Source organism: Callorhinus ursinus, unplaced genomic scaffold (genome assembly GCF_003265705.2).
Source record: "Callorhinus ursinus isolate GAN/ISIS: 27379988/994484 unplaced genomic scaffold, GSC_fseal_2.0 scaffold80, whole genome shotgun sequence".
Lineage (NCBI taxonomy): Eukaryota > Metazoa > Chordata > Mammalia > Carnivora > Otariidae > Callorhinus > Callorhinus ursinus.
The window spans coordinates 385,953-522,134 of NW_027397142.1; the positions used below are offsets into that span (position 1 = coordinate 385,953).

The 136,182-nt window shown below is 54.1% G+C and overlaps 8 protein-coding genes and 2 long non-coding RNA genes across 20 annotated transcripts in view; 3 read left to right on the plus strand and 7 right to left on the minus strand.

Moving 5' to 3' along the window:
• Positions 1–3,426, plus strand: part of AGAP3 (ArfGAP with GTPase domain, ankyrin repeat and PH domain 3) — a 55,285-nt gene extending 51,859 nt beyond the window's left edge. The window contains exons 8-12 of the mRNA XM_073887507.1: positions 818–972; positions 1,055–1,145; positions 1,308–1,530; positions 2,264–2,519; positions 2,691–3,426. Of these exons, the coding sequence (XP_073743608.1) occupies positions 818–972; positions 1,055–1,145; positions 1,308–1,530; positions 2,264–2,519; positions 2,691–2,897 (932 nt within the window). The 3' untranslated portion in view covers positions 2,898–3,426. The remainder of the gene's footprint in view (positions 1–817; positions 973–1,054; positions 1,146–1,307; positions 1,531–2,263; positions 2,520–2,690) is intronic.
• Positions 3,427–6,249: 2,823 nt separating this feature from the next.
• Positions 6,250–23,287, minus strand: GBX1 (gastrulation brain homeobox 1). The gene is made up of 3 exons (XM_025862187.2): positions 22,759–23,287; positions 21,694–21,696; positions 6,250–7,169 (listed from the first exon to the last, which is right to left on the minus strand). The coding sequence occupies exons 1-3, from the start codon at positions 23,285–23,287 to the stop codon at positions 6,619–6,621; spliced, it is 1,083 nt and encodes a 360-aa protein (XP_025717972.1). The 3' UTR covers positions 6,250–6,618.
• A 6,684-nt stretch (positions 23,288–29,971) lies between these two features.
• ASB10 (ankyrin repeat and SOCS box containing 10) lies at positions 29,972–41,089 on the minus strand. Of its 2 annotated transcripts, none has more exons than XM_025862230.2 (6): positions 39,438–41,089; positions 38,368–38,635; positions 34,222–34,741; positions 30,958–31,071; positions 30,477–30,662; positions 29,972–30,343 (listed from the first exon to the last, which is right to left on the minus strand). In XM_025862230.2, the coding sequence occupies exons 1-5, from the start codon at positions 39,706–39,708 to the stop codon at positions 30,477–30,479; spliced, it is 1,359 nt and encodes a 452-aa protein (XP_025718015.1). In that variant the 5' UTR covers positions 39,709–41,089; the 3' UTR covers positions 29,972–30,343. The 2 variants fall into 2 exon arrangements, with proteins under 2 accessions (XP_025718015.1, XP_073743595.1); XM_073887494.1 differs by lacking the exon at positions 39,438–41,089 and adding an exon at positions 38,803–39,225.
• Positions 41,090–41,424: 335 nt separating this feature from the next.
• On the minus strand, positions 41,425–55,451 carry DRC11L (dynein regulatory complex subunit 11 like). The gene is made up of 19 exons (XM_025862210.2): positions 55,352–55,451; positions 54,393–54,720; positions 53,335–53,454; positions 52,835–53,020; positions 50,564–50,635; positions 48,843–49,051; positions 48,060–48,144; positions 47,484–47,612; positions 47,272–47,347; positions 46,691–46,797; positions 45,851–45,934; positions 45,709–45,767; positions 45,006–45,088; positions 44,741–44,848; positions 43,910–44,109; positions 43,401–43,487; positions 42,954–43,131; positions 42,351–42,589; positions 41,425–41,811 (listed from the first exon to the last, which is right to left on the minus strand). Exons 1-19 carry the CDS (start codon positions 55,360–55,362, stop codon positions 41,707–41,709), a joined length of 2,466 nt encoding a protein of 821 aa, XP_025717995.1. The 5' UTR covers positions 55,363–55,451; the 3' UTR covers positions 41,425–41,706.
• A 2,022-nt stretch (positions 55,452–57,473) lies between these two features.
• Positions 57,474–62,422, minus strand: H2BK1 (H2B.K variant histone 1). The gene is made up of 2 exons (XM_025862164.2): positions 59,579–62,422; positions 57,474–57,734 (listed from the first exon to the last, which is right to left on the minus strand). The coding sequence occupies exons 1-2, from the start codon at positions 59,708–59,710 to the stop codon at positions 57,498–57,500; spliced, it is 369 nt and encodes a 122-aa protein (XP_025717949.1). The 5' UTR covers positions 59,711–62,422; the 3' UTR covers positions 57,474–57,497.
• Positions 62,423–62,559: 137 nt separating this feature from the next.
• Positions 62,560–74,767, minus strand: ABCF2 (ATP binding cassette subfamily F member 2). Of its 3 annotated transcripts, none has more exons than XM_025862162.2 (15): positions 74,619–74,767; positions 73,771–73,969; positions 71,572–71,784; positions 70,916–71,098; positions 70,661–70,832; positions 69,428–69,523; positions 68,496–68,598; positions 67,212–67,307; positions 66,695–66,814; positions 66,518–66,607; positions 66,038–66,148; positions 65,320–65,382; positions 64,993–65,121; positions 64,112–64,315; positions 62,560–63,183 (listed from the first exon to the last, which is right to left on the minus strand). In XM_025862162.2, exons 2-15 carry the CDS (start codon positions 73,925–73,927, stop codon positions 63,046–63,048), a joined length of 1,875 nt encoding a protein of 624 aa, XP_025717947.1. In that variant the 5' UTR covers positions 73,928–73,969; positions 74,619–74,767; the 3' UTR covers positions 62,560–63,045. The 3 variants fall into 3 exon arrangements, with proteins under 3 accessions (XP_025717947.1, XP_073743576.1, XP_025717948.1); XM_073887475.1 differs by lacking the exon at positions 74,619–74,767 and adding an exon at positions 74,578–74,595; XM_025862163.2 differs by lacking the exon at positions 74,619–74,767 and adding an exon at positions 74,054–74,542.
• Positions 74,768–81,404: 6,637 nt separating this feature from the next.
• On the plus strand, positions 81,405–87,082 carry CHPF2 (chondroitin polymerizing factor 2). Of its 3 annotated transcripts, none has more exons than XM_025862144.2 (5): positions 81,405–81,504; positions 82,027–83,186; positions 83,609–84,173; positions 84,770–84,952; positions 85,630–87,082. In XM_025862144.2, the coding sequence occupies exons 2-5, from the start codon at positions 82,906–82,908 to the stop codon at positions 86,935–86,937; spliced, it is 2,337 nt and encodes a 778-aa protein (XP_025717929.1). In that variant the 5' UTR covers positions 81,405–81,504; positions 82,027–82,905; the 3' UTR covers positions 86,938–87,082. The 3 variants fall into 3 exon arrangements, with proteins under 3 accessions (XP_025717929.1, XP_073743643.1, XP_025717928.1); XM_025862143.2 differs by having other exon boundaries at positions 81,426–81,504; positions 81,928–83,186; XM_073887542.1 differs by having other exon boundaries at positions 81,421–83,186.
• A 131-nt stretch (positions 87,083–87,213) lies between these two features.
• SMARCD3 (SWI/SNF related BAF chromatin remodeling complex subunit D3) lies at positions 87,214–117,665 on the minus strand. Of its 5 annotated transcripts, none has more exons than XM_073887545.1 (14): positions 117,532–117,665; positions 115,456–115,565; positions 93,378–93,589; positions 91,633–91,675; positions 90,660–90,782; positions 90,416–90,538; positions 90,069–90,164; positions 89,808–89,909; positions 89,434–89,595; positions 88,541–88,638; positions 88,237–88,372; positions 87,835–87,957; positions 87,614–87,715; positions 87,214–87,394 (listed from the first exon to the last, which is right to left on the minus strand). In XM_073887545.1, exons 2-14 carry the CDS (start codon positions 115,492–115,494, stop codon positions 87,341–87,343), a joined length of 1,413 nt encoding a protein of 470 aa, XP_073743646.1. In that variant the 5' UTR covers positions 115,495–115,565; positions 117,532–117,665; the 3' UTR covers positions 87,214–87,340. The 5 variants fall into 5 exon arrangements, with proteins under 5 accessions (XP_073743646.1, XP_073743645.1, XP_073743648.1 ...); XM_073887544.1 differs by having other exon boundaries at positions 115,456–115,596; positions 117,532–117,661; XM_073887547.1 differs by lacking the exon at positions 117,532–117,665 and adding an exon at positions 111,406–111,562 and having other exon boundaries at positions 115,456–115,548.
• Positions 96,893–102,901, plus strand: LOC141371605 (uncharacterized). 2 transcript variants are annotated; one of them, XR_012376693.1, is made up of 3 exons: positions 96,893–97,495; positions 101,360–101,594; positions 102,404–102,901. It is a non-coding gene; the product is annotated as an uncharacterized lncRNA (long non-coding RNA). The 2 variants fall into 2 exon arrangements; XR_012376692.1 differs by lacking the exon at positions 96,893–97,495 and adding an exon at positions 99,758–100,217.
• LOC141371606 (uncharacterized) lies at positions 102,817–103,653 on the minus strand. Its single transcript, XR_012376694.1, has 3 exons — positions 103,071–103,653; positions 102,942–102,984; positions 102,817–102,855 (listed from the first exon to the last, which is right to left on the minus strand). It is a non-coding gene; the product is annotated as an uncharacterized lncRNA (long non-coding RNA).
• Positions 117,666–136,182: the final 18,517 nt, after the last annotated feature.

Sequence of the window (136,182 nt, forward strand, 5' to 3'; positions counted from 1 at the left end):
GACTCGGGCCTTGGCCTCTAGCTCAGCGTTGCGCCTACCCCCAGGTCCCTGAGTTCTCCCCGCGCCCCCGTGACACATGCACGCTGCTTGTTAGGGATTGTTCACCCACAGGGTGGTGACCGTTGGCAGCGAGATGCGGGTGGCTGTCTTCTGTTGGCCTAAGGGGAGCAGAGCTTGGACCAGCTTCACCACGTTGCTTGGGGTCACAGTCCGGCCCACAGTGCCTGTCACCGGAGCTGTCCTCGGCTCCCCGTCTGCTCACACATCCCAGTTTGCGGGGAAAACCTCTCCTCCTCTCCCCATCCACTCATCCTTCCTGCCTACGCCAGGGTAGTGGGGGAGGGGCCCGGCTCCCAGGAGCCCCACGCTGACGCCGTCAGGAATATTGGGTTTAATGAGCTGCAAAATGAGGCGGCTGCAGCTGACATGTACGGATGGTGCCCACACCCGCCCTCCCCCACCCTCTCCAGCATTGCCTCCTAGCGCCCCATTGCACCCTTCTCCAGACACTCCGCTCGTTTCTCCGGAAGGCACCCCACTCTGAATTCCAGACCCATTCCTGGCCGTGCCAGGGAGGCGAAAAACCCCGCCTCTCTTCACCCAGGCCCCACAGGTGGTTAGGAACAGAGGGGGTGAGCCCTCCTCCGCACGACTCCCAGTTGCCCCAGGAGCATGGCCTTTGAGGCCGGGGCCGGGGGGGCAGAGGACACTGGCCGGGCCAGCCGGCGCGCAGAGTTGTGGCAGGGGCGTGTCCCTGGCTATGTGCACGGCGGGGCGCCCTGCCCTGCCGGTGGGTAAGCACCCCGGTCTCCCACAGAGGCAGAGGAGTCGTTTGAGTTTGTGGTGGTGTCCCTCACCGGGCAGACGTGGCACTTCGAGGCCTCAACGGCAGAGGAGCGGGAACTGTGGGTCCAGAGTGTGCAGGCCCAGATCCTCGCCAGCCTGCAGGGCTGCCGCAGCGCCAAGGACAAGGTTGGCACGGGGGCCCCCCTGGGGTGGGACCCAAGGTGGCCTCGAGACTGACCGGCCGCCCCTTGTCTCTCCCATGGCACAGACTCGGCTGGGGAACCAGAACGCGGCTCTGGCCGTGCAGGCCGTCCGCACTGTTCGCGGCAACAGCTTCTGTATCGACTGCGATGCCCCCAGTGAGTGCGGGGGCCGGCGGGGCTGGGGCCGGACGGCTTAGGGAAAGCTCGACGAGCGGCTTGCGGTGGGCCCTGAGGGGGACGGAGGGGAGAGCACTTGCCCGGTGGTCTCACTCTGGTTGCCCGTGGACCTCACTCCCGCTGCTTCCTCTCCTCACCTAGATCCAGACTGGGCCAGCTTGAACCTGGGTGCCCTGATGTGCATTGAGTGCTCAGGGACCCACCGACACCTGGGGGCTCACCTGTCCCGGGTCCGCTCCCTGGACCTCGATGACTGGCCGCCTGAGCTGCTGGCTGTCATGACTGCGATGGGCAATGCCCTGGCCAACAGCGTCTGGGAGGGGGCCCTGGATGGCTATGCCAAGCCCGGGCCTGACGCCTGCAGGTGAGTGGGCGGGTTGGGGTTGGGGTTGGGGTTGGCGGGGGCGCTGAAGCTGGCCAGAAAGGGAGGGGGCGTTGCTGCTCTGGTATGGAGGAGAGAGGGACGGGGCCGGAGGAGCCGCCGAGTGGCTACAGCTGCGCTCTCTAAGGGTTAAAAGTGGCCGTTGCTCTGCTTGGCAGTTGGCCCCTTGGGGTGCCCCTCCCCCTCCCCGCCTGTCACTCAGGCTCCTCACAACAAGAGGCCCTTTCTGAGCCTTATCAGCAGGTCAGGGGCCAGCAGGAGGCGCATGCGCAGGGCCCTATCGCTCAGTGGCGTGAAGGCCCTCGTGAAGGCCCTCGCCCCGAGCTCGGAGATGGGGAGAATGGGTGGGAGATAGGATAGTGCATGGGCCCCTGGCGGAGGCCCCCCACCCCCTTTGTTGCAGCAGGGCCAGATAAGCTACCACAGGGGCCCTGCCTAGAATCTTGCTGCCCTCTCAGCCCCCTACGTCCCTGCTGCCCCCGAGGGGCCTCCCTTCAGTGTTCCTTCCTTTCAGCTTCTTCCACCCCCTTTGCATCCCCCGCTGTATGCTGTCCATTTCTTAGGCTCGTCTCTTCGTTGCTCCGTCCTACACTTTCTCTGTTTCTCCCTATTCCCCTTCGGGGTGTTCGTGTCATTCCCTGACCACCCTCCCCGGGCTCCGCCCGTTGGCTCGGGCCCTTCCTTGGCTCGTGCCTTGATGGACCTGTGGTTGCAGAGAGGAGAAGGAGCGCTGGATCCGGGCCAAGTACGAACAGAAGCTCTTCCTGGCCCCGCTGCCGAGCTCGGACGTGCCGCTGGGCCAGCAGCTGCTCCGGGCCGTGGTGGAGGACGACCTGCGGCTGCTCGTGATGCTTCTGGCACACGGGTCCAAGGAGGAGGTGAACGAGACCTACGGCGATGGGGACGGGCGGACGGCTCTCCATCTCTCCAGCGCCATGGCCAATGTCGTCTTCACACAACTGCTCATCTGGGTGAGTTGTGGGCTCCCTCCCGGCCTTGCCAGTCCCACCCTCGAGGGCCCCTCTGACCTGAGCCCCGCCCCCCCCCCCCCCCCCCCCGGCCCTTTGAGAGCCACCTCTCCAAGAACCCCCTACCGTTCTTGCCACATCGTGCCAACTGTGAAAATGTGCTTTCTTCTGCAGTATGGGGTGGACGTGCGGAGCCGGGACGCCCGGGGCCTGACTCCGCTGGCCTATGCCCGTCGGGCCGGCAGCCAGGAGTGCGCAGACATCTTGATCCAGCACGGCTGCCCCGGGGAGGGCTGTGGCTTAGCACCTACCCCCAACAGAGAGCCTGCCAATGGCACCAATGCCTCTGCTGAGCTGCACCGAAGTCCTAGCCTTCTCTGAGGCTCGCGGACAGGGCAGAGGGGCCAGGAGGACTTCTGTGGCCTGGGGCCCCTCCTCCCGACAGGCACTGGGGGGAGCCAAGACACAGAGACTGAGAAGCAGGGACGTGCAGAAAGGAAGGAGAGGAAATGAAGAGTCGTCAAAGCAGAGAAGAGCTAAATGGGAGAGACAGAGGGACCAGAGGAGACCTCTGGGATTTGAGCTGCAGCAGAGAGGGAGTGGAGCTCTTCCAGCCCTCTGCCCTACGGTGCCACTGGAAAGGGACAGGACCCTTCGGAGGTACCTGTGAGGAGAGGGGAGCAGGACCTCGCCCTCCTCCAGATTCCTGCCTTCTCCTGCCAGCCCCCTGCCAGCCTTCGTCCTAGAACGGAGCCGGGACGGATAGGGCACAGGTTGGGGGGCGGGGTGGTGCTGGAGGAAAGGAAAGTGATCTGTGAGTCCCATGTAAATTTGTACATTGGAATATTTATGTTTGTGTACATACCTGGTGTGTGTGTATGATGAGCCAGTAAACCAGACTGTGTGTGGCCTTGTTGTCCCTCTATCTCTGCCCTTCCAGAAATGCCCTTCAGCTCTACTCCTTTGTTGCTGTCTGTACTCAGACTCTGAGTCGGCCGGCAGCACTGGCAGCGAACCCTGGAGGAGGTTCGGAGCTCTGTGCTTCCTACTGGAATCTCTGCGCTGCCTTCCCCTCCCCCCCACACTCCGCCCCTGCCCTCCAGCTGGTGCCCAGTAACCTCATGCCACACCTGGTACCAGCCAGAGCTCACCCACAGAGGGACAGAAGTATCACCCGCCTTCCCAAGACACTGGGAATTCTCACAGCCAGACATACAGGGAGATACTCAAGGCACAGGACCAGAATTCTGAGGATGCCACAAGGGTAAGTGGTTAGATGTTACCAGGACAGCACTTCTCTGGGGCCTCATGCCGAGGCTTTGCTTTTGAGGAAAGGGGAGGAGGTAGGTCACTGATGGCAGAACAGCCACCTGGATTCCCACCAACATCTTGCCAAGCTGGGGGCAGAACCCTGAGCTCCTGTTTTCCCCTTCGACCGTCCTTGATCGACCGTCCTTGATCCTAGAAAGACCCGAGGGGAAACCCCTCTCTACCTTTCTTGAAGGATGAGAACTTGCCAAGTTAAGGTCCCTGCTCTCCAAGGAGCCTGTTTTCCCATTCCTACAACCACTTTGCTCATGGCCCTTGTTTTCTGCACCACTTAATGAGCGGGGTGTGGCAGGGCTGGCACTGTCTGGGGGCACCTGCCTGCGTGCAGGTAGGTAACCAAGCAAGTGCTTTCAGAGGGGAAACCAGACTGTATTTTCTTGGTCCACAGCCACTTTGCAAGGCCAGTAAGAGCCTTAAGCAAAGAGAAGAGTAGAACTGAAACAGGGCCTTGGGTCTGTACACTAATGGGTTCCTGGGCCCAGAAGTTACTACCAATAATCCCCTCCTTTATTTTCCCTAAAGAAAACCAGCCGCTCAAGTGGCTGAATACTGCCTGGTATAGTTTAGGAGGCTTCGTAGGTAAATCCAGAGGAAAATGGTAAATCGGGACCTTGGTCTCCCCCCCTACACACACACACACGCACGCACGCACACACACGCAGACAGCGTCTGCTCTAGCCCTAGACCCATAGACATGAATTCCCAACAGCCAAGGGACAATAATAGCTCCTGAGATCTCCAACTGCTGCCTGGCTTCTCTCCTGAAAAGAATCTAACCCCATAGGTTCCTTATGTGGGCAGAGACTGCCTTAATCTAGATCAGGAATGGGGCTGGTGTGGACTACGTTTTTTTAGCCTGATTTCCAAGCCTTGCTGAAATTTAGCCAAATCGAGAAGACCTGCCCTGCATCCGTGTGTCCCAACTAGGGAACTGACACTGTAGTGAATAACCAGTCACAACCCCAGGTCGCTTTCTGTTTGGTTGCCAAAACCAGCCAGGGGAGCAGGGACTGCCACAGAAGGCCTGTCTGCTCATACGAGGCGTGCAGATGTTTGAGGAAATAGTGGTTGGCGTGCCGCCGCAGGAACCGGGCACAGCAGCACTTTTCTGAGGACGGTGATGAGGCTGGCCAGGTACTTGAGCTTGTGTTTCCCTCCCAGACCGTAACTTCCTGAGTCTCCTTGCCCCGCTCACAGGCCTGCCGATTTTTCTTCTCAGTGGCTCTGTTCTCTACCCTGGCTCTCCTCCCGACTCCGCGCAGGTCACGTTTCTTCCCGGGAAGCCCCGCTTACCACGCTCCCAACCTCAGCTGGTTCCTGTAACCCTCCTCTCTCCCGCATCTGTGCAGCCCAGCTCCAGAGCTGGCACAGGACAGCAGCCCTTCTGTGGGGGGGGGGGGGGGGGGGGGGAACGGCAGATAACTTGAGTTTGTCTCGTTTCCCCTCCCGGTATACCCAAGTGCCCCTGAAGTCCCCGGTCCTCACCTTTACTTTGTCCACTAAGGCCGTTCCTTCGTCTGCCCGTAGAACCCCAAACCCGAAGCTCCCAGTCTCTGTAGCTTCCCCCACGGTACACAACCGTCCAGAACATCACACATTCGCTCCAGCCTCATTCATTTTGCAGCGGGCCCTCTCAACCCAGCTCACTTTACAAATGAAGAGGCTCTGGTATGCCAAGCAGCATGAGCCATACGGTGGCAAGGAGGAGACCCCACAATTAATGCAGTAAGAACAGAACTGGAAATGAGTCTTACTCCAGGCCCTCCCATCTGGAATACCAAAGCGGGGGCGGGGGGGCAGCGATGGACTCAGCTGCTGTGTCCTCTGCACAGAAAAAGACTGAGCCAACAGGTGATAAGGGTGAGCCCCCAGACTGCCCTAGTCACGAACAGGACTGGTAACCTCTACCGAGTTAGGGCCTGGACATACCTCAGCTAACCTAGGCTCAAGTACTTCATTTCCCCTCATAATACAAAAGGGAGCGAACCTCCTCTTCTGAAGTCTGCCAACTCTCCCAAAGAGAAGAAAGCAGAGAAGCAGCAGCTTGCCTTGTTTAATGCGGAGAGAGGAAAGAAATGTCGTGCCAGGAACATGAGGTCTAGAGGTGTGGACAGGGGGCAGCACCCAGATGGGATGTGGAGGTGGTTCACGTGGGCGGAGATGGTGCGTGCCGAGGGGTTCTAAGGAGGCCAGTGACAGTTTCATTCTGTTCCTTTGTATGCCCTTGTCCTACAGACGGGCAGGAAAGCGCCCACCACAAGGCAGGAAGGTGGAACTGAACTCTGGCTGAAGACGGAGGGAACGCAGACCTTTCCCAGTCTCGGGTTCAGACAGACAGACAGACAGAGGCAGATAGCTCCATATATACAAACTTTACAGAAAATAAATAAGGAGCTGTGATCAGCTTGACTAGGTTTCATCCTGGATTCTTCCCACCCCTGTGAGAAGTAATTCCAGGGCATTAGCTGGGAACCTTTCAGGCCCTAGGCATGTTAGAACCCACCCCCTCCCCAGGAGTCCACCTCAATCCCCACAGCTCCTCAGCACTGAGAACCCAAGCCCCCAGTCTGAGGGTCTCTGGAATAGGTGCAGGGCCCAGTGCCCACGTCCCAGCTTGCCAGGAGAGCACACCCGGCACTAAAGTTAGTTGCCACCTGAGCCCCCTCCCAGGGCGGGATCACAGTGGTAGCCCCTCTGGTCCGCAGAACCCTGACCCAGTCTCAGAGCAGGCCCGGGAACAGATCCCTCGCTTCCAGAATCCTTGGGAGCCCCTTCAGGGCCGGGCCCCCTGTTCCATTTGTTGGTGCTGGCTCCGTACGGCAAACCTGTTGACGTGCACCGGTATGGGTACCACAATCTTGGGGTTTCTTACGGGCTCCCCAGAACGGCTGCTCACATTGCCGGCTTTGATGCGCTTCCACTTGGCGCGCCGATTCTGAAACCAGATCTTGACCTGCACCTCACTGAGCTTGAGGGCGTGGGCGATCTGGGAACGCTCTGTCAAGCTCAGGTATTTCTTGCAATGGAACTCCTTCTCCAACTCCAAAAGCTGCTCACTGGTGAATGCGGTGCGGCGCCGTCGGCTCTTGCCCCCAGGAGCTGTGACTCCCGCCGCCACCGGCGCCCCCTCCTCCGCTCCAGTCCCCAGGCTTCCCTTGAGCTTCGGTTTAGGTCCCAGGAGAGCCCCGGGGCCGCCCGCGGAACTGTCCAGGAAACCGTCCTCTTCGCTGTCACCGCCTGAGCCCTCTTCCTCCTGTTCGCTGCCCGCTGGGTCCCCCGCTGGTGCCTCCAGCTTCTCCTCGTCCGAGCTGTACACCTTCCCCTCTGCCGTCGGGGGGGGGGGGGGGGGGGGGGGGAAACCAGCGGATGCGGAAGGGGCCGGCAAGGAAGAGACCGGCGGGGCGGAGGCGGCCCGAGGAAGCGCGGCCAGGACGCGGGGTGGGGGAGAGGTTCGGGGAGGACAAAGAGATGGAAAGAAAGGTATTAACCAGCACAGATTTCACGACAGCAAGCGCGGGGGAGGGCACTCAGCGTACGTCAAAGGAATGCCATTCCCAGGACCCCTGAACTCCACCACCACCACCCCACCTCATCCTCTACCCACTACCTTCCCAGCTTTCTCCAAACCCAGGCCCAGGGCTCCCCACTCATTCGCCACCCCTCCAAATCCACACGGCCCAGGTCCCGGCGTGAAGCAGTGTGGGACTGGCTCAGGAGCCTTCCCGTTGCTCTGGGCAGGAGGCAGCACGTCTGCGGGGTAGCCGGGGCGGGGGGCGGCGGGGGGGGGGGTCACACTGCCGGCCTCGGGTACTCTCCTAGGGATCCTTACCGGTCCGGGGTTGAGCTCTGTTCTGTATCGCCTCTTCCCCTCTTCCCTAGATCCAGAATCTTAGAATCTCATTTCCAGATGGAAACTGAAGGGTCATCTAATTCCCCGTCCTCACCAACCCCCCCCCCAAACCTGGGCCCAAGAAATGTAACCAAGGGCTTTGGGATGTGTCCTTCCCCCTACTTCCAATTCTCCCTGGCCAGCCCAGCCAGCCCAGAATGGGGAGCCCTCCCAGCTACAGGCCGCCCTCTCCATGGCCAGAGCCTCTTCCAGTGGCCCAGCTCTCCTAGGCCCCTGTCCGTCGTCCCTCCCCTCCTCCTCAACTGTAAAATGACATCATCTCTCTCCCCACCAAGGATGCCGGAACAGCACAAACAGCTGCTTTCTGCTCAAGTTCTGAATCCTGAGGACCCTGAGCTTGATGTCAGCGGGAAGAACTGGAGGGAATATGGGAGAAGATAAAGAAATAGAAGTGCAACAAGGGAAAATGTAGAGAGGAAAATGGTAAAAGAAGAAATTTTGACTCATTTGGTAGATGACTATGATTATTTGTAATTACAGCCATATCAGGTGTTTTAAATCCATGTGTAACTCTAATACTCTTAATTCAATCATCAGTTTTAATCTCATCCATGGACAGTTTTGTCAGAACTTCAAATAATGGATCGCAAGTGTTTTCAGTAGTTGAGTTGTAAAACTGCCTTGTTTTCTGCTCAATGGGCCAATAAGCAGCGAAACAAAAAGTCAGAAGAAACCCAACCAATAGGAAAGAGAACAAGAGGAAATGGGTAACCTGGACACCAGCTAGTCAGCTCATTGCCACCGAGTTCACAGTGTGAAGGCGTTGGGGTTTCGTAAGAGCATTGCTCTGTAACCACCACGCATCCCACGGACACTCATAAGCTCTGAGGTTGAGAATATGCCCCGAAGTAAAAGAACATCGGGGAACAGTGAAATGCCTTACAAGAGGAGCAGGCTGTGCGCTTGAACACCTTCCAGCACCCCTTGCCACCTGCCTGTGTTCCAGAAGGAGAGTCTCGGGGTCTCCAGGACCAGCCCGGTAACCTTCCCCAGCCCCAGAGCTCCTTCCCCTTCCCTGACGCCATCAAGCTACACCTCTCCCTTGTCCCGGAGAGCCATGTTTACACCTTCCTTAGAGGCCAGGACTTCTCAGCCCACGTCCAGATCGCCCACCTCCATCACACTGAGCTTCCTTCACACCTCAAGGGTATTTTTATCGCCAGCCCCTGCCTTTTCTTCCTTTAGGGCTTCATTCCTCATCTCACTTCAAAACCCGCGCGGCATGCCCTCCTTTAGGCTCACCCAGCCCACCTATGTTACTCCTACTCGTTGCTTTTCCTCAGTGAGCGGCTCTCCGTTCCCTCTAGCAGCTTCCCGGGCTTCTCGAGCACCAGCTTCACATCCATCCGTCCATCTGCCTGTCCCTCGGTCCATCTACAGAAGTTGCTCCTTGCCATACGTCCCAAGCTTCCTCCCAGACCTCATTCTAGCCAAATCCATGTTTTCTGCAAGCGTCACATCCTTGGTTCTCTCCTTCATTAATGGCTCCTTCCCACACTATTTTCCATTTTCACAGAACTCAGACTTAACAGGTCCCAAACAGAACTCCTGAACTTGCTCCCAAACCAGCCCTTCGCTATCTGTACCCACGCCCTTCCCAGCTTGGCTAGCGGTAACTCCATCCTCCTTGTCGTTCAAATCAAGCCTCACTCCTGTCTCTCACAACCCGTGCCCACTCCCGGAGCCCGCCCCTCTCACCCGCGTCCCAGGCAGCATCGCGTCCCGCCTGGCTCATCAACCTGTTCTCCAAACTGGTTTCCCTGCTCCTGCCCTGCCCTGCCCCTCCCCCAGATGATTCTTCTGTTCAGAATACTATACTCTCCACCTAGATTTTTGCACTCGCGCATTCCCTGTCTCCTTCGGGTCCTTACTTTACCAAAGAGACTTTCCCCGATCATCTTTTCAGAATGAAAACTCCCAGGACTCCTACCTTCCTTCTCTGCTTTATTTGTTGCTTTAGTACATGTCACAAACTTTATTCATTTATTTTATTGGCTCTCTTTTCCTATTAGAATATAAGCTTCATGAAGGTAGGGATTTTTAATATATTTTTTCCACTGCTGTATCTTCAGCATCTAGAAAATTATCTGCACAGAGTAGGCACTCAATAAATACTTACTGACTCAATAAAAAACCATTCCCAAGCACTTTCTCTCTCCCTTCCTCCCTCTCTCTCCCTCTTCTGTCTCCACCTCTGTTCTTCCTTTCCCAAGCCTCTCCCAATATTCCCCACAGCCCCACCCCGTCCAGTGCCCAGAAGACATTCTCTCCATAAGTATTATTCTACCCACTTTTCGATATGCCCTCTGATCTCACATTAGCTGGAGAGAAACCCATGTGCCATGGGAATCTATAGAATCTTACGCTAAAATAAAGGAAAATCCTTCACATCATTACTGAATCCTCTGTCAATTTTTAAAACCTGGTTTGTAGTACATAATAAAAGAATAAAAGCTTGCAAAAACTCAGCCCAATATTACAATATTCTAAGCAGCTACTAAAAAGGCAGAAACTGGATTTCAGGGTGTGAAGGATGAAATCATTTAGCACAGCTCCAAGCACCCAGGGGGTGTCCAATAAATCTAAACTGATGATGACTGACTTAGATGAGGCTCCCGGGTTCCTTGATCTGGCAGGGCCCTCCTGAGATCACATCATCCATCCCTCTGTCTTCAGACAGATTCCATAAAATCAGGCCCACATAGGCAGACCTCCCTCAGTGCTGCTTTTAAAGCCATACAAGGGGCACAGGTTCACAACCTCTCTTGGTTACTTGATGCCGGTGGGATGCTGAACGGCAGGGGCAAGAGTTTCTCTCTGCGCCTTTATAATCATGACATTGAGGGCTCTGATAAGCAGCTCTCGGAAGGAGGTGGGGGTGGGGCAATATGAAAGCAACCAGGAGGGGAAATACAGCTACACCCTCAGAGGAGAGGGTCTGGGGCAGTGAGTGACACAGAGATGTGGGAAAGAAAGGGCCAAAACAAGCAGAAAAAGGACCGGGGAGGGAGACAAGTGGGGCAGACACAGTGGCAAGAGAATGAAATGATGAGTCAGAGAACTCAAGGGGCCGGAAAGTTTAGAGAAGGACTAGAAAATAGAAAAAAAAAAAAAAAAATCAGGGGAAAAAGAGAGCAAAATGCTTAAAAACAAAACAAAATAAAAAAAAAAATCATACCCCCTACCTTTCTTCCCCCAAAACACGGTTGCATTTGGAGCAAAGCAAAACATTTTTGCCCTGCCACATGCTCTTTGCTCCACCAAGATGGAGCACTTTAAGATGCAATCAATACCCAAAGTGAAGGAAACATATTCAGCAGAATCGGATGAGCCATACAGTAGCCCAATCCTTAACAGTACAGCGATCCTGAATTGGCTTACTGTTTTCTTATGGATTAGCTAAAAAATAAATGCAAGCGATTTTCTTTTATCTGATTTGTAATGAATATTAATAGTAAATATAATCAAACAAAACAAAAATTGCACACAGAAAAATATGTTGACTAAAAACTGACAGAAGCAAATCTTTCTGATAAATTTCTAATTGCAAAATTTGATTTAGAATATGACTTGGTAGATATAATGTCCATAAAAGTAAATTACTAATTGCAGATGCTATAATTGGTTGATATGAGCAAAACCAAAACCAAAACCAAAACCAAAACCTTGAGCCATAAAATGAGGCTTCACTGAAAACTTTTACATGGGAAATGATTCTGATAATAATTTTAGCAGGGGCACCTGGGTGGCTCAGTCGTTAAGCGTCTGCCTTTGGCTCAGGTCATGGTCCCAGGGTCCTGGGATCGAGCCCCGCATCGGGCTCCCTGGTCCGTGGGAAACCTGCTTCTCCCTCTCCCACTCCCCCTGCTTGTGTTCCCTCTCTTGCTGTGTCTCTCTCTGTCAAATAAAATATTTTTTAAAAAATTTAGCAAAATTTTTAAATTGGAAAAAATTTGACTATGTATATAGATAGGCCAAACAGATAGAAAGATTCTGCTCTTTGTGTATGAAAATGAGATTATTGGTAATATAAGAGTATACTGAGTTTTCAGCTTGTTCCTTACGTGTAAGTCTAGAGCCTGAAAAAAGTGTTGTATCTATCCAGGGGGGATGACTGTATGGTTATTAGGAAACATCTAGAGTTTCTGTGCACTCTCGTAGTGGATGCTATTATCCTAAGAACCAGAAATCACAAGGTTTGAACCTCAATTACTCGTCAAGTCCACGCGAGGGGCGTTCTTCCCACCTCCGGAGAGCGGTACTCAGGTCCCAGGGACACACTTGCCTGGGGCCTTGTTTCCAAGAGGAAGGGCAGCAGCACCAGAGATCTAGAAAAGCCCATGTTTCCAGTGGATCTGGTCAGGCTGGGGAAGAAATCAAGGGCCAAAGAACCCATGGTAGGTATTCTCCAGAAGAGAAAATAAATAGCGCCAGATCTGCACCATCTAGAGGGGGAGTCCACAGCTGTGGTCACCAAGAATGATGGACCTGGGTTGTGGTGCAGAAAACCACTTTAGACCCCCAGGTATGGGAACTCACAGAGCCCCTGTGCCGCCCCTCGCCCATCCTCTTCTGTTTTAGCTCCTTTAAAATCAACAGCCTTTATTATCCACTGAAGAGGAGTCTCTCCCCCATTACACTCAGTTCTGACTTCTCTTCCCTCACATTCCCCGAACTACTTGTCAGGACAGTAAGTCTCTTCCTGATCATCCTGGGCCAACTACTCAACTTCCTGAATACAGAAGCAATTTGGGGGAGGTCAAAAGGTGGAAAGAAACCCAGGTCATCCCTCAAAAAAGAGGTATGTTTACCACCACTCTCATTTCTAAATCTTCATCATGATGCCCAGGACAGAATTATTTCTCCGTTCTTTCTGGAGACAGTACTTTTTCTCCCATCATTTACAGCAATTAGCTCACTTTCAATTTGTGTTTCACTCGCCCCCACTGATTTCATGCTACCCTCCTCCCTATAACTTCAGGTGCAATAAGAAACATTCATTTTCACTTTCTCTCTCTCCACCCTTCCTATGACCCTTCAGCATTTCTCACTCCAAACTGAAATGGGAATTTTCTCTACACCCCTCCAACCTTTGATGACAGGTCCAGGGCAATTTCCCCACCACTCAGAGCTCCCCTCATGACATAGCAGCACTACCATTGCCAAGGGTACCCTTGTTACTTTCAACGTTCCAAAACATCTTCACACTATTTACCTTGAAGCAACTCACTGAAATAGAGTAGACCTATTAGTAGTACTAATGGAAGTTTGGTAACCTTATCTCAGGTGAAAAAACTGAGTTTCCAAGGATTGAGTGATTCTCTTGAGTCACACAGCCAGAGACAGATTAATGTCTCGAACCTTGGTCTCCGAAATTTCCAACCAACGCTCCTTCTATCCTTTCCCCTCCCACTCCAAGTAAATGCCCAGATGCCTCATCAGATAATTAACCTTGCTACCAAACCCAGTTTCAATCCAGACCTCATCCCTTTCACTGATCACTCCAGAGCCCTAGCCTGATCATTAATATCTCCCCTTACCACGCTCAGAGAAGGCTCTTAAAATTGCCACTTACCAAATTTCACCCTTGTCCTCGAATAGGCTATTTGTCCCATCATTTCCCCAAGACAAAATTCCTATCAGATCTATTTTTTTTCTGTCATTATTGGTTTGTATGATGTAATCTTACCAGTCAGCGTTCCTTTTATTTAGAAATGTATTTTCTCATTTTAAAAATAACGTTGCCAAACTACGGAAACAGTTTTGGTTTAATATCCATTTTTCTTCTAGCTTCTACTTTACAAATGTGTCACCCATCCCTCAAGCACAGCTCCTTCTTATACAGGAATCAGCCTCACTGAGGAACAGACATTTTTCTACCACGCTCCTCTCTCTCCACCTTCCTCAATACAGAGCTCTCTTCAGAGCTCCTCTCTTGCTGTCTCTTCCATCACTCCTAGGGCTACTTCTCTAGCCAGAGAGAAGGCTTTCCTCCCTGATACCGAAAGGGAGTTAAGACATATCCTTGCCTTTCTTTCTGGTTGAGGTGGACATCTGCTTGGGGTTTGTTTTTGTCCGCTCAGCATCCCTTCCTCCTTTTGTTCACTCACAACACCCCCTCCCTTTGGGCACTGCCTCTCATCAACTACCCAGTGTAGTGGGACTGTCAATCACATTTCCCCACCTTTGTGACAACGTAGGCACGTGACCTGGATCTGACCAATCCTAACATCCCATCTCTCCATCCCCCTGGAGACTGGACTCAAGCTAGTTTATCAGTCACCCTAGAATTTTGTATATGCTAGAATCCACTGGGGTCGCAACCTGGGATTATAAAAAAATTAGAGCTGCTGATGCTTGTGCCCTTTCTTACCCTTTCTTACTTCTCTTAAGGAGAGAACGAGGCAAAGAGAGAGAGAGGAGCAGGGCTGAAAGGAAAGAAAGATCTAGCAATACCATTTGCATTTCTGGATCCACTCAACTCCTGTAGAGTCATGTGAATCAATAAATGCCCATTTTAGCTTAAATTGGAGTTAAGCTACTGTCACTTGCAAACCAAAGAGTTCTTCATCCAATGCTGTAACTGGAAGTAACAATGATCTCAGGACTCCAGGGAAAGTAAGCCTCTCCACCTCACTGCCACAGCTCTCCCATCCCAACTGATGTTTCCACGTTACCTGAAATTATTCATAATAACACCATCTAATATTCCACCAGCTTGAAATTCACTTGGACTTTTAAAAAAATCTCCTTGGGGTGCCCGGGTGGCTCAGTCGGTTAAGCATCTGACTCTTGATTTCAGCTGAGCTCATGATCTCGGGGTCGTGAGATCGAGCCCCACATAGGGCTCCACACCCAGTGGGGAGTCTGCTTCTCTCCTTTTCCTTCTCTCTCTGCCCCACACCCCCCCCTCTCTAATAAATAAATCTTTTTAAAAATCTCCTTAATCCATCTAAGTATGAATTATTTTAATCCAATAGCTTTGCTCCTAACATCAAGCTGAGATCCGATATATGCGAGAATAGGAATTATGGTGAAGAAAGGAGAGGTTTTTGTTTTTTTGGTTTTTTTTAATATATATACAATGTGAAGAAAAGAAGAACAGGCCCCAGTGGGACACAGAAGAAGGGCTTTTGGGTAGTCTTGGGATCCACAGAGAATGTGGAAATTCGAGACAGAGAAACCAAAGGAGGGAGAAAGAGCCAAAGAAAAAATGTGAACTCTACCCTTATGAGACGAATACATTGGTTCTCTTCTGGCACCCCCCCCAGGAACACCTCTCAGAATACAGTGTATTTCTATCATTACTCCCAGATGTGTATCTCCTCATCAGTACAGAGTGTCACTTATCCCAGCCAGTTCTTAATAAAGAAGTCTTCCCCAACTTAATTCCCAGGTATGCTCCCCATCCATTTCCAGTACCAGGACAATACCAGTAGTTTCTTGCACACCAATTACTTTAGGATACTGGACAAATATCTTCTCATTTAATCCTTAACTCTGTGAGGTAAGTATTGTTGCCCTATTCTGCTGGTGAGGAAGCTGTGACTGCAGAGGTTAGTATTTTGCTGTTGATATTTCTTTCACAAAAAAAGGTGGTAGCATTGAGATCTGTATCCACAGCCCACGCTCATTCCTCTGTGTGGCACCCCGTCTCTTTTGTGAACACTGACTTCCCCGTTCCCCTATTACAAACACTGTACCAGACGAAGAAATAATAGAGAAGGCCAGCAACTGATTCCACAACTTTTCTTTTTCTCCCCCCCCCCACCCCCACCATGGGCACTGCTTCCTTCCCCACCAGGTAAAGTCAGGCACAACTGATCCCTAATGTTTTTGGCCTCGATGAGATCGCTCACCTTCATGAAAAGTTTCTCTCTCTCATTATATAGACGTACCCAGCCATAGCTCCAGTCACCCCTCCCCAATCCCAGATGACAAAGCCTTTTCTATCCTAAAGCCCAGCCCTGACTCCACCCCAAGATATACAGCCAGCCTCCTCCTGGGCTGCCACAACTCAGCACGGGGAAGTAGAGAATTCCCCCCAATCCCTTTGCTCAGGATGCCTTTTTATTTTTTTAAGGGAAACAATTCATTAATAAAGGTCTCCTTACAGATAAAACAGAATTGTAGAGCTGGAAGTGACCTTGGAGATCATCTAAGTCAAACCCCTAACTGTATTGATGAGGAAGTTAAGCTACAGAGGTGCGGCCAGGATCATTCAGTCCCGTACTCCCAGGACCTGCGGAGAACAGTGGAGAATGTCCGTCACCCACGGCAGCCCAAAGCGCTTCTCACCTTCACTCTCAGGAGGATTTCGTCTTCCTCCATTCTCTTCCCGTCGCTCCCAATACTGACTTCCCTTGTAATATCATTTCCTCCACAATTCAGTCAAGAAATCCAACTCCCATTACCGCCAGTTCAGAAACAGTTCTTTCTGTTTCTCCCATCCTCAATTTTCACACCCCAGTCTCTGGGAGTCCCTGCAGCCCCCTTGCTTTAATACAGATTTCTCAGTTCATCTCTTGAAGGTCATTCCTTACCCTTCCATGGTGGGAAGGGAATGAACAACCACTTCCTACTACAGCTTAATTCAGCTTGTGCGAGTCGCTGTTCTATCACACCAAATTCAAGCACCTCTCCTCCCCAAATTCCTTCTCCCCATTAGCACATAAGCATTTCTTCCACATTACTCTAAGCTGACAATTTTCTCCCATATTTCCAATGAAAAACCCCAACCTCTTCTTCACTGCTCCCAACCCAGACCTCTCTGCTCACTGTCGTCACCTATGTAGCCATGGGCACCACCGCCTGCATCGAAAGCTCTGTCCTTTCCACCGGTTCGGAACCAGGGCTGCTCCTCTCCTACCCCAGCATGGGGCATTTTTTCCTGTCCCCTCTAGGCAAAAATTCTCTCCCGCCAAACTCTTTCCCTGTCATCATTCCTATTTAAGTCTCCCTCTTTTTGTCCATCCGAGCCATCCATCCATTTCTATTTCCTCATTCCCAGCTTCAAGGCAAAGATTCTTCTTTCCCAATTACTTCCGAGGCAAAATTCCTGCCTATAGCTTCCCATCGTAATATTATTCTCATTGCAAAGCACTTTGCTCATCATACCATGTTCCTCCTTTCCAATTAAAATATTTCCCCCTCGGGGCGCCTGGGTGGCTCAGATGGTTAAGTGTCTGCCTTCAGCTCAGGTCATGATCCCAGGGTCCTGGGTTCGAGTCCCACATCGGGCTCCCTGCTCAGCAGGGAGACTGCTTCTCCCTCTCCCTCTGCCTGCTGCTTCCCCTCCTTGTACTCTCTCTCTCCTGTCAAATAAATAAAAAAATCTTAAAAAATAATATTTCCCCCTCATTATTCCAATTACTGCCTTGCTCCCATTACTCCCAGTATAGACTATTTATGCCCATCATTCTGAGTATGAGAATTATCCTCCTAACCATCTAAACATATACCCCCACGTTTCCCTATGCCACTGCAGAGATCTCCCTTCTCTGTTCAACCCTCCCACGTGTTACCTTCACTGTGGTATAAGGCGCCTCAGTACCCCACTCCAATCCTCCGGATAAGATTTTCCTCTTGCCACCTCCGGGATCTCTGTCTCTCAACTAGGGGTTCTTAACCCTTTTTATGCCACGAACTCCTGGGCAGTCTGATACAACCCATGAGCCCCTTCTCAGAATACTGCGTTTAGGTATAATATAAAACACAGAGGATTACATTAGAAGCCAACTATATAAAAATGCAGTTTTCAGATATTTAAAAATGATTTTGTGTTATAATCATGTATGCTTATAATTCATTAAACAAGATGCCTCCAAAGCTATAAATTCATAAGAAAATATCTGTAATTTCTGTTGGTGACACAAATCTCAGTTACTGCTGAAACCACTATGGTTTCTGGCCTACACTCATAACTGAAGAAAATGCCAAATTTTAGTTAGAAGTTAGCAAAAATAAAGATGTAATTTTTTTTCTCCACCCATAATGAACAGATCCTTTTATAAGAGGTCCATGAAATCCATGTTAGAACCCTACTTTAAACATCGGAGCTAGAAAAACAAGCTTTTATTTTATGGAATTGACCGAAACATTAAAAATAATCTGAATCAAAACCTTTATGTTACAGATGAGGAAACTGAAGCCTAGAGAGGCTGTAGGGCTTTGAATCTCGTGGAGTGTCTTGAATGTCCTAAGTCCCTAACAGACACGCAATGAACGTTCCCTGAGTTGAAGGAAGCAATTTGCCAAGGTTGTGCAGCTAAATGACAGGGCTGACCCCTGAGCACACGTGTCACGACTCCTCGATAAATGTTCCTTCAATCCCATTAAGTCAATGCAACATGTGCCTTTCTATAAATGCCAGTGGAGCAAACACTCTCACCGTGTGCTCTCCCTCAACATTTCTAGGAAAACATGGGTCTCCATCATTTCCAAGGAAAATTTCCCTCCTGTTCCTAACAACAGAAGTCTCTGATTCCGTGCCACATTATTATTTCCTGTTTTCCTCTCATCAGTAAATACATATGGACAGTCATAATGCGTACCTATTCAAAAATTAATCGATGGTCATCTAAAATGTTATTATAATCAGGTGCTTAGCTTACAGCAATCAGCCCTCAAACATCATGCCGCTAGGAAGTTTCCCTAGTTTCCTTGCATGATTTCCATCATTACTGCCAATCTCTGTTCAGAAATTAGCAAATTTTGGGGGCGCCTGTGTGACTCAGGTAAGCATCCGACTCTTGGCTTCGGCTCAGATCATGATCTCAGGGTCCTGGGACTGAGCCCCATGTTGGGCTCCGTGCTCAGCAGGCGTCTGTTTGAGATTCTCTCCTCCTCCCTCTGCCCCTCCCCCTGCTCGCTCTCTCAAATAAAATCATTTTTAAAAGTTACCAAATTTTTTTAGTTTTTTAAAATAATGTTCACTATACTGCCATCTCCTGGGTTCGTTCCATCATATTCTCTTTCCTATATCATCTCAGTGTTTTCTTTTCAAATATTCTTTCACCATGCTGAATACTGGCATTGCCTTTCATGTCAATCTCTCACTATGTTTTTATCATCCATCCAACAATTATGTGTGGATTATCTACCATCCTTCACTTTTTAAGTCTTCATTTTCAAGCAATCCAGCTCCTTTCTCCTTGAATCATTGCTCTAAGCACCCCCAATTTAAAGTTTTCTTCTGCATTTCTCCAAATGGACAGCTCTTTCCATCATTCCCCCCAGCACCAGGGTCATCTTTACCCATCGCTGCTGAAATGTGTGTCTGCACATCTTCAGGTTAGCTGTGATTACTCTCAGGCAGAGCTCACATGCACCTTCACATACAACAGGATCATCACTGCCCACCTCACTCAAGGCAGAATTCTCTTTTCCTTCTGTCATTCGGAATTTACTACTGTCTTTTCTCCACTATTCCTAATACATCGAAGACTTTGCCATCAACCCAGTTCAAAGCTCCTTTTCCCCATCACTTTCATATGACTCTGTTCTTAGGACTCTCTAGATCTCTTATGTTGAGGAATACAACACCGCTGCCCACATGAGGCTACTGACCATTTGAAACACGGCTAAACTGAACTGAGATGTGCTGAAAGTATAAAATATGCACTGGATTCCAAAGATAATATGGAAGAATGATATAAAATATCTCATAAAATTTTTTTATATTGAGTAGTGCTAAAATAGTGTTGGACATATTGGGTTAAATAAAATGTATTAAAATTAATTTCACCTGTTTATTTCTACCCTTAAGATGGCTAATAATGTTTTAATTACATAAATGGCTGGCTAGACAGCACTACTCTGGGCTCTTCTGTTGATTCATACTTTTAAATCTTCTCTATGAATTCAGAATTCTCTCCTCTTTTATCACTTCTCCTAAGACACCTTCCACAACTATCCTCACTGTTCTCCACTTTCTAAGCCCAGAATTATTTTCAATCTAACATTCTCAATACCTTTTCTACCCATTATTTCTATACATGGTATTTCTTTTTGCCTGTTAACATAGCTTCTACCCCCGCCACTGAATCATAATAAAGTTGTTTTCTTTATCATCAGTCGTAGTCAGGTGGTGTCTCTCTTAGCTCGAAGCAAAATTTCAGAAAAAAATAGTAATTCCCAACAAAAAGAACTTCATTCACCATTCTCCGGATTGGCCTATCTTCACTATAATTTCATTTAACAGGACTAGTAACTGTAAAACACTAAGCAAATATAAATTAATAATTTCAGACCAATGTCAGCCATTCACACTAGAACAGCAATTCCTCCTCTGTCATTTTAAAGACAGCATTCTTTCTCCAAACTCTTCTAATGTTGAGGTTTCAATCCCATTATTCAAGCAAAAACTCTCATTTCATGCTAAATACTCTAATTCAATTCCCCCAATAGACCATTCGTTTCCCACCATTTTCAGCACGGGCCATGTGTCATCACTCCCCAGACCAACTTTACGTCTAACATTTCTGGAATTTCCTTTTCTTTTCTCAACTACTTCAGGGGAAAAAGAATGAAGACTGGGCAGGTAGACGTGAGTGGTGTAGTGAGAGTCGGGAGAGTCTGTCTTGAGAGTGGTAAGTGGGGGTCACAGATAAAGACCTTCCAGTCACTATCCTCTTTGAAGGTTTCTTCTGAAATCTCCCCTTCCTGCCCTGCCCCTCAAGCCCCACTATAAACCCTTTATGTGTACCTCTTCCCAAGGTGGGTGATTACCTTCACTCTACCACCTCTCAGAATTCTTCCTCCTTAAGGTCTCCTTCCCATCATTCTTGTCTTTACTCCAAGAACAAGTGTCTTTTGCTTGCTTCCAATATTTTCCTTAGATGATGATCTTTCCTTCATCATTCTCACTATACAAATTCCAGTTTACTATCACTCCCAGTATTGAAAAACCTTTTAAAAAAATTACTCCTGGAGTAGACACTTCCCTGTTTCTTACCAGGACTTTTATTTAGCTCTGTCCCAAGCCTCTCAAAACAGAACTCTCTCACACACACACTTCTGGTCCAGAGATGCTTTTCCCTCTTCATCTTGCTCAGGCTAGAAATCCTTGTACCTCTGTCTTCCAGTAGACAGACCTCTTCTCTCTCATGTTCTCTCTCTGGATTATCTGCGGATAGAGTGCGTGTTTCGGTCCTTCCTTCCCTCTGTTCCTCTCTCCTATTTCTCTTCTGTCCTTTTCCTCTGCTTACTCCTCTCTCTCTCACTGCCTGGTTTTACAGCCAATATTCTATCTGCCTCAGAAGAGAGCCTTCATTCTACAAATGTCAAAACAAACAACTGAGGGGAAGCTGAAAGAGTAGGGCACGTTCTCCCATGGTTTAGGCAGCTAGCTCCCCAGATTCTCCTTCCCTAGGATGGCTCCCTTTCTGCGCCCCCTCAGCTCATCTCGTCCTCAGGTGTCTGCTTGTTCCTCCGGCTCCTGTTGCCCCCAAAGCCATCCCTCTGATGGTCTGCCTTGCTCTTTTCTGCCTTAAGACTATTATTCCAAAAATCCTACTGATCTGTCCTTCTTCCGATCCTCCTGCCAGTTGCTTTCCCCCTCCCCTCCAGGCCCTTTTATCTTGTGGACATTTCCTCCCACCTTCCAGTTGCTGCTCTATCATTTCCTTTTGATCCTCCTTGGGAGATGCCGCTCAGACTTCAGCCACTGGATCCCCCTGGCCCAACCAGGTACGAAAACAACAGCTGAATCCTCAAAGCCAAAATGCCCAGGGCTAAAGGGGAAAAAGGAGAGGAAGACCGGCTCTGTAGCAGCACTTGGGGTCTGGAAGAGTGGTTAGACCTTCGGACAATTTCAAGGAAGGGCCCAGAAACCTATCACCAGGAACTGTCTTCTCCTGGCAAAGGACAAAAGGACTCTTGGGTCTCCTCCTTGCCTCTGCTAGAGTCAGCCCCCAGGCCTCCTGGGGTCACTTTTACCTGCTAAGCTGATGTGAGGAATGGTTAAGCAGAGGTGGATTCATCCTGGCGCTAAAGAAGTTTAAGCTTCAGGAACCCCACGCTTGCATGCAGCCCATTTTCCTTAAACAAGAGTCCACTAAATAGTATAAGCTCTGGATCTCATCACACCTGGATCTGCCCCTGGGTAGGGGAAAGCTTTTCCGGCATCTAGGATCTGAGGATCGATTAGGGAGGTCAGGGGGGCTCTGGGTAGCTTGATTCTACCCAGGATTCGGTTTGATACACCCCGCCTCTATGGAGAGGGCACCTTCCCATGGAGGAGCCAGGGTTCCTGAATTACCTCCTGGCTGAATCTCACTGGTTCCAGAATCTTAGCTATGTTCCCGACTCCAGGCTTTGTGCCACGCCCAACCCAGCCCAGCTTTAGCCTCCATCTTGAGCTCCGGGGTCAGTCCTGGTCCAGCAGGTGCTAGGCCCCCTACTCAGTTCTTCAGGGCTGGTCTCTAAATGTGCCAGTTCAGAAGTGACCTCTACTACTGAGGCAAACACAGGTCACCAATGTGGTCACCACTGCTTGGACACTCCCTTGGCCCCTTCATTCACAGAAGCCTACTTGGGGTCAATACAATCTTCTCAGAAGCCAGAACTGCCCTCCCCTTACTGAATTGACAGCTGCCCCAATGTACCCTCACCCTAGGGTCTTGCTAGTGTCCCCAGGAATCCCCCGCTTGCAGCTTCTCTATTCTCCACAGAGGAGAAAAACGAAGGGATTCTTAAAAAGAGAAGTGGGAGCAAAGGCTTGAGGACTAGAACGTGGGGAGGAAAGGTACTAATTTGGGAGGGAGTACTGGGAAGTCTTGGGTGAGGCTTCAGGCACTCTGGAAGACAGAGCAGGGCAGCGGTTCTGGGAATCCAGAGGTGCCCTGTCTGGAACAGGATTGGAGGTGGTTCTGCAGAACCCGACATCTGGGGGTCTGGGATTCCAGGGCTCCAGGCAGGTGCCGAGATTCTGAGCAGGCTGCTGTCTGGCATTTCCAAGTGAACGAGCCTCCCGCCCGGCGCCCTGGTCGGCCCAGCACTTACCCGGCAGACTTGGGAAAGTCTCTGAGAAGTGCGGAGGCGGGGGCGGTGGGGGCTCTGCCACTTTGTCCCGGGCGGGCAGCAGCTCGTTGGCTTCCAGCCCGCCCTCCGGGCGTCGGCCGCCCGGCTCGGGGTTGTTTCGGGCGGCAGTGGCGGCGGCGGCAGCGGCGAGCTCCTGGGGCCCGTAGAAGGCGTCGGGCGGCTCCGCGAAGCTGGGCAGTGCCGTGGTCAGCGCCACCATCGAGGGCACGGCCTGGCCCAGTCCCGCGCAGAAGGTGTTGGTAAGGCGGCCGGCAAAGGAGGCTAGTGGGGCGAGAGGCGGGAGGCCAGCCGGCAGCGGTGCAGGGGCCAGCGCCTGCGGCAGCACTAGCGGCCGATAGGGCATGAACATGGGATAGCCGGTGTAGAGCAAGTGGCCGGAGCGAGGCGGCGGCGGCCCGATCAGGGAGTCGATGGAGAAGGCAGTGCCCGGGCCCCCACCACTGCCCCCGCCGCTGCCCCCGGGGGCACCCCCGCCTCCAGCTCTCTGCATCGTGCCGGGAGCTACGGCCGCCCCGCGGCGCTCCCCTCTGGGCGCCGCCGTGCGCCCCGCGGCTCGGGCGCCCCGCGCGGACACGCAGGGCTCGCTCCCAGGCTCCCGGCCGAGGTGGCGGCGGGGCGCGGGCTCGGCGCAGTGTGGCTCCGGCGCCGCGCTCCCTCTCTCTCATAAGGAGGGAGGGGGCGGGCGAGCGGGCGGGCTGGGGGTGTCGCCCTCCGGACTCATCCATCTTCCTCAAATTACGCTTCACTTCCTCCCTCCGCCCGCCGCTGCCGCGCCCGGCTCCGCTCCCTCCGCAGAGCCCGTTCCCAGCGGCCCGGCCGGCCGGCCCGGGACCCCCGCCCGCCCCCCGCGGCCCAACCAACTATTATTAATGGAGATTGATGAGGCCGGACACGCCGCTTTGTGAAAGTTTGCGGCCGACGAGAAGGCGGCGGCAGCTGCTGGGCCGGTGCCCCTCCCTCCACCCAGCCCGCCCCCCCCCCCACTCAGCCCACCCTGCCCGGGCGTGGACGTGGCGCGGGACGCCAGGCAAGGAGAGCGCCCCGGGAGGGGCCGGACCACAGCGCCCCAGGCCGCCGCCCTCCGTCGGACCCTGGGCCGGTCCCCGGCGTGCCTCCCCGCCCCCGACGCCCCTTCCCCGGCCGCCCCAAGAGCAAGACCTGGCCACGCGGGCTGGACACGACCTCGGCGCCCCCTCGGGCGGCGAGGCGGGAACGGCAGGGGGCGCACTGTGCCGCCGGGCGCCGCAGCTCAGGGCGCTTGTACGGCGTGGGGGTGGGGGGGGTCACCCCCCTTGGTAGTTTCTTCCCGACTCCATTCCCCTCTCCGCGGGTCTCTTTTCTCTCGACATTGGCCCTTCCCCTTCTTCCTCGTTCCCTCCTCCGACGCGGACTACCTCAGCTCCTCACTGGAGCCTCTGCGGGTCATTTCCTCGAGCGCCCACACTCTGCCAAGTACCTACCATCGCTCTCACCTTTCCCCTCCATCTTTCTCCCATCCCTTACATGCTTGCCCTGCCTCCAGGCTTCCCTTTGCTGCCGCCCCCCATTCCTCTCTCTCATTCCCTATCCCAGTTGTCTTATTCTGTTCCCCCCCCCCCATTTCTCACCTGTATCTGTATCTCTTGTCTGTCTGTCTATCTCTGTCTCCCTCCCTCTCTCTCCCTCTCTTCTGCTATTAATTTCCCTGATTGGCTCCCCGGCTCCAGCACCGCTGATGAGCCCTATTCATTCCTGGGCCTGACACTCTCGACCTGCCCTAGCTGATTGCTGGGGGCCGGCCCCAGGAGCGCTGATGAGCCCCAAGGGTCAGCAGCGCTAATTATTCGCTAATTGCAGATGACTCTGTTCGCCTCCCCCATTCTCAAACACAGAAATGGTAGCGTCTTTTACCACCCCCACCCCCTATTCCCAGCGGTATAGTTGTCAGTCTAGAGGCAAAAGTCATGGGCACTTTTGCTTGATAGGTCAACCAGCAAAAAAGACTTAAGACAGGCAAGTCAACAGGAGAGTGACCCGAATTTCAGGATCCAGAGCAAGCCTAGCTAGCTAAAATGAAGGTCACCTGGTCACCGGGAAACTGTTATTCAGGTGGGCCAGGGAGAGCCAAGCCAGTTTAGGAAGATGCAGTCCAGATAGGGGAAGTTACTTGGCTCAGGTGAGGACGCAAACCTATGCCCAAGAGTCTCTGTTTCTGAGCCAAGGCAGAGCAGGCAGGAGGGAACTCTGGATCTCAGTGACATTTGTTCAAATCAGGAGTGTCGTGGTGGCCTAGTGAATACCACTAATGTCAGACGTATGACAAAAAGGCACCCTGAAAGATACTGTCACCAGGGTGGGACAGAAAAGGGTGGGACCCTAGAAGGGACCTCTCTTTGGTTATGCTTGATTGACAATTCGTCAGGGAAAGGGAGAAGAGTGTGGTTTCCACGAAGTCCTGATCTACCTTGGGCTCCACATTAAACTCGTGAAAACTCTCAGAGACAAGTCTGGTGGGAAGATGTCGCCATGGAGAAAGAAGAGGCGCCTCACCTTCGCTCTGGGAACCCTGCCTCACTACAAGGGTACTAGGATAATCTTTGTACATCCTCCTAAAGATCTTCTTCAGAACGCTTTGCTAAATTAACCAAGCACTTCAGGGTACCAACATGGAAGACCAGACTTCAAAAGTGTACTGTACTTTAAAAATGAGAGGTCAGTCCTTGGTTTGATGGCTTTACAGTGTTGGATACACAAATAGAGGCTTATTGACTTGATAAATTATTGAGAGAACTTTGGGTTACAATCACTGAAATTAAATCTGTATGAGCAGGAACACCACCAATCAAAGCAGGAAGGAAGAGACAGTTTTTAAAGGAACTGCATTCATTTTTTGTATAGGTAATAAAATTACCTAGTACAAAATTCCAAAAGCTCGAAGGGGTAGATACTGAAACATCTCCCTCCCACCAGTAACCCCCCCCCCCCCCCGCGCTCATAAAAGGCCACTTTAATAAGCCTGTCGCTCTCTGGTAGGACAGAATGGATCATGCACGGTCAGGGACTCAAGGTTAAAGACCCTCTGATCTTGAAGATGTATGTCATCCAGCTCAAGCCAAGAGCTCATTGCCCAGAACTAGACTTAGTAAAGTGAAATCCTCTGCTCAAGCTGGCAGAGGGTACAGGCTTAGAGCTTGTTGCCAACAAATCCCAGCTGGCCACCAAACCTGAAATGAGGCAAGTGAAACCCCAGGTACTTTGTATCGCCCTGCTGTGCTGCGTGTTTGCTAGATACAGTATTTTGTAATCCATTTATATCCTCGATCTGTCCCCTTGCCATGCTAGGTCATGAAGTGTGACTTCGGCATAGTCCTTGACATTCACTGGCTATCCCAGGATAAAAGCCACATACATAGTGGCAACTGAAGCAACCCATTCCCTTTCCCTGCCCTTTTGTAGACTGTGGAACCAAGGCCAAATGGTAAATGGAAAAAAGCACTTGGCTAGAGTAATAAGAGTTGGAGTTAAGTTTCTGTTCTGACCCCTCACAGAGACATGTAACCTTGGCCCCCCTGACTTAACTCCATCTGTGAGAGAAAGTGATAAATCTCTACTCTGCCTAGCCAAAAAGCCAGTGCAAGGATCAAGCGAACATGAAGAAATGCCTTTCAAAATCCCTTCCCTTCCTGTAGCAAATGGACAAAGAAGAGCACAGTGGTCGAGAAGAGAAGTCCCCTGAATCGGTGGCTCTCCTCCGCTTCACCATCAGGACCAGGGAAGAAGCGGTCACTATCAACGCTGGCTCCTTTCTTCACCAAGAGTAAACTCTGTGCTTCTCTTACTGAATCTCCGAACAGGCCCACTGTGGGCAAGCACTCTTCTGTCTAAAACAGTATTCTGCTTCTTTAATTGTCCACATACTCTAACTTGTCCCACTCTCACGATTTCACCTGCTGGGTAAAAGGTTCATACAGAGGAATCTTATCTTGAATCTACCCTCTCTCTGCGTGTCCCTATATCGGACCTCACCATCTGGCCTCCCCTTCGTGGTTTGGAAACCAGCACCCAGGATACCAAGAACGAACTATTCTAAAGTCAAAGCCAAAGCATCCGTACCTCCACTTATTGGCGGGAGAGAGTCCACTCGCGATGGGCAGCGTCGGGCCCTGCCCGCGGCCACCCTCTGGTGGCAGCAGCGCGCAACTGCGTCAGCTGAGTGAAGTGCGGAGTACTGCAGCGCCCCCTGGCGTTAGTCCAGGAGACGTGCGAGGGCACAGGAACCCGACCAGGTGAGCCTTCCTAGGGCGCGCGCGCTGGCGCCGCTGCGGGGTATTTAACTGTGAAGGCACTGGTTGGGCGGGGGGGGACTGTACCCAAGAGTCTTAAAATCTAGTATGCATGCGTGTAGGTTCGTGTATATTTTTCGTGTCCAGTTACTTGAACCCCGTGTATCTGTTGTGTAAAATGTGTGCCGTTTGTGTGTGCGCACGCGTCACACGTGGGTAGGTTGGTGGTGGGGAGGTCCGCGCCTCCAGTGCAGGGCGGAGTCCTCACGGAGGCGTGAAATTGGTTTGGAGCAAACACATTACGGAAAGCAATTACCGGGGAGAAGTTCTGGGCCCGCGGGACCCGCAGCCAGGAGGCTAGGGAGGAAGCTCCCTGGCTTGCAAGAGTGTCTGTGGATGTCTAACCCCAGAACGGACCTTCCTAACACTGCCTGCTAATGGCAGAACGGGTGAGGCTGGGCAGCAGCCCCTCATATTGACCACTCTACATCGTCTTTCCTCCTTTACTGCTATCCTCTTTAAAAAGGCATCCTGCCGAAGATCCAGTACTCTCAGATATGGTCAGAAATCCTTCTCCCTTCTTACCACTTTGGGAGAGGCAACCACCTCCTGTGAAGTCTTCCCAGGTCCCTGCCCCTACACGCCCTCAGGTCCTGCTCCCACATGTCTTTTGCATTCACTTAATTGCCCCTTGTATTTGAACTAGTGATTCACACCCTTGTTTGTCAGACTAGATGGGAAATTCACTGAGGGCAGGAACTGGTCTCGTTCACAGCTGTAGATCTAGTGCCTAAAACCTGGGACTCAGGAGGCGCAAAATGAATGATGTGGATGGGATTAAATAAAATTTCCATCAAAGTGCAAAACAACTCTCAGGAAAGTCACCCCCTCGAGAGTCAGGATTCTCTTCGAACAGAGCTTTCAACATCTTTCACACGCCAATGATCCCATTTATATCCCAGACCTGACTTTGTCTCTGAATTCCAGATTTCTAGATCTAAATGACCTTGTAACATAGCCTCTTTGAGATGTGTAATAGACAGCTCCGACCTCATATCTCCCAGAACGACCTTCTCGTTCCTCCCCCACCTGCCCCTTGCCCATCTTCCCCACCTTAGTAATTAGCACCACCATCCACCCAGTTGTTCAGCCCAAACACTGAAAGTCATCCTGGATTACGCTTTCCCTCAGCCCCCACATCCAGTCCATCAGCACGTCTCCTCCAGTCCCCAAACAGGGTCCCAAGTCTCGCCCACTGCTTCCCCCCCCCCCCCGTCTCCAGGGACTCGACTTCAGCAGGAGCCCCCTAATGGTCTTTGATTCTTCCTGGCCTCTCCCCTCTCCCCAAAGCCATCCAGAGATCTTTCCAAACCCACCTCAGTTCAGGGCACTCCCGGGCTCTTCCCCACTCCACTCACGGGCCTGGGCCTCAGGTCAAATGTCACCTCCTCCAAGAGGCAGCCTGTCACCCAGTCTCCAATAGCTCCAAGCAAGCTGGCAATCACCGTGAATGCCTCAGAGGGCTTAGCCCTGCGGCACCTTGCCGCCCATTTGCTTAGGGTCCCCTCCCCCTAGAAGGTACTCCGGTGAGGACTGGAGAGCCAGGCCTGTGTGTGCGTGGCACCTGGACCACAGGGGCACGGAAGCCCTTGCCCAACATGGGCCACGGGCCATTCTCCCAGGCCTCCGCCCCCGGACAAGACGGGCTCTCCAGGAGAGGCCCCACACGGTGAGGGGAACTCACACATGAGCGAGCCCCGGGGAGATCGCTGCCCGACCCCTCTCATCCCCTGCCTGTGCCGACCTCCCCACCTCCCCTCCCAACCCGCGCGGGCCCCGGGGGCCTGCGCGCTCAAGACCTGCCCGGCGTCGCCACAGCTGAGGGGCCGGGCCTCCGTCTGGCGGCCCCGTCTCCCGTCGCGCCCCACAGGGCGGGTCAGCCCAAGGCCGGTGAGGCAAGGTGAGAACCCCCCGGGGCCCACTCACCTCCGCCCCGCTTCTCCTGGGCTTCCCTCCCCAGGCCGTCTGGGGCTTCGCGCCCGGCCGGCCCCGCCCCTGCCGCCTGCGTCCTCCAGGCCCCGCCCCCGCAGCCTCGGTCCCCGAAGTTGGAGGGAAAGTTGTGAACACCGGCGCTTGCGCACTCTGGGGCCCTGGGAAACCTGTCCGGCGACCCTTGACGTCACGGATCACAGTGCACTTGATTGGCTGCTCTGCGACACCGGTCAGCTCCGTCTTTCTACTGTGGTTGCAGGCCGACTCCTGCGTGCTGGCCACCTGCGAGGTCTTAAAAACCTGGCACTGCAAAGACCCTCAGGGACTCTCTCCTTTCTTGGCTTCCGGATGTGAGCAACTTGAGCCCAGAGAGGGGAAGAAATTTAAGTTCCACAGCCGAATGGCTGAGGCCCCGGACGTAACGCTCAGCTCCGCTCCTGCTGCCACAAAGCTAAGTCCAAGAGAGGCAGGAACCAGGCGTGCGTCCGGTGCTCCCTGACCTATAGGACAGGCAGTAGCTAGAGTTGCTTGTTTTTTCCAAACCTGAAACCTCCACTCTCACCTGAACCACGGTTACCCTCTCTGATGGCTGACACCTGCACCCACTTTTCACTGGCCTTCTTGCTCTTCACCTCACCTCCCTACCCCAAGGCTGCCTTTCCCATCCTGTCCCACCATCTGCCCTGCCTCATTCCTGCAGCAGCTCTTCTCTACCCAAGCCTGTTTGCTCACCCATCCTCTGGGTGGTTGTCCTGACATTACCTCACCTGGTGGCCCTTGTGCCACATCATGAGCCGGCGGGGCAAGTCTGCCTGGGGCGGCTCAACAGCTGCTAGATGCCAAAGGGGGAAGATGACACCATTGGCGCCATGGGGCAGATCGGGGTGAGGGGGTCCATAAGTCTGCCCATCCTGAGTCCCCTGAGTGAGCAGCTCAGAGGAAGGCCTGCCGCAGACAGCACCAAACAACACAGGCCTGCAGATTTTTAATGCTCATACAGGGATCGGATGGGCTGGAGGGGTGCCTCAGGAGACCACCAAGAGGAGTTCCTCACTTGCCACAAGTGCCAGTTGTCTCTCCGTTAGACATCACCTGGCTGCATGGTCTGTCTCTCTCTCCCCGGCAGGGATGGCAGCATCCACGTCTGCCTGAGGAGCTGGACCTCCTGCTGACAGAGCCACCTCGGCCCGAATCAGTTCAACTCAGTCCTGGGCTGGGGGGTGCTGAGAGCCGCAGACCGGAGCCCCCGGGGCATCTGCTTTCAGGTCTCTCAAAAGGCAGTGGACAGACATCTGGAAAGAGAGGTGTGGATTCAGAGAGGTCCCAAGGTCCAGGAGGCAGGCTGGTTCTGGCCAGGGCCCTGCCCCCAACTCTTCTCTTGCCCCCTACCCATCCCTCTAAATGCCCACAGAACCCGGCACTCACCTAGTAGAGCACGTCCTCAAAATCCAGCTGCAGGTAGCGGAGCAGGCGGGATGGCAGGGGAAGGCGGGGCAGGGCATGGGGCAGGCAGGCGGCCAGGTGAGCACGGAGCGCACAGCGGCTCAGGTGCTGCAGCGATCTGGGCTGCCTCACCAAGGCGAAAAGGGAGGAATAGAAACGGTGGTGCTTCTGGGGATAGAATGAGGGGCTCAGCGAGGCAGCCTTGGACAAATGGCACCCTTTCCTCCCAAAGCGGGCGGGGGGGGCTGGGGGAGGGGAGGCTGGTGGCCAGCAGGTGTCTACAGGAGCCTCTAGAAGTAGTGTTTTGGGTGTTCACTCTGTGTTTTCTTCTTCTGGGACATGAACGGGTCTCTGGGTTGTTTCTCTGGGGCAGGGTAGGGGAACCAACAGAGCTTCCCTGTAGGGAGTGGAGTCCTTTGGGGCCAGGCTGAGTGAGTGTGTGTTCAGGGTCCTGGAATCTGACCTGCAGTATTTCAAGAGGCACCAGGGCCATGGCCTCCTCGGGAAGCTGCATGATACTGTAGGTGTTCATCAGGACCTCAATGGTTCTCGGAGACTCACACCAGCGCTCCAGCACCTGGAGGAGGCAGAGATGGATCAGCGCTTCCAGGGTTCCCCCACGCTGCAGGTCCCCGAGCCAGCCTGCACAGGGTGACGAGACAGTGATAGAACAGCTGCTGTGGGTTGAATTGTGTCCCCCCAAAAATATGTTGAAGTCCTAATCCCCAGAACATATAAATATGACCTCTTTAGAAATAGGATCTTTGCAGTTGCGATGAAGTTAAAATGAGGTCATCAGGGAGAGGATTCAGAGAGAAGGGAAGAGGCCAGCAGAGACCTGGTGGGATCAAGTTGGAGCCAGATTCATTCTTTCATGTCTTCATTTAGTAAATATTTACTGAGGACCACTACGGGCTGAGCCCTGGGGACCCAGCAATGAGGATGACAGACAGGTCCTTTCAGCTGGGAAGGTCTATTTCAGTGGGAGAAAATAATATAAACACATAAACCACCACAGATAAGCCATTACAATGAAAAATAAGTAGGCTTGGGGACTGAATGTGTTGGGAGGGTGCTGTCCTAGATGGACGGTCAAGAAAAGCCTCTCTGAGGAGGTGACCCACTGCAGGGGAGGCTGAGCTATGCTGCGGGAGCAGCCCGTGCCAGGGACTGCCCACGTGGAAAGAAAGACAGCCTCAGCCAGCCTGGACACACACAGATGCCATCATACTCACCCGAGTCTGCAAGTACTAGCTAGAAGCAGATGTGTGCTTCATCCGCTCCATCTCTGGCTGTGTCTCAAGCTATAGGCAGTGGCCACAGACCCTTTATAAAATCTGAGAACGGCTAAGTACTATCTTTCTGGCAGCATTCCTGTACATGGCACCTCTCTCTCCACATAAACTTGCATGCAGCATTGGGGGCTTTAAAACCCCCTGCCTACAAGGAGCCCCACCGCCTGGCAGGCTGGGAGTGCTGCATGGGCTGGGTGCTGCTGGGCCGGGGGAGCAGGGCCCCTGGGGAAAGCATCTCACACACCCGGAGCCCCCTCTGCTTCTTGCAGTGCATCTCAGCAGTGCTCACTGGGGCTGCCCCATCCCGTCTGCCCAGAGCGGGTCTCTGATTTACTCCTCCTTAGATCTAGGAAAGAACAGCCTGGTCACGTCTATCTGCTGTTCAGGGGTCTCTCTGTGCCTCCCAGCCCACGTTGATTCCTGCCTCTGTCCTCTGCCTGGAATACCTATACTTTCCTCCTCCTCCATCTCCAAGGCCTGCCCACCCCAAGTCCCCTCTGCTCCAGGAAGCCTCCTGCGGCTCTTGAACCAGCACCTCTCTCTCCCCACGTTGGCATAATGCCCAGCAGCTTTCCCACACATTATTTAACTTAGAAGAACACGAGCTAACAGGTGTTGAGCACTAACTCTAGGTCAGGCCCTGTTGAAAGGGCTCTATGTGTATGAGCTCAGTTCTCATCCTAACCCTATGAAGTAGGCACACTCTTATGTCCCTGTGTTACACACGAGAGAACTGAGGCCCAGAGAGATTAAGCAACTTGCCAAGGGTCGCATGGCTAGTGTGCCAGGCTCCAGAGCCTGCGCTCTTGGTTGTCACTCACTTCCGAGTTTGCTGGGAGAACTGAAGGCGCCAGTGCCGCAGGTACCACACCATAGAATAGTGTCTGGTGGTGGTCAGGGCTGTGCTCCCTCCAACTGTTACCCACGAGGCTCCTACACCTTTTTATCACTGTTCGCTAGAGGCTATAATTCATGCAAGGAACATGCGTTCAGAGCGTTCCAGTGACCTGCCTATAGTCACAGGAACAAGCATCAGACCAGACCCTGGCTTCAGGTTTCCTGAGTGCCCAGTGGCTCCTGGAGAGCTGGCTGAGCCCGGCAGTGATCACAGATGGCTCCTTGCAGGGAGACAGGCACCTCAGGCAAGCGTGGGGCAGCTGTGGATTGCAGGAGATGGAGGCAGACTCCCTCCTGAACTTTTCCATCACCTGGAACGTGGCACCCAGTCGAAGGGGAGGAATGGGGCACTTGGCTCTGCCGGCCCCCTTGGTCCCTAAGGCAGGGCAGATCGGGGCTGGGGGCGGGGGCGGGCAGCGGGGTCCTGGGAAATCCTTCTGCTGCTCTGCCTCCTCCTCCCACCCCCTCCCCGAAGGGGAAATCATTAGCTGTCAAAGCCACCGTCAGATTACAGGGAATTGCTCGTCTCCTAATTATCTGGTGTTAATAGGAGATTAATTAGTGTTAATTGTTGATTTTCTTGTATTTTCCCAAAGGGGAGACCAATCTGCCGAACTCTCAGGCTGTTTAATTATTTGGTCTTGCTTAGGAATCTAGACAGATGCTTCTAGGTTTGTGAGTGAAGGCGAAAGGCAGGGACCGGAGAGGAGTGTCCAGGACCGGGCAGGGCTGGACAGTTCAAGCCCCGAGATGACGCAGAAGGATCTGCCCACAGCCTGCTACCCTGTATCCGTTCTGACCCAGCTCCTCAGAGAACAGGGGTCCCCATCCCAGTCCCAGACCCTTGTGACATTATATGGCCCCCTCCAGATATGACGCAGTATGGGACAGGGCCCCCTGTCAGGGCATCTAGGAGCACAGGTCTTCAAGTTGAACCCACTTTGGGAATATTTTATGTTAATAAAATGAGATACAGCCAGGAAATTGACAGTGAAAGGCTTTTTCTCTGGTGCCAGGATAGCAGCTGCTGGTCTGGGTGATGCTAAGCTCTCAGAAACAAGGACTATGTCTGTCTGCAAAAGGTCAGGAAGCTTTGAACCTCATGACCCAGGCTCATCGCTCTGCCTTGGGGGAGCCTCTCCTGTGCAGAGTGTCTCACTGAATGGATCCCACTGCCAGGCTGAGCTTCCTGCATGTTCCTCTCATCAGCTCACCCCCCTGATGAAGAAACAACTCCCTGATGCCCACTTCAGTCCTGGCTCCTGTCTTTTCAGATGCATGATAATCTGACCTCCTGCCCTCAGCCCACCTTCATCACACACGCATACACTTGTGCATGCACACATACCTACACACACACCCCTCCTGTTGGTCTACGTCCTTGCCTTTGCCCCCTTTAGGCTTTGCTTACTTGATGAAAGAAGAACTTACTCATGTGCTCAAGTGTCTGAGGCTGCATCCAGAGTGAGTGGGAGCAGGTCTGCATCTCCCCTCCCCTCCCCCTCACGGCCCTCCCTCTGGCCCCAGCCCCATACCTTGGGGAGGGCCCCAGGCCAGACACGGACAGCACCGTGGTTGAGCAAAGCTCGCACCATGTGCTCTGGGCTCTGGGCCAGGGCCGCAGCTGGGCCCTGCAGAGCACAGTGCAGGGCCGTGTGTCCACCATAGTCCATGGCGTTGGCGCTAACGCCATGGGATAGGAGCAGCTCCACGATGGCCGCGTGGCCGCGGCGACAGGCCAGGTGCAGGGGCCGTCGCTTGTCCTGGTCAGCAGCATCAGCATCAGCTCCGGCTGAGAGCAACAGACAGCAGAGCTGGAGGCAGCGGGCGGTGGTGGCCTCAGCGTCGACCGGGGACGTGCAGCGGACGTCACAGGCAGCCAGCAGTGGGGTCCAGCCTTCGGCATTACGGGCATTAGGGCATGCCCCCCGTCTCAGAAGCAGGTCTGCCAGCTCCACGTGGCCCAGCCGCGCGGCCACATGCAAAGGGGTCTCCTCCTCCTCCTCAGACCGACCATCCACTTTCGCCCCAAACCTCAGGAGCAGTTCCGCACACCTGGGAAGGGCGAGACGGTGGTGGGGAGGAAAATAGGGCCCTCCACTCCTACTAGTCTGAGCAGAGCAAACCTGGGGGGAGTTCTTGGGCTACTCCTGCTTCTGTCTGCCCCTCCCCTTCCCTCCTGCCGGTCACTAGTCACCCCAGCCATGTGCTGCAGGGCCAGCAAAGCCTTCTCTCCAAGCCCGCGTGCTCCCTGCAGGAGTGGTGCCCTAAAGTCTTCATGGGGGCGAAAGTCACATGCAGCCCTCATGCAGTGAGAACAGGAGCCCTTCTGAGGGCTCTACACGAACTGACTAGTTCCATCATAGGTCCCAAGGAGGAAACTGAGCCCCGAGGGTGTGAGGACCCGGCCCACATTCATGCAGCTAGGAAGGAGGGGGGCTGGCATTCGGGCCCAGGGGGCAGCAGGGCAGTGGAAGGTTGTGCACGCTGGGGCTGGTAGAGGAAGCGGGACGTGGGGCCTGGCTGTGGGTATGGGATGGAACTGGAGGCATGGGAGAAAGAGCAACAAAACCAAAACTGGCCAGCCGGATTTGCTCCAAGACGGCCCAACAGAAGGTCGTGTGTGCCTGTAAGAGCATGAACATGGAAATTCAAAGCGAATGGAACTTAGCCTCTTGGAGCTAGTGTCCGTGTCGGGAGAATGGGGATACTTGCTAATACCTGGACCTAATGACGTTGTGAGCAGCACAGTGCCTGGAAAGACCATGACAACAGCTCTTGGCAGGGAGAGTGGGTGGTGATGGATCTTGGGGGCCCATTGTATTATCCTGCCCACCTTTCTACATGTTTAAAATTATCCATAATAATTTTTTTAAAGATTCTATTTATTTATTTGACAGAGAGAGAGATAGCGAGAGCAGGAACACAAGCAGGGGGAGAGGGAGAGGGAGAAGCAGGCTTCCCGCTGAGCAGGGAGCCCGATGCGGGGCTCGATCCCAGGACCCTGAGGTCAAGACCTGAGCTGAAGGCAGACGCTTAACGACTAAGCCACCCAGATGCCCCTAACCATAATAATTTTAAAAAATACTTCTGTTTACGTGGGAAAGGAAAGAATGATTCTAGCTGGGTGTGGTCTCCATGAGGCTGGGCTAGAACATGGCCAGAACTAAAAATGCGGGATTGTGTAGAGCTGTGTTGTCTGATCCAGGGGCCACGAGCCACACACGGCTATTGAGCCCTTGGATTATGACCATGCCTAATTGAGACATGCCGTGAGTGTAAAATACACACCAATTTTGAAGACTTGGTACAAAAAAGGGAACGTAAAATATCTCATTAGTTCTTTATGTTGATTACATGTTGAAGTGGCAATGTTTTGGATATACTGGGTTAAATGAAAGATATTATTAAAATTAATTTCACCCGTTTCAGAGATATTTGTACACCCATGTTCACCGCAGCACTATCACAACAGCCACAATGTGAAAGAAAGCAATCTAAGTGTTCATCAGCTGATGAGTGGGTAAAATGTAGCATCTACAGACAATGGGATCTTACTTAGCCTGGAAAAGGGAGGACATCCTGACACCGGCTGCAACATGGATGACATCGTGTGGAGTGAAAGAAGCCATCACAAAAGGACAAATGCCCTGTGATTCCACTCGTATGGGGTACCTAGAATAGTCAAATTCTGGAAACCAGAAGAATGGTGGCTGTCACAGGCTGGAGGGAGAGAGGAATGAGAAGCTTTTGTTCAGCGAGGACAGAATTTCAGGGTGGTTTTTTTTTTTAAGATTTTTTTTAAAAGATTTTATTTATGGGGCGCCTGGGTGGCTCAGTGGTTGAGCGTCTGCCTTCGGCTCAGGTCACGGTCCCAGGGTCCTGGGATCGAGCCCCACGACCGGCGTCCTGCTCAGCAGAGAGCCGGCTTCTCCCCTTCCCTCTGCCTGCCGCTCTGCCTGCTTGTGCTCTCTGTCTCTCTGTCAAATAAATAAGTAAATAAATAAATAAACAAACAAATAAATAAATAAATCTTAAAAAAATATTTTATTTATTCATTTGATAGAGAGAGCACAAGCAGGGGGAGCAGCAGAGGGAGAGGGAGAAGCAGGCTCCCTGCAGAGCAGGGAGCCCGACACAGAACTCGATCCCAGGACCCCGGGATCGTGACCTGGGCCGAAGGCAGACGCTTAACCAACTGAACTACCCAGGTGCCCCAGAATTTGTTTTGTTAAGATTAAAAATGTTCATGAGAAGGATGGTGGTGATGGTTACCTGACAATGTAAACCTGCTTAGTGCCACTGAACTGTGCCTTTAGAAACGGTCAAGATGGTACATTTTATGTTATATGTGTCTTACCAGGATTAAAAAAATTAATTTCATCTTTTTCTATTTTTTTTTTAAGATTTTACATTTAAGTCACCTCTACACCCACTATGGGGCTTGAACTCACAACCCTGAGAGCAAGAGTCCCATGCTCTACTGACTGAGCCAGCCAGATGCCCCATTATTGTTCATTTTTTTGATAAGGCCACTAAAAAATTTTAAATTACATACGTGGCTCACATTGTTTTTCTACTGGGACACACCAGGATGGAATACATCTTTGACCATAATAAGTCAATGGAGTCTGCTGAAGGATGCTGAGGTTAACAGGAGGTTAACCAGCTCACGATGAAAGGGATAAAAATCTGGCACCATTCCAGAGCAAGATGTGAAATTTGTCAGGTGTGCAGTCCGTAGAGAGAGGGCCTCTACTGCATGTACAGTTAGTTCATAGATTTGCCAAGGGTCCCTTTGCCAGGATTCCACGCTCATCAAGAAATTGAGTGAGGGGGTGCCTGGTTGGCTAAGCGTCTGCCTTCGGTTCAGGTCATGATCCCAAGGTCCTAGGATCGAGCCCTGCATGGGGCTCCCTGCTCAGCGGAGAGCCTGCTTCTCCCTCTCCCGCCGCTCCCCCTGCTTGTGCTCTCTCTCTCTCTCTCTCTGTCGAATAAATAAATAAAATCTTCTTTTAAAAATTGAGTGAGGACTCATCCCCCAAATCTCCTTACACATATGGCATAATTATTTGGGCATAGTAAAGGAATTTTCCCTACACTAAATAATATATTGAAACATGGGTATATCTATCAGTTTGTGAGTTTAGTTAGTTGAGCTCCATCCCTAGGCCCATTTACCTGGGGGTACCCACCCATAGGGAAACGCCAGACCTGCCCACAGGGATCAGTGCATGCCCTAACTGGGGTCTGCCCTCCTTTCCAGACTACCTGGATCACTCCTGGACTGTCAGCTCCCTGAAAGCAGGATTATGCCTCAGTCACTGTTGTACCTAGCACAGGGCCTGGAATACAGGGTAGGCTCAGAAAAATTAACACTTTACAGTATACTACCTCACCATAATGGATCCAGACAACTTCCCAACACAGGCTCTGCAACTGGGTCCCTGCCACAGTCCTTTTACACCCCTGGGGAAGCAGAAACTGTCCCAAGTACAGGCCATTCCCAAGTTCAGGGCCAGTGGTAGGAGGGTTCGGGGAGTAATCACATCCTGACTCCCCACCTGAGGCAAGCTCAGCAAGCCTGCCAGCCCCTGACATGCTCGCTCATCCTCCCTGAGGTCATGGCTCTGACCCCCCACCCAAGAGTAGAATGGGGGCTGGACTGAGGGGTCACTCACTCAAGGGTGCCGGCCCCCTGGCAGAGGTGCAAGGGGAGTTTTCCATCCTGGTCAGGGATGTTGGGGTCGGCTCCTGCCACCAGCAGCATGTGGACACAGGCAGCGTGGCCCGCAGCACAGGCTTCGTGCAGGGCGGTGCGGCCCCCTGGGGCGCTGTCAGGCCTTGCCCGCCGCCTCAGCAGCAGCTGCAGAACTTCCGTGTGGCCCCGGCTGGCGGCCACGTGCAGAGGGGTGGTCAGCTCCTCTTTGTACGTCAGAGACCAGATTCCTAGGGAGAGAGGGGACATGGGCCTCAGACCCTGGAGGGAGGCAAAGAGCGGCCAGGCAACAGGGGAGATGGGCAGAGGCTGGGAAGAGGGAGCTCAGAGCTCCGTCCCCAGCCTCCCCTCTCCCTCTCAGATCACCGCCCCGCCACCCCATGCCCCTGGCCCGTACTCAGAGCGCGGATGTTGAAGCGGAAATCCCTCCATCGCCCTGGGTCGCTGGTATCAAAGATGGAATCCGGAGCCAGGCCAGTGCTGGAGTCGGCGAGGATGTGGGAGACAGAGCCCACATCCCCGGCCAGCACTGCCTGCCAGAAGGCCAGGGCAGGTCCCGAGGCCGTCCGGGTGACGATGGGTCCCGGGCCAGACTCCGGGTGTTCGGCAGACCCTCTGTTGGGCTTCTCCACCAGCCTGGCACAGAGCGCATGTCTGTCACTGGGGGGTTCTCCCTGCCCCCTGCACTCTTCTGGGGACCAGCTCATGAGGACAGAGTAGGAGCATGTGGGAAGAGGAGTGGGGGAGGGAGGGGTCAGAGGCAGAGAGAGGAAGAAGAGGAGAGAAACAGGGACAGAGGGTGGGAGAGGGTCTCTGTGTCCCTGAGCTGAGCCTGACCCGGCCACGCAGTTCAGCAGAAGCTATTCTGGGCTCCGCATGACTTCACTCCCGGGCCAAGGCTTAGGCAAGCCTCTGGGTAGGGGAGAAGTAGCCAGCGGCTTCTCCTCTTCCTCAAGCACTTGGCAACTCTGTATCTGATAGGGTCAGCCCGGGCCCCTGGCCCTTAGCCCTCCACCCCCCACAGTCCCTCACCCCTCTGGCGGCTGCTCCAGCGAGGCTCGGCGGCCCGGGACTCCAGCAGCAGGTCGGCTGTGCTGTGTGGGGGAAATAGCTCCTGTAACCTCGCCAGGTCTCCGGTGTACAGGGCATTCTGCAAGGCCATGTCACGGCACAGTAGTGGCGACGGCCGAGTTGGCTCCCAGGCTGGGCAGGCCTGGGACCCCCAGACCCGGCAGGCCGGGGCCGAAGGAAGGCACCCCAGACGGCGTCCCCAGCGGGGAGGGGAGCTCCTTCTCCCAGGCATAGCCAATCTCTGGGAGAGAGAGAGCCGACGAAGCAGGACTCGGGGAGATGCCGCTGACCGACTGGTCAGGCAGGCACCGGGCCCAGGCAGAGGCCTAGTGTGGGAGGGGCAGGGGAGTGCACGCAGGCCATGCCCTAAATAGCCCGGCTGCCCTAGCTGTCTGTCCCAGCGCAGGCGGCCTCAGGCTGGAGCGGGCATTAGGGAGGAGCTGGGGGGCAGAGTGAAGGCGCGAGCCCTCCAACCCTGAGTTCACCCTGGAGTTGACGGCCCTCAGGGTTGAAAGGGATCGCCCGGATCGTGGTAGACCACCTGCAATTTCACAGGCAAAGGAACATGAGCCTGGGTGTGGGAAGTGATTGGCCCAAGGCGTGACAACTTGTGGCAGATCCGGGACTAGAATGGGGGTGGGGGTGGGGAGTGGGGGCTCTCAAGCCGCCATTTCATAGTCTTTGTCATCTACCATGTGCTTCACCGAGCCGGCCTCCAGCGGCCTGGGCTCTGATCCCAGACGGAGGGCATGTGGGTGCCGGGCGATTTTTCCTGCCCTCCCAAATGCCACCGATTAGCCCTGCACCTTCCCCCTCCCAAACCCAAGGAGAGGCTCCACAGTAGTGACGAACGGCAGAGAAGGCCCCACTCCGCGAGGCTTTCCTTCCAGGTGTTCTCTAGAAGACAGACTTCTGCCTGGGGGAGAGAGGGCTCGGCCCACAGACAGCGACGGAAACTCCCAGTGCCCGCCCTGGGTGCTGACCCCCCATCTCCCATCTCTACCTACCAGCGTTGGAGGGGTCTCAGTTGGGGAGTGAGAAGGAGGAAGTGGTTCTGCCCATTCAGGCACATTAGGATAACAAGACTACTTTCCTTTGGGGAGATAAACAGGAAAACAGGGAGAAAGAACCTAAATCCCAGCCCCTGGGCAGCCCACAACGGGCCCTGGGCCCGCTCCAGCCCTAGTGGTCGCCTCTCGTCCGGCTCCCATTGGCCTCCGTGACCTGCAGAACACACCTTGACTTTTATTCACACACTCTTTACACTGCTTCTTCTGAGAGAACTCTGGAGCTCCTAGCTCTCTGTGGCACGACTGTCCCTTGCTCCCTGAGCTCCCCTTCTCCAGCACCCCAACTCTTCCCTCCCCAGCAAAGGGGACCCACAGATGAACTTCCACCTGGGGGCAGGAGGCTGTGTCCCATCCACTCCCTGAGGGACAGGCGCTGGGTCAAAGGAAGGAGAGCAGAGCTTGGGCCGGTGGGTGGGGGGCAGGCATGTTTCAGAAAGACGTGGAGCCCACTCAGAGAAGGCACTGGCTCTACCAAGAGCCCTTGTTCTGGCCACCTACTACACCCTTTCTCCCTCGGACCCTCCTCTACCCACCCCGCCACTGCCTAAGAGTCCTCACCCCACTGACACCCTTTTGTGAGGATAACCAAACCCTAGAGTACCAGGGACCCTGGGGGCTGGTCCAACCCCTCCTTGTCTTACAGGTAAGGAAACTGGGGCCCAGAGACAGGAAAGGTCTGTGCAAGACCACACGGGGAGCTCTCGCCGAGGTGGGGCTAACAGCAGGCACTGCTGACTTCCAGACTTGGTCTTGTTTTTTCTCCTTTTTCCAGACTTTACTGTGGAGCTTCCTTCCCTCTTCTCTTTTTCCTTCTTCCTTTTCCTATTTTTTTCTCTCTTAAAAACCCCAAGGAGGGAGAGAGCTGGGGAGCCAGGACGGGAGCCAACAGGAGACGAAGACATGGGTGCGGGTCAGAGGGCAGGGCTCTGCGGCCCGAGGGTGAAGGCCGTGAGTGGGGGAGGACGGAGGGCCAGCAGGGGCGGGGCGAGAGGGGGAGGCTGGGCACAGGCAGGGGCCGCAGAGCAGGGGCGGGAAGCAGGGAGATGGACAGAGAGAGCTGTTCCCCGCGCTGTGTGGCCGTTTATGCCTCTGCCCCAGGCCCTCCACTCCCGGGGGCCGCCCAGTCCCCCTGCCAGCCTCGGGCACCCTGCCCTCCACCATCACTTCCTTTTCTTCTTCTCCTTCGCCAGCTTGGCTTCCTCAGCGTCCTGGTCCTTGATGAGTTTTAGCCTCCTCTTGCCCAGTGGAGTCTTGAAATACCAGTCCTGGTGGGAGGAGGGGGGGAGGGGGGAGTGCACCGGCTCTTACCCCCGGCTTCTGCCTCCCGACCTTGCCCTCCCCTTTCCACAGACGAGCCCTCCGTGGCAGCAGCCGGTTCTCCTCTCTTCCCCGGCTCAGGCGTCCTGCTAGAGTCTCGGTTTCCCTTGCCCTCCACCAAATACTCCAGGCCACGGGGTCAGCCATTGTCGGGGGCAAGCCCTCTCTCCGTGTCCATCCTGCCACCCACGGGGCACTGGTGGGCAGTGACTGAGGTGGGGAAAGTGGGTGTCTGCTGGTGCCAGGACCAACCACGGGCTCTTAATGCCCAGGTGGCACTTTCGGGCTCCGGCCATTGAGGACACCAGGTAAGTTGGTCCTGCCCACATGCCCTTCCCTGTGATTTCCTGTCCCCTTCCCAGCTAAACTCCATGGGGGAGCAGAGGGAGGGGCCTAAGGGGGGCTTCAGAGGGCTGACTCCCTGGTTAGTGCTGGCCCGTTACCCTCCCTCCTGGCCTCCCCGCTACGCCCACCCCCGAAGCCTCACCTTCAGGGACTCCTCCTCCTCCTGGTACACCGGCTCCAGCTTGGCCAGATGCCCCAGGAACTCTGAGGCCACCAGGGGCCGCTTGGATAGCTGCAGGACCCGCCGCTCGGTCAGCACTGAGTGGATGGCTTGGAGAATGTGACCGGGTGTGTAGCCATCGGACACCTTGGCCAGGGCACTGATGTCTAGGTTCTGGGTCACCTGGACTCCCTGGGCCTCTATCATCTGCCTCCAGAGCACTGCAGGTGTTGGGGGAGGACACAGGGCAGGGAGAAGCAAGCAGTGAGAGCCTCCGCCTCTATCTGAAGTGAGGTCTGTGCTTCTGGAGAGCGGCTCTGTGCACATCAGTGCCTCCCCTCCCAGGAAGGTGAGCATCAGCCTGTCCACTGAACACGAGGAAGTGAGACTCGGAGGACTTACGTGGCCTGCCCGTGTCCACGGAGCCAGGCCGGGACCCAGGCCACCGGGCTGTCTGGCTGCCCTTCCCTGCCATGGAGGCAGGGTCTCAGAGCAGAAGTGGGGTGGGAAGAAGGGTGAGGAGGCTCTGGCAGGGGTGGTCCCCGGATCCCCTGTCCGGCCTGCCCTCACGTCACAGGGCCTCACCGTAGCGACAAGCGTAATCGGGCCGCGGCATGTAGAGGATCCGTTCGTAGGTCCGGCACAGCCCCTTCATCTCTGCCAGATGCGGCTGGTCAGTTGTCCCTATCAGCATCACACGGTCTCCTGGGCCCAGCAGTCTCAGGGCCTTGGTGAGATCCTTCTTTATTCGCTTTGGGTCCATCTGCTCTGGGGAGATGGGTGGGGGAGAGACACGTGACTTCTGTGGGCTTCTGAGTTCTCTCGGAGCACATGCCCACACTCAGCCTCGCGTGGACACTGGGGTCGGGGGGACACGGGCAGGAGGCCAGTCCTGCTTCCAGGATAAGGAAAAAGGCATCAGGAGGACAGGGAACTTGTCCAAGGCCCCACGGCAGGTGAGGTTTGGAGTTGACTTAAACAAGCCCAAGCCGGCCTTGCCCATGGCTCACGCTGCTACCCAGGTGCCCACACCTCCTTCTCTTCTTTTGGGACCCTCTTATAGAAATTCTTCTCGGCATTCCCAATCCAGATCACAGAGGGCTGTAAGAGTCGAGCCACCTGGACAGGTCAGAGAATAAAAACCTGGCGTCAGATGTCCCTGGGCAAGGGTCACCTCCCCGCCTGGTCCAAGGGCTGGCCTTGGAGCTCCGGCCCCCATTTCCCACGTGCGGCCCGCCCCACCTCTCAGCCTGCCGGCCCTCCACCCCACCTCCATGGGAACAGAATCTCTGCCCTCCCTGCGTGGGGAGGCTGCATATTAAGCCTCAGCTCTACCATGAAAGAAACTGCTCTGCTCCCCACTTCCCGCCACCTCCCCCATCCCCAGGGCTTCAGGAATCCACAGGCTCCTAGCAGGGGTTGGTCGGGAGACCTCACCAGCTCCTGAAATCACACCAAATAGGCAGATGGGAGCATAAAGCCCACCCTGCTCTGTGGGCACCGCCTGAGCACTAGAAATGCCAAAGTCGGGGGACCCAGACCTTAAAGACGATATGCACTATCATCTGCACCCCCATCTTGCCAGGATATTTGCCCTGCAGGTTGCCAGGTGACAGGTCAAACAGGTTGGCCCCAGTTTCTGTGCACACGGCCTTGACCAGCATCTTCTTCCCCATGCCAGAGGGGCCCACCAGGAGGATGGAGCGGATGAGGGGAGCCATGGAGTGTATATCTGGGGAGCCTAAGAGAGGAAACAGGGGCCAGAGGCAGGCAGTAGGCCGGTAAAGGACCGGGGTGGAAGCCACTGTGTAAGGCGAGGCCAGAGGCCCAGGGCGGGGTGGGATGAAGTTTGGACCCCAGCTGCGCGGCTGTCCCCCAGTGTGTGAGCTATCCCCTAGGCAGGCACGCTGAGAGAGGCCGCCCAGAGGACTTCCATTGGCTCCCCAGGTACAATTATAAAGAGCTAGATGCAAGGTCAGGAGGGAGCCTTCTATCCCCTTCCAATGCCCCTTCTGTCTTCTGTGCCATCTCTTTCCACTTCTGGATCGTGAAGGGGTAGAATTAAAGGACCTATGACCAACCGCTTCAGAAAGATCCTGGTCTTCCAGGAAGGGGACAGACTATGGGATATCACTTGGGGTTGGGTGAGGGGCTGGAAAAGTGGACTCCTCGGTAGGTCCAAGAGTTCACATGACTTCTGGGGCGGCCCAATCTGGGTGTGACCTCCAGCAGGGCCTGGGGAAGGCAGGGGGAGCCCAGCATGGATCCATGGCACAGGGGACATGCCCACCTCAGCCACCCTGACATGCACCCCAGCTCCCCCAAGAGCCACCGGCCAGAGTTGGCTCTCCCCGCTCCCCAGGGCATCTCACCAAGCCGAAGGACCCCATACAAGGCCACATTCTGTCGTATGTCAAACAGGGAAGGCATAGGCAACTTGTTTGCCAGGTTCAGAACGGATCCAAGATAGAGGCAGTCGCCTGGGGGGACAGGCGAGTGGCATCCACTGGGGCAGGGCCAAGAGAGAGCCCCTTGAGGAGCGGGCTCACTGCCGAGGGTGGAGGCCAGCCACTGCAGGGGGCCGTGGCCGGGGCACCGCTCCTCAGCCCGGGAGCAGGCGCTGGGGAGGGGTCTCACCGATGTAATCTTTCAAGGCCACTGTCTCGCTATTCCTTAGAAAGCCAAAGACCACGAGCTCTTCAAACAGGGAGTCCACGGACCTGCAGAGGACAGCACAGAGGGGGCCCCAAGGATGAAGGGAAGTGGAGGCAGAGATGAGTGGCATGGTGCTACAGGCTTGAGGTCAAAAATACCCACGGTGCCACTGGACAGCCAGCACCAGAAGGCACAGCACCAACCCACTGGCCCAGAAGGCAGTCTGCCCACAGTGGGTGCTCTGTGGGTTGAGTGGGGTGTGAGAAGCGCCCTCTGCGACCCTTCCTCCATCAGTCTGCTCAAAGTTCCACCATCAGAAACCCAGTCATCTGGGTGACATATCCCCCTCTTTCTAGAAATCACATTTCGTGTACACACTCCTGGAAGCAGCTGACATCAGTGTGCTCGAGACTCACTGCACCAAAGAAGTGACTAGACAGGGACCACTGGCAAGTTCCTCAAGGCCCCAGAGTGGCATCCAGGGGGAGATGGCTTTGGTAGGGACAGAGCTGATTTGGCAATTTGAAGGGTTTGGCAGGGTGGGTACTTGGGTAACGAGGACAGGGAGTCAGAGAGGTTAAGTGACTTTCTCCAGGCCACACAGCAACAGAACCAGGACCAGAAGTCCGATCGGTCCTGGGCCAGGGTTTGCTCACCACCCACGATAAGGTAAAGGGTCTGCTACCTGTTTGGGGTCAGATCTTTTTCCTTCTTCTTCTTCCCAGCTTTCTTCCCGGTCTTTTTCTGGTTGGAAACAAGCACACGGGCAGTTGTCCTCTGGTCCTTGGCCCCTCCCCCACCGCGTGCGCCTCCGCCCCTCCTCTTGCCTTCGGCTGCTTCAAGGGTCTCCCCTCCTCCCTGTCCACGGCCAGGCGCAGGGTCTTCAGCTCTTGACGCATCAGCTCATCCACCTGGGGGGACAGCAGGGAGCTGTGTGGGGCAGCCAGCGGCTGGAGAGGACAGGTGGGAGGGGCGAGGACTGGGACAGGGGCGGGCAGGGGGAGCGCAGCCTCAGAGAAGAGCGAGACAAGCCCAGGGAAGGCCACAGGGGTGCCCACCAACAACCTGCCCACACGCCCTTCTGGGACCTGCAGGCTTTGCCTTTCTCCCCCTGCCCGTCCCTGCACCAGTCCACGCCCAGTGCCAATCCATATCCTGCTCACGCAGGAGCCTAGCCCTCGCCTGCCATCAGGGTGGGGAGGAGCTCCAGGATGGAGTCAGTTGGCTTTCGGTTCAAGTCCCAGACCCACCCCTTAAAATCTGTGTGACGTGAGCAGCTGCAGGACGTATCAGCCTGCTGCCTCACATCAGGAAAATCATGGCACCCACCTCAGGGGTGTTGGACAGGTGACATGACCTAAGGCTCCCAAGGTACGCCCTGCAGCCACATGGCAGGAGCTCTTGAAGGGTTGGTGGGCATGATGGTGGGCGTGACCCTGGCCCAGAGCCCCTCCACACCCCAGGGAGAGAGGGACCAGAGAGACGCAGAGGATGATGGGGACCGAGATGGACCAAGGTGGAGCTAGAATGACACAGAAAAGGCAGCACGTAGAGGCTGCTACAGAAGAGGGGCAGGCCAGGGGCTTGAGGGGAAGAGCCCGAAGCAGGGGAGGTCCAGGGAGGGGGCGGGGGAGGGCCGCCGGGAAGCCCTGAGCCAGCTCACTCACCTGTATCCGGATCTCCTGCTCTACTTCCTTCCTCTTCTCCATCCGGAGCATCTCGGGGTCAAAATTCTGTTTCGGGTATATACTCTCATACTGGTTCCTCCACAGGTCTAACCGTGGAGAGACGGACAGAGGAACGAAGTTCAGAGTCCCAGGGCACCCACACACTCACACGCACTCGGCCGGGAACCTGACCCAGCCTGGTCCCCCTCTCTCCTGCTCTCTTTGCACCCGTCTGTCTGTCTGTCTGTCTCACACACATGCATGCAGGGACCAGGAACCTGACCCACGCTGGTACCTCCCTCCTCACAGGGCTGCCTGGCCCTGCTTCTACCCAGACCACAAAGGCCTGACCCCAAGGCCGCATCTGCAGGATTCGGATCAAAGGCATAACTCCCCCCACCCAGGGAATCGCACCCCACACTTCTGTCCCCTTCGGCATTCTCCCCTCGGCCCACACATCCACACACCCACACGGCCACCTCACTACCCACACAGCATGTGTCCACTTTCCCCAGGACCCAGGGTCACCCCAAGGCCCTCACAAGGCCTGGACACTCTTCCCCAGCCTCCTCCCGCCTTACTTATGTACTCCTCATGTCCGGCATTAATCACTGGTATAAATTTGGATGGCCACACTTTCAGCATTGTGTCTGTTTCCTAGAATAGAAACATCCTTTGATCTCGACCCCCTCATGGTCTCTGACCCTTACTCTCTTCAGACCAGCCTCCCACCAGGGATCTCCTCAGACTCTGTTCCCCCTGCCCACTCGGCCCACACCAAGTGGGTGTTTACCCCCTTCCTGGTCTTCTCTTTCTTCCCTTTCTTCTGCTTCCTCTCGTTTCTCTCCTTTTCTTTCTCCTTGTTTCTCTCTTGGTCCTTTTTTTTGCTCGCCTGGATCTGTGCCTCCAGTTCCATTTTTACCTGTGACCAATGATGGAAGACATTTCAGAGAAGACCAACGGGATTCTATAGGAGCAAAAGAACCCAGGCCTGAGACGGGGGTGGACTGGGGTCACTCATAGGGTCCAGATAGTCAAGAGTCCAGGGACCTCACTGGGGTCCAAGAAGAAAGAGGTGTTCCGATCAGAGTGGCTGCTCTTTCTTGGCCCGTGGGGATTTGAAGTCCCAAAGAGACTCACCAGACATGCTGTCTCTCCCTGGCCAAAGATGTCTTCTCCAGACACAAGCACTCCCTACCCGCCCCGTGTAGTCTGGCTAGCTACATATATTTCCTCCAACCACATCTGCCTCCGCTGAGGCTGACCTTTCCCCCCAACCCTACTGCCACCCTCAGTTTACACTCAGGACTGTCTGTAACCTCAGATCCCACCTACCACAGAAAGTCTCCTGTCTCCACCTATAGGGTACCTGTTCTGGAGTCTTGTCTGCAAAGATCAGGTCGGATCCACCTACAGACTCATCTGGATAATCAGGGAATCGGCCAGTAAGGGCACTAAGTAAACATAAAATGGTCAGAGAGATGAACAAATGGGTGGATGGACAGATGGATGAGTGGATGGGTGGATGGACGGGTGGATGAGTGGATGGGTGGATGGACGGGTGGATGATGGGTGGGTGGATGGATGGGTGGATGGACGGGTGGATGGATGGATGGATGATGGGTGGGTGGATGGATGGGTGGATGGATGGGTGGGTGGATGGATGGATGATGGGTGGATGGATGGATGATGGGTGGGTGGATGGATGGATGGATGGATGGATGATGGGTGGGTGGGTGGATGGACGGGTGGATGGATGGATGGAGGGATGGGGTAGAAGAGTGGGTGGATGGATGGATAGTTAAATAGAGGGAAGGATGAAGAACGGAAAAGGACTAGGGGCGTAGAGGACAAGAGGGAGGGAGCAGAGAGTTACAGGTTAGAACGGAGAGACTCCTCAGGGGGCATCCATGGATGCCTTCCTCATCTAGTTCTGGCATTCTCTTTTCCATCCAGGGAAATGAGAAGTCATGTGCAGAGATGGGTGGGGGCCCCAGGTTCAAGTCAGGGTGTGAGCAGTGAGGGAAGGAGGATGGGAGTGGATGGAGCAGAGGGTCCAGCCCAGACGAGAGAACAGAACAGACGGGGGGCACGGCGGTGAGGAGGGGAGGAGGGGCTGAAGGTTGGGTCAGCTGAGGCTGGAGACACTGACTGGCACTCAATAAACCACTGTCGGATCTGCTCCTTCAGTTTCTCCTTCATGTCAGGCCCCTCTGTCTCTCTGAGAGAGTCGTGGGTCTTCACCATCGCCAACTGGAACTCCTCCTCCTTCTCTATCTGGCGGATCCTCCGGACATCCTCCCCGAAGCCGGCTTGGTACACGACACCCACATTCCCCGCCTGGTTGGGTGGCGAGGGGAGCTGGCGAAGTGAAGAAGAGACGCAGGGAGTCGGGAGTGGGAGTGGGAGTGTGGAGGGCCCAGCCCCTGGCCTCAGGCACCCACACCTGCCCCCCTGCTTCCCCAGCGCACGGCACACGTGAGGCCCTGCATACACACCCACACGGAACAGCGGGCGTGCCTGCATCGGGAGAAATCGTGTTTGGAGCCAAAACTCGCCTGTGTAAATTACTCTGATAATGAGTTTGCTAGATGCATCTGGGCTGGCCCCCCTGCCCGGTCCCCCCAGCACACCCTCCCCTGTGAGCCTCCGGCCCCAGCCCCCACGCACACCCCCGCCCCAGCGGCCCGTGTTGGCAGCCGCTCTCGCAGCCACTTTCCCGCCTCATTGGCTCCCAAATGTATTTTAAATATCACTCTGCGCAGAGACAATTACTGAAAACGCTGAGCTCACACTGTTGATGGGCCCAGGCGGCCAGGCTCATTCCTCACCCACCACCATGCCATGCCCCCCCCACCTCCCCCCAAGGCCCGACCCTGGCCTCCCTCTGCCTGCTCTTGCCTCTTGGGGGTCCAGCTCTCCAGGCCCCCAAGTCTGACCTCCACTCCCATCATGCCCCCTGATCCTTCCTTCCTTCTGAAGCCCCCAAGCCTCCTAGAATAGCCACCCGGCCCTTGCCTCGGATCCCTTTGGTGCCCCAGCCCAGCCTCTCCCCAGCTCCCTTTATCAGGAGGCCTTCACAGGCTCTGCCCACTGCAAAGCTCCTTCCCAGGGATCACACCCCTCACCCCCACCATGGCCGAAGTCAGCAGGGACTAGCCGGAAGTAAGATCCAGCTGAGAGTAGGGGACAGGTGTTACTCAGGGAGTGGGGCCCGTTCAGCCTGCCCGCACAAGCACTGGGAGCCTGCCCCTCCTACCACCCACACTCCCCTAGCTGCACACTCGTGCTCATGGACCCAGGTAAACTCAGCCAGACTCCCTGCATTGCAGAGGAGAAGCCAGTCTGGGCCCCTCAGAGCAGGTGGGGAGACTGTGGCCTGAAACACTCTGCTGTGAAAGGGTATGCCCCCACCCACCCTGGCCCCCGTGGTTCTCCCAGAGGCTGTAAGAGCCCTGGAGGGAGGGGTTCCCCACTAGCCTTGTGGCCTCCTTCCTCTGCTGTGTGCACCCACTCAGCCTCTCCTTCCGACTAGCGGCATGAACATGAGGTCCAGGATGCTCTGGGCTACAATCCCTCATCCTGCCCCACATGGGAGAGCCTTCCAAAGGTTTTAGAGAGGGAGGGGTAGAAAGGGACGGGGCTTGGTGGTAGTTTTCTGGTCCTTCTCGCTCTTTTTCGAACCCCGAAGGATCCTTTAGCCAGGGTCCCCAGGCCTGAATCCCTCCACTCATGCCAAGCACAGTCCCAAGTGGAGGGAGGCGTGGGCAGTGAGGAGCTGTACAGGGGGCTCAGAGGGACAAAAAAAGAGGGGAGGAGACCCCATGCACTAGCCCAGCCCGAGCCCCTGCCTGGAGCGAGGCGGGGGCTTACCATGCCAATGAACTCCATCTCCGTTCGCCGGTCTTGCTGAGTACGTCTCCTCTGCAGGCAACCCTTCCACACCTGGAGGGACACATGGGCCCAGACACGCCCCACACTGCAATTCTGCAGGGGTGCGGCTCGTGCCATCAGCCCCAGGAGAAGCACTAGCCACTCACGAGGAAAGGTCTGGCTAGGGGAGCTTTGGGGTGGGAGGTGGCGGAGGAGTGCCGGGGAGGACACCTCCCAGGGCTGCCCGTGGGCAAGTGACACCCTGAGCAGGAGCAGCTCAGGACAGGGCAGGGCCGGTAGGCACCCACGCGGTCCAGCTCCAAGGCTTTCCCCCTCAGGGGCCCCTAGGAGTTCCCTCCTTCTCATCCCCACTCTCTAATCTGCTGTCTCTTTTGAGGTCGAGTTCAAATACCACCTTCTCCCAGAAGCACTCCCACTCTCACTTCTCAGAATTCCCACAGCATTTGAAATACATACTTGATCCCCACCCCCCCGCCACCTCCAGCTTGTAAGGGCCGTGGACCTCCCCTGGTGAATTCCTACAGTTCTGACCCAAGGAAACTGAGGCTGGAGACAGGACATGGCCTCTCCTGGGTCTAAGAGCCCATTCGGGCGGAGCTGAGACAGGGCCAGGGTTCCTGACTCCTTGCCCAGTGCTCTTCTCCCAGGCCTCCGGCCGCTCTCAGCCCCATGGAGAGCCCGGTACCAGTGGGGTGGGGGCGGGGCACTGGGCAGGGGGAGGCAGCGCCAGGGCCCGGCCAGGTGGCGTCTGTTCCGTAACAGAACCTCAGAGAGCAGCCTCTGGGTCCGCAGTATTTCCACATTCTCGGTGTCTGGCAACAGGGACAAAATGACTTGCTTCGGCTTTCAGGGGAGAAGCGGGGCTTCTTCGGGACTGACCTTCCTCCTCGAAGGGCTTGCTTTAGCGAGCCCTGGGGGCAGGGCCTCCTCCTCATCCGGGGCCAGCTTGACATTAAGTCAGCCAGATGCAGGGGGCTCAGATGGGCATGCTCTGTGCATTGATTAAAAATCTAAAAATCTAGGGGCTCCTGGGTGGCTCAGTCAGTTAAGCGTCTGCCTTCGGCTCAGGTCAGGATCCCAGGGCCCTGGGATGGAGCCCCGTGTCAGGCTCCCTGCTCAGCGGGAAGCCTGCTTCTCCCTCTCCCTCTGCTGTTCCCCTTCTTGTGCTCTTTCTCTCTCTCTCAAATAAATAAATAAAATCTTTAAAAAAAGCCTAAAAATCTATCCCATTTGGAGGGCATGTATCTTCTTGAGTTATTATTTGTTAACTGGTTGGCTTGCTTCCGGGCTTTGGCAGAAAGGAGCTCTCAGTTTCCTCTCTCGGGCTAGCAGACAGTTCCCGAGGCGCTGGGGCTTGAGAGAGAAGCTGGGAGAAGACGTTCATTGGAGACAGAAAGACCAGCCCCATGTCAGCAGTTCTGGGCCTGCTTCTGGAAAGAAAAAGTGGCAAGGGACGTCCTGTGATGGAGCAGGGCAGCGGTCTCAGGAGCTACGATGCTGCAGGAGCAAAGGGTTCCCTTTCGGCACTGGAATTTTCCTAGGGCCACTCCAGTCTCCTTAAGCTGGTAACCAGTACCAAACAGAGTAAGCCTGAGTCAGCAGGACTCAGTGATGAGAGAAGCCACACACACACACACACACACACACACACACACACACACACACACACTCACTCACTCACTCACACGCTGGGGGACAGCAAGGGCTGAGAAGTACGGAATGGCCATCCAGAGTAGAAGAGAGGGGTGACCACCAGGACGGTAGGAAGGCACAGGGACACCTAGGGATGGGGCTGGGTTTTCTGCAGTGGGGCGGATGGGATGCAATTCTGTTATTTCCATGGGTGACCCAGATGGCACAGACCTTGAGGACATCTGGATCACATCAGTTCTCAAGCTCTGTTTCATTCATCACCATTCCTTTTACCTCAGCTGCCAGGAGTCTCAGGATCCATTTTAGTGACTCATCTTTAACAGTCTTATGAGTTTCCGGAATGATCATCTACTATGTTCTGCTACCTTATTATGGATCTTTCTCCTCTAATTTTAATGATCCTTCTGTTTCTGGGGCTTTTATGAGATATAGCACAAGATACAAGCTTATTAACTGATTAGGTGCCCAGTTTAGGATCTGGTTATGGGGGCAACAGAATCCAAGCACCTGCACCTCTGTCCTCCATTGCTGAGCCAGGCAGTCTTCCTGGAAGAGGTGACTCAACCCTGACCTTCCTCCTGGGTGCTGGGGGATTACCTTCTGTATGGTGATGGCTGCTTGGTCCTGATTGAGCCTGTGCCAACTGTCCTCTCGAATCTTCCTATCCTGCTCCTCCTCTTTCCGAATCTCTCGCATGAAGGTGGCTCGGAGCCGGCCTTGCCTGGCCCGCTCAGCCCTTTGCAGTAGGATTATGGCCTCGGTCCGGTGCATTTCTGGAAAACCCTGGCCACAGGAGGGGCAAAGGAGCAGGAGAAGACGAGAGAGGGCTTGTACCCAGGCTAGCAGCTGGGAGACCATCCACCAAACAACATGCTGGGGACATGGTCCTCCCAGTGGAGTGCCCAAGTCCTGTCTTCTATCTTGCTGTCAGAGGTTTCGAGGAGCACGAGAGCATCCTTGAAGCAGGCCAGGGATTCCCCAAAGAGCACTCTGAGGTGGGAATAGGGCAGGGCAAATCCTCTCTGTCCCGGAAGATGGCATCTCTGTTCTGGGAGGGGTGTATGAGAGGAATCTGGGAGGGCGTGTCCCTGACTTACGCCCTCAGAGGTCACTGGCTCCATTCTGGACAGGATCTCTGCCAGCATCAGCCCTCGCTCCTTCAGAATTGTGGACTGCTCCAGCAGAAAGTACTTGGGGATTGGAACCTCCAGGTCTGCCTTTGGGGCAATATGGGGGAAGGAGAGTCAGGACTCAAAATCCAGAGCCTCTGGCTGATATTACCATTTTAGCTGCTTACCCAGACCCTGGGGGTGGTTTCCTTCATCCTAGGGCCCTGGGGTGGGAGATGTATGGGTTCTGGGCAGGTCCCCTTAAGCTCATCCCTCTATCTCCCTGCCCCACCATGTAACCGGAGTTGAATTCTGGAGAATCATGATACATAATGGGCAGTGGTTCCAATCCTGACTGTGCATCAGAATCAACTGGGAAGCTCTTAAAATGCAGACTCCTAGGCCCTCCCCAGACTACCACATCAGAGTGGCAGGGCCTGGAGAGTCTGTTTTTGTTAGTTTGTTTTTTCAAGTCCACAGCTGAGTTTGATGCAGCAGGTCTGGAAACTTTGAGACTTCTTCGGATGGGGAGCAGTGGCCCATGCCCTTGGGGCAGCCTGGAGACTGGAGCATTCACATCACCCTAGAGGCTTGTTAAAATGCAGGAGCAGATTAGTGGGTTTGAGCTGTGGTCCAAGATTCTGCATTTCTGACAAAGTCTTAGGTGATGCTGATGTTGTTGGTCCAAGAACCACACTTTGAGAAGCGGGCCTCTGGGGGACTGTCTTCACCAAGCCCCTGCGGTTGGTGGGTATTCCCAGCCCCGCGAAGCCTCCAGCCTGACTCTCTAGCCATCCCCCAACTACCCGCATGCACCCCCTCTTCCTGAAACCCTCCTCGCGATCAAACCCCATCCCCTGATCTACCCCGTTCCCCTTCCCTTGCAGAGGTCCTAACATCAGGATTGTCCCTGGGAGATCAGGCCTCGCCGCCCCCTCCCGCCCCAGGTGGTGGAGCCGTGGCTCCGTGTCCGCGGGAGGTCAAGGCTACCCGCCACCCCGCCCCTCCGCTGGAGTGGGCGTGGCTCCACAGCGCGGCCCGCGCACCGGGGTGAGCTTGAGGTCCTGCAGCACGCGCTCCAGGCAGTGGTACTCGCTCAGGTCGGCGCGCACCAGGTCGTCCTTGAGCTCCAGCACGCGGCCCGCCACGCTGTCCAGCAGCCGCCGCAGCAGCCGCCGCTTCTGTGGCTGCACCATCTGGTCGTAGAGGGTGTCGAACCGGCGCATCAGCCCCAGGTAGTACAAGTAGATCGACGAGAGCCTGTACTGGAACGACTGCCGCTCCCTGGGGGGCACGGGTTCGAGCAGGGGCTGCTCCTGGTCCAGCAGCTCTTGCAGGGTCACGTGGGAGGAGTCCCAGAGGCGCTGGTAAGCTCTGGAGAGGAGAGGGCGCAGGAGGCCTCGGATCTGCGCCTCGCAGGAGTGGGGGAGGGGGGGAAGGATGGGGAAGACGGGCTCTGCTGTGCCTTTTGGGGAGTGTGAACTCGGGGTTCCAGAGGTGTGCAGTTAAGGTTACTCATGGGCCCGGAGGGGTCCTGAGGGGGAGTGAGGTGGTAGTGAAGAGAACACACGTCCAGGCCTCCAGCAGGTGGGAGAGATTGGGATCACTGGGAGGAGGGAGGCCACTGATGGATTAGCAAGGAGGGTGAAGGATAGGCATGGCCCTCAGGGGCTCCCTCTAAGGAAGAGGCCTCTTGGAGTCCGCAGTCCGTCCCTCCGGGGAGAGGGTGCAGCCCAGGGATGCTGCGGTCGTCTAGAAGGGTGAGTGGGAAGTGGGGCTAAGGGATGAGTGTAGAGAAGGGTCCCTTCCCCTGATTCTGGAATAAGTAGTTCAAGGAAAGTCCGAAGAGGGAAAGCTGACCACAGACCGGCACAGCCAGGGGTTGCTGTGTGAATGGCTGGGGCCTAGCCAGGGCTGGCCCAGCACACAACCCCCTCTCCCCGGCACCCCTTCTCCCCACCCACCTGCCCCGGCCCTGGGGGCTCCACTCCTGCTCCTCACTCACCCCTCAGACATGGTGCCCACTTCTCACAGTTCCCTCTGTGAGCTGGTCATGCAGTCCACAGAAGCTGTGCCTCCACCTTGACTCCACGCCCCGAAAGCCAGAACAGCCCAGTTTTGAGAGTTCTGGCCCATTGTCTCAATGTTCTAAGGCTGTGAGGGGAGGGGGCAGTAGGTTGCAGGACTGGGGACCCCTACCTCAGAGGATCTTCCCGTAGCAAGACTTGGGAGGCTAGGGCAGAGTGTGGGGTCAGCCGTGGCTGCTTTTCTTGTGAGGATCAAATAAAAGAGGAGTCACTATTTGAAGTCACCCTGGGAGGAGTGAGGCTCCGGGTGAAGGTTAGTCCTAAAGGCATTCATTTTTCCAATTGCACTTCTCAGCTGGGGGAACCCTATACTCCTCCACTCAGAGCCAGCCTCCTTGGCTCTTACTGATGACTGTCCTGGAGGCAGGTGTGATGGGAGGGGGAAGGGGCACTGGAGTTGGGGTCAGAAGGTCAGGGTTCAGGCTGCAAAGTCACGACTCCCCCTTGAGATGAGCACCAGCACACCTGTTTCCCTGGGGTCTGATCGCACTTCACATGGTTCCTGCGAACTATGCCTGTGTAAAGAATGACATTAGAAAGAGTAGCAGAGGGGACCCAGTGGCCTTCGGGGCTCGTTCTGAGCCATCTGTGGCCGTAGCCATCAGGGCAACAGGCTCAGGAGACCATTCTTTGGAAAAATACAAAACATAGCAACAGCACCCTGACTCTGGTCAGCTGAGGGTGACCTTTTTGATTCGGTGTTAAGTCGGGAAGGTATGAATAAATAAAGCACAGAGCAAAGGGAAAGGAGAGAAAGGGGAGAGCAGCAAAGAGGAGCAAGAGATGAGGAGTTCTGTGGCTCTCACGTGCATGCAGATTACCCGAGATCTTGTCAAAAGTGCAGATGCTAATTCCACGATCTAACGTGGGTCTCTGAGTCACACCGTAGCAAGGTATGAAACTCAGTGGGAGTGGGGAAGAGGCGGGGCTCAGGGGCCGGGTCTCCCGGGCCCTCTCCTTTCTAGCTGTGGGACTAAAATGTGGGTGATTGGTTCCCCTCTCATGGCATCTCCAGGTTAGGCTTGGCCTCTAAGAAAATATACGTCAAGGATGTAGGACGGCATCCAGATGTCAGCCCCTGTTACAGTGAGCCTGTTCAGTACATGAAGGGGACAAGCTGCGTCTATCCAGTGGCAAAGGGAAGAAAAAGGATTTTGGACTTGTTCCCTGAATGCAGCCCCTTCACCCCACCCCCTCACAGCTTGGGAGAGAATTTGTGGGTCATACGCCCACAAGATAGAGCAGAGGCCGCATGAGAGAGAAAAAGCAAGTGAGAGCAAATGTTAGGTGGTGAATCTAGGTGAAGGATATACAAGTCGTCATTGAACTTTCTTGCAATTTTTCTGTGGATTTGAGATTTTTCAACATAAAGTTTGGGGGAAAAGAGGAGTCTCAAATATTCCTACCAATTTGTTCTGAAATTAGGGGGAAGAAAACATTAGGGGACAATAAACACATTCTATAGATCCCAGCAGGTTATTGAGAACCCTTCCATTTTGTGTCTTGAAGAATAAGATCTATGTGGTTCCCATGGCCAACACAGGACAAAAATGATAGTTTGCCAGAAAAGGCATCATGAAACCATGGCCTGAAAGACTTAACACACAGCCGATCGAGGATTCTAATCCAGAGCCCAAGTCCTGTTAAAGCTCAGTTAGAACTTTGTGTGTTTACAAAGCACTGTCACATGATGTTCGTGGGGCACGCTCAGAAAGCAGTTATTTAAAAAGTATGAATAAGGGCGCCTGGGTGGCTCAGTCGTTAAGCGTCTGCCTTCAGCTCAGGTCATGATCCCGGGGTCCCGGGATCGAGCCCCGCGTCGGGCTCCCTGCTCAGCGGGAAGCCTGCTTCTCCCTCTCCCGCTCCCCCTGCTTGTGTTCCCTCTCTCGCTGTGTCTCTCTCTGTCAAATAAAAATCTTTAAAAAATAAAAAAGTATGAATAAGTATTACTCTACCCTGTAGCCATAAAGAGTGACAATACCCTTGCCCCACATCACACCTCCCCTTTCCAAATCACCACAGTGCGCGGGAACAGTTCACTCTTTATTAATGTTTGGCCCTGGGTCACTTGGAGCTGGTGTACTTGGTGACGGCCTTGGTGCCCTCGGACACGGCATGCTTGGCCAGCTCCCCGGGCAGCAGCAGACGCACCGCCGTCTGGACTTCCCGGGATGTCAGTGTGGTTCGGCCTGAGTACTGGGCCAGCCGGGCAGCCTCGCCAGCCAGCCGCTCAAACACATCATTCACAAATGAGTTCATGATGCTCATGGCCTTGGAAGAGATGCCGATGTCTGGGTGCACCTGGAGAAGCAGTGGGACCACTCTGTTAAGGAGGAGGCTCCGCCTGACGCAGCAGGCCCCGGCCCCGGCCCCGGCCGCAGGTCCTGGCTCAGGACTGCAAGGCTGCCTCACCAGCCTCTCTCCAGAGGCCAAGACATGGAAATAGGGGTTGGGTTTTTTTACTACTACAACCGAGTTAAAAGGCTTTCCCAACTGTAAAAAAAGTAATGCCATTAAGTTCCTTGTATGAGCACATATAAGCATCAACCGTTGACAAACGGAATCAGTTACACAGCATTTTGCTTTTTCTCGTTTAGTGTATTTGCATAGCGTTACTCCTAGAAAGCGACGCCTAGCGGTGAGGTTCCCGGAGGCGGGATGGCCCCTGGGTCCAAGGGTTTACACACTTACCTTGGCAGATTGTTACCAAATTATTGTCCGGAGAGCACACTCATGTGACACGATCTCAGCACCAGACTAGGAGTCAGAACACCTGTGAGTCACTGCCTGACCTCCAATGAGGCACTCTCCTCTGGGCCTCAGTTTCCTCCTCTGTCACCCAAGCTTTTGACCTAGGTGACCTCCAATAACACAAGTGGTGGGGGCCTGATAACAGTCCAAACGTGGGAGTGGCCAGACATGAAGTATTGTCCCCGTGAAGTGGGAGGGGCAACTGCCAGCGACACATATCAGGCCAGTGGTGGAGACAGAAATGGAGCCCGGGCTCTCCGCACAGCCTCTGGATGTCACCGGCAGCAGGGGATCCGAGCCTGAACCCCTCGTGCTGTCATCACATCTTTTTCTCTTTGGGGCTGAGGGGGTCACAGTCTGTGGGTGACCCCTCCCCCCCAAGCAGCTCTCCTTCGCCAGTCCAACCCGGGGCCAACCCTTGCCTCACAGTTTTTGGGTCCAAGGTTCGGTGGAGCTGCAGGGCTCACCAGTGTCCCCTCCCACCCCCATGCTCTTCAGGTCCCTGGAGTCAGCCCTCCGCTGCTGCCCTTCGGCCTGTCTATGACAGTGCTGGTCCCGCCCCCAACCTGACCCCACAAAAGCATTCTCAGAGACCCAGCTTGTCAGGTCCCCGAAACTGCTAGTGGGACTCAGACTGGAGACAGGCTTCATGTCTAGATCTACTCTCACAAGTGCCAGGAGTAGGTGCTTCTCGTAGGTGCTCTGCTAGGCTGCACGCACAGAGAGCATGCACAGCCCCTGTGGGTTAAGAGGTGGGACAATCAGGAAGTAGGTGCGGGGCCTGCTCAGAGCCGGGATGGGGGGTGCGACCTCTGCGGCTGTCAGGGCATGTGACTCAGTCGGTGCACCGAGCCTTTACGGACCTTAGGTTCCTCCTCTGTGCAGCAGGCCAATCCCGTAGCCCCTCAGGGACTGGGTGCTGTGTGGCTGGAAGGCCTTCCCCGAGACTTAAGCTCACACACATCACTCCCTGCTCCGGCGAGCACGAACAGGGCCTCTTGTTTGTACCGTCGCGGGTTTGGCATTCGCTCACCCTTCAGCCCCGCACTTTCTTACGGTCGTCCCTGTCTTTTCATTATGCCCCACCTAACGTTCCACATAATCACCTTGTCTGTCCAAAGCCCTGGAAGCTTCTGGACGGCAGTGGCGTGCTTTAAAGGTCTCCCGCCCGTCACAGGTGCACAACAGATACCGAGAGGTTGTAGGGGCCTCTGAGCTCGAGTGGAGCCGCCTCCAGAGGGGCACGGCGTGCCTGACTGAGGCCACTCGCCGCAGTGCCAGGAGTAAACAGGGTAGGACTCTCTGTCCAGTGCTCTCTCAAGGCTCTTTGGCCAGCACACGCCACACACACCCACAGACGCGTGCGTGCACACACGTTAGCTCCCCACTCTCACCTGCTTTAGCACCTTGTAGATGTACATCGAGTAGGTTTCCTTGCGCCGGCCACGCCTTCTGGACTTCTTACCGCCAGAACTACGGCCCCTTCGGCCCCCAGACGGCTGCTGCTGCCCATGCTCAGCGCTCATTCTCCTGCTCCTCCTGACGGCCACCTCCTGCTCCTTGGGGTATTTTATGGAGTCAGCTGCCCACCAGGTGGGGCTGGGGGCCAGCACCTGGGATGGAGAGGGGGGAGGGGGGAGGAGCTTGGCCCAGCCCTATCCAGAACATGCTCTCCCTTAATCTTGAAAGAGGCTAATGGCTCCCACCTCTCCCCCAAGTGATTGCCTGTCTCTGAATGAGAAGCCCCCCCGCACCATCTCCCAGCGTAGTACACACTTGTGAGAGTTCACACACCACCCAGCCAGGCTATGAGATCACTCTACACCCACTGTGCTCAGCATGACTTGAAATGCAGGGGAGTGTCGGGAGGAGCACAAGGCACCCCCCCCCCCCCCCCCCCCCCCCGCAGAGCCCTACAATGCGGTGGAAGAAGCCAGCCCGGCTCACAGGAAAGAGAAGAGTGAGACTAAAGGGGGTATAGGGACAGAGAGTTCGGAAAAGAAAAACTAGTGAGGGCCGCGGCGCCTGGGCGGCTCAATCGGTTAAGCGGCTGCCTTCGGCTCCGGTCACGATCTCAGGGTCCTGGGGTCGAGCTCGGCGTTGGGGGGGGTGTCCCTGCTCAGCGGGGAGTCTGCTTCTCTCTCTCTCTCTCTCCCTTTGCCCCTCCCCATCGTTTGTTCTCTCTCTCAAATAAGTAAAATCAAATCTTAAAAAAGAAAAGAAATACTAGTGAGGGCTACAGTAGCCAGAGATAGCTTCATGGAAGGAATGGGAATCTGACGCTGGTCTTTTGGGGGGTACAGTTTAACTGAGAATGACAGGACAATCCGTGGAAAAAGCAGAGTGGAATCGATGCGTGCCGAGTGCAGTGAGGCTTGGACGGAAGGCAGAAGTGGAGCAGAACCTGAGCCTAGACCAGATGCAGGCAGCAGGAAACCACAGGCTGGGAGGGCCTGCCAGGGAGGGGGTTTGGGCGGACTGGAGGAGCCAGAGCAGAGAAACACTGGATGCTCTCCATAAAAGCAGGTGATGTGGGCTCCCCGTGGAAGCTGCAAAGGAAAGAGACAGCTGTTCAACGGAGTAGTTCTCACTTTGCACCTACGTGTGAATGGTATTTCAGGTTCTTAAGTGCTGTGATTAAAGAAGCCTGGAGCAACAGGAGAGGTATGGGCTTGGGGGGGGGAAGAGGGTTTTCCCAATCAGGAGGAGGCGGGGGAGAGTGGTGGAGACAAGCACCACCTGCGGGTGGGTGAAAGCCAGCCTGAGCGGCCAGCACCTCACCAACCTCGCCTCCTCACCCGCTTCCCAACATCCGGCCACCTCTTCCGGGCTAAGGTTTAAGACGACCAGGAGGGAGTTCTTAATCCAAAGTAGAACACTGCTTATTTTAGGCCTTTGTAGAAATATATGTATTGTGGGCTTTTTAAGCATTCTTGAAGTTTCTGAAATTGGCTTTTCAAGGGGTGGGGGGGACAGCCACGCTGAGTAGCCTGCTTTGATTCTTCCAGTTCTGAAACCTTACTTAGCACCTCAAGTATTCTACACTGAAGACCCTGAGGGACTTCAAAGGGAATTGGTACGAACATACCCAGGATCTCCCTTGGCTGAAGTAGCAGAAGCTCTCATCTCTGTTCCCATCATCCCAGCAGCTCATTCTCGAGGCCATTCTCCCCCTACCCCCTCTCTGGATACTTAGAGCAGACTGCCTTAGGCACAAAGGCACAAAGTAACGAAGCCAAGCCCCTCAGGGTTGGAGTCTGAGCCTCACTCCAGCCTCGCCGCTGAGGGCTCAGCTGCAGCTTCTCACCTCACGTTCGCTCTCATCGTTCCATCTGCCCAGGGCAGCTCTTGGACTTCAGGGCCATCTGAGGTCCTATTCATCTTTCAAGTTGGAGCACCAGTCCTGTCTTTCTGGATAACTACTCACAAGAAACTTTCCCCCCTTTTGAATCCTTCTTTGTCTCCTAACAAGTCACAGTTGAGCATCTGATCTATGCCATTGTGTTCTCTAGTCAGTGTTGGTTTCCCCATTAGATCGTGAGCTCCTTAGGGGTTTAGACACCATCTGGGACTGATTAGATGTACTGTAATCAGCACTGAAAACTCATGCCTGTGTAAGGTTTCCCCACAGGGACGGCTGCGGAGGTGGTATGATGAATCCGCATCAGTACAGATGGCACCGGTGTGCCTGATGGACAAAGGTTGCAAGTGCTATTCAAGTTCAGATAGATCATGCAGGGCCCTGGCCGGGAAGTAAATGAGACCACGCTAACAAAAATTAAGGCCATGGACAGATAAAATAACAAGAATTCCTGTATCCCACCCAGGAGTGGTGGTTCACAAACTTCAGTGTGAAAATGCAGACTCCAGACCATTTCTGCATCTCTCCCATCCCACCAAATGGAATCAATGGGTTGGGGCCTGGGGATCTGCATTTTAACAAGCACCTCCTGCTCCAAGTGTTGTGGTGCAGGTCACAGCAAGGGAGCCTCAGACCACTCTGAAAAACATGTCTCAGGAGAGTGGTTCTCAAAGTTCAGCCCCCAGACGAGCAGCATCAGCAGCACCTGGAAACTTGTTAGAAATGTTTTAATTCCTGGTCTCACCCCCAAACCTACTGAACCAGAAACCCTGAGGCAAGACCCAATGACTGGTGATCTAATGAGTCTTCCAGGTGATTCTGATGTGTGTGGTGAGACAACAGCCTAAGACAAGGCACAATTTCACATCAAAGGAGGGAGTTATTCCAGCTCCTAAAGCCTAGTCTTTAGTCCGCATCCATCCCACCGATTCCCGCCCAAGCTCTTAAGTGTGTTGGCGCTGCAGGGAGGAGGGGGGTGACGGGCCCAGAGACCAGAAAAGGAAGGGAGGGACCATGGCTTCTTCTTTCTTTATTGGACACTTTGTAGATGTCACGCAGGTCTAAAAGTTACACTGTTAAATAATTATTTAAAAACCGACCAGGACTAAAGCCCTGGTCCAGAGCTCCAAACCAGAAGCAGAAAGGAATGGGGGTGGTGGGCTGGGGGGTATTCCTCCAACATCACCAAAACCCAGAAAACGAGGACCCTAAGCTCTTTCACAGGCCAACCCAGGATGTGGGCCCTTGGGCTAACCCTCAGGTGCCTCTGGCTGCATCACTATCAGGTCAGTAACCAGCAAGGAGCTGGCAGAATAGCCAGCCGAGTCCAGACATGGACAAAAGTAACTGGAAGGACAGGAAACGGACAGGTACTGTCCAGCTGTAGATAAGATCACAGAGTGCAGCTAAGGCAGGTGGGGGCAGGGGAGGGGCTGGGGAGCGGTATTGCAGCAATGCAGGAGTGTGGCCCCAGAGGCCCGGCCCCATCCAGGCAGGGGCTCACACATTGTGGGTCCTCCTGGTGAGCTGGGGCTCTTCGCCCACCAGCTTGGACTTGAGGTGCTCCTTGTAGGCCAGGATGTCTCCAGGCCACTTGGTGATTGTCTGCTTCTCACAGACCCAGATTTCCTGTGCAACCTAGAAAGCAAATCTTAGGCTTAATAACCCTGGCCAGCACTCTCCCGGTCCCTGCCCAGAAGACCACTGTCAGGTGAATCCAGGAAGAAACCCCCACCGCTCAGCCCCATATCCAGCTCACAGTTTCACCATCTCTAGGTTCTTTGGGATGCCTAACCCAAGGGTACTGTAGCCAGCGGGTTTGGAGCCCTTCAAGCCAAGATCTGCTGTGTCTCCTCATCTCCAGTTCCCCAACAGGGCCTACATCTGTTTAGAGGCCTCACTCTCGGGCGCCTGGGTGGCTCAGTTGGTTAAGCGACTGCCTTCGGCTCAGGTCATGATCCTAGAGTCCCAGGATCGAGTCCCACATCGGGCTCCCTGCTCAGCAGGGAGTCTGCTTCTCCCTCTGACCCTCTTCCCTCTCGTGCTCTCTTTCTCTCTCTCTCAGATAAATAAATAAAATCTTAAAAAAAAAAAAACTGTTTTAGAGGCTTCACTCTCAGCTTCCTTTTCTCCACCCCATCTTTCCCAAAGCTTCAGAGAAATGACCAGCAGCTTTTCCAGCAATGACTGGTGGTAACCCTTTGTCTAATCCAAATCCTCCTTAGTATAATACTATTTCTATGCTAAAGAATCTTGGGAATAGTAAAAGCACCTTGTTCTATACCCGACTTCCTCACCAATTTTGGCTAACAGTGCCAAATGTCAAATAGGCTAACATCCCCAAATAACTACTGAAAAAAATGAAGTATTTCTATTAAGACTTTCTAAGTTTCTCAGAGAGCCATAAAATCTGGTCCTCATCACCCTATTTACACCCTGAGACCTTTTCCCACATCCAATAAACATGTATTAAGTGCCCCCCTCCACACACACGCCATGACCGTGTTATACCCAACCTTCTCCTGACGCCCTCTGCTCTGACCCCCACTCCAGCCAGGGGCCTCACCTGCTGAATGAGTCTGAAATCATGGCTGACCAGCATCATACCACCCTCAAATTCATTGATGGCATCGGCCAGGGCGTCGATGGTCTCAATATCCAGGTGATTAGTGGGCTCATCCAGGAAGAGCATGTGGGGGTTCTGCCAGGCCAGCCAGGCCAGACACACTCGGCACTTCTGCCCATCAGACAGGTTCCGAATTGGGCTCACCTGAGTGGAACCATGACATTTATAGAACTTGGCGTTACTCCCATCACACACAGCATGACTCACCCCTCCCCACTGCTTCTCCATTAATGTTATCACCATTCTACAAAAAGGAAGACCCAAGATCACAGAGTGAGACAGCGACACAGCTACCAGTCTCTCAAGGCCTGTAGGGATAAATGTGGGAGCCTGAAGCACCTACCTAGGCACCTAAGGCCATAGCTCTTGCTCTCTCTCGGCACTTAAATCGTAACTAATTGGAACAATCTGGTGGATCCTCAATCCGGATCTGAATCCAGGAACTCGTTTTCTAGGTTCCAATTTCCTTTGCCCCCAAGCGCTAAGGTTTATCTTGCTAGTCTGGGACCAGGGCATGTCAGAGACTGGCATGCTCCCTCATAAGGAGACCCGAATACTAGGATGCATACAACCTAGGGCAAAGGAAAGCTAGTGGGTTCTCCTGGATGCTAGAATCAAAGGAAGACACTTTTCAGTAGAGCATACAGCTCTTGGTCTCAGGGTTGTGAGTTCAAGCCCCACATTGGGTGTGGAACCTACTTTAAGGGAAAAAAAAAAAAAAAAAAAGGAAGAGACCTCAGGTCGTCAGAACAGTGTCCCCTAACCACACAGGCACAATCTCCCAGTTATCTGGGGTTGTTCCCCACATCCTCTCCGCTGACCTGCTGTTTCCCAGTGAGACCATATCGACCAATGATTTTCCTCATTTCTTCCTTCTCCTTAATCTCTGGGTAGCACTTCATCATGTACTCCAAAGGTGAGAGGTCTAAGTCCAGCTGCTCTTGTAAATGCTACAGGAAAAAAAGAATTCACTCAGATGTGACTGGTGTCCCACTTCAAAAGGAACCCTGCTGGGTTAACTGCTGAGTAACTCTACCTCTACGCAGGCACCTGTTCAAGATTCCAGGAGAAGCAGGCAAAAGCTAACTTGGTCGCATGCAGCCCCCTTCCCACACCCTGGATACCATTCCATACCCCAAGGCCTTTACCTGATGGTAACGTCCTATCTTGACATGAGAGTGTTTTCGGATCATCCCGTCTGTGGGTAGTAGCTAAAAAGAAAAGAGTATTAGGTGGAAAGATAAGCACATAGAAAGGGAAACTCGGTCAGAAGCAGACATGAGCAGAGTAGGAAAATAAGCGTATGTTCACTAAACAAGATGCAGAACTTCCTAAACAGAATCTACACCACCTCATAGACTGCTAATCTGGACACTCTAAAAATATTTAGGAAGCTACACTGAAACAGACGTTCTCAAGGGGAGCAAAGATACATACAACACAGTCTACTTAGTAATTAAATGTCTACTATAGAATGCACCACCTGCAAAACAAAGGACCTGGACATACCTACAACACAGGTTTTCTCAAACAAAAACACTGTCTCTAAATGCACATGTTCCTCTAAACGCTCTAACTGAAAACAAGGAAAAATGTTGAGACACATGCATGTTTTCTCTCTCTCACACTCACGCACACACAGAGATCCTCCTTCCCTCCCTCCCTCTGAGAAAACAGCTCCAAGCTTCAGCACTGCCAGTGACAACATCCCCCACTCCAGAAGCCGGCTCACTCACCACCAGCAGCTCACTCACCACTGGCGTGCTCAGCCCCTCCAAGCATAGTGGCCCCTGCACACCTTCCCTCTTCCTCAGACACAGTAAGTACCTACTCTTAGAAATCGCACACACCAACTTGGTACCATACCTCTCCAGTTAGCAGCTTCAGAAGAGTTGACTTCCCTGCTCCATTGGGCCCCACCAGAGCCACTCTCGTATCGAGATCAATACCAAATTCTAGATTGTTGTAGATGCAAGGCTGAGGTGGGTGTGAGAGAGAGATCAAAACAAGGCTAGGTTACCCATCAATCAATTTGGCTGGTAGATAACCCCGCCATTTTCCCAGTCACCACCGGAGGTGGGAGTGTGGAGGAGGGAGGCAGCTCTCAGAGCAGACCCCAACCCACTGCTTCCACCCACCAACTCAGCTGAGCAGGTATCCTCCCAAGTACTTGAAGAGGGGTCTCTGTGAGACCCTGGACGAGGCACTTAAGCTACTATGTCTGAAATATCCCGTGACCACGTGGGTTAGTAGGTGGGTTCAGCAAAGAACAGCAGACTCTCTCAGCCAGTTGATGCTTACCTTATAAAATGCACCCCAGCCTCCCAAACACAGAGGAGTACTCACCCCATCTTTTGTATACTTGAAGCTCACATTTTGCACCATAATGACAGGTGGAGGAATCTTGCCACACGGTGGAAAATAAAATGACAATGTCTAGGAAGAGGAGAGGGCGTTTATCAAGTTAGGTTGTGTCTTATCCACCTCACCGTAGGCCACTAACTTTACCGAAGCGGACCCCACCTTGTCGCTCACGACCCTCTCCGTCAGTCCCGATGCCATCATTTTCTGTAGTGTTTTCTCCTTGCTCTGGGCCTGCCGGGCCAGCTTGGCACTGCCATGACCAAACCTAGCAATGTAGTTCTGAAAGAGACCAGAAATGGGGCTTGGAGTATGGGCAGGTACCAAACAACTCATTTTAAATGTGGGGTAAATACTGGGGCGCCTGGGTGGCTCAGTCGTTAAGCGTCTGCCTTCGGCTCAGGTCATGGTCCCGGGGTCCTGGGATCGAGCCCCGCCATCAGATTCCCTGCTTGGCGGGAAGCCTGCTTCTCCCTCTCCCACTCCCCCTGCTTGTGTTCCCTCTCTCAATGTCTCTCTCCCTCTGTCAAATAAATAAATAAAATCTTTTTTAAAAATAAAGAAATAAAAACAAAAGTGGGGTAAATACTGATGACAACTTCTTCCTGACTTCCAGCACCCCTCAATTCCCCAAATACCCTCATCCAACTCTCCTGGAGAATGTGAGCTCAGCTCTTACCTTCATGTGTGCAATCTGATCTTGCTCCCAGTGAAACCTCTTCATCTGGTTCTCCTCCAACTCCAGCCGTGTCTTCACATACTGATCATAATTACCCTGCAGAGAAATGTGCCAGGCAAGGCAGGCAGCTTTAACCTCGGTCCTGGTTCTCAGGGTTTAGGGGGATGTGGGATGGCATCTGACTTGGCCCTGGCTATAAGACTGTGCGGCAGGGAAAGAGGAAGTACATTAACAAAGCATACCCCAACCCAGAATCTGAGATCTTTCTAATTGTGTGCCTCTCACTCTTAGCTTAGCCAGAGCAGGATTCCAGAGCAAATCTTCAGGTTAGCCATAAAGACACCCACAGCACTGGCAGTAGTCCTGACCATAACTGTCACATGGACATCACGAGGCTCACTGCCTTCCAAGAGCACCTTCTACTCCTTCCCACCCCGCTTAGAGGGTGAAGCCCCATGTAGGCTACAGAAACTGCACCCAGAAAGGAAGACAGTAGACCAATCAGATTTAGGACGTAGCAAACACTGCACAATTGGACTGCGATGGTTTCTATCTGCAAAAAATTGGACTCAACCTAAATATTCATCAAAAAGGGCCTGATACTAGATAGCTACACAAAGAAATATTATGCAATTACTGAAAAGAGTGAGGTTGCTCTATACATATTCATATGGGAAGCAGTATAAGATATAAAAATGTAAAAGCAACCTACAGAAGAGAACAATTATTAATATTACAGCTCTGATATGTATACATGAAATTTTCCACAAATCCTTGCAAGTATACATGAAATCTCTGGAAGACTATACAAGAAATTATTAATACTCCCACAGTGAGCATAAGTATGAATGAAAAAAACTCTATTTTCTTTCTTTTGAAATATAAAAAATGAAAAAGAAAGGCAGACAAGTGGGCTGTTGAGATCCTGACTCCCATTCTTCATGGAAGGAGGAGTAAATGTGCTGACTGTCATAAAGCAGAGTTAAGTAGTCATTCAAGAAGGCAGGGAGCAACAGGGCCTGCCTGGGCACCATGAAAAGTCAACCGCTTTACCAAAAAGCAAGTACACACCACGTACACAGGCTGCCAATCGATGGCCTACAACCCGAGAGCAACTACTTCGAGACTAAAATAGAACAAGGCTGCAGGACTCCTTGTCCACATCTTTTAATAGCAATAGGTAGAAAAGGCCTACTAAGTCTGTTTGTTTTGTTTTTTTTAAAGGAGAGCTTCAAGGAGCTGATAAGCACAGAGGTTGCCGTCGAGAAGCTGGGGCCCGCTCACCGTGTAATACTTCAGCTTCTTGTTGTGCATGTGAATGATGTTGGTACAGACACCATTCAGAAAGTCCTGGGAATGAGAGACGAGGACCAGGATGCGCTTAAAACTGTAAAGCAGAGAACCAGTCAGGGAGGTACTCACAACTGTGACGGTCCGCGACAGGGGAGCCGAGAGGCCCAGACAACCTTCATCTTTCCCCATCCTTACGCCGGAGCACCCTTTAGATTTAACAGCCAATTCCCTGCTCCCAGCAACCACCCAGGCCACCAGTGCACAATCCACCTGTAATGGCACTTCGATGCCTTTCATTCTGAGTTTCCTCAATCTGCTGTTCTAATTTTCAGCAGAATGGAGTGGAGATGGTAGTTCACCAGTGATGGTAAAAATAAGCGTATGTACACAAACATATCCATAAATGTCTCTAACAGATGGGTGGGAAGAACTGAGCAGGTGCGATAAAAATCACTAAATTCTGCTTTTTGAAAGACGTTACCAAGTCATTGCAGAGACCACTAAAAGCCTGCCCTCAGAGTTGGTACAATATTCCAGTTATTCAGCTCTTTAGCCATATGTCACTGCATCATGATCTTCAGTAGGAGGCCCCTCTTTACATGATGCATAGAAATACAGTTAAAAGAAAAATACTGTCTAAAGACATGTATGAAGTATGAAGATGCTGTAATTTAACTGGGAAGAACCGAGAAAGTTAAAAAAACAACTGGCACATTTCAGACTAAAAATAACTAATCAAACAAAAAGGCCTGCCCTAAAGTGCTTACCGTTTTTTCAATTTGGCCTTCGCCCAGCCTTGCATCAGTTCCTTTTCTCACTGCTCTCCTATCACTGCAGTTTCCAGGCATCCATTTCCTTTAGACTCTGCTCAAATCCCCCCTTCAGGACCTGCCCACTCCCACCCCCCATCCCTAGCCCCTTACGTCTTTAATTCTTCTTCCAACCACACACAGGCATCGAGGTCCAGGTGGTTGGTGGGCTCGTCCAGGAGCAGCATGAAGGGCCGAATGAAGAGGGCTCTGAAGGATAGGAAAGGAGACAGAGCCCCTTCAGTCTGCTGCGGGCTACACAGGAGGGGACGGCCCTGCCTGCTACCTGCAACTCTGGTCAGGCCTGGCTTCAGTCCTGAAATCAATTCTAGGTTCTATACCTTCAAGGAAAGGGGAGAACGAAGAGAGAAACCAGAACTGAGATGAAAGGGCAGAAAACAGTGCTGAGAAGCACAAAGATGGCGCAGTTTGAGGATAAGGTTGTAAAAGTCCTTATGAGTCTGGAAAGTCTTTTACGCTAAGTTGGTGACCATCAGGAAGACAAAAGGAGAGAGGAAATAAATTGCTAAAGCAAAAAGTATTCAAGTTAAACTTATCCAATGGGGTTGCCAGACTTTTAGCAAGGAGGCCAAAAAATGTTCTCTTCTTAGGTGGAATCTCAAGCCAGCAGAAGCAAGGGGATAGCACTGGTTCCTAGACCCACAGTCACCACACTGCAGAGTTTTTTAGAAACAAGATTTCCAGGCACCAAATTCCAGTATTCCAACTGCACAGATGTGAAGAAGAGGCTAGGAAATCTGTACTTCTAAAGCTCCCTAGGGGAACCGGAGGTAGCTAATCCTTGCTAGCACGTGGAACCACTGCTCTCATGGTCTAAGGCACACACAGAAAGCCTTGCTAAAGGAGCGTCTCAAACCTCACCAATTTACTTGGCAGAGAACCGTGGGGTAAGGGAGCACCTATGGGGACTTTCTGGGGGGACTGCTGAGGGAACGATGGTCTCTACAAACTCACTTTGGGTCCAGGTCACAAGAGGTAAGGAAAGATTACTTAATAACTGCCTAATATATTTTATCTTTACATAGCAAGGATCAGGACTGAAACACAGAAAAGGAAAGGATGGGAGTCAGGAAGGAAGAAATGGGCCTACTTTACCATTTTACCTAGGGCTGATCCTAGGATTCCCAAACACTGTGCCAGAAATCCAACAATGATCACTTCAGTCAGGAAGCTCACTCATTAGCCCAAGCATACCACCCCCCTCCACACCGCTGGTGTCTTGTTACTGACCACTGACCCCTGTTCTCAACAGTTCCACTGGAGTAAGCATTCAACCCCGAGGGAAATGGGGAGCTACAGAGGGTAGAGAAGGAGGAAGGAACTCACCTGGCAAGGGCAACTCTCATTCTCCAGCCCCCACTGAAGTCTTTCAGCTTCTTGCGCTGCATGGCAGGAGTGAAACCCAACCCGTGCAAGATCCGTGAGGCCCTCATCTCCGCCTTGTCGGCATCCAGCTCTTCCAGTCGCTCGTAGAGCTCCATGAGCTTCTCACACTCGGCTGCGGGCAGAGAATGGTTCGTGAGGCTCCCTGGGCCTTCCCTGGGAGGAGGTCCACCCCTACCCCTAGGTCCGGAGCCCTACCATCCTCATGAGCCAGCCGCTCAGCCTCCCTCTCCAGCATGGCCCGCTCTGTGTCGACTTCCATCACACACTGCAAGGGTGTCTTGTCACTAGGGGGCATCTCCCGAGTCAGATGGTAGATGTCAATGTGCTCAGGGATGGGCACTTCCCGTTTCCCAATAGCAGAGAGCAGCATGGACTTTCCTAAGAAGAGCAGGCAAAGAATGGGAAGAGGACACTCAGCACAGGTCTGCCTATCGTTCCCCTGTACCAGTTCCTCCACTCCAGCCAAACCATGACCTCACCATTTTTTTTAGTACCTTCCTTCCTTCCTTTCATTTGTCCCCACCCCCCTGCTTTCTGGGGCTACCTTTCCAACTTTCCTCCAATTCTTGTCCCACCCCTCTTCCGTCAAGTCAGATCACCTATAGTGGCCTCACACACCACCAGGCCTATCCCTCCCACCCACTCCTCCAGCACCTACTGTCTGTAACTACTCCTGTGGTACTTACCACATACTGCTCTGTACTGCTAGTTCCTTTTCCCTGGACATATGTGGTCTCCCACCCATATTGTAAACTCCTTGCTTTGCACATAGCTGGTGCTAAGTAAATACTTGCTGAGTGACAGACGAGCCAAGGAGAGACACCTCCCACCTCGCCTTCCAAGGGCCTCACCAATTCCATTTAAGCCAATGAGGCCATAACGACGGCCTGAGTTTAATTCCAGTTTGGTGTCACTGAGCAGCTCTTGACCATGAAAGGTGAGGGAGAGGTTGATAATGTGGGCGTCGGTACTGTTGGGGTGAGAGGCAAGGACACCAGTGACAGCTCGAGCAGCAGCTTTCTTCATCTCAAAGTCCTCTAGCTCCTTTGTCAGCAAATCCACTTCTGGAGACAGAAAAGAAGTTTGGGAAGAGGGTAAGGCAGACCCCACCCTCGCACTAAAAGAGCATTCAGACAGCTCAGTTAGTAGAGAAACAGCCTTTTAAACTGAGGGTCCAGGGTTCGAGTCCCTGTTTGGGCACTGGAGGTTTTTGGCCCTTACCTAGGTGACCAAATGTTATCATATGAAGACCTAAATGCTGAAAAAGGCATGCCCTGCAGGACCTGGGCTCAAGATCAAGTGGAGCTGACTCAGATGTTTCACAAGCTTTACAGAGTGTATACATTGTATACAGATCTGTCCTAATACCCTCCTTTCATAGCCTACTTTTTACTTCACAACTGTGAAGACTGTGTGACAATGGCAATCAGTAAAGGTGGGAGAATGGTGACCTGGAGCATCAAGTAATCTCCAACTCAGAGAGGAGAGAGGACTCAGTCTTGGCAGAGGGAGCAGAAACGACACGGGTCCCTGATAATAAGAAATGTTTTAAGAGGGCTGGAAAGAAAACAGATGTCACATTTCAGAACAGCAGCTGCCTGAGGAAGCAAGGTGAAAACTAAAGCTCTCCTATTACTGAGATGGGGATACAACAGCTGGGTTCCCTGGAAATCCCATTTTCCTAGGGGCAAAAGTGAAGAAGAAATTTGTAATGGGAACAGTGGACAATAGTCTCAAGTAGGATTCACTTTGCTACCTTTCCAAATCAGCGAGAGCAAGCTGATGAGAGACACTGCTTCACCATGGTTCCTGAGGACCTAGACGGGACCCCACCTCTCTATTTTAGAGATCACAACTCAGCCTCCTCATTCACTCCCATCATTTTCAACTTGGCAATCCTCCACTACTCTGGCCAGGAATAACACTTCCCTGTGGCTTGACCTTACTGCACCAGCTTTCTCCCATAATTCTTATTTTGGAGACAATTCCTACCACTCAACTCTCTCCTCTCAATCACTTTTAATTCCCCCTTTTCCGAACTCCTGTCTGTTATGACTTGTATTAATAATTTCACTCTCCTCTTCAAACATTTACTTAGTATCTCCATCTGCAAAGTCAGTCCTACAAAAAAGTATGACCCAAGAAACACGGTCCCTGAACTCAAAGATCAAATGATTTTGATGAAGAAACAGAAGACACAACATAAAAAGTAACACTATACGACAGCACAGGGGTATAGCAAATGATATTATTTTAAAGGTCAGGTTTGATGGGGAAAGTTTTGCTATCCTGAGCTGGGCCCCGAGAGAAATGTCAAATGCACCTAGCACAAAAATTGTGGCATTAGAACCTTGGTGTATAAGGGCAAAAATGTCATGACTAGTCAAGCGACAATAATAGTCTGGATGGAGCAGGTCTGTTTGGGGAATTTTCAGAGGGGCAGAAAGAAGGTTAGGAAGAGACTTCCAAGGGCCTGGAAAATTCTGTATCACACACTGTCATGTTTCCCCAGCTGGACTGTAAGTTATCAGAGAACAGACAGTTCAAAGTGCATCAGTATGTAGCATGGTGTCTAGCATTTGAGAGGTGCTCAATAAATAGTTCCCAAAATATAAAGAACAGAAAAGCATCTTTTCCCAGGAAAAATCCAAAAAAGCAATTCATAAGTTTCTCTCTTGGTAGAGTCACTACCCCTGGAAGGCCAGAGGTGTGATGTGGCAAAGAACCTGGCACACTGACCACCATGTGCAGAAATGGAAAATGAGAAAAGGGCAAGGAACTGACCTCCTCTGGCTAGCATGCAGAGCACCAAGATAGCACAATACCCGTCCATTTGTTTGCCACCAGGCATGTGAGAACCTTGCGTTCGGTTTTCCTGATCAATAGCAAGAGGGCACGAGCTCCAATTCTATGGGTCTGGTTCATCCTGAAAAGTTTTGTGGCACCGGATATATTCTCCAGTGCCCCCCCGCATCAGGATTCTGACTCCAGTTTGGGCACCCATTAGGTGGTAGCAACCATCCCAGGAACCCACGTCTCCCTCAATTCACCTGTGCTCTCTCGGCCATTGGCCTCATTTTTCTCTTCTGCCATCTGTGGTTCTGTGACAGTATCTCCGTTTTCTTCGTGTCCCTTTCTGGGCCGCTGCCGTGCTTTGGCAGCTTCCTTCTTTTTGGCTGCCTTCTTCTTGGCCAGGTCAGAGGGCATGGTGGTGAACCACAGGGGTACGAAACTGTTCTTACAGGGAGCCTGAAGAAAGGCAAACACCCCACAATTCTGAACTTGTAGTAGAATGCCTGGGCCCTGCTCCATCCCGCTCAGGAATTTTCCTACCAAGCTTCGGATACCCTGCTCCGCCCATGCCTAGCCGCTCCAAATTTTGTCAGGGTCCCTCAAGCCAATTCTGGTCCTCGGCCGCTTTTCTAATCTTAACATCTCTTCCCTCAGGCTTTGTCCACCAATCCCCACGGACTGCCTCACTCTGGAAACGCTCCTCCTTTCAGGGCCTCCAGTTAGGGACCAGGTTCTGCCCCCTCGGCAGAGGTCCCCGTCTCCGGTTTCCCAACTTGGCGCTCCAGCCGGCCGCCTCACTTTCCCGGGCTTCCTCCTCCCGTCTGCCTCGGTCCTCCTCTCCGTCTCCCCCTCCACACCACCGAGCCGTCGGGCCCAGCTTCTTCCCGGGACGCACTCGTCTTCCCCTCGCTAAGTCCCCTCAGGGTCTCCTCACTCGCCACCCCCGGGACTTTCCCCAGCCCCCGCCCGTCAGCGTCTCTCCCTGGGCCCTTTCTTCTCCTCCGCAGCCTCCTCCATCCCGACCCCGTCCCTCCTCCCTCTTCTCTTCTTCCCTCCCCCCTCACCGGCCAGCACCCTCCCCCCGGCGCCCCTTCCCCCAACTCACTGGGCCTCGCCGCTCGGCCTCTGTCGCAACAGAGCTGCTCCTTCGGCTCCTCCGCGTGCGGCCGGCTCACCGGCCAATCACGGCATCGCGCGGCTGTCGGCGCGCCGCCGCGCAGACTCCTGGGAAGTGTTGTTCTCGAGCCGCGGCGGCCAGAGCGGAGACCCCTCCTCGAGAACTACCGCCTATCGCAGGGACCTGCCGGGCTCGCGTGACGTCATCAGGATGAGCGAGGATGGGGGGGGATTAGAGTCCAAGAGCCAGCCCCCAACCTGCCGGCTTTGGGCCTGGAAACTGCAACTCCCAGACTGCTCCTCGGATAAGGGGCTGGGCCTTCCAGGCTTTACCCCACCTCTCAAAAAATCTGTTGAGTTATGTGCAGATACTGAGTTTATGGGGCCGCCCAGCCGGCTCAAACATCGGGGCGAGCGACTACACTTCCCAGCGTGCGTCAGGAGGGAGTGGGTCGAAACAATGGGGAGAGGAGAGGAGGGAGGAGGAGGGAGAAGGAGGAAGAAGGAGGAGGAAGAGTGGGGCGACCGGGAAGAGAGGGCCGAGGAAGAGGCGCGTCACGACGAAGATGATGCGAAGAACAGAATTCCTCTTTGAAAGAAAGGCGTCCTCGTTTTATGGAACCGAGATTTTAGATGCTGGTCCTGTGTTAACCAAACTTAGAGGGTGCCGAACGTTGTTCCTGAACCTTTGCCGCTTAGCCTACACACTCCAGAATTGTTAGGTTTCCATGAAAGCCGTGTAAGTCGGCTGGTAAGAGTTCTGAAGTTAAAAACAAAACAAAACAAAACAAAACAAAAAAGAAAAAAACCCTTTCCTGAGTTTAGCTGTATCACCGGTTAGGCTTGTAACCTTGCCCTTTTTTTCCCTCTTGAGTCTTACTGTTTAAAATCCCTTACGGACTTCTCATCGCCCACGTTGTAAACCCCAAATCTGTAGCCTCAAACACAAGGAAGACCTTTTGTGATCCCTGTTACTTCTCCAGGATTTCGATCAGCGGCGCCCCACCGTCAGTGATACTGCTAGAGGGAGGCAAATGAAGATTTTAACCCCTTTGAGCACATTCTTCAAAAGTGCCCCCACCTCAGTAAAAAAAAAGAGAGAGAGAGAGAGAGCTCACTCTTCTCCCATGGAATGAACTAGTTTTTCTCTTCAAACCTGATGCTCCACTAGAGTCTACGTGTATTTCAAGTAAGCCTTGCTATTTCATGCCTTTATGCCTTTGAGTATAGCTTTTTCTCGAATACGCTCCACCAATTAAGTGCCCATCATATGTCAGGCTCAGAGCTAGATACTGGAGTTGTAATGGAGACAAGTTATTCCCTGACTCCAGGGAGCTCATAATTAAGAACATTTTCTTTTTTTTAAAGATGTTAGTTATTTGTCGGAGAGTGTGCACTCACAAGCAGGGGAAGGAGCAGGCAGAGGGAGAAGCAGACTCCCCACTGAGCAGAGAGCCCCGCAGTGGGGGCTCAATCCCTGGACCCTGAGATCATGACCTGAGCCGAAGGCAGATGCTTAACCTACTGAGCCACCCAGGCGCCCCTGCGAAGCCTTTCTTTATGAAGCAGAGAAATTATATATGCTTGTGGATCACATAAAATCACTCATCCAAGCACCTAGCCTCTTGGGAGCACTGTCGACAATAGGCCTCCCTCTCCCAGCCTCATTAAAATGTGTAGTTACAGGCAGGTTACAGAAAACTAACATTTATTATGCTCTTACATTTAGGCTATCCCATTTAATCCCCCCCTCCCAAACTCTGAGATGGGTATTATTACCACTTTGCAGATTAGAAACAAAAGCACAGAGCTGTTAATAAAACAACACTGCTGGTAGGAGACAGTGCCGGGGTTTGAGGCTGGAATTTTCTGGTTTGTAAAATGGCTTGGGATGGCCAGAGAAAGATTAACCAGCTACTTCTCTGAAGCCACCCACATAGCAACCAATCACATCCACGATTTCCCATGATCAACAGTTGCTGGGCAGAGTCTCCCTCAGCACAGCAAGAGTAGCTTAGAAAAATTTTTGGCCACGTAGAATTTCTGCCATTCTCACCTAAGGTTCTGATCTTTTGCAGGGAACAGACCTGGGTATGGGGGAGAAAGAATTGGGAAAATGGGAGGGAGAGAGTAAGAGAGATGTGGGAAGAGAAGAGAAGAAAAGAACTGGTTAAGTTTGAAAAATCACAGGTCAGTGCTGGAAGAAAAACATTTGGTCTGGGCTCTTTATTTAAAATATGAAGAAACGGCACCTGGCTGGCTCAGTTGGTGGAATGTCCAACTCCTGATCTCCGGATCGTGGGTTCAAGCTCCACGTTGGGCGTAGAGCCTACTTAAAAAAAATAAATAATAAAGTAAAACATGAAGAAACTGAGACCCAAATAAGGAAATGTTTCATCCAGAATTACCTAGAAACTTAGTAACCAAGAAGGGTCTGGAACTGTGTTGTTCAATGTGGTAGTCCCTACCCACATATGGCTGTGGAGCACTTGAAATGTGGCTAGTCTGAATTGACTAAGTGTAAAATAACTGTCAATTTCAAAGACTGTGTGTGGAGACAAAGGAGGCAAAAATATGCAATGGGAAAAAGACAGTCTCTTCACTAAATGGTGTTGGGAAAAGTGGACAGCTACATGCAAAAAAGAAGAAGAAGAAGAAGAAAAGAAGAAGAAGCAGAAGCAGCTGGGCCACTTTCTTACACCATACATGAAAATAAACTCAACATGGGTTAAAGACCTAAATGTAAGACCTGAAAGCATAAAATTCCTAGAAGAAAACATAGGCAGTAATCTCTTTGACATCAGCCGTAGAAACGTTTTTCTAGATATGTCTTCTTCGGCAAGAGAAACAGAAGCAAAAAAAAATTTTTTAAAGATTTTTTTATTTATGAGGGACAGAGAGAGAGAGAGGCAGAGGGAGAAGCAGGCTCCCAAGGAGCAGGGAGCCCGATGCGGGACCCGATCCCAGGACGCTGGGATCATGACCTGAGCCGAAGGCAGACGCCCAACCGTCTGAGCCACCCAGGCGCCCCCAGAAGCAAAATTAAACTACTGGACGACACCAAAACTAAAAGCTTCTGCACAGCAAAGGAAACCATAAACAAAACAAAAAGACAACCCACCGAATGGGAGAAGATATTTGCAAATGATATAGCCAATAAGAGGTTAATAAGTAAAATAAAGAACTTGTGCAACTCAACACCAAAAAAATCTGAATAATCTAATTTATTTTTTTAAGATTTTTATGTATTTATTTGACAGAGAGAGACACACAGAGAGAGAGGGAACACAAGCAGGGGGAGTGGGAGAGGGAGAAGCAGGCCTCCCACAGAGTAGGGAGCCCGATGCGGGGCTCGATCCCAGGACCCTGGGACCATGACCTGAGCTAAAGGCAGATGCTTAACAGCTGAGCCACCCAGGCACCCCCCGAATAATCTAATTGAAAAGGGGCAGGAGACATGAACAGATCTTTTTCCAAAGAAAATGACCAACAGGTACCTGAAAAGATGCTTAACATCACTAATCTTCAGGGAAATGCAAATCAAAACCACATCCCACTTGCCAGAATGGCTAAAATAAAAAACACAAGAAACAAGTGTTGGTGAGGACATGAAGAAAAAGGAACTCTCATGTACTGTTGGCGGGAACGCAAAGTGGTGCAGCCACTGTGGAAAACAGTATGGAGGTTTCTCAAAATATGAAAAGCAGAATTACCATACGATCCAGTATTCCACTACTGGGTATTTACCTAAAGAAAACAAAAACACTAATTCGAAAAGATATATGTGCCTCTACGTTTACTGCAGCATTATTTACAATAGCCAAGATACGGAAGCAACACAAGTGTCCACAGAGAGATGAATGAATAAAGAAAATGTGATATATATGCACAGTGGAATATTACTCAGCCATAAAAAATGAAATCTTGCCATTTGCAATAGCATGGATGGATCTAAGGGTATAATGCTAACTGAAATAAGTCAGTCAGAGTAAGACAAATACCATATGATTTCACTCATGTGTGGAATTTAAGAAAAAAACCCCAAATGAACAAAGAAAAAAAGGAGACAAAAAAACCTGACTTTTAACTATAGAGAACAAACTGGTGGTTACCAGAGAGGAGGTGGGTGGGGGGATGGGTGAGAACGGTAAAGGGGATTAAGAGTAGACTTGTCAGGGGGCACCTGGGTGGCTCAGTCCTTAAGCGTCTGCCTTTGGCTCAGGTCATGATCTCAATCCTGTCCATCGCCCCCCCACCCCCCCCATGGAGCCCCATATCCTGCTCCTTTCTCAGCAGGAAGCCGCTTCTCCCTCTCCCTGTGCCCCTCCACCCCGCTTGTGCTCTTGCTCACCATCTCTCTCTCTAATGAATAAATAAAATCTTAAGAAAAAGGAGAGAGTACACATAACAAGCACTGAGTAATGTATGTAATTGAATTACTATACTGTACACCTGAAACTAGTATAACCCTATATGTTATACTGGAATTTAAAAAAAAAAGCAAAAAGAAAAAGAAAAAGATTGTACGTGGGAAAAAGTGTAAAATATCTCAATTTTTATATCGATTACATGTTGAAATTATATTTTGATATGTTTAATAATATAATTATACTATTAAAATTAATTTCATCTGTTTCTTTTTCCTTTTTAAAAATGTGAAAATTTTAAATTACATATACAGCTCACATTATATTTTTGTTGGACAATGCTGGTCTGGAACCTGTATCTTCCAGAGTCGAGGTAAGCATCCCTACCCTGCTTCCCAGGGTCTATTCTAACAAATCATTCACTTACCACTTATTATGTGTCAGTAGCTCAGGGGACATCAAATTGCAGTCTAACTGAGGGTAAAGACCAAAACACAGTAAAGGAAAACAAATGCTGGTAACCTCTATCTTATATACTTCCGAGAATGATGGTTCTTAACTCTACCAGCCCCAGTGTTCCCTTTTAATAGCAAACTTTTCTTTTAATAACACCCCCTTACTATTTTGAAATACAGTTCATAGATGATATAACCTACTACACACATAAATTAAAAAAAATTATTGTCTTCACCATAACAGAAAAAAAGGAGAGCCTTTCCAATAACTGTTATTTCACTATGCTAGAAAACATAATTAGTCATATGTTTGTAGCTGCGTATAGGATCACCTTGAATGTGACCGTACAAATACAGACAACACCAGGAGGACACTGCTGTCCGTGATACAGTTCTCCAAAATAGTAACTCTTAGTAAAGTCCTGAATGAAACAAAGTGTTATCTTCCTTCCAGTTACTTGATAGTTACATTCCTTGAAAATTCCGCACATATTACAACCCTGCAAAATTACTTTGTTCTTATATATAAAGCACAGGCTCCTGGGGTGCCTGGGTGGCGTCTGCCTTCGGCTAGGCTCAAGTCACGATCCTGGGGCCCTGGGACTGAGCTCCACGTCAGGCTCTCTGCTCAGCGGGGAGCCTGCTTCTCCCTTTCCCTCTGCCTGCTGCTCCCCCTGCTTGTGCTCTCCCTCTCTGCCAAATAAACAAATAAAATATTTAAAAAAAAAAAACACAGGTTCAAGGATTAGTTAATTATAAGTTTTCCCCCCACTTACGTGAACTTTTAGGAGAACGTTTGAAAGCTGTGTGGGCTGGGTGGTTTCCTCTCTGGGACAGTCTGGCAAAGTGCAGGAGTTGTAGCATTCTTGGCTCCTCCCCTCAACCACAAAACGGGATTGCCCCCCTCATACGCCTGCACATTGCCTATCAGGGATGCGCCTTCCCCGTTGGAAACCCGTTGGGCTCTTTGGAAGGCCCGGCCAGCCCTCCAGCCTCCCCTTGGGCTTTTCTCTCCTCTCTCACCGGACTTGAGCTGGCCCTGGCCTTCCCCAGTTCTTCTCTAGGGCAGTGTCTTTCCTCTTTCAGGGCCTATGTGCTCTGCTCTTTGCCCAGAAAACTCCTCTCCACTTTCTGTCTAGGTAACTTACTGAATCTTTGGATCTCAACATTCCCAAATTCCCAATCTAATTTAATTCTTCCTGTCATGTTTTTCTGCTGGGCTCTACTTTCTGCAATGATACTTATGACAGGCTGTGATTTCCTTTCTACCTGGTTATATTTTTGGTATGTCAGTGTGTGTTTAATGTCTGTCTCCCTCAACCCCTCAGCTCCCGGAGGGCAGGGACCATGCCCGCCTCTCCTACCACTGTTCACTCAATTCTTTCTTTTCTTCTTTCTCTCTCTCTCTCTCTCTCTCTTTTTAAAGATTTTATTTATTTATTTGTGTGAGAGAGAGCGCGCACAAACTGGAAGAGCAGCAGGCAGAGGGAGAAGCGGACTCCCTGCCGAGCAACGAGCCCGATGCTCGATCCCAGGACCCTGCCATCATGACCTGAGCCGAAGGTCGACGCTTAAATGCCTGAGCCACCCAGGCGCCCCTCACTCAATACTTTCAACGCTAGCCCGCAACTTGGTAGGCAAATAACATTTCGGAAATAACTCAGTGGATGATGGGGTTCCGAAGCCCATTGGGAGAAGTCGCCGAGGAGCCAGAACCGCGCCCACTGAGGCGAAGGACATTTTATTTCCAAGGCAGACAAAAGTTGAGGTGGAAGATGCGGAGCGCCTCCGGCTCCACTCGTACCAGCGTCTGTGGGGCGCACGCCTCTTCTTCCGGGCGGGTGCCTGGCAGGGCCGCCACGTCATCCCCGCGGCGGCTGCGCGGTGCGGGGAAGGGGGCGGGGAGACCACCCGGGGCGGAGGCGGGGCGAGCGACCGGATGCTGTCACCATAGAGACCGGGACTGACGGCGAGCGGAAGAGGAAGGCGCGGGCCGGGCTGTGAGGTGGCAGCGGCTGCAGCGGCGGAGCTGGCGCCTCGGCCGGGCGCTGGGGTCTGTTCCCCCTTCCCCGCCCTTCCCCCTGCAGGGGCGACAGGGGCGCCGCTCCAGACGGCAGGAGCAGGTCCCACCCCCCCGCCCTCGCCCCTGCTCCCCAGGACGGCGCTGGCCGCATCGGCCACACCGGGCTGCCCATTACCGGTCCGCCGCCTCCCCTGGCCCTGCTGCAGGGCCTCCGCCTGTGGGACGCGGGTGTGCCTGCTGTCCCTCGCCCGCTGGCGCAGGCAGGGCCTTTGCCCCGCCGACGGGCCTGATAACGGGGTCTTTGCCTTCCTCTCCCGGCCGCAACCTCCATTCCCTCCGCCCGAACAAACCGAGCTGAGCCCCCCGGCCCCTCCTCGACAGTTCCGTGACGCAGCCGGTTTTATTTCTGTTTTGAGACTAACAGCTAAAACTCGCGTTGGGCCTTCCTTCTAGGACTGGAATTGGTCTTTGATCGCTGAGAGGGAGAGCAGCGGCGCTCGCCCTGGCAGCGGTCACGTCCGAAGCCAGCCAAGCCTCCGTTTGCTTTCACAGGATCCCGGTGTCGTCTTTAGCTGCTTCTCGTCCTCCCACTTTGGTTTGGCTTGGGTACCTGGGGCCCCGGTAAAACCAGACGCTGAATTGCTCTTACACAGCCAGAGTTACTGTCATTTGCTTCGTGTCTCCTCTCAGAAGAAGGTGGACGGCACCAGCCTCTCAGCAGCTGGGATTCAGAGAAGAATTGCCCTGCAGCATGGTTCCATCAGCCATTGTGCTCCTCTGAGAGGCTCTCAGTGCTGCGTCACCGTCTCTGTCCACCTCATGTGGGTGGGCAGAACTGTGCACCATGGCAGAGGCTCCTGACCACTCTCGACTGGGAGGAGGGGTTACTCTAGTAGCTGTGTGTTTCCTTAACACTCAGCAGTAGAGTAGAAAGGCCCTTAACCCATCCCCCCTGCTGGCCTTCAATAGCTAGTCGGCAGCCCCTTCAGTGAATCGAGTGAGAAACGTGCCCTCTGCCAGGTGCTCTTTGAAAAAGGCCTACTGACGAAGGCTCTTGTCGTTGAGGCTGTTATTTTGATGGAGTATGTGCTTTTCCCCAAAGGTGTGTGTAGCCCTTCATTTTGGGTTAGATTTGGCAGGATTAAGTTTTGTTCCCTCCTCTTTCTGGAAGACAGACCATAATCCCATTAATGGGTGAAATTGACTCTAATATGTGTTGCCATTTAGACTGAGGGTGGAATCTGGCACCTCGAGGACTGAAGCCCGGCCATACGCTTCCTGGGGATGCTGGGCCTGGAAGCAAACACACCTTGCTCTTTCATTGACTTCACTGACCCTAGGTTTCCTGGTTAAAACCGTAGGCCTGCTGTTGGCCTAAAGCCCACTAATCTATTGATTGATCCTTGAGGCCGTGCCCTCTGGGGCATACATATGGCAGGGCCTACCACCATGCGACTGAGCTCCCTGTTGGCTCTGCTGCGACCAGCACTGCCCCTCATCCTAGGGCTGTCTCTGGGATGCAGCCTGAGCCTCTTGCGGGTTTCCTGGATCCAGGGTGAGGGAGAAGATCCATGTGTAGAAGCTGTGGGGGAACCAGGAGTGCCACATAATCCAGACTCAAGAACTGGACTGGACCAAAGTGATGAAGACTTCAAACCCCGGATTGTCCCTTACTACAGGGATCCCAACAAGCCCTATAAGAAGGTGCTCAGGTGAGAGCTGTGTGCGTACATGGCCCCCGGACCCCACTTCTGCGCGGCTCTAAGGCCTTGCCTCTGCCTTCACTGGTAATCAGTGTTAGGCTCCTAGAACAATTCTTTGCCTTATTACCCATCATGGTTTGTTCCTATTTTTCCCTTCTCAGGTTTAAGAAAGTCTTGCCCATTGGTGTTAAATTTGTGTTGGATGTTCTTAAACAGGGCAGGAATTGCATCTAACCACCTAGTCATCCAATCCATCCTTAGTGGAACCCTCCCCAAATGAATTCCAGTGTCAGTGGATGCTCACTGGAGTAGCTCATTAATATCAATGAGGAGGTCTCTCCTCTCTTCATCCCTGGAGCGACGTATATGCTGGGCAAACTGGGCTCCTAAAGATTAAGGAGTTGACCCTTGGCCTGTTGGTCCCTCCACAGGACTCGGTATATCCAGACAGAGCTGGGCTCTCGGGAGCGGTTGCTGGTGGCTGTCCTGACCTCCAGGGCTACCCTGCCCACTCTGGCTGTGGCTGTCAACCGCACGGTGGCCCACCACTTCCCTCGATTACTGTACTTCACTGGGCAGCGAGGGGCGCGGACTCCTGCAGGAATGCAGGTGGTATCTCACGGGGATGAACGGCCAGCCTGGCTCATGTCAGAGACCCTGCGCCATCTCCACACACACTTTGGGGGCGACTACGACTGGTTCTTCATCATGCAGGATGACACGTATGTACAGGCCCCCCGCCTGGCAGCCCTTGCTGGCCACCTCAGCATCAACCAAGACCTGTACTTGGGCCGAGCCGAGGAGTTCATTGGCGCAGGCGAGCAGGCCCGGTACTGCCACGGGGGCTTTGGCTACCTGTTGTCACGGAGTCTCCTGCTTCGACTGCGGCCCCATCTGGACGGCTGCCGAGGAGACATTCTCAGTGCCCGTCCTGATGAGTGGCTTGGCCGCTGCCTCATCGACTCTCTGGGCATCGGCTGTGTCTCACAGCACCAGGTGACAGCCCTTTCAAGTCCATCTCGGTCCCCGACAATTCGTAGTGACTGAGTGATTGGTCTCCAGGGTGGGTGCTGCTGGCTCCTTCCCAGCAGCACGTTGGGGTTTTGTCCTTCCTAGCCACTGACCCTGGCTTAGAACCCTCGGGCTGTCAAAAGTGGCATCTTGTCAGGGGCCCTCTGGGCAAGATAGAAAGGTACCCCTACTCACCAGCTCCTCCCATCTGCCCCCCTGCCCTTTGCCCCCTCCCCTGACACATGCACAGTCATAAACAATCTGGGAATGTCCTAGACATGGCCACTGTCCTGGAGAAGTAAGGTAAACCAGAGTAGTGGAGCATTTTCTGGCTCATGGCTTTCATTCTCTTGAAACAGTGCGGTTCTTTGGGCAAAGAGGGCATCCTTAATTGCCTACTTCACATTCTTTTTTCCCAAGTCTGGTGAAAGTCAGGCCAAGCTTAAGGGGACACTGGAGTGAGCTCCTGCTCTCCCCCTGTTCTGTGGCAGCAACAGGGGTGAATGCGGAGTCTGGTTAAGGGTGGTGGGGACAGGCAGCCCCTCGTGTGTGGTTTTGATTGATCTGATTGGTCCCTTTAGGGGCAGCAGTATCGTTCATTTGAACTGGCCAAAAATAGGGACCCTGAGAAGGAGGGGAGCTCGGCTTTCCTGAGTGCCTTCGCAGTGCATCCCGTCTCCGAGGGAACCCTCATGTACAGGCTCCATAAGCGCTTCAGTGCTCTGGAGCTGGAGCGGGCGTACAGCGAGATAGAACAACTGCAGGTGAGCCTGGGTCCACGGTTGGAGCTCCCAGTGAGTGGGCAGCTGGGCGAGCGGGGAGGCTGGTGAGGTAGGAAGAGGCTGACCATACCTAAATATAAACATCTCCAAGGAGAAGGGGCCCATGGGCACCCGGGTCAGTCATAAGAGAAGGTCCTGGCCCGACCTGGATGGAGTGAAAAGGGTTTGCAGGTGCACTATGAGGATTAGGGCTCGGTACAGCGCTTAGACACGATTGTTTTAGTGCCCCTCCACTGGAGACGCAGAAGCCTCGAAGTCCCTGGATTTCTAGCATCGTCCTTAAAAAGCCCAAGGGTAGACGTGGAAGAACGCTCCAGTGGGTCGTGGTTGTGAGTGGTGGAATGAATGCGGGTGAAAGCAAAGGTTCAGTCCTGAAGAAGGTGTACTGTGGGTGTGGGAGAGAAAGGCTGCGGGGCTTTAACCTCTGCCAAAGCACATTTTCCACCTCTTCCTTTCTCGGAGCAACTGTGTAAGGTGTGTAGGATTCATATGCTTTGTGCATTTTACAGACAAGAATGGAAAGGGGATTGAACGAGTAGCCCGGGGGCACCTCACTACCTGTTGACAGAGTCAGGACAGAGCTAAGAACCCAGGACGCTAGAGCCGGGTCGGTCCCTGACTCCTGAGAGGGCACTAACTGTGCGTCCCTCCCACCCTAGGCTCAGATCCAGAACCTGACCGTGCTGACCCCCGAGGGCGAGGCAGGGCTGAGCTGGCCCATCGGGCTCCCGGCCCCTTTCACGCCACACTCTCGATTTGAGGTGCTGGGCTGGGACTACTTCACAGAGCAGCATACCTTCTCCTGTGCAGACGGGTCCCCCAAGTGCCCACTGCAGGGGGCCAGCAGGGCCGATGTGGGTGACGCAGTGGAGACTGCTTTGGAGCAGCTAAATCGGCGCTACCAGCCCCGCCTGCGCTTTCAGAAGCAGCGGCTGCTCAACGGCTATCGGCGCTTCGACCCGGCGCGGGGCATGGAGTACACCCTGGACCTCCTGCTGGAAGCCGTGACGCAGCGCGGGCACCGGCGGGCCCTGGCACGAAGGGTCAGCCTGCTGCGGCCGCTGAGCCGGGTGGAGATCCTGCCCATGCCCTATGTCACAGAGGCCACCCGCGTGCAGCTCGTGCTGCCGCTCCTGGCGGCCGAAGCCGCCGCAGCCCTGGCTTTCCTGGAGGCCTTTGCGGCCGGTGTCCTGGAGCCACGAGAGCACGCGCTGCTCACCCTGCTGCTGGTCTACGGACCCCGGGAAGGTGGCCGAGGGGCCCCAGAGCCATTCCTTGGGGTGAAGGCGGCAGCGGCCGAGTTAGAGCAACGGTACCCGGGGACCAGGCTGGCCTGGCTCGCGGTGCGCGCAGAGGCCCCTTCGCAGGTGCGGCTCATGGACGTGGTCTCTAAGAAGCACCCGGTGGACACACTCTTCTTCCTCACCACCGTGTGGACCAGGCCCGGGCCCGAAGTCCTCAACCGCTGCCGAATGAACGCCATCTCTGGCTGGCAGGCCTTCTTCCCAGTGCATTTCCAGGAGTTCAACCCTGCCCTGGCACCACAGAGATCTCCCCCAGGGCCCCCGGGAGCCGGCCCTGACCCCCCGTCCCCTCCCGGGGCCGACGCTGCCCGGGGGGCTCCCGTGGGAGGCAGGTTTGACCGACAGGCTTCCGCGGAGGGCTGCTTCTACAACGCCGACTACCTGGCGGCCCGAGCCCGGCTGGCTGGTGAACTGGCAGGCCAGGAAGAGGAGGAAGCCCTGGAGGGGCTGGAGGTGATGGATGTTTTCCTCCGGTTCTCAGGGCTCCACCTCTTCCGGGCCGTGGAGCCAGGGCTGGTGCAGAAGTTCTCCCTGCGGGACTGTAGCCCACGGCTCAGCGAGGAGCTCTACCACCGCTGCCGCCTCAGCAACCTGGAGGGGCTGGGGGGCCGGGCCCAGCTCGCAGTGGCGCTGTTTGAGCCGGAGCAGGCCAACAGCACCTAGCACGGCCCGGGGCCCTGCCCCTCCGTGCAGTTCCCCTCTCGGCCGCAGCCCCGGGAAGGGCAAGGCAAAACGGATGGACAGATGGAGAGCTTGTGGCTGTATTTTTTTAATAAGAAAAATGTTATTAAAAGTGTCTTCTGCCAAACTGTTTTTAGGTCTAGGGAAAATGGAGTAAAGAGAAGACTCTGAGGGAGGGGGTGGGGAATCTTCCCAGAGGGACCCACCGCCTTCCCCTTGTCCTTCCTCCCCAGTTGCCAATGACACACAAGGCTGCTCTCAGATGCATGACCTTTAATCATTCCCCTGCCTCACCCAGAAGGTGTCAGGGGAGTGATGGCAGAGCCCCCGGGGGGCCAGGGCCCCGGGCGCGGAGGCCCACAGTGGTGCTCATTCACGGGGGCTCCTAGGTGTTGCGCACAACCAGCGACTGCTCCAGCTCCTGCCTGCGCTGCTGGATCTTGAGGGAAATAAGAGCAGTAGCAGGGTTACGCTGTTGCTGGTGAGTGACAGGCCAGTCCCCACCACCCAGCCACCCTGGAAGAGCATCTGGGGGCAGGGAGGGCTCCTCCGCGGTGAGGGGGTTGGTGGAGCAGCAAGGGCCGCTGACGGGGCTGGGAAGGGAGGCTTCTCTGGGAGTGAGGGGGGGGAGGCCTGAGGTACCCGGGCCCCTCCACACCTTGCAGTAGAAATAGCGGCTGACGGCTTCCTGGGACCAGGGCTGGTGGTAGAACTCAGCCCGGCGCTCCTCCTCAGGGTTGCCTGCCACATCTGTCATCACCTGGGAGGGAGCAGCGGGGTCAGCCCTGAGCCTGGACCCCCTCCAGCCCTTGTGTAACCACCTTTACTGTCTTCCCAATATGCTTCTCTTCCATCCAGTGCTCCCTGAGTCCCCTTCACCTTGAGGTCCCGGCTCTGGGAGCGGAGCAGGTCTTGGATGTAGCCTTTGGGGTCTCTGGAGAAGCTTAGCATGAAGTCCCTCTGGATCTTGAGCTGGTTTATGGACTCAATCGTCTCATGGATCTACAGGTAGAAAGAAAGACGCTTTCACCTGGCCATGGTGATGTGGGAGAGAAGGGGAAGGAGGAGAGGGGCCAGCGGGGGGAGGGGTTTGCTGCTGTTCCTTTGAAGGGCAATCCCTGGGGTCCGGGCCTGGGGAAGGGGGGATGGGCAGAGCTCTAAGTAGCAAGGGAAGGGCCACCTGCCCCCTTCATCTCTCCATAGGCCTGTGCTCTCGTCTCTTGTCTGTATTTTGTCATTTCGGGGTTAATGTCCCACTCTAGCTCTGGGCTCTGGCCCCACCTTACTGTCCAGAGCGCTGATCTCCTGCTGGTTGGCCGTGGACAGGAGGAAGCTGCTCATCTGTCCCTTCAGTGGCTCCTCTACCTCCACGTCAATATCGTAGCACGCCGTCTTCTTCTGGTCCGACGGGTCCACGCTGCCAGGGAAGTCCAGCCCTTGGTATCCGCGCTGCTCCCACAGAGGCCAGAGGGTCCCAGGGGCAGATGCGGTGGTGGGGGCTGGGGGGGGAAGCGGGGGGAGGGGAGAAAGAGGGAGGGCAGGACTGCAATGATTCCCCGGTCTGAGGAGCAAGCTGGGGCCTCACCTGATAACGTGGTTGATGACAATAGGGTCAGGGGGCAATAGCAGAGCTGTGAGGCGCTGGGGAATCTCAGAAAACTTCAGCCGCGGGCAATCAAAAATCTGAAGCAGGAGAGAAAGAGACCAATTTCATCTGCTTGAAAAGAGTGCAACTACAGTCCTAGATCCTTCCATTCTGGGATGGCCACAAGACGCCAAGAGCAAGTCTAACTCCAGTGCTGCTGGGGCAGGGACGAGGGTGGCAGTGGGTGGTGGAGTGAGGACAAGGGCGTGGGTTGGTGCAGTGCAGTGGTTGAAAGCACCGGCCCTGGGTCTGTGGCCGCCGAGGGGCAAATCCTGCCTCTTCCATTGACACCACAACCTCGGGCCAGTCCCCTGAGCTCTCAGGCCTCGGTTTCTTCATGTCCAGGGTGGGGACGGTAACTACCAGGGTGGTTGGGAAAACTAAGTGGATGAGGCCACACTGCCTGCAACAGTGCCTGGCACACGACAAGTGCTCAATAAACATCCACCGCTATTTTACTCCTCGGGTTTATCTGCCGTGTTTATTTAAACAGCTTTACGAATAATAATCTCTACTTTGGTAGAGTCTGGATCCAGGACTAGAACCCAGGGATCCTAACTCTCAAGTGCCAAGAATATTATGTTCCCCAAACTGTTGGCCTTTTAAGGTTCCAGATCTTTCTAAACTGGCTTGGCTAAAGGGGATGGGCTGCGGGCGAGGAGCTACGCCACGGTTGGGCCTGCACTAGGACCCTGCTTACCGTTTGTGATACCCAGGAATCTAGACGTGGGGGAGGGGGTGTTGCCGTTAGTCGTTAGTCGTTAGTCGAGGCACCTCCCCTATTGGGACCTCTGCCTGCCCCCCAACATCCCTGAGATCAGGGGAGAGGGTACCTGCTGGAAGTATTTGTCCCCATTGATGTATTCCTTGTCATGCGAGTCCTGCAGCCTGTTGGTCTTCACATACTGCCAGAGGGCCTGCACGATGGCTGAGCGGCTCTGTGTGTGCAATCCCAGCAGCCGAGCCAGGCGGGGGTCCAGTTTGAATTGGGGAGGCTGGGGAAAGACGGCCGCGAAAATAAAAGCGAGGGAGTGGGAAGAGCTCAGGGCCAGGCAGCTTGGGACTGGGGGGGACGTGATGACTGGGCTCCTGGGAAACATGCTTCTGGAGAAGGTGAGGTTGGGAGGAGCATGGGGTCCCTCGGGGTGCGCTCCCTTGAAGCCGAGGCCTGCCCTAAGAGCAAGGGTGTGGGGGGAGGGGCACGGACCTGGTAGTCCAGCATGAGGAGCAGTGTGCAGCGTACACTCAGGTCCCCCGGCCTCTTCACCTGGAACCCGTCCGTCTCCTGGGTGGTGGGTGTCCGGTGCCACTGCCCAGCGGGGAGGAGAGCTGGGTCACCTCACAGGCCCATCTGGGCTGCTGGGCCCAGGGGCGCTCGGGTGGTCCCTGCTCCAGATCCGCGCGGCTGAGGGGACGCTGGTCCCTGGAAGGGTGGCTGTCCCCGGGGCAGAAGAGGTCTGGGTCTTACCTCAACTAGGTGGTTGTCGGGGCCATAAAGGTCTTTGTCCAGCTCAATGACCAAACTCTTGAAGAAGGAAGAGAACTTCCGCTTCTGCTTGCTGGGCTGTGGGGGCAGGACAGGGACCGTGGGGGCACGACAGGGACCGGGGGGGCACGATGAGTCGGGGGTGGGTGGGGCTGGTCGGGTAGGGCAGCGCGGCTAGAAGCAGGCCTCGGCACCTGGACTGTCTCCTCAGGCCGCCCACCCCTGGCTGGGCCTGACTCCCTAACCCATGGTGCAAACATCTCGTTCTGTCCTCAGCTCAGCCCCGTACCCGCCCCAGGACACCTGGAGAGACCTGGGCCAGGACGTACGTCATCCAGGAGCTTCCCCTCCACCCGCAGCTCCCAGGAGGCAATGCTGCCATCAGAATCTTCAGCATCGGGCTTCGCAGGGTTAAAAGTATTGGAGATATAAAGACGCAGCTTCCGCTTTTGCTGTAGAAACAAAGAGTGTAGTACCGAGCCAAGGCTGTGTGCTCCCACTCCCGGGGCAATCCTACTCCTCCATCCTTGGAACAGGACCCAGAGCCCTCTTCCTGCCCCCAAATCAAGACACCTTCATTGGCCTCTTTAGAGCCTCCTGGATGTCCACCCGCTTCCGCATGATGGTTTGATCCAGTTTCCTCTCAAATGCCAGGAGGTCCATATAAGCCTGGGACTCGGGGACCAGCTCCCGGATCTGGAACAGAAGGAGCAAGACGGGGAACCAGGGGCTCAGCCAGTGTTGTAGGTGGAATGTGCGTGTCTTACGGTCCCAGGGTACAAAGGGTGTAGAGGGGCGCTGGCCAGGTTCTGGGCACGCAACTTTGGGAGTGCCAACGGGGACTTCTCCCCAGGACTGCGTATCCAGCAGAAAGGACCTCAACACGTAGGGATACACGCTGCTTCTCCCTCGACGGAGAAACATTTCATCACTAGGGGCAGCCGCAGCAGCCACGGAGCCCAGCAACTAGGGCTTCACCTCCTCATCTTGTCCTTGCCCTTGTCACGTGGCCTCTGGACCTTCCTGGGGTGTCTGCAAAGTGCCTGGGACCCTGGGGTGCCTGAGACAGAGGGTGTCGCTGCTTGCCTCTACCCTGCCACCCCACCTCGTCGCTCCACCTGACGTCTCAGCTGTACCACCCCCCACGCCCAGCTTGGCCTGGGTTCACTTACGACATCCAGGCCTTCTGGCCAGCCTCAGTTCCCTTCACTCCCCCTGCCAGCCTTTGGTCCCCTAGCTCTTGTGCCCTCTTTGTCCCACACCTGTATTTATGTCTGCGGACTGCTGGAGCTCAGTCCACTGCACCCGGGGCCCAGTACCCTACCTCTTCCGGCTCCGCTCCTTCCCTCTGCCCCACCCCCTCCCTCTGGCCGGGGAGCCCCACTTCTTAATTAGCTTTTTAAACAAAAAGTGAAAGTGGCTGTGACGCTGAAGCTCTGCTCCTAAGGGGGGAGGGGAAGCAGCCCCGGGTGGTGGGGTGGGGGGAGAGGAGGCAGAGCAGCGAAGGGTTGAGGGTGGGCTGGGGGCTGCTGTGAAAGGCACTCACCCTTTGAGGGAGGATTTTGTCAGCCATCTTCCTCCTCTTGGCACTGTACATTTTTTAAAGAAAAAACCAGGTTACCATGGCGACAGATCTGGGAGTAACGAGGCCACCTGCTAAATTATCCCGACATCTCCACCCGCCTGGCTGGGGTTCCCACAGCCCGCTTGTCTGCCCGCCCAAGGGGCTATGGCAGTGGTGTCTGGCATGGCGCTACGTCCTCTCGTGGGGAGCAGATGCGGCCCCGGTCCTTTCTCTAGCCCGGGAGCCCCTTTCCACCCCCACCATATCCTCAGGCCAGAGAAATTTAGACTTGGGGGGGTGGGGAAGCTGCAAAAGTGTTTGAGAAAAGCTAGGGAGGGGGAGGACAGAGGAGAGGGAGGAGGGATTCTGAGGACTTTCCCTTTCTGTTAAGCAGGGGTGCACAGCCCAAGGTGGCCTGAGCTCAGAGGGAGGGGAGCCGTGTCGGACACCCTCTCCCATCCCTGGAGCAGGGGGTGATGGGTGAAGCCGGTGAGGACTTGCACCCCTGGCACCCTGGGCTTGGAAGGGGATGCTGACAGGCCCTCGGATCACCCGCCAACAGGGTCCAGAAACACAACCAGAAGGATCCAGAGAGAGGGTTCTCCTGTGGGGTGTGACTGCAGGCTGGATTTGGGGTGGCAGCTGAGACTTGGACTCTTCTTGACCCGCTAGCTGCTTCTGATTCCCAAAAGCACCCCCAGAAGATCCTTGGCGAGTTGAGATTAGAACCCAGCCTGGAGGATGGCTCTGTACCATCCCTGTGTGGTGATAACCACTGCCCCCTCCCTTCCAAAAGCCTATTCTAAGGCTCAGTAAACACCTTTCATTAAAGGTCTGATTTGTTTTGAAGAAATTACCTATGTGAAACTCTCCATTTATACAAATCAGGAACTTGTTTACTGTATAAAAGGATGATTCACTTTGCAAAAGAATTGATCATGGGATTCCTATAAATGGTGAATTTTCCTTGATGTGTAAAAAATATTTAATAATGAGGTAAAATCCATATTACTCCTTTTATAGGACTCCATCTGGTGTGCAAAGGGAAGCATGTGTGTTTGGTTAAATAGTGAAACCCAGAGGGGCATCTCTCTTGCCAGACACCAGCAGGGGCTTTTGGGGTGCCACCAGCTGGCTCAGACGGGGAAACGGGCTGGTCCCTGGTGGCTGTGGGGCAGACCTGGTCCCGAGGATAGATTATGGCAGCTCTTCAACCTCTGAGTGCCTAGGAATCACCTGAGAGCAGGACTGTGCAGGAGACCACCCACAGGGCAAATCCCCAGGCTCCACCCCCCTGGCCAGAGAGTCAGATTGAGAATATCTGGAGTGGGGCTTTTAAACAGTCAAGCCAGGGTACGGAGGGCGGTGCACTGGACAGCCACACTTGGGAGAAACACAGTCCCTAAAGCTCAGCCCTCGGTCCTACCGCCAGCCCCACCCCCACCCCAAAGGCTGAAGCGTCTCCCAGAACCTGGGGACAAGGGGGGAGAGAAGGACCGAGCAGGTGACAAGGACAAGGGCGCGACGGCTGCAGCTTCGGTCTCTACGGTGGGCACACAAAGGAACCTGACCAGTGCCCCCTCGGACCACCTCCCCAGAGGGCATCCCACCCAGGACGGCTCGTTCCTTGCTGATCCTTCTTCCTCGCTCCTTCCAATCTCGCTCCTCACCCACCCCGTCCCTGGGGTCCCGTGGCCCGCCCCCCGTCCGCTCTGGGCCCCACTCACCTGCGGCTCCGCGCGGGGGCGGTGGGCACCGGCTGGCCCTGGCTCTGGGCCTGGCTCTGGCCGGGCGGGGGCGCTGCTCGCTTGCGGGCGGGCTCCATGCCCGCGGGGGCCAGGCCGGGTCGCACGGCGGGGCTGCCCATGTACGGGGAGCCCGGGGGGCCCATGGGCGCCCCCTGGTGGGGCATCCGGGCTCCAGACGGCATCCCGGGGCGCTGGTGGGGGGGGGGGGCGGGGGCGGGGGCGGAGGTGAAGCAGAAACTGGCGCCCGCCGGTCAGACCAGGACCCCGGTTCCAGGCGCGGTGAGCCGCGTCTCTCCCACCCCAAGCCCCCCGGCCGGTGACCCTGATGCCGCCAGCGTGAGCGAGGGGTGGGAGGGGCAGGGGCGCCGCAACCGCGCGGCTTGGCGGAGGGGGCTTTGCGTCTCGCTGCAGGAAGCTAACTGAAGCCAGGCAACTGCACTGGGCATCGCCAGCCTCGGATTTGCGGAAGGTACCGCGAAAATGAATATTAATGGCGCCTTTCAACCTTTTCAAAGGATGTTCACATCCACATGCTCATCTGCAAGACAGACTGAGGGGGTCTTTCCAACCCCACTTGACAGATGAGGCAACCGTGGCTCAAGGAGAAAAGCGACCTAGCCAAGGTCACGCAGCTCCTCCTAGCAAAGGCAGCACTGAACCGCCGTTTCCTGAGGGGCCAGGACTGTTTGCTCTCTGCAGCTTCATCTGGGTTAGAGGCCCAGCTCCCTGCTAGGACTTCTGCCCCTTTCCCCTCCTTGCTTCTCAGGCCACTTCCTGGGCTGTCCTTCCGTGCACTTGCCCTCCCCACCTTAACCCGCCCTTCTCTCTGGGCCCCTGCTTTTGACCCCTCAGCTCCAACCACACCCCCTTTGGCTGATTCCAAACCTCCACACCCAGGTGCTCTGACGACTTAGCCCACCGCCCCCCCCCCCAATTTGCTCCTAAGGTGAAGGCTGGAGGCAGCAGGAGCCGGTGAGGTCACCCCCTACCAGAATTCCCTGACAGGACAGGAGGCAGCTGGGCTGGAGGTGGGCTGCCCAGAGGGCTTGGAGAGCTCAAAGACAGCGGCATTTCCTTTCCATCCATTTCTCCCTTCCTGTCCGCCTGCAGAACTCCTTCACTTCCCACCCTGCCCCGGGGAGGTAGGAAGTCAGGGCTCAAAGGGGGCCGTGGAGAGCGAAATGAGGCAGGTGTATTCCCCTGCCACCTCAGATGGGATGTAGAGGAGATGCAAATTCATTGAGTGAAGTGTTTCACAGACTTTTAAAACCCCACTTGTTCAGATTCCAGAACAGGGATTGGGGAAGACCAGAGAGGCTGTGAAGTGGAGGGTGGGTGGGAAGGGGACAAAGAGAGCAGGAAGGAGATTAGGGAGCAAGGGATGCACCCCCCCATGCCCCTGTTACCTTTTACACGCTACCCACTTTGCCCCCTAGAGTGCAGATGCCCCCCCCCCCCGGCACAAGGAGGAGCCCTGAGCCGAGCTGGGTGACCAACTCTCCCTCCTGTCCCTCTTGCCCTGTACTAGGTCTCACCCTAACTCCCAGCCAGCTGTCTCTGTCCATCTCTCCCACAGTGAAAACTGCCTGTCCATGTGTCTGCCTCCCCCACCCCACCTGAGCCTGTCACTCATATCTCCAGAGTGGTGGCCCAGAATGGAGCCTAGGCCCAGCCCCACCAGTACAGATAGGGTACTGGGAGTGAAGCGGTGGGACTCACAGCCACCCAAGAACCGAAGCTCTAAGTTGTCTAGATTAAAAAAAACAAAAACAAAAAACCCCACATGTATAGCCCCCTCTCTCCCCTAGATGGGCCTTTGTAAAGGGACTTCACCAAACAGCGTGGTTAGGACTGGCAACTTGGCTGACTGACACGGGCACCCCTGGGAAGTTGCCTCAGAGATCTCTGGGACTGGAGAACAGGCTGCCCAGGAAGCCCCTTTACCCAATCAGCTGCTCTCCCATTTTTCAAGGCCAGCGATACTTGCTGATCTGCTGAAGAGGCCCCGAGAGAGAAGATTCCAGAGCCCCCAGAGGGCTGTGCCAGCTACTGGGACCACCCCAACGAAGGGCCAAGATTCTAGGGACTCTGGCCTCCCTCACTGAGAACGTGCCTTCTTTGGGGTCACAACCAAATTTGGCCATAGTCAACTTGACTGCCTCCTCTGCACCCAGCTCCAACCCCCGTAGCCATTGCAAGTCCTACAGCCCCTGCCTCTCCCATTCTGCTGCCCTCCACGCTTCTCCCAGCCTGGCTTCTGCTGTCTCAGCCTGAGGTCCCATCCCCTCAGGGCACCCTGGGCTCCCTTAGGCTCCCTGTGTGCCTTCCAAGTCTGCTCCTGGCGGGAAGGTGCCGCCCTGCCCCTTTGGCCTCTAGGCCGCACATCCCTGACTGCAGCCCTTCCTTCACACCTTTGAGGATTTAAGGACATCAGCTTCTGGTGGGCTGAGTCTGCCAAGGGGATCTTCAGACCCCTTAACTTGGGGTCTGTCCCTAGAGAGGGTCTCTCTCTCTCTGACCCTGATGGCAGAGGCCATCAGCAAAGCCCCAGAGCCCTCCTGCCAGGATGCAGAGGTTGTTCAGCCAGAGAGCTTCCCGCTCCCAGTGCCTCCAGGGTCACCTGCTCCTTGCTCCCGGAGACACAATCAGAGAGACACTGTCCCAACGGATGAGCAGACAACCAGCCCACCCAGTGCCGTGTCCCCCACCCCCACCCGCAGGGCAGGGGAACACCTGGGCCCGCGAGGAAGAGAACAGAAGACAACACGTCTGGTACAGAGGGGACCCCCTCCACACTCTTGGGGGGGACAGTCCCCAAGTCCCACCCCCAGCCCCTGACAAGAACCCACGCAAACGCCTCCCGTCCCCGCCCGGGCACCGATCCCCGGCCCGCCGCCTGACGACGTGTTCGAGTGCCAGGGCGCCGGCACAGTCCTGGGGCTGGGCCGCGGGGCCGTGGCGCCCCTGCCAGAGGGGTGGGAGAGCGGGAGCCCCCTCCCGGCCCCTCCCGATCATCCCTCCATTCAGCCCGAGCCAGCTCGCTCACCCTCCCCCGCTAACTTTCCCCCACTCACCACCCCATGGACCAGAAACTCAAAAAGTTTGCTTTTCGTGGCTTTGCGCGCCCCTCCGGCAACTTCGTCCGCGGCCATCGGGGTGGGCTCAGCGGCTCCTCTCACTCTCTCTCTCTCTTCCTCTTTCTTTCCCTTTTCTGCCTTTTTTTTTCCTCCAACTCTCCCCTCTGAGTCCTGCTGGGCTCTCTCACACTTCTACTCGAGCGGAGTGGGGAGGGGGCCCCTTCAGGGCTGCCCTGACGGCCCACGGCCCACGCCGCCGCCGCCCGCCCGCCGCCGCCGCCGCCGCCGCCGCCGCCGCCGCCGCGGCTGCCGCATTCCTGCACTGATAAGACAGAAATAGTCCGGCGGCCCGGGGTCTGCCTGTTGACTCGGCGGGGACAGAAACGCCTGCCTTTCCAGCCCTCGCTGTCCAAACAGCGCAGATAAGCGGCGAGGCACGCCGGCAAGCCCGGCTCCTGGGCGCTGGGCAGCGGCACTGCAGCCGGAGGCCGCCCGAGGGCCGCGGGGAGGCGGCGCGGGGAGGGGACGCGAGGGGAGGTGGCGGGGGGCTCGCCGGCCACCCGGGCCCTCGCCACAAATAGTTTCTCGGTTAGGGAATTCGCCGGCAGGGCCAGGCAGGGAACAGTCAGTTCCAACTGTCCCCCAAGCGGCTCCTGCTGCATTTCTGAGGCCCTTTCCCCAGAGACCTGGCAGGCCAAGTAGGGAAACATTCGCTGGAAGGAATCCGGGGGGGAGCCGGAGCCCGGAGGAGGCCTTCCTCCTGCACCAGGCCGTCAGTGGTGGGTGTGCCCGGGGAGGCGGTGTCCCCTCGCGTCCACAGATGTGTGCACCCTTGTCTCGCCCGCTGTGTGTGTCTGCACCCTGGTGTGGGCACGGCTCGGTGGCTGTGGGTGTGGATGTTTATGTGCGTGCACAGACAAATGCCTTCTCTGTGTGCCTCCCTCCACGAGAGCCTCTAGTGCGTGCGCCCGCTTGCGGGTGCGTGTGTGGCAGGACATGGCCTGTGTCTTCCAGCTCCGTGTGAGTCTATTTCTGGGTATGGGAGTCTTTGTTTGTCTCTATGTGAGAAAGAGGGCAAGAGGGGAAGTATTTCGGAAAAGAGGGGTGGATTCGACTCCTGAGAACAGGAAGAGAAAATGTGAGGGAAGGCGAGGGGCTGGGGTGGGTGCTTGGGTGCATGGGCCGAGGGAATGAGGCAAGCAGAGCCTCATGGCTTTAGAATGGGACATGAGGTGGGTAGGGGACCCAGAGGTGCTGGGGCTGCTGGGCATGGTAGGGCCAGCCTCAAGACCCCAAAGAAAGCTGGGCTAAGTGTGGGATTGTGAGGGAGTCCCAGAAGAGGCAGTGTGGAGGGAGGCTAGCAGTCCCCGGGGTGAAGGAGGGGCCGGAAACAGGAGGGGCAAATCCTGAGATCCCCAGGCTAGGAACTGTAGCACCACCCAGGCCCCCAAAGGCCACACCCCTCTCTCCTCCTTCTGGAGGAAGAGCCCAAGGGCTTTGGGACGAGAGTGGGTCAAGTTTCCGTGCCTCCCGGGGCTGCGCTGTCAGTATCCAGGTGAGGGTGGGGCAATGCCTGGGGGAATTTGTTGGAAAACTTATTTGAAGTTACACCTTAAAGACCCAGAATTGCACTGGGGGATCCTGACCCTCACCCCCTTCAGAAGGCCTTCAGAGGTCAGACAAAGAACCGAGGGAGTGTTCTGCCTGGAGAGTGCTTTTGCCTGCAGCCTGATTTCCTTGGGCCCTAGTTGTGCTCCTGTACCATCCAGTTGGGTGCCCATGGTCAGTCCTCTGAAAGGCCAGAGTGGCCCAGGATAACCCTCCTTTTCTGCTGGCTTAGCAAGGAACCTAGAGGTCCCCTTCCTACCAGATCTCTACCCACTTCCCCTTAGACTCGCCCATGGAGAAACTGGGTCCTGGCAGGGTGGGAATGGGTGGGTGGCCGCCACAGGCCATGAAGGTGGCTACTGGTGACCTGGGGGAGGCAACCTCTCCAGTCTGTCCGCTAACCTCCAAAACCCCTCACTCATTCCCATGTCTAAGCCTCTGCTCCCACTATTCTTTTGCCTGGAATCCCTCTACTACTGCTCATCTGCCTATCCAGATCATAGTCATCCTTTAAAGCCCAGTGTGGGTCCCACCTCCTCCAGGAAGCCTTCCCTGATTCCACTCCTGTGCACCAACATCTCTCTTCTTTGAATACCCATTGCCATCTATGCTATGCCATGAATTGGCACGTGCCTGACCAGTGACTGAGATGTTAGGTTTGGTTTTCCAAATGCGGCCCCCTGATTTCAGGAACTGGTCCTTAAGTCCCACTATCCTCCCCACCCCACCCCATGCTGGGACACGGGGACTTATGATCAAATGCCTGCTAACACTTGGAACCACCCAAAGCTCAGTGGGCCAGTGGATGGAGCTCATACTCTGCCACTTACCTGAAGGTATGAGTCGCCATGGGCACCCCCACCCACTGTGGGTGCTTCTAGCATGGACACATGAAACCACAGACCTTAGGGGTTCTGGGGGATTGGGGCAGGGGCAGACACCTTTAGGCTTTGTGTAAAGCTCAGAGTTCTCAACTCTTGGAGAGGCCTTTTGGGTAAAGAAGACAGCAAAGGAGGCAGATGGGCACCTCTGCTTGGGCAGCTAAGTTTGAGGGAGGGACATGAAGGAGAGTGGGAATACCCTGCATCTGTGAGGAGACTCGTCCTGGAAGGGAGGAGATTGCAGGAGGTGGTTAAACCAAAGGCTCTGGTGATACCGAGGGAGCTGGTATCACTCAAGACCATAGCTAACTCTGTCCTGGGCCACCCCAGCATCGGCCCCCCCCCCGCCCCCCGCAGCCACTTCTCTGGGAGACAGCCTTCTGCCAGCGCTGACAACGGATCCATAATGCATGCATGCCCCTCAGACACACACACCGATGCAAATGCCAGAGGGACAAGGAACCACATGGATTTGCCCACACAGGCACAGCTCCACCATCTCCACAGACCACTCACAAGGTGCGACTGACAAGGCACCAGCCAGTAGGCACATTTGCATGCTGCTTCTACAGGGGCAGACACGGGGGGGGGGGGGGAGCGTTCAGACCAGAAAGCAGAGGCGCAGGTGTGGGTGCCCCGAGCCAGGACTCCCACCTCACAAAGGCCAGGATCCCCAACGGCTCAACCCCAGAAGAGCGCTCAGCAGTACCACTGACACAGGCTCGGGCCGGGGCCGGGGGGGGGGGGGGGGGGGGGGGGGGGGTTGGTGGAGGCCCGGGGAAAGCCCCGCTTCCAGCTGGCGGGGGACGGGGGGAGGGCGGGGGGCGGGGGGCTTCCTCCCAGCCCAACTGGGCCCTTAGCCCCGGCCAACCGGCCCAACCGTGCTTCGGGCAGACCGTGCGCGTGTCCGGGCAGAGGGCGGCCGCCCTGCGGCTCGGAGCCGGAGTCCCCCCTGCCGTCCCCCCATCTCTCCTTCCCTCCGAAGCACCACCAGCACCAAATGGCAAAGCGCCTCTCCCCGCTCAGGGAGCGATGCGCGGCGGCCGGCGGGACGGGCTCAGCGTCCCCGCACCGCCCCCCCCCTCCGCCCCATCACCAGCACCGCGCGGGAGAGGAGGGCGGCCCGGCGCGGGGAGCACGTCCCGGCCCGCTGCCGCCCTCCCTCGCCCTCGCCCGCCCGGGGCCGGGGCAGCGGCTGGAGCCGGACGGGAGCCGGCCCGGGCATGCGCACTGCGGCCTCCCTCCCGGTGAAGGTCAGCCCAGGGCCTAGCTGCAGGACTCAGTGGCGGCGGGGGAGGCGGAGGAGGGAGGAGGGATGCAGCGGAGAGACTTAACTCCTTCCCTGCGGGATGATGGCCATCGAGGCTGAGGCCGGAGCCCGCGGTGCCCCCCCCCCCCCCCCCCCCGCCCCTGGGGGGGGGGTCCTGGGGGGGGGCCCCAGCTCGGGGGGGGGGGGGGGGGGGAGAGGAGGGGCAGGGGAGGGAGAATGGAAGAAGGAGGCTAGGAGGAGAGGAGGGAAGCTGGGAAGGGGAGAGGGAGGAAGGCGCGGGAGGAACAAAGGAAACCAGACTGAAGGAAGAGACCTCTTTCAGCTGTCCCCTTTTCTGTATAGCCCCAGCAATAAAGCAGCGTGTGTGTGTGTGTGTGTGTGTGTGTGTGTGTGTGTGTGTGTGTGTGAGAGAGAGAGAGAGAGAGACAGAGACAGAGACAGAGAGAGACACAGTGAGGCCACCTGGAGCTCTCAGGCTGAGGACCTCTGTTTTCCGTGGTCTGGCCCATGGCTAAACTCAGCCCCCAACTTCTCCTCTGGTCACTAAACCCCAGGGCAGGCCAGGGGTCCCAGAGGCAGCTCTGACCCAGCCTACCCACCTGGCCTAAATCCCAGGCCCTCAGGGAACTCCAGCTAGACCTTGAGGCCAGGCCCAGTCCCCAGAGATGGGTAAAGGAGAATCTGCCCCTCTGCTGAGGGGCTTCCTCCAGCCGGCAGACACGGCGTTGGCAGACCAGGCCCGGGACATCATGGCACAATCCTCCTCCTCCTCCTCCTGGCTCCCCCCGACTCCTCTTCCCAGGCCAGAGCAGCGCTGGGTGCCTCCCTCTTTGTGCGAGAACGTTTCCGTGCCTGGACACCCTCTGCTACTAGCCGGGGGGCCGTCTGTCTCTTTGTGTGACTTCGCCTTTCCGTGTCAGTTTTGCAAACACACACAAGAAAGACAAATAGGATAGAAAGAAGCAAAACCACAAAGATAAACTAGGACACCAAAATAATTGTGTGACCTTGGGCAAGTTGCGGTATCTCCCTGCCCCTCAGCTTTCTCAGGAGTAAAGGGAAGGGGGTAACCAGATGATTCCGAGGGCCTTTCCTACCCTGAAACCCAAGGATTCCATAAGACAGAGACAGGAACCAAGGCAGACAAGGCAGGAAGGAGAGGGAGACAGAAACACAGAGAGATAGGCCCACACCACTGAAGCGATGCTGCTAACCCAAGGTGAAGCCTGGTCCTGGTGTGAGTACACTTCCGGTGAGCCTTCACCACTATGCACCGCTGTGCCGTCAGCCTCCTGGGAGCAAGGCAAGGCTTGCCTCGGGGTCTCCAGGGTCCTGCTCCATAAGCAGGTGTATGATAAAGGTTAGTGGAATGAGTTAATCCTTCTTCTCTTGTTCTGTGTGGGTCTCTTCAGTCTAATAGGGTGCTCTGTGCCCCCTCCCTGCCCCTCACCTACACCTCATATATACACGATAACTGCAAACATCAGCATGTTGAACCTGCTGGTCACTGGGGGCCTGAGCACCCACCAGCCCAGAGGGGAGGCACATTTTGGATTTGTAGCAGCTCTGTACTCTCCCCTCATGACCGCCATTAATGAGATGGTTCCTTGTAGCTGTCCACGCCCAACAGCTTATAGCACTGAGCAAGAACGAGCCACCCTGGCCTGCTCCCCATTTTGGCCAGGATGGGGTTGGTCTGTGGGGAGGTATCTATATGGGATCCTGAGGTGTGCTCTAACTGCCCCAGCTCCCGTCCTGCAGCCTAGGGGGTGGGACACGGGTCATGGCTCTGCCTAGTGCGGAGGCAGGGAGGTGTCCCACAGAACCTTCCCTGCTCCCCACCCATCTCCCTCTGGACCAACACTGGCCTATCTAGCTAGATGCAGGGGCAAAAATAAAGGGATCCATGGTCTCAGGACTCACAGGCTATCAAGACTCCAAGGAGCAGCAAGTCTCTCCTTCTCACGGCCTACGTCCCTCCACCAGCCTCCTAGCTGCCCCCCAGCCAGGGCCTGGGAAACCCACCCAACCCATAATGCCTATGTCTGGCTGAAGCCATCACTCCTGCCCTGCTTGTACCCCATGGCTCCCAGGCCCCAGCCCTCCCTTTTCTTGGCAGACAGGAGCCCCATCCCAGCACCTCTGATTCCTCTCCTCTCTCCCCTATAGCTCGCTGCTCCCTCCTGACCAGTGTGGGGACAGTCTCCTGTGGCTTAACGTCCTGCCCCTCACCCCCGGGGAGCTTCTGAGGCCTCAGCTACTGCTCTGACCAGGTGGTCAGAGGGATTTCTGCCAACCACTACCTTCTCAGGTCTGGGATGTCACCTGAGTGGAGAAAAATGAGTAGAAAAAAATACATGTACATTTCCTTGACAAATGTTTCAGGGAAATCAAACCAAATGTCAGCTGGCAGCTGAATGTATAGGTAAAACCTGCCTGGAGGCACCCATGGGCCTGGTCTCCCAGGTACCTTCAACTCTCTGAGGAGTCAAGGGCGGGCCCTGCCCTGCCCACAGGGTCTGAGAGCACCTTTACACTGCATGGGTGGGGGCTGAGAGCGCCCTGCCCTTCCCCTCCGAACCCGACACTCTGTCTCTCCCCACGGTCAGCCTGGAGTGCACCTGCCTTCCCTCTGTCCCTCCCCACGGTCAGCCTGGAGTGCACCTGCCTTCCCTCTGTCCCTCCCCACGGTCAGCCTGGAGTGCACCTGCCTTCCCTCTGTCTCTCCCCACGGTCAGCCTGGAGTGCACCTGCCTTCCCTCTGTCTCTCCCCACGGTCAGCCTGGAGTGCACCTGCCTTCCCTCTGTCCCTCCCCACGGTCAGCCTGGAGTGCACCTGCCTTCCTGTCATGACATACTTCCTCCCTGATTGTGTCCGGCCCCACAGAAGGCCCTGGACTCCCTTCAGCTGCATCCTCAGCTCCGTGAGGCTCAGTGTGGCCCCTCTTCTTCTCCCATCTCCCAACCTGAACCTTTTTACTGTGTGGTCTATCAGAAATAAAATTTCCAATATGCTTGGCCACTTCGGTGAACAGCCCTTTTGCCTTCTTGCGAGAGAAGCCCTCCAGAGACCATACTGCCCCCGAAAACTGCCCCTGGTCGTGACAGTATTTTCCCCAGAGCACCCCTACCACTGGCCTCGAGGTGGGGTAGAGACCCTCCCCGCCCCTCGGGAACACTCACTGACGCCCATCCTCTTCTTGCTACTTTTCGGGATCTTCATGGATGACGCTTGCCACACCTCGGGTCTCTCATTCCTCGGACACCTCTCCTCTAGAAATCCCCCAACCTTCCCTCAGCCAGTTGCTCCAAGTCACCTCTTGGGTCTTATTCCAGCAGCTGCAGCCCCGTGCCCCAATATCAGCCTTAAGCACCTCCCTCTGACCACCATCTCCTGTCCTTCCAGCTCACTCTGTCCGGTTTCCTGATCCCCAAAGCCTGTGACTCCACTGGAACCTCTGGTCCATTTCTCTGACCCACACCCCTCATCACAACTACACAGTTACATATGATTCTTAAAAAAAAAGAATACGATAAAATATACCTAAAATTCACCATTTCACGTCCCTTGCAAATATCTGGACTCTCTTACTTAAGAGTTAAATCCAGCTTTCACCAACTCCTGCCCTGTACCTGGCACCTGAATGTGGCCGGAGAGAGACACACAAGCACCCTGATGGGGTCTCACTATTCAGGGGCACCCTGGCCCCGTGCTGCCCAGCTGTCCCGCCGTCCCTCCTCCACGCACTCTGTCCCGCCCTGCTCCTGATGTGAGTTTCCACATCTGCTCCCCTGCTCCCCCTCCCCATTCCCAGCTGACCCCCTTCCCAAGACACAGAAGCTTCCAAAGAACTTCCACCTAGTCACCTCAGTGCACGCTTCCTTTGGGAACACGTGGTCCTAGCCACAGGCCAGAAGCAGGTGGTGCTCTGGGGCAGCCCCAGAGCCACCGTGTCCTGCTCCCCCGGGGCCGCTTGGTGGCCATGGGCCTGGAGAACTCAGAGGGTCTAACCTGGCCTAAGGAGGATAGAAGTGAACTGAGCAAAAGGCGAACGGCTCCATCTGTGGGCAGAGGACTGGCTGCAGGTTTCTTGGGGGAACAGGGCCAAAAGTGCGTGGGTCTGAGAAGAGGTGGTCTTTGAGGCTAGTCTGTGATCAAGGATCTCGCAGTCAAAGCTGGGCTCAGCCTCTCCCGTGTCCCCACACAACAGACCCTCTTTACTGCTGGGCTCAGAGAGCTGGGGTGATGGCTAAGAGGCCTCAGAAGGCTCGCTGCGGAGTGGGCAGTAGGGAGGAGATGGAGGACGATGGTCTCAGGACCTGCTTGGTGTACAGCCCCTGGTTGCACAATCCTTTGTAATTAAAGCCAGCTGGTGCCCCCCCACCCCAGTGAATCCCCTCCAGGTAGCCCCTCAGCTAGCCCTGAGCCCCTGTCCTTCCTTGCTCCCAGATCTGGGCTTTTGCTTTGGCCATTGCAACCTAGTCTGTCTTGGGACAGGGCTATGACAATGACAATGAGGCCTTTTACTACCCTCCCCATCACTCCAGTTCTTCTGGGGTGCTGTCTTCCCCCAGGCCCTGAACCCACTGCCCTGGGTGGGGCCTCTGCAGGCACCACAGTGTGATGACTCTGAGCTCACACTTCAGCACAGGACTTCTCAGCCTTAGCACCACTGACATAGTGGGCTGGGGAGTTCTTTATTGTGGGGCTTGTCTCACGTATCCTATGATGTTGGTAGCATCCCTGGCCTCTATCCAGGAAAGTTTACCAGCACGCCCCCTGCCCCCCTTCCAGTGCGACAAACAAAAAGATCTCCCAGTGTTGTCCTTTGTCCCCGGAGGGTGCAATTGCCCTGGATGGAGGACCACTTCTGAAGGTCCCGGGTTCACATTCAGCTCCTAACTTCGCACAAGTCACTTCACCTGTCCAAGCCTCGTCTTCCCTGTCCTCAGGACAGGGCGCCCCACACCTGACTCACAGGTAGATGTGAGCCTTAAAATGAAGCCGTGCGCGTGCAGAATTGGGCACAGGGCCTGGCACGGAGGAGACACTTAGCAGTCGCCGCTCTTACTAGCTCCCCGACGCTGAGCCCGCCCGACGCTGCGGCTGTGGCTGCCATGGCCCTGCCTTCTCTCTGGGCCCCGGCGGTCCTGCTTTCCAACAGCCCCCAGCTAGGAGACTGGTGAAAACAGGGAGCCCTCGGAGCCCCTCCACTGCGGGGCTGTCCCCAAACCACAGACGGCACCTCTGAGGGCTCAGCCGGGCAATTACTCATAGTGGCTAATTCTGGTGGCTCTGGGAGCCCACGCGCAGTCTGGGTTCTACCCCAACCCCTGGAAGCTTCCTTGAGTGCAGAAAGTGGCACCAGGATGCGGGGCGGGTCTTACATGCGAAGCTCAGAAACTCGGTAAGGACTGCCGGAAAGGGGGGAAGGAAGACATTCAGAAGCCACCAGAAGCGGCAAAGCCACTGGACTGACACCTACGAAGAATTCGTCAGGGCGACGGTTGGGCCAAAAGAAGCTGAGGTCCAGGAGCTGCCGCTGGAGGCATCTGGAGAAAAGCAGGGCCTCCTCCTGTACCTGTCCCCTTCGTCCTCGGCTGCCGCACATTTAAGGAGCACTCACCTACTGTGTGAGTGCTCGGTGCCCAGCGCAGCTCATCCACCCACGAGACGCAGTCTCAGCCCCGGGGACACAGTGAGTTTGAGGACCGGACAGGGACGGGTGGGGCTGGCGGCACCAAAACGGTAAGCAGCTCATGTCAGCTCCTGCCTCAGGACAGTTGCTGCTCGGGGGTGGGGGTGGGGGGGCAGGCGCGGAGCTCTGGGCTTCCTTATGGGGAAAAGAGGCAATCAGAGGGGCTGTGGCTTGGCTGGGTGGCCAGCCTTGCGGCCGTGGTGGAGAAGCCAGCAGCGAGCTGCAGCCGTGGCCGAGGGTGTCCCCAGTCGCTGTGCCCCAGCCCCGGCAGAGGTGGCAGGGGCAGCCCGCGGGGAGCAGGGGCAGCGGTGGAGCCCGCCACGGGCTGTACCAGCGCACACTGGCGAATGCCTGGGCTGTCTGTGGGAACAGAGGGCTCGGGCCTCCTTCTGGCTCCGCGCAGCCCCACGTGAACAAAGCTACAGCCGGCTGAGGAGCTGGTGTTCCAGGGCCAAGGGGCAGCAGGGACCTCGGTCCTTCCTGTGGCACACACGAGCCTGGGTCACCTCCCAGAGGTTCTGGCTACCTAGAGCTCATCTTCTCCCTCCTCCATGAGACATGGCTCCAAATTCCAAAGGTGGTCATCATTGTCCACCCCCCCACCCCCGCCAACTCCCACACAGGTTGACTTGTGTCTCCCCCAGCTGAATTCATTTATTGGAGTCCTAACCCCCCTCCCTCAGAATGTGTTCATACTTGGAGATGGGGTCTTTACAAAGGTAGTCAAGTTAAAATGAGGTCAATAGGGTGACCCTAATCCAATATGACCAGTGTCATAAGAAATTTAGGACACCCGGACAGGTACACACAGAGGGAAGACATGTGACTTGGGGAAGACAGCCGTCCACAAGTCAAGGAACAAGGCCCGGGGCAGATCTGCCCTCACGGCCTCAGAAGGAACCCAGCCCCCTGCTGACACCTTGTTCTCTGGCATCCTGCCTCCAGAAAATACATTTCTAGCCTCGAAGCCGCCCAGCCGGCTCCTTTGCTAAGGCAGCCCTAGGAGACTCACCAGCACCCCCCCCCCCCCCACGGCTTTCCCTACTCTCGTGTTGGTCTTTGTGTGACCGGCCTGCCCGTCCAAGGGCCACCCGCCTCTCCCCTCGCATCCCCTGGTCTGCCTGGAGCCACCGGAAGCACGGCACTGGGAACAACGTGCTTATGAGCACAACGCAGGGCTGAGCCTGGGGCCAGAATACCTGAGCTTGTGTCTTTTTGCCACCACCGATTGACAGGTGTACAAAAGGGCCATGTTGTGTCAACCTCTCTTAGCCTCAGCCTGTTTATCTTTAAAATGGGTACTGCGCACACTTCAGCTCTCACGGGCTTGTTGTGAATAGCCAAACAGTACTGACGGGACGCATGTGCGAATTCTCGTTAAGTCCTAGAGGCCCAAACGAAGCTATCACTGTTAGTAACGCATCACTCCTTGGTAACCACCCATCCCACTTTGGACTTTTATTGAACTCACTGTCAGTTAAAAACACAATTCTCTTTCTACTCTGATTGTGCCGAAACGTGTCTCCCATCCCGCTTCTAACGTAGCCTATTTGGATTCAAGAACAGATAACTTATACTTACTCCTGTTGATATTCATCTTGTAGGAATCAGCCCATTATTCTAAGCTTGAGCTGCTTTGAATCTCAATTTGGTTATCTGATATATTTGCCAGCCTTTCCAGCTGTGTGTCATTCATAGATCCATGAGCATGACCTTCTCTCCTCATCCAGGTCCATGCTGACCATACTGGAAAAGGACAGGCAGACAAAGCCCTCTCTCCAGACAATCTACAACCTTGGGGCTGAGTCTTCAATTGGCAGCAAATTTACTCAATTGTAGTAACATGCAGTGATGTGCTGGAGTGTCTTGTTGGTAGTTTAAAATCAGCCGTGGTAGGAGTATTTATACCATGGAAATTGGCAAATAATACAAATCAGATTTCAGCTCCCCCTTCCCACCCTGTCAAGAGCCAGTTTACCCGCAAACTACTGTATCCAGCCCACGTTTATGTGTCACACTCAAGATATTGGGAGAGACTTTGTCAAACACCTCCAAATTCACACATACATCTTTACGGAGTGTCACAGCCTACAAAACAGTGCAGTATGCATTATTTAATTCGGTTCTTTCAACATCCCAGGAAGTTAAAGGGCTGAATATTACTATACCCATTTTAAAGATGAGGAACACAAGGCTAATGATTGACTCAGAGCCAGACAGGGATCTAGCATCAAAGACGGGGCTCAGACTGCCATGTTCTGATTTCAAGGTCCCTGTTCTCTTCAGCTTGTCATCGAACTGCCCCCCCCGGGGCCCCCACCGTTGGTTGTCAAAGGTGCCCTGAATTCCCTCACCAGCTGTTGTTCTGGGTTTAAAACTCAAGCTTTGAGGGGGATTCTACCTCTAGTCCTTCTTGTTAGCAGCACATTGTTGGGATCCCTGTTTCTACAGGGGGAGAACCCTCAAGTTTCTGACAAGACTCTCTGCATTCTGTTTAAAATTCATTGATGACAAGAGACTGCTTAAAGTGACCCCAAGTCAATGCGGTGTTTCTCAACCTGGGGTCCAACAATGCCTGGGACCCTTGAGTTCTCCGGGCTAGCAATGCAGATTTAGGGCTCTGGGCCCGAGGGCTAGAAGAGGTGACCTGTCGGGGGGTGACGGCACGAGAGGAACCCCAGGAAGAAGCTGCAAAACAGACAGGTTTGGCTTAGCCCACACAGTGTCTTTCTTAAACACTTCTTAAAAATCTTAAAAATTGAGAGATTTCACATAAAAAGCCAGATTTCCAGAATCTCTGAAAAACCTGGAAATCTGGCAACACGAGCCCACTGATATACTTGGAAACAATCAGATGGAATTGGGGAGGGGCTGTCCCTTTTTGAAGTGGCAGGACTTCTCCAATTTACACCCCCTCCCAATTTGGGGAGTTGCAAACTCTAAAGCCCTAGGCGCCCAGCAATGAATGTAAATGAATGGTGTGAGCTTTGAGCGCCAGGACAACTAACCTTTGACCTTGGGTCTAGGTGCTAGGGTACAAAGGGCTGGCCTGGGCCTACAGAAAGGGCTGCCTGCTTTGTCTCTTTGAGAGCCTCTCTGGTTGGGGTCACCGCACATCTCTGAGGGCTGGATGTGGTGGACAGACCCCAACTGGGACGCTTGCACTAACCATTGGGAAGTTAGTTTCAGTTTCTCATCTTGAAAGTGATGATGATAATATTAGCATTTACCTCACAGTCTTGTGGTGAGGATAAATCAGCTAAACCATGAGAGATTCTTAAAACAGTTCCTAAAACGTGCAACAGGCTCTCAATCAACACTGGTTGCTGTTCTTCTGCCCCGGGCCTGCGTGGCTCTTCTCCTTCTGTGGGAGCTGCTCTGGAGTCTCGGGGGCTGATGAAGGAAGAAATGAGGGCTGGGACTGTTGGGGTTGGGGCAGGGGAGTCTGGACAGGTGGGGCTCTAGTCCACCAGACGGGCATTCTTTAAAAGTGTGTCTAAGATGGTTTTCTCCTGAAGGAATGAGGCCGGAGTAAGACAGCGGTCGGGCGGTAAAAGTAAGGGGTCAAAGAAGAAACTGAGGCACAAAAGCAAAAGAATGCTTCCTGCTGGGTGGGGTGGAGTGGGGTCTGCAGACTGAGCTGGAGCTCAGCTTCTCCTCCTTCTACTCAGGCCCCTCGCCTGCTGGGGCCCCTCCTCCGAGCCCACCCACTGAGGCTCCTCCTGTGGATTCAGCTGGTGTCAGAGGATCAGATCTGCTCACAGCCCAGGACAGCCAGAGCACCACGGGGCTCTCTCCTCCACCGTGCTGGCTGACTTTTTATTTCTAGCTCAGAACTTCACTGAAGGCAAAGAAGGCAGGGCTCCTAAATATGCAGACTGCATCGGGGCTGGGAAGCTGGGCTAAAGCTAACGAGATAATTCTGCTTCTGAGTTCAAGATGTGGGAGCGGGGAGAATGGAGTTCTCAGCCGAGGGGTGGAAAGGCCCAGGGGCTGCTCGCTGATTCCAGGCCTTTATGAGCCCGCGGTGTAAGGGCAGTGAGAAAGGAAGCTGGGCCTGGAACCAGGGGGGACAGGGTCACAGGGTCTACCGATGACGCCTGGATGCCGTGGTGCTCAGGGTGGCACCTAGCTCCCTATTTTAACCCACGGGCCAACGAGGGGCACTTTGGCATTCACCCCATGCTGGGTGTCGAGCTGGGTGCTCAGTACTTAGCATCCCACTGAATCTTTATAGAAAGGGGCATCAAGTCCCACCTTACGGACGGGACACTGAGGCTCAGAGAACTAAGTGCCTCTTCCCACATCCGCCTAGCTGGTGAGGGGCAGAGCCCACCTTCCAACAGAGACCTGGGAGCCCCGAAGCCTGTCTGTTAGCACCAGGCAGCCCCACCCCCCTCTGGCTCTCCCAGTGGGCACCAAGGGCGAGAGCAGCCTGCGCAGGCCCCCAGGTGAGGAACATTTGAGGAAGCCAGTTCCTGAAAGTTCCTGCAGGCGGAACCGGGGAGTGTGGACAACTGCTTCCAAATGTCTGGAGGCAGTTAGAGGCCATGGAAGCAGAAAAGGGTTTATTCTCTAGAACTCCAAAGGGCAAGACCAGGGTCACTGGAAGGAAGCTTCTCCTCACCACAAGAACAACTAAAGATGGGGCGCCTGGGTGGCTCAGTCAGTTAAGCATCCCACTCTTGATTTCAGCTTAGGTCATGATCTCAGGGTCGGAGGGGGTTGGGGGGGATCAAGGCCCATGTCGGGCTCTGTGCTCAGTGAGGAGTCTGCTTGAGATTCTCTCCCTCTGCCCCTCCTCCCTCTCCCCGCCCTTCCCTCTCCCAGGCATGCTCTCTTTCTCTCTCTCTAAAATAAATAAATAAATCTTTTTTTTTTTTAAAAGACAACTAAATATGGAAGTAGCATCTGTGAACATGGTGAACAGGTCCTTTTGGAAAGGGACTGCTGCCCAGGCATGGGCCAAGAGCAGCTCAGGTGTCAGCAGGCCAACGTGGGTAGGCAAGAGAGGTGCCCCCTTGGGCTGTGGGGTGCAGGGAGGACAGGGCCAACCATACAAAGGGATCTCAGGGTCTTCTTTTTTTTTGAGAGGGCGAGAGAGAGAGCAAGCGAGAGAGCAGGGGAGGGGCAGAGGGAAAGGAAGAGAGAGAATCCCAAGCAGGCTCCATACCAAGCACAGAGCCCGATGCAGGGCTCAATCCCACGACCCTGAGATCAGGACCTGAGCTGAAATCAAGTGTCGGACACTTAACCGACTGCGCCACCCAGGCGCCCCTCAGGGTCCTCTTAAGATCAGCTGTCAGAGCCACCTACCCCCCCGCCCCGACCCCCTGCCTCATTCATTCACGAAATATTGTTCTGTATTGTGCTGAAAAAGACAGATGCAGTCTGTGCCTTTAAAGAGCACTACACTGAAATCTTAAAATTTTTGGTACATGCTATAAGCTATAAGAAGGTGGAACTTCATACCTAATCAGGGTGGGAGAAAGTGTCCCTGGAAGAAGTGGCATTTAAGTCGAGACTTGAAGGATGGGCAGATTTAGGCAGGTGAAGGGAGCTGCAAGTGTGTTGCAGGCCAAGGGAACAGCATGTGGGAAAGCCCTGAGTGAGGGCAGGCGCTTGAAGCCTGTGAGAAAACGGAAGAGAGAACAGATCAGATCTGTGTTGCAGGAAACCTGGCTACCCCATGGGCTGGGGGCGGGGGGAGGGGCCCAGACTGAGAGCGGGGCACCACCTGGGGGGCTACCTCGGTGGTCCAGGCAGGAGACAACTGTGGCATTACTGAGACATAAGCGGATGGAACTGGGATGTATCTAGGAAATAAAATCAAATCAAAGGAAGAGGTGATATTTCCAGTGGAGAGAGAAGGAAGCGGGTGGGTCAGATGTCACTCCCAGGTCTGGGCTTGAGCTTCTGTGTCGCTGTCAGCCATATGGCCAGCCCCACCTCCACTGTGGAGGGGACCCCATGCTCCTGTCATCGTGCGTTCACGGGGAGACCTCTACTCTGTTCCTCTGGAGAGAAGACTCTGGAATAATCCTGCCACCTCTCCCACCACTTGGGAGAGAGGCTTTCTGCCTGAGGAGGGGGGGGGTGTCTGACATCTGCAAGACAAGTTCTCCTGGGTCAGGGGTGGTGACATCAGGACTGTTCCCTGCAGCCTGCCCTTCCCTTTGGGGTGCATCTGCTGGTAGGAGGGAGCCCATCTCAACCTGTTCCCATGCCCCAGATAAACAAACCCAAGTTAGGGTGTAGGGTCTGCCTGCTGCATCCAGGCCTCAGGTTCAAGCTGGCCCTGCAGTAAAGCTGATTTATGTCCCGGACACGTGGGCCTACTTCTCAGTGGGCTCATGACCTAGGGTGTAAGGCGTGTGACTGGGCCCACCCTATACCCAAACCCACCTGCTGGGCATGTGTGCTGGTGAGGTCTCTAGGTTCCTACAAGGATATGACCCTTCCCCCAAGAACGTGACTCTGTACTCAATTCCCGATTTTAAACAGACCTGCCTGCTGCCTGACAGTTCTCAAAACTGTTGTTGTAAATATTAGCGCGTAGAGCATTTCCCGAAGGCAGGCGATGTCTCCCTCCCGCCCTTCTAACTTTTATCTTGGGATTGACCATGGTCAGCGATATTTATATGGCTGCATACTATTTTGTTAGTCTTTGCCTTCGCCTAGGAAACCTGTGCTGAACTCTGCCACCCAGTGCGTCCCCCTCACGTCACCACACAGGAAAGACTTCTCGGGGTCACAGGGCCCGAAATCACAGTATCTTTGAGCAAATGGTTTGGCTTCCTGGCGGTGTGAATGACACGAGCGTCCTGTTTTCTCACTGCAGAGGGGGCCTCAGGGCCTTGGGGCTTGGTTTTGTGCACTAATGTCATCCTTGGCTGCCACATATATTCCCTGCCCTGTATTCCCAATGTCCTGACGTCCTCCCTACATGTGTCTTTGCAACGTGCCTCCGACCCTTTCTGGAGTGAGGTAGAACGCAAGCACATCTTCCTGCATCTTCCAGTCTCTGCTTTTCTCCCCCTCCCCACAGTACCGCTGCTCCTCGCTCCAGGCCCCAGAATGTTCTTCGGTCTGGAAAGAAGGTTGACATGGGAGATGATCCAAGTTTGTAAATTCCAGGAAAGGCATGAGCGGGACACATGCTCATGAGACATATTCTCAGATTTCCTGGAAGTTTAGGTAACAAAGGAATTGGTTTCACAGCTTGGGAAGCAAATCAAGAGGTGGGCCAGGCAGAAGTGAGTGACCACTCTCCCACAGGGTCCTCACAAGTGACCAAGGGTCTGCACATCCCTCACCAGCCGGGGACACCACGGCCACAGCCCTGGCCCCTACCAGGAGTCCCTCAGCAGAGCCCACCAGAAGCGGGCTGACGTCTCTGGTGCGGTCCTCCGAGAGCGCTCAGAACCCAGCGGAACCTGAGGGCCATTCACTCACCCCACGTGTCTGCAACTCAGCCTTCTCTCGTGACACCTCCTGCCACTTCCTCCCGTGACACCCCCTCCTGGTGACACCTCCAGCTCATTACCTCCACCACTTAACGCTCACTAATAACGAGCTCTCACTTGCAATCACACTGCCGGCACTCGGGGCAAAGACAGTCTCCAGCTGTGGCACGCCTGCGCTCGCGCCCGCCGCTCTGTCTAGACGCTAGCACGGGGCCTGTCAGCATCCAAATGACAGCACGTGCCCAAGCCGCCAAGCGTCAAAGCCGGCTCCATGCCTGGGATTGCACATGCTGAATGAAGCCCAGTTTCATGTTCATGTGGCTCTAAGACAAAACGCCAGAAACCTCCCCGAGCACCTCACCCCTTGTCCCCTTCATCACATGGAGAGGCCCCCAGGCTTCTCACGCCTCCCCTCCCCTGTTGCTCATTCTTTGGGGTGATCACCTCCTTCAGGCGAGGTCTGGATCAACCCAGGGCACTGACCTACTGCTGCTGGGGAGTCAGCTTAGGGCTTAGCTCAGTGTACTCCAAAATCAGCCACGACTTACAAGGACTCACCACGCGGGCGCCCCGGCTCTCAGGTACCTCCCAGGGGCCCCAGCTGCTCGGCAAGCCTCCAGCCTCAGACACCCGACATCTTTAGTGTTGCCCAGAAAGTACGTCAGCTTACACCTTCTCTTTGGATTCTGCATTAAAAAACCAGCCCCTGCAAGCTGGGGAACAGGTCCACCCTTAACCTAAGGCAGTGGTTAGGTTGTGGGGCAGCAGGCAGGACCTTTGTGCGGGGCCTTGACTTTCCTGCACTGCACTGCATGGTTCCCCAGCGGCTGGCACCAGGTGACAGCCCCGGGCTCGCCCCCGCCCACAGCCAGCGGCCTCGGCCCCATCTTGCCCAGGCACAAGCCCGCCGCAGGGGTGGGACGGAGGGGAACAGCCCAGGCTGGAGAGAGAGAATTCCTCGGCCCTTTCTGAGGAAGGAGAAGCTGGGAAAGCCACCCTCATTTCACCTAGCCCGTTGTCCTCTGGAAGCCCACTTCACGCTGCTCCTTTTGAGGTCTTTCCCCTCCTCAGAGCCCTGGGGCCTGGATGGTCAGCCCGGGCACTCCCCTCGGGCTTCAGCTCCTGAGGGCAGGGACTAAGTCCCTCACACCTGCAGGGCCCCCTGCCCCCAGCACCCAGCCTGTCACAGGAGACTCCCACTGCTGAGGCGACCAGGGTGACAGGTGGGGCTGGGCAGGCCTCAGACCCAACTCCTGCCCTTGCCCACAGCTGAACAGGGCTCTCAGGCAGGCAGCCTTTCCACCCGGGGCCCTGGTGCTTCCTCCTGGACCAGGGGCACCGAGCCCAGTACCAGCTGTGGTACCAGCCCGGCCAACCTCCTCACACTTTGCCAAGAGGAGGCCCACGAAGGTCCCACTCACATGCGATGGGCCTGGAGCACCCCTGAGTCTGAGGCCTGCCTGGTGGCAGCACAGGGCTGGCCCCACCCGAGGCCACGCAACAGGCTACCACCACCTCCCCTCCCACCAAGAACAAACCCCTGCCTGGGTTCTGGAAGGATCTTAGAGGTTTGCCAAGGCAGGTTTGGGGTTAGGTTTCTAGAGCCCAAGGTGTGCTGGACATCAGCAAGTCCCCCCCAGCTAGCAGGGAGCATGTGTGCACACATGCAGGTGAGGACGGAGGAGGTGTGTGTCTGCATGTCTGTGAGTGGGAGGAAATGAAATAAGCCAGAGCCCCAGACCATTTTCACCTGAGCCCAAAACTGGTTTCAGGCTCGCTGGTTCCTGGCGCAGACTGGCTTTGATAGGTAGGAGCCAGGGAGCCAAGAGGAGAGGGGCACTCAGAAGAGGTAGTGGAAGGGTGGAAGGACATGTCAGCGGGGGCTGGGGGATGGCCCCAGCAGTGGGAGGGGATGGGAAGGAGCATGTCATAGGTCTGGCTCAGGCAGGGCAGAAATGCCAAGAGGGGGCCTTGGGGTATGACCGGAGGCCAAGAGCCAGCACCATTCAGTGGGGTCACAGGGCTCCTGTTCCTGGGCTTGAGGGGCAGCGCCTACCTGTACCACGGCGGGTGGGTGCTGAAGGCCTGGAGTCATAGGTGGCAGGGTCCTGCAGTGGGGGAGTCATCCAGTGCCCCCTCGGTGCCCGGGCCCAGAGCCCACTGCACCTGCAGCACCAAGGGCCATTGTGAGGAGAATCTGAAAGGAGAGGGCAGTGGGAGGGGTGGGCCAGACCCTGAGCCCCAAAGGCGGAGTCCAAATGGACCTCCGAGGGCTGGTGAGGAAGCCTGAGGGGCTCAGCTGGGTGGACCAAAGTCCGGCACAAGGAGGTCTGAGAAAGAAAACAGGAGGTGTGCAGAAAGGGACCAGGGTGGAGGTGGCAGGCAAGGGCCAGCGAGGGCTACACGGGGAGCATGGGGCGGGAGCAGTGTGGGAGCAGGAAGCAGTCGGCAGAGACCAGGCCTTGCAGGACTAAGCTAGAAGGACAGAGCAGGGAACACAGGCAAGACCCAGGCCCAGCAGGGGAGGCAAGTTCTGGGGACTTGGCGAGAGGCAGGAGAGAAGAGGGAGAGCTAGGCATCGGAGGCACAGGGCATGACCGTCAGGCCCGGATGGGACCTGGATGGCTCCTGGAGCCCAGAAGGGACATCTGAGGGAATCCCCGGGGGCGGCAGGCGCATCAAGTAGGCCGTTCTTAGTGTGCCCACTGTGCTCACGCCGGCCCCTCCCCGTGTGCATGGCTGTCCTGGTTTCACCCCTCCTGCAAGAGCAGCAAGGCCACAGGCTGGGGTCAGGACCCAACTTGTGAACTCAAGTCCTTGAGCAGGTGCAGTGTGGGGGACAAGGAAAAGGCACTGCTATAGGCATGGAGTGGGGGGGGCGGCCCGAGAGTGGTTCAGGGTCACACGTAGGTGGTGTTGGCCAGGAGGTGACTCCGCGAAGTGTGAGGAGGCAGGGCCAGCAATGAGAGGAGGAAGATGCCAGTGGGGGAGAGGTTACCAGCCCAGGGGTGGTGGTGGTGGGGGGGTGCCCTGCAGGAAGGCTGAGACAGAGGGACAACCTGAATGGGAGAGAAGTGTCCAGGCAGGAGGGTGCCAAGTGGAGACAGGGAAGGTGCCAGGCAGGGGAAGGAGGGAAGGTGCCAGGCAGTGGGGGAGGAGGGGAGGTGCCAGGCAGGATAGGAGGAGGGGAGGTGCTAGGCAGGGGAGAGGAAGGGGGGTGCCAGGCAGGGGAGGGGGGGAGGTGCCAGGCAGAGGGAAGGAGGGGAGGTGCCAGGCAGAGGAGTGGGTAGGAGGGAGAGGATGCCAGGCAGGAGCAGGATGGGAACATGCGAGGCAGGGAGGCGGTGGCAGGCAAGGGGGAGGAGTAGGTGCAAGGCAATCAGGGAGGAGGGAAGGTGCCAGGCAGGGGAGAGGAGGGGAGGTGCCAGGCAGGAGAGTGCCAGGCAAAGGGAAGGAGGGGAAATGCAGGTGGAGGGAGGATGGGAAGGTACCAGGTAGGGAAAGAAGGAAAGACGCCAGGCAGAGATGAGAAGGGGGAAGTATCAGAGAGGAGGTATGATGGGAGTCTGCCAGTCATGGAAGAGGTGCAAGAAAGGGGGTAGGAGGAAGAGATACCAGGCTGAGGGTGGGGGAGGTGCCAGGCAGGGGAGGAAGAGAGTGAGGAGTGGGGGGAGAGATCAGGAGATGAGGAGGGGATGAAGACGCCAGGCGGGGAGAGGGGGGGTGCCAGGTAAGGGGAAGTGCCAGGTAAGAGGAAGGTGCCAGGAAGGGGTGAGAAGGAAGATGCCAGGCAGGGGGGAGAAGGGATGTCAGGCAGTGGGGAGACCAGAGAGATGCCAGGCAGGGAGGAGAACGGGGAGAGGCCAGGGGGGCGGAGGGGGATGTCAGACAGGGGGAGATGCCAGACAGGGGGGAGGAGGATGCCAGGCAGGGAGGAGAAGGGATGCCAGGCAGGCGGGAGCAGAGGAGATACCAGGCAGGGGGGAGGAGGGATGCCAGGCAGGGGAAGGAGGGATGATGCCAACAGAGGCAGGACGGGTACTGCCAGGCAGGGAAGGCGGGGGCGCCGGCGCAGCGCGGCCGGGCGGCGTCTCCGCAAGGGCCTGGGGGCCGCGCAGCGCGGGTCGCTCACCTGCTCCCCCGGGACCCCGGCCCGGAGCACGGCCGCCCGCTCCCCGCTCGGCGCGCTCGGCTCGGCCCGGCGCCTGCGCCGCTGCAGCCTGGAGCGGGGGAGGCGCAGGGAGCGTCTGCAAAGAGCGAGGAGCTTAATAATGAGTTAGGGATCAGAGCAGGCAGCGTCGTCCCAGCCATCCGAAAGCGCGATCACCACGCTGGGAGCATCGCCGCCCGCCCTGGCCAAGTCCATTGTGATCCTCAGCCTGTGCACAGATGAGCCTTAGGTCTGTAGGAGCACCTACGCGCCCACTGATTCACACAGACCGTCAGAGCATCCTAAGTGACCGCAGACATTACCCACTCTCGGACCACACACACGGGAGTGGAGTGGGGGGCATCGGTTCCACTCCAGGTTCAGAGCCAGGCACTGACTGATGACACCCCCTCCTACTTTTATGCACAAGCCCTTGCCCCACATCCAGTCACAGGAGCCGACCCTGGGCACTCCATGGGGTCTCCCAGGAATACATTTGATCTAGCTCGTTAAGTAAGCAAATTTGGGTAGGAGTCCCCCTCAAAGCACCAGTAGCAGCCAACACAGTGCCTGGCATACAAAAGGGGCTCAAGTCTTACCTGCTAAAAGGGATGAGCCTCAGAGAGACTTAGGCAAGGTCCAGAGCGAGTGGGAGCCTCCACATGAAGGATCCAGCAGGTGAGGACTTTGGGGCAGGATCCTGGCAGCCCCTGAGGAGGAGCTATGAGAGAGACCCAGATCGGTGGGGTCCTGCCCCCTCAGATTCTCGCCTCTGCCCCCGATGCCTAGTCTAGCCCCATCCAGGCCACTCCCTCACACTATGGGCATTTGGGGGTCGTGGGCTCCCAGCATTGCCTGGGCCTGCGCTGCCCCTGACAATGAGCTAACTTGGAGGCTTTTCTACCTCAACTGTTTTTTGTTTTTTTTGCGGGGGTTTTTGTTTTTGTTTTTGTTTTTTTGGTCATTATGTTTTACTTTTTTACTTAATTTTTTTCCAATTGTGGTAAACTACACAGAGCACAAAATTTGCCATCTTTTTAAGCATGCGATATGATGCTGTGAAGTGTATTTACCTTGTTGTGCAGACCATCTCCAGAACTCTTTTGTCTTGGCAGCCTGAAACTCTACCCATTAAACAATTCTCCTCTCCCCCCCAGACCTGGGGCACCATTGTTCTACTTTCTGTTTCTATGAATTTGATTACTCTAGATACCTCATATAAATACATTCATATGCACTTGCCCTTTTGTGACTGGCTTATTTCGCTGGGCATAACGTCCTCCAGGTTCATCCACGCTGTAGCAGCTGTCAGCACTGCCTTCCTTTTCAGGCGGAAGGAGCTTCCATTGTATGGATAGATACAACCTATGGGTGGATATCAGCTACATTTTGTTTATCCATTCATTTGTCCACGGACAGTTGGGTTGATTCCACTTTCTGGCCCTTTAAAACACGTTGCCATTAAACTGGACAGAAACACACTCCCGCTCAGCCCTGGAAAGACACACTCAATCCTCCCCAGCGCCTTTCAGCACCTGTGATCCTATTTTCAGGACCCTACCCCGGAGGACCTCAGACCTTTGGCTACTCAGAGGACCCACTTTGGCCTTTTTATCCAAATTTGCTTCCTTAACACCCTAGATCAAATGTATTCCTGTGTCCCTTCTAGTGAAGGGACTCGGGGTCCCTGCCAACAGCTCGATGCTGTCCTTCCTAGGAACATTTATCTCCTAACAAGGGACTCTTGGAAATGCAGGGGAAAGGGAGGCACAGTGGATATTTTGAGGTGGGGAAGGATTTGCTCAGTGACCTGGGGGGTGGGGGACATGGAAAGCCACCCGGATAATGGGATCCGAGGGGGCTTGAAAGACTTCCCATGACCCAGACCCTGGGACCAAGGTCAGTACTAGAGCCTCACTCCTCTGGGCAGAGAGGAGTCTACTTAGAGGCGGCACACACCCTCTCGTCCCCCCCTCCCCCCCGCCCCCAGCTGTCTCCCTTCCCATCAACACCAGTTATTAACTTGGTAGAATAAGCCCTTCTGATGGGACAAGTAGTTGGTTCTGAAAGCGAGGCGAGGTGACCGGGTCCTGACATGAGGATGTGTGTGTTGGGGGGATCACCAGAGGAGGCCCCCAGAAGGAGAATAGGCAGCCCGGACACAAGCAGGGGTGGCCTCAAGGAGGCAGGCTGGCTGAGTGCTGGCCTAGGCCTGGCCAGAGGGGACAGGCAGGGAGCCAAGTGGGCAGTCCTGCCTCTTCTAACCCTGTGCCCACACCCTGCGGCCCCCTTTTCCTCCTCCCACTCACAGTCTATCCATCAGGGATAAAGTTATCAAAGGTAAGCCCCTGGCCCTTCTTTATGACTTCCCAGGTAGGTGGGGCAGCCTGTCTCTATCCCAGCATTAATACCTTGTTTTTAAGTCACTGATCCCTTGTCTGTCTTTCCTTCTGGACTGGGAGCTCCAGGAGGGTGGGACTGGGGTTTGTCAGCCCAGCACAAGCCGGGTGCAGAGGAAGGCCCAGTAAATGTTTGGAGGAGGCTTCCGGCAGACAGGCTCTGGCCGCAGGAGGGCTGGCAGTGAAGGCCTGGGGGGCCAGGGGTGAGGCTGAGCCCGAGGTGGGGTGGGACAGAGCTAGAGGTGAGGGGCGAGATTCAGTCATCTGCGAGGCCCGCTGTTGTTCCCTGGAGCACCGCTCCTATGGCAAGGACTTGGAAATACCTAAATGTTTGCCAATGGGTGACAGATTAAATAGTGTGACAGGTGTAAACAGGTGATAAGAGACAGGATAAACAGGTGACAAGATAAATACATCATTCAGTGAATGCTATCAAACAATGGGGAAGCACTCTATAGACTGATAGAGCAGGATCTTAAAGATAAGACGAGTGAAAAAAGCAAGACATGCAGAACAGTGTGTAAAGCATGCTAGTGTGTGTGCATGTGTCCGTGTGCATATAAACACACAGTCCTCTGGGTACAAAAGGAACTGGCGTCTGGGGAGGATCTGGAGGGCAGGATGGGTAGAGGGAGACTTGCTTTCCACTGTGTGTTCCTTTTTAGCTTTTTAATTTAGAAGTGAAAGTTTACAAAAACCACCCATATCATCATTTATACTTTCAAATTACACTGAGCACCCACTATGTAAAATCAGGCCACAGATCTATGTGCCTTTGATCATGAACCTGTATGGGACTCTTCATCAGTTAATTTCTTTTTTTTTTTTAAGATTTTATTTATTCATTTGAGAGAGAGAGAGCACAAGCAGGGGGAGAGGCAGAGGGAGAGGGAGAGACAGACTCCTCAGACTCCTCACTGAGCAGGGAGCCCACAGGGCTTGATCCTAGGACCCCAAGATCATGACCTGAGCCAAAGGCAGATGCTTAACCATGTGAGCCTCCCAGACGCCCCCTTTCTTTTACTTGTTTTGCATTTCTTTTTTTTTTTTTTTAAGATTTTATTTATTTGACAGAGAGAGACACAGCAAGAGAGGGAACAAAAGCAGGGGGAGTGGAAGAGGAAGAAGCAGGCTTCCCGCTGAGCAGGGAGCTCAATGTGGGACTTGAACCAGGACCCTGGGACCATGACCTGAGCCGAAGGCAGACGCTTAACGACTGAGCCACCCAGGTGCCCTAATTACCTCTTTGAAAAAAAAAAAAATTCTTGTTTGTTTGTTTCCTTAGTTTTCTATGTACTTATAAAATCAACCCCAAGGCTCAGGGGACTATCTAAATTCCCTCTTGGGGCATTCGGATTCTATAGGCTCTCCAGGAGAGCTATTCCATGGTTGCCCATAGCTGTTATCCTGGAATTTCCTTTCAACATAATCTTGAGAATTCCCTTCCCCTCTCTACTGTTCTTCAATTCCCTCATCGGATAGACACTGAGTGCATACTACCTGCCTGGCATTGTTTTAGGTACTGGGATATAGCAATGAACAACACCATGAACCAAAAGGATTCTCCCGACTTGGAACTTACCTTCAACGGGGAAGGACAGGCAATAGGTAAGAAAAATACGTGGGATGTTCATCCCAGGCCTCTAAGGCTGGTTCGATATTCAGAGATTGATCGTTCAATGTAATCTACCATATTAACAAGCTAAAGAAGAAAAGTCACATAATCACATCAACTGATGCAGAAAAAGCATTTGAGAAAATTCAGCAGCCAAAAGGCAACTTGAGGAATTCCATGATGATGCAAACGTGCCACGTCTTCGCTGTAAGGCTGGGCGGATGGTGGCTCCCAAAGATATGTCCCATCCTAATGTCTGGAACGTGTAAGTGTTACCTTATTTGGAAAAAAGGTCTTTGTGGAGGTAATTAGATTAAAGATTTTGAGATGAGGAGATTATCCCGGATTATCCCTGTGGGCTTTACATGCCATCACAAGTGGCCTTATAAGAGAGAGGCAGGAAATTTCACATGCACACATAGGAGAAGGTGATGTGAAGGCGGAGCCGAGAAAGGTGGGGCCGACCAGCCGTCAGAAGCTGGAAAAAGCAAGGAACGAATTCTCACCTAGATCTTCTGGAGGGAGTAGGGCTCTGCCTATGCCTCAGTTTAGAAATTCTGGCCTCCAGAACTGTGGGAGAATAAATTACTATTGTTTTAAGCCACCCAGTTGGTGGTAATTGTTACAGTAGCCACAGGCACCTAATACAACCCTACAGTGATATCCTAGTTGTGATACTGTACTATAGTTTTGCAAGGTGTTAGCACTGGGGAAAACTGGATGAGGAATACACAGGGCCTCTCTGTATAATTGCTTTCAACTCCACGTGAATACACAATTATCCCAAAATAAAAAGTTCAGGGGTTTCTGGCTGGCTTAGTTGGAAGAGCATGAGACTCCTGATCTTGGGGTTGTGAGTTCAAGTCCCAGGCTGGGCACAGAGCTTACTTAAAAAAAAAAAAAAAAAGTTTAATTAAAACAAACAGATAAACAACAGCTCAGGGCGCCTGGGTGGCTCAGTCGGTTAAGCGTCTGCCTTGGCTCAGGTCATGATCCTAGAGTCCTGGGATCGAGTCCCGCATCGGGCTCCCTGCTCAGCAGGAAGCCTGCTTCTCCCTCTGACCCTCCCCCTTCTTATGCTCACTTTCTCTCTCACTCTTTCTCTCAAGCAAATAAATAAAATCTTAAAAAAAAAAAAACCAACAGCAGAGAAGGAAGATGAGAAGTTTTGCCATGGGGGGAGGAAGGGACACCAAGTACAAAGTCCCTGGGTTTACAGGCCTGGTGTGTTAGAGGGTCACAGGGGTAATGGCATCTGTGTGTATGGGGGGGGGCACATACAGGGCCTTGTAGGCTATTTTGGGGACTTTGAGTCTTACTCTGAATGAGATGGGAAGTCACTGGAGGATTTGAGCAAGGACGGACATGATGGGCCAATACAGCGGCCATGCCAAGCAAACACTGTATGGGGAGAGCCAAAAGCAGGGAAACCAGCCAGGAGGCTATTGCAGTCATTCAGGTGATGGGCCATGGCAGGTTCGAACAAAAGTAGTAATCAAGATGGTGAGGAATGGTTGTGTTCTGAGTATATGCTGAAAGCAGAGCCAAGGGCATTTGTTCTCAGAATGGTCATGGGTGGGAAAGAAAGATAGGAGTCACGGTGGATGGGGCCTGAGCCTGGCTGGAAGGATGGAGCTGCCATTGACTCACACGGCAAAGGCTGGGAGGAGCGTGTCTGAGGGAAAGAGAGGGAACTCCCTTTTGGACGTGATAAGTTAGACATTCAAGAAGAGATGTCAAGGCAGCATTTGGATGTAGGATTCTGGAGTTCAGGCTAGAAATATACATTTAAGAGTCACCATTTAGATGGCATTCATGCCATGAGACTGGACGAGTGCCCTAAGAGGATGAGGAAGTCCAAATCCTAAGACTTGGGGCTGTTCAGTGTTAAGGGCTCAGATATAAGGAGAAGCCAGAAAATGATGCTGAGATGGATCCATCTAGAATTAGGAGGAAGACAGGAAGAATGTGGTATCCTGAAAGCCAAGTCAAGAAAGCATTCTAGGGAGAGAGGAGTGAGTTGTGTCAGATGTTGTTGATGGCCACTAAAGTTGAAGACTAGTCTTTGGCCATTGACGACAGCAATGAAGAAGCCATTGGTGAACTTGAGGACAACAGCTTTGGCGGGTCTGTGGGGCAAAGCCTGGAGAGCAAATGGGAGAAAAGGACTTACAGACACAAGTATGGACAACGCTTTAGAGAATTTTTGCTATGAAGGGGAGTAGAAAAGTGTGGCAGTAGTTGGAGGAACAAATGGGGTTGAAAATTTTCCTTAAATTGGGGAACTTGATAGCACGTTTATAGCTGGTGAGAAAGAGCCAGTAGAGGGGAAAAATCAATGATGCTGGCAGGGAGAGAATGACTTCTGGAACAATCTCCTGGAGTAGGTAAAGGGAGAGAGCAGGGGCTACGCATCTGCAGTAGCAACTTTCAATGTTGGATGTATGCTAAAATCACCTGGGAAGAATTTCAAGACCTCCATGCCTAGGCTGCACCCGGCACATTAAGACGGGCTCTCTGGGATGGGCTGGCAGGGAACCAGAGGGAAGAGCATGCAGGTACAGAGGCAGGCAGGTGGGATGGGCAGTTTGGGAGCTTATGGGAGCTCCCTGCTGACTGCTGCTATTTCCTCAGGGAAATGGGGGGCATGCTCATCAACTAATCTTGAGGATGGGGGAGGAGATCTTGCGGGGACAAGGAGAGGAGAAGATATGGTTGGTGACTCAGGCATGGGAAGTTTGCCGTTATTGGTAATAAGGTCTAGGGGTGAGGCCATGAAAATGAGCAGCTGGGGGTGGGGTGGAAGACAGAGTCACTGGAGGAGGGGAGCTGAATTGAAGTATCCTGTATATGGATGTTCAAGTCGTCAGGAATTAAGACGGGAGTGGTGGTGGAGAGAGTGACAGCAAGCTAGGCGGAGTCTCTCCTGGCCTCAGTCAATGTAGGTGTGGAGCTCTACCATGATCCTCACCTTGCACATTATGCTCCAGCAAAACTGAGCTACCTAAAGGTCCCAGATACTGGGCTGGCAGTCCTGTTTCTTATACCCTATGCTTTTTCTTTCTTAGTTTAATTCTTTGTTTGGATGGCACATCCTCATAATTCTATTATGTATGTGTATATTTATTTTTTAAAAAATTTTAATTAATTAATTAATTTATTTATTTGAGTGGGGAGGGAAGGACAGAGGGAGAGGGACAAGCAGACTCCCCACTGAGCACGGAGCCTGACATGGGGTCCGATCCCAGGACCCCGAGATCATAACCTGAGCCAAAACCAAGAGTTGGATGCCCAACTGACTGAGCCACCCAGGCGCCCCATGTATATATGTATTTCTTTATTTTGCTAGGACCATTGCAGTAGTCTCCTTACGGATGGTCCTGCCTCTAATCTTATTCCACTCCACTTGGTCACTGACAAACGCTGCGTCTTCTCCACATTTCCTCCAGAATAGCTTTTTGAATCACCAAATCTGACCTGGTCACTTGCTTGCTTAAAACCTGGCAGTGATTCACTGTCCCTAACTATGTTGATCACTCTCTGTGCCAGGCACTGTTTTAAATGTTTCTCAGTCATACAAAAGATGTGTCCTGTTGTTTTCCTTATTCTATAGGTGATGAAACAGAGGCACAAAGAGGTTAGATTCCTCAATGCCACGCGAAACTGACATTACCCCCATGTACAACACTTCTCATAATCGATCACCCTCCCTGTACGGCTTCCTTCCTTAGCATTTCCTCTCACCATGAACTTTATGCTTCAGTGAAGGTGAATTACTTAAAGGTCCCAGGATCAGTGAGGCCACCAGCAGGAAGTATATAGCACAGAAAGAAGGTTTAATTGAAGAAAGTTAATGAAGGGCCTCTTTATGAGATGTGGGCAGGGCTAAGGGAAAATAATGATAAGACACCCAGGCACTAGCACCAAAGGGAGACCAAGGGACAAAGAGAGGGATGATGCTATCAGAACCATGTGGAAGAAGGTCATCCCAGCAGGAGCAGTAAGGGCAAGCAACCAGCAGAATCGTGATGAATCCCCTTGCATACCTTTTCTCCAAACCTACCATCTCCTGCTCGTGCCTCTTTGGTCACATCCAACTGGAAGCCAGAAGATGAGAGAGCCCAGATGATGCAGTCTGTAGTGGTCAGCCTCCTGGGCACAAAGCAGGCAAGAGAGGGATGGAAAATAAATCAGAGAGAGTTTTTGTCCTTTATTTAGAGGAATAAATCCTGCGGCCCCCACCCAGAGGACACACTAAGTCCTATCAGGCGCTGATCACAGGTTAGACTATGCAACAAATCCTCTGGCTCAGATGCAGTCCTCCTTGCCCCTGTTTTGTTCTACCTGACCAGTACAGTGAACCCCATTCAATGCCTGCTGGGTCAGCAGCATGAGATGCCCAAAAGAAGCCCAAAAGGGCCAGTCATAAACCTGAGCTTCTAGTTTAATGGGTTCAAGGTTGTGTTCTCCAGGGAATGTTCCTTCACATGCACCAGGACCTGCAAACCTACAGAGTCCAACGTTATGAGGGAAACGAATGTTCTGTAAAAGGATTGTTTGGTGAAATCATGAGAGAGATCACTTCACCTCCACCCTCGTCCTTGTACACGTCCACAAACCTAAGTGATCATGTTACACCTTCTCCTCTTCAAATCTTGAACATTTCCTCCCCAGGTTACACTCCAGACCAATTTGAGTCTCTAGGGATACCCTGTCAAAGAAGAGAACCTGCATCTTCTGGCTATGGGGGAAACAGCACCATATAGATGTGGTATCTCCTGGAGGAGGTATCTCCAGTTGGTGCCATAACTGAGCCTTCAGCAGGCCATTCCCCAGTCAATTCAAACAGTTGCCACTGAATATCTCAGTAACACAGACCAGTGAATTCCATGGGCATGAACTCAGTGCCTCATGCCTTTTGCTATATAATGAGCTCCTTGGTTGGAGATGATGTTGTGTGGGTTACCATGACAATGAATAGGGCTTTTTGAAAACCTTCAAGCGGTGGTGCTGGCAGAAGCATGGCAAGGAGAGAAAGCAAGTCTGTATCTGGAACAGGACTCCCTTCCTAGGAGAGTAGGCTGCTGGTTGTCTCCATGAAGGAGCAATACAAGTTACTGGCCTGGCCCCCCAGTGGAAGGTGCAATATTGGGGATTTGGTGGTGGTCCTAACTAGTAGTTAGTTAGCAGTTTGGGAACTCATTGGAGATGATATCTCTATTAGCCCCAGTGAAGTGTACTTACTGATGATGCACTGAGGTGACAGAGGAAATGGGCTGACTGACATTTACAGGACAGATTGATCATTTCATCAGCTTGATTATCAAGCACCTCTGCTTGGGGGCTCTGGAGTGGGTGCCCCAGATGGGAACATCCATGATACCTTGGTATCTTCACATGGTGCTCATCCTGGGGCTTCCGTCCATGTACCTCTTTCCCAGACTCCCCGGTCACAAGCCTTCTGGTCTTGACCATTCAGGTTTCCTGACCAGCCGGTGAATCTATTACCCATAACTCATTAGTCAGTGTAGACCTCCAAAGCACACAACCAGATTGGCCAAAATCTATCTACTGGGAGGCTTTCCCTTCACCACTGTCTTTCAGGACCATTCCTGAGTCAGACTTACTGCAGTGGTTATGCACCTCCTATGGTAAACATATAAAATATATGAATATATGTTCACATAAGAATACATATATGATGAATATATACACATATCTATATGTATTTATTTGTTCTGTTTTTCTGGAGGACTCTGACTAATATGCTCCCCAAAGTTTCCTTGAGTCCCTTAGTAATACATCCCTCTCTATTCCTTCCCCCTTCCCCAGGCAACCACTATCATTATAGATCACTTTTAATTTTCTAGAATTTTATATAAATCAAGTCATATGCTATGGACTCTCTTTTGGTCTGGCTTCTTTCACTCAGCATAGTTATTCTGAGATGCATCCATGCGGTTGTATGTATCAAGAGCTTGCTCCTTTGTATTGCCAAGTAGTATTCCAGGAGATACACTTGTTGATGGACCTTTGAGTTGCTTCCACTTTGGGGCTATTAAAAAAAAAAAACTGCTATGGGGCGCCTGCGTGGCTCAGTCAGTTAAGAGTCTGCCTTCAGGGGAGACGAACCATGAGAGACGATGGACTCTGAAAAACAAACTGAGGGTTCTAGAGGGGAGGAGGGGGGGGGGATGGGTTAGCCCGGTGATGGGTATTAAAGAGGGCACATTCTGCGTGGAGCACTGGGTGTTATGCACAAACAATGAATCATGGAACACTACATCAAGAACTAATGATGTAATGTATGGTGATTAACATAACAATAAAAAATTAAAAAAAAAAAGAGTCTGCCTTCAGCTCAGGTCATGATATCCGGGTCCTGGGATCGAGCCCCACATCAGGCTCCCTGCTCAGCAGGGAATCTGCTTCTCCCTCTCCCTCTGCCTCTTCCCCCGACTTGTGTTCACTCGCTCTCTCTCTGAAATAAATAAATAAAATCTTTAAAAAAAACTGCTATGAACATTCTTGTATAAGTCTTTTTATGGACATATGTTTTTATTTCTCTTGGGTAAATACCACATTGAGGAGTGGCTGGGTCACACGTTTCACTCTTAAATAAACTACCAGGCTGTATTGCAAAGTGTTTATATCGCCAGCAGCGTGTGAGTTCCAGTGGCTCTGCATCTTCGCCAACACTCGATACTGTCAGTGTTTCTGCAGTAGTCATTTCAGTGGGTGTGAAGTGATACCACATTTTAATTGGCATTTATTTTTCTTAGTGACTACTGAGGGTGAGCACCTTTGCATGTGTCTATTTGCCATTTGTAGATCTTCTTTGGTCAGGTATTTGTTCCGATCTTTTGCTTTTTTTTTTTTTTTGAGTTGTGCCTGGTAATTTTTAATTGAATTCTGGACAATGTATTTGCAAAAGAGGCTGTGGATTTTATGTTTCAGTTTTCTGCTGGCAGCCAGATAGAATATGGGCAAATCCCCCTCATCCAGTCAAGGATGGGCTTCTGGTTTTGAGCAGGCTAGCCTGTGTCTGTTGCGTCACAACCCCTGCAGCATAAGCCAGCGCAGGCCTTCTGCATCCTCCACCCTAAGCATAGGGCATTCTCCATGTTCTCTGCCTAGCAGGCACAGAACCTCCTGCTCTGTCTCCCCCCCCCCCATTTGCTGACTGCTGAAATGACTGCTTTTAAGCCTCTAGACAGATGCTTTTTGTTTAATTTCTCACCTTCTTGTTCCAGAAGCCCAAGGAGACTTGTGGGTGTGACCACAAGCTGGGGACCCCTCTCAGCTCCAAGCGCATCACAACCTTTCCTCCTGAGCCTGGACTCTCTAAAATTTTAGGAGACTTCTGGTGAATCTGTGGAAGAAGCCCCCTCTTCTAACCTTTGAAGGCACCTGTGAAGGGGGGCTGGATCCCACTGGAGTCTCTTTGGCCCACACGGGCAGGGAGAGGTGTGAAATGCAAGTCCTGCTTCTATCAGGGTGTTCCTTGTTCTTCCAACAGAAAGAATCCTACCAGGAAGGTGCCAGGGAAGCTGGGAAGAGATGGGGTAGAGTGTGCTGGTGGGGGGATAGTGACAAGAGACTTTATCGCCCTCCCTGCCCTTCCAAACTGGAGCAATCCTCTCCATACGTGGAACCAGGCTCGCTGGGCCTCAGAATTCAAGTGCCACGGGTGGCTGGGCCTCAGCAGGCCTTGCTCAGGGGGCCACAGCCCCCCCAAGGAACCGGATCTTGTGCTCAGCTGTGAGGAGCTGCAGGAGCAGGAAAGTTTGAGGAAAAGAATTGAACAAGAAACATCTTTAAACAGCCCTCGAATGCACCTTATGTTTTTATCTTTTTTTAAACCTTTACCTTTTTTTTGTATAAAAAAAATTAAGCATATGCACAAGTAGACTGGCTGGTCTAATGAACCTCCGTGTAGCTCTCACTCAGCTTCAACTCACAGCTCCTCACCGCTCCCCCTTCCTTATATTTTCTTGTAAGTAAACTCTATGCCCTACACGGGGCTCGAACTCACGAACTGAGACCCAGAGTTGCACATTTCACCAGCTGAGCCAGCCAAGGGCCCCCTCCTTGTATTCACTTAAAGAAAATCCCTGACCTCATATTATTTCACTTGTAAATATTTCAATGTGTACCTCTAAAAGATATAGGTTTGTTTTTATAAAAATTTTTTAAATATATGAAGTTTTTATGAAAAACATTAAACATCTATTTTATAAAATATTAAAAGTTTTAAAATTAAAATTATAAAAATACAAAATATTTTTAAATATTTTTAAATAATATAAAAATATAAAACATGAAATTTAGACATGTATACGATATTTTAATAAAATTTTAAAATACTTTTATATAAATATATTTAAAGCTACCTAATACATAAAATATATAAGTACATATTTATTATCTAAATATAAATAACATATAAATATAAAAATATAAGTTTTTAAAGTATAAAACCTTGATACCATCATCACACCTAAAAAGTAACAATACTTTCTTAGTTTTATCAAATCCCTAGTGTTTAAATATCTAATTGTTTTACAAATGTCATTTAAAAAATACCTTGCTTGCTTGAATCAGGATTCAAATAAAGTTCATGGGTTGAAATTGCTTGATATGTCTGTTAAGTCTCGTCTACCCCTTAGGTTTCTTGACTCTGTGTGTGTGTGTGTGTGTGTGTGTGTGTGTGTGTGTGCGCGCGCGCGCACGCGCGTGGGAGCGCGGGAGCGCGGGAGCGCACGTGCGCGCTTCTGAAGGAACTGGATCCTTTGCCCTGTAAGATGTCTCCCAGCCTGGGCCTTGCTGGTTGCACCACGGTGAGGCAGTGCTGTGGTCTTGCATCAGGAGCCACACATTGTCTGGTGATCTCTTTTGCTGATACTGACAGCAGTTGATGATCAAGGATAGATTCACTAATTCAGTGCTTGATCCTACGCTGCTCCGCCTCTCTGGTTCTGGTTTTGGAGATAGAAAGAGAAGGATGAGACAGGGTCCTCAGTGTCCTCCTGCTCCTCTCCCCCAAAACTCCACTGTTTTGGTTTCCCCATACCTGTCCCCAGGGGTCAGTCAGGATGTTTCCCGACCCTGGCACTCCTGATCCGTAATGATACACACCTGTAGTGTGAAGGAATAAGTGAATGAACGAGATCATGGCCTGCAGTGCTCTGCAGATTGTCCCCCAGGTGCCCCAGGCTCTCAGCAGGATTACTGACTTGGGCTGGGACAGGCCAGGAGAGGAAAGGCCTTATGGCAGGGACGCTTTCTCAGCATCCCTCAACTCATGTGACCAGTTAGTGACCAGAGCTGAGGATGGAACACGCTATTCTGATAGTGGTCCCTATACAGAAACTTCCAGAGCACAAGGGAATAAGAATGTGTTAAGAGCTTGGGGTTTTCAGTCTGGCAGACTAGGGTTTACATGTCAACTTTACCACCTAATCAGCTGTGTGACATTGAGCAAGTTACTTATCTCCCCACGGTAGACTGATAATGGCTCCCAAAGATACCAGGTCCTGATGAGTGTAAACTGCAAATGTTATCCTAGTTGAAAAAGGGTCTTCACGGATGTGATTACATTCAGGATCTTGACAATGGAGAGGCTATCCTCGATTATCTGGGTGGCCCTAAACGTAAGCACAAATGTCCTATAAGAGAGAGGCAGAGGGAGACCTGACTGGCACCCAGGGGAGAAGGTACCATGAAGGCAGAGCTCGGAGGGATTTGAGGGTGCCAGTCTTAAAGATCGGAGTGATGTGGCCGCCAGCCAAGGGGTGCCAGCAGCCTCCAGGAGCTGGGCGAGGTGCCCGGAATGGCTTCTCCACCAGGGCCTCCACAGGGAGTGTGGCCCTGCCTCCTTGATGTCAGATTCCAGAGAGAAAACCTTTCTGTGGTTCAAAGCTACTCAGTCCGCGGTGATGTGGTAAGGAAACGAATCTGCCTCCTATGCCTTGGTTTCCTCATCTCCGTTTTCTAGTGGGCCCCCGTGGGTGGGCTAGGAGGCCACGCTAAGGGGAACCGGGCCCTCTGCACTCACCCACCTTCTCCCCGCATCCTGACAGCTGTGGGTCGGGCCTCATGGCCTCTAGTAGAAGGCACTCCAATGGCCATAGCTGACTGGTCTGGGGCAGCGGGTGGGAGTTCTGACTGACTCTGTGTCTCCCCAGATGGCTGGGCTGCAAAGAGCCTCTTCAAGCCCCCCAGGGCCCCATCTTCCACCACCTGAGCTGTAGGAAGAGAGCAGCGTGAGACCGAGGGGAGAGAGGGGCAGAGCGGAAGAGAACAAGCAGGGACACCCTTTCCCTTGAGATGGGGCCTGGGGGGTTAGGAGAGATCCCACGGGTTCCCTTGGCTGGCCTGAACAGGTCAGGTGAGCCCACCGAGGGGCCACCCGCCAGCCCATCTCACCTGGGAAAGCCCTGCTCCTCCTGAGGCCCCGGGACATCCTGCTCTGCCTGCTCACAACTCACACAGCCCTTGTTGGGGCCTGTCTTCTCAAAGCCAGCCGGGCGAGCGCGGGCATCAGCTCAGCTTTGCTCGCTGTGGCATCCCCAGCACCTAGCACACAGTAGGTAGTCAACACGCATTTCTGCAAAGGGATGAATGAGTGAGCCAAAAGACGCATGGAGTGAGTGGCCAGTCTGAGAAGGGGATCTGGGAGAGGCCAGATATTGAGTTCAGCATTTAGGATCGTCCCTTGAAGCTTTGAAGCTCTTCTTGGTGCCACTGTCTCTGCTCTGCACCCATGAAAGGTGAAATAGCCTGCTCAAGGTCAGCCCTCTTGTGGGGCGAAGCTAGGCATCATCCTGGGTCTATGACCCCTGGCCCTGCCTTAGAGCTGCATGCAGTGTTCTGGGGGAGATTGGGAAGAAATACAATGCTTGACAACTGCCTGTGTGTGCTTACTGTCACCCCACCTGTTCCTTGGAGTTACTGGCCATAAAATGGGGAGATGTAAAAGGACACAAGGAAGGAGCAGAGTGGGTGGGGTCCTGGGCTTCAGTCAGTCCAGGGGAGGATCAGCTCCAGGGGGGAGTGGGGGAGGGGGTGGTGGGAGAGTTGGGCTGGCCAGTTCTTCAGCCACACTGGACCCGCTGAGGAGAGAAACTCGCCCAGGATTTAAGCTTTAAGACTAGCACTGAACTTATGGGATGAGACAGAACAGCCCAGAAGGAACTACTTACCCATCACTCCCCGCTCACTGTCCAGCTGAACTGAAAATGTTTGGAGGCAGAAGAGAGTGGACGCCGGGTGGGTCCGTCCGACCCAGCTCTGCACGACCCTACTGTGGGCACTCCGGGGGCGGGGGGCTTCCTCTTCCCCAAAGAAACCATCCGGTGCCACATCTGGAGCTCCTGGCTCTCTACCTGAGCCTGAAGATTCCTGCCCCCTCCCCATTCCTGGCATTCCTGATCCAGGACTTCTGTCTGTTCATCGTTTGTGGTAATGATACTGCGACTATGATTTGTTTTGAGTCTTATTTTATAGAGTTACCAACTGAGATATTTACAAGATGAAATGATGGGCTGAGATTTGCTTTAAGAAACAGAGTGGGGCGCCTGGGTGGCTCAGTCCTTAAGCATCTGCCTTCCGCTCAGGTCATGATCCCAGGTCATGATCCCATTGAGGATAATCCTAAATGCTGAACTCAACTGGCTCCCTGCTCCGCGGGAAGCCTGCTTCTCCCTCTCCCTCTCCCCCTGCTTGTGTTCCCTCTCTCGCTGTGTCTCTGTCAAATAAATAGATAAAATCTTAAAAAAAAAAAAAAAAAAAGAAAGAAACAAACAGGGTGGAGGGGTAGGAGAAACGGAATTAGCTTTTCGTAATACAGTTCGGCCTGCTTTTGTATTTGAAATTTGCCATAGAAAGAAAATTTCCTCTGGAGGTGCCGAGGTGGGGGCCGGAGACACACACCTGGAAACTCGTCCCTGTCGCGCGGTTCGACCCGGGCGTCGGGGGCGGGGGGAGGGTGGGGGGGGAGGCGGCGCGCGGGGAGGCTGTGAGCTGGCGCGGGCTCTGGTGCCACCTGGCGGCCGTCGTGGGACCGACAGCCTCGGAGGCTCCCCGGGCCCTCGGAGCGCCCGCCGGGCAAACGGGGCTCTCCGGACCCGAGCCGGACCCCACGACGCCGAACGCTCGGGCCCACCGCTGCTGCCCTGACCCCCGGAAGGTCCTGCGGCACCCCAGCCCAACCTTGCCCCCCCCGGGGCCCACCTCTGCCCCTCACTCCACGCTCCCCGACAGAGCCGCGTGGCGCCAGCAGTCGTGGGGTGTGGATGACCGGGCTGACGGGTGATTGTGGGGTTCCGTGCTCCACGCTTGCTGGGGAGCCTCCTGGGGGTGGCGGGTAAGCCCGGCCCCCGCACTGGGCACATCCAGTCAACTCGTCACGGTCTGACTTTCTGTAATTTTGCCAAATTGTCGCAGTTTAAAGGTACATAGTTCCAAGAGCATTTCCCACCTCCCCATTTGCTGTGGGAGCCCTCAACTTTTAGCCCATTCTTTCACTATTTACCCCCTCATCGCTAAAGAACAGGCTTGTAGTTTTAGCTTTCCCACTTTAGGTGTTTTCAGCTGAGGACAGACGATGACAATTGGGCTTTTCCTCACTTTTCACCCCACACCCCTACGCTTCCGGTCTCCTTCACCCCTCACCTTCCACCCCTTTATACTTCCGGTTTCCTTCACCCCTCACCTTCCACCCCTTTATACTTCCGGTCTCCTTCACCCCTCACCTTCCACCCCTCTATACTTCCGGTCTCCTTCACCCTTCACGCCTTACACTTTCTGACGCAACCCCCTCCCAGCTGTAGCTTGTTTGGGGTTAGATCAGTTTTCTGAGTTTATGGCAACAGATTAGTTAGCTACTGTTCACAGATGAGCCATGATTATTTTTTCCTTCTGCCGTAACTTTTCGTTTACTCTGGATTTAATGATTGTTTTGCATTTTCTTGTGCTTAGTTAGTTCTCTACATATTTGTTACTATCTTATTACGAGAATCTTCCCAGTTTACGAGTTGTGCAGATTCAAATACGTTAGATATTCGGTTAATTTGGGCGTCTGCGGAGCTCCTTCCCAGGGCCTTCGGCGCTGCTCCCATGTAAGGGGCTGAAAGCTGCTGGCGCCCCAGGGACATCCTGGAGATGCCCTCTGCCTCTCTCTGGGGTGGCGGTGCATTTCCTGGATCCGTCTTCTCATTTCTTGCTTTGTTCTCCCATTTCGGTTAAGTATATCCTCCAGCAGCTTCCTGAGAAAGGATGCTTGAGAGGTGAACACCGGAGACCTTGCGTATCTAAACATGTCTGTTTTGCCCTAATGCTTAGTGGCTCAGCTGGATATATAACCGTTGCTTGGGAATCGCTTTCCCTCAGAGTTCTGAAGGTACTGCTACCATCTAGTAGTTATTGATGAGAAGTCTGAGGCCATTCTCATCCATGGTCCATCCTATTAAATGTTTTGTGTTTTTTTTTTTCCTTTTTGGAAGCTTTTAGAGTCTTTATCCTTAGTATCCTGAAAACTCAGGATGATGTGCTTTTGAGTGGGTCTAATTTTACATCGTAGAAGGATTTGAAATATCCTTCTGCTATGTGTTTCATGACTTGCAGTTCTGGGAATTTAGAAGAGAAAACACAATTAGAAAATAAATCCAGGATGTCCAAATCGAAGTTTTGGAAATAAGGAACAAAGACTATAATAGGAAGGAAGTTAGTTTGTAAAGATACACAAAAATTTCCCAAAACTGAGTATCATTAAGTCTACAGATTGAAAAGTCCTAGGGAGTCCTCAACCTGATGAATGACCAGAGACCCAGTGCTAGGCACAGGCTGTTGACATCTCTTGGTTTGTATGTTTGAAGCTGCATTTAAATGTTGCATAGAAATCATTTGGACCTCAAGATACAATCCAGATAATAAGTGCTATGACTGAAACGAGGGAGGATTGGTGCTGATTTGCTGCATAAAACTGTGTCCAGGATGGCTTCGTGGAGGAGGTGAAACTTGAGTTGGTTTGTAAAGGGTGGGTCGGCAGAGAAGAGGGCTAGGTGTTCCACAAGAGGGAAACACTGGGCTTGTAATGAACCCCTGGGGGGCGTGCGCGTGCGCGGCTGTACCCTGGATCAGGAGACCGGGCTGGCTGCAGTACCAAGATAAGGTGAGGTGGGACCTGATCGTGGAGCCCAGTCCTGATCCGGCTGTGGTGGAGCACCGCTCCTTATCTGAAACTTCCCACAGAGAAAACAATGCCCTCGCTGTGTTCAGCCTGAGCCCAATCACACCAAAGAGGCCCTGGGCAGCCGAGGCCCGATAAGCAGGTAAAGGTTCCTCTTGGGAACTGAAGGGCAGGGGGTCCTGCTTCTGGAAGTCACCTTATGAGGGTGCCCCACGACCCTCCTGCCCTCCTCGTGGAGTTCGAATCTTGACACTGGAAGGGACCTTAGAGCCTCCCAGCCACTGGGCAGAGGCCCGCCAGCTAGGGTTCAGGATCTGCCCAAGGTCATGCTGCTCTTTGGTGACAGAACTGGGTTTAGAACCCAGATTTCTGGACCCCCGCCCAGTGCTCTTGCCTGCCTGCCTGTGCCCACACCAGGAAGGGTGGCC

What these genes read in the sequence shown, in the direction of transcription:
- GBX1 (XM_025862187.2), bottom strand. Translation starts at nt 23,287, where the DNA reads ATGCAGAGAGCTGGAGGCGGGGGTGCCCCCGGGGGCAGCGGCGGGGGC.
- ASB10 (XM_073887494.1), bottom strand. Translation starts at nt 39,112, where the DNA reads ATGAGCTGGTCCCCAGAAGAGTGCAGGGGGCAGGGAGAACCCCCCAGT. An exon ending in CAGGGGGCCGGCACCCTTGA is followed by an intron (nt 34,742 to 38,367) that starts GTGAGTGACCCC and finishes CGCCCTTCCCAG; the next exon opens with GTGTGCGGAACTGCTCCTGA. An exon ending in TGCCTCTTGAAATACTGCAG is followed by an intron (nt 30,663 to 30,957) that starts GTCAGATTCCAG and finishes TTCTATCCCCAG; the next exon opens with AAGCACCACCGTTTCTATTC.
- DRC11L (XM_025862210.2), bottom strand. An exon ending in CGGACATGAGGAGTACATAA is followed by an intron (nt 46,798 to 47,271) that starts GTAAGGCGGGAG and finishes CTCCACGGTTAG; the next exon opens with ACCTGTGGAGGAACCAGTAT. An exon ending in TAGTGCATATCGTCTTTAAG is followed by an intron (nt 43,488 to 43,909) that starts GTCTGGGTCCCC and finishes TGACCTGTCCAG; the next exon opens with GTGGCTCGACTCTTACAGCC.
- H2BK1 (XM_025862164.2), bottom strand. Translation starts at nt 59,710, where the DNA reads ATGAGCGCTGAGCATGGGCAGCAGCAGCCGTCTGGGGGCCGAAGGGGC. An exon ending in TCTACAAGGTGCTAAAGCAG is followed by an intron (nt 57,735 to 59,578) that starts GTGAGAGTGGGG and finishes CTGCTTCTCCAG; the next exon opens with GTGCACCCAGACATCGGCAT.
- ABCF2 (XM_025862162.2), bottom strand. Translation starts at nt 73,927, where the DNA reads ATGCCCTCTGACCTGGCCAAGAAGAAGGCAGCCAAAAAGAAGGAAGCT. An exon ending in AGAAGCTGAAGTATTACACG is followed by an intron (nt 67,308 to 68,495) that starts GTGAGCGGGCCC and finishes ATTTCTCTGCAG; the next exon opens with GGTAATTATGATCAGTATGT. An exon ending in AGAGGGTCGTGAGCGACAAG is followed by an intron (nt 66,608 to 66,694) that starts GTGGGGTCCGCT and finishes TCCTCTTCCTAG; the next exon opens with ACATTGTCATTTTATTTTCC.
- CHPF2 (XM_025862144.2), top strand. Translation starts at nt 82,906, where the DNA reads ATGGCAGGGCCTACCACCATGCGACTGAGCTCCCTGTTGGCTCTGCTG. An exon ending in CCCTATAAGAAGGTGCTCAG is followed by an intron (nt 83,187 to 83,608) that starts GTGAGAGCTGTG and finishes GTCCCTCCACAG; the next exon opens with GACTCGGTATATCCAGACAG. An exon ending in GCGAGATAGAACAACTGCAG is followed by an intron (nt 84,953 to 85,629) that starts GTGAGCCTGGGT and finishes CTCCCACCCTAG; the next exon opens with GCTCAGATCCAGAACCTGAC.
- SMARCD3 (XM_073887543.1), bottom strand. Translation starts at nt 96,550, where the DNA reads ATGGCCGCGGACGAAGTTGCCGGAGGGGCGCGCAAAGCCACGAAAAGC. An exon ending in TCCTCATGCTGGACTACCAG is followed by an intron (nt 89,596 to 89,807) that starts GTCCGTGCCCCT and finishes GTCTTTCCCCAG; the next exon opens with CCTCCCCAATTCAAACTGGA. An exon ending in TCAGCGCTCTGGACAGTAAG is followed by an intron (nt 87,958 to 88,236) that starts GTGGGGCCAGAG and finishes TTCTACCTGTAG; the next exon opens with ATCCATGAGACGATTGAGTC.